This window comes from Lissotriton vulgaris, chromosome 5 (genome assembly GCF_964263255.1).
Source record: "Lissotriton vulgaris chromosome 5, aLisVul1.2, whole genome shotgun sequence".
NCBI classification, from domain to species: domain Eukaryota; kingdom Metazoa; phylum Chordata; class Amphibia; order Caudata; family Salamandridae; genus Lissotriton; species Lissotriton vulgaris.
Genome location: NC_141693.1, coordinates 52,742,440 through 52,886,618, shown reverse-complemented (window position 1 = coordinate 52,886,618; position 144,179 = coordinate 52,742,440). Strand labels below are relative to the sequence as shown.

The following is a 144,179-nucleotide window of genomic DNA, read 5'->3' as shown; positions in this document are numbered from 1 at the left end:
TATTTGTAAATCTGTTGAAGAAATGTTATGTTCACATAGATGTTGTCCAAATGTTGTTTCTGGCATTTCGCCATTTGCGGTTTTACGAGGACGACCACCTGCCTCAAGACTATGTCCTGCCTGGTTAAGAGAGTGTCAACATAAAAATGATCATATGTTAAATATGGACAAGGTTGTGAGACCCAAAGTGGAAGAATTCCAAAATAAAATGAAAAATCACTATGATGCTCTCCACAGGGTCAAATCTGTAGAGAACAAACTACGTGTAGGTGACTGGATCCGTATTAAGGATCCAAACCATGTTCCTAAGGGAATGTCGAAATTTAAACCTCCGGTCAGAATTGAGGTGGTGACCAGGAATGCAGTGAGAACTAGCAGAAATGAATGGTGGAATAAGGGAAGAGTGGTTAAGGTAAATACTCAGGATGTTCCTTCCCACGATTCTGGTGGTCCTTCATTCAAGTCGTCTTTGCACTGTCATGTTGTTCCTCCTGCATTTTCCTCTTCTGTTATCCATGTCACTGAACCAAAGTGTAATTTCCATCCTCAATATGAATGTAGAACCAGTAGACGGAACATTGTCAGAAATGTAATCACTTTTCCATTTGATTTAAGTATCCATGTTATGTTAGTACATCATTGTTAATATATATATATTTATGCCATTATTCATTTATATTTAATTTATTTACTTTTGTGTAAAGAAGGGAGATATTGTGGTGATCTGGTTTCTTTTTTAATAAACAATTCTTTATTCAATACATTTTGAATTTAGTCCCTTCCCACCCTTTGTCCCTCCCCAACCCATGCCCATCCAGCTTTTAAACATTTTTGGTCAAGAATTCCATTACAGCAGCATAAGTGTATAAACTTATTTCACTAGATCTTGCTAAAATATGGTAACATATAATGGAGGACATACTAGCACATAGTCATAGACAAGAGGGAGAGGAGAAAAAGAGTAAAGTAGCTAGATAATTAGATAAATAAATTATAGAAGTTAGAGATATTTATTCTCTATTTCCATACCTGCTCGTCCATTCGTTTGCAAGTTATTAAGTCATGTTAATTTCACACGACTTATAGGTTACTTACTGCCTATCAATATTCATTATCTTGCAGCCAATTAATTAGGGGACCCCATATCTCGAGACCCTTTTTTTTCCTATGTGTCCCCTTCCTCCTGTATATAGCTATTTCTAGGCTATAGCTAGCTAGCAGTCTTGATCGCCACTGTTGGAATAGTGGAGGAGTTGGATCCAGCCATCCAGTTGCCAGACAAATCCTGAAGATGGCCATAGATATGGATATCAGGCCCTGTGTTTCCCTGGATCTTAGACCTTGTTCTAGTCCCAACATTATTTCTGTTGTCGTGATGACGACTGGAATTTGAAAAATTTCAGAAAGAAAGTTAGAGATTTCTGATCTGATAATAGTAAGTGAATTGCATGTGGCAAATATGTGTACTATATCGGCGGCATGTGTAGCACATCTTGGACAATTTGTGCCTTTACCCATACTCCATTTGGCAATCTGAGATGGTGTGTAATATAGTTGAAATAAAGTCTTATAATATTGAGCCTGTAATTTCGTGGATATTAGTGATGTTTGAGAGAATTGAAATGCTGATTGTACGCCGTCTATAGTGATATTTAGTTTGTTTTGCCATTTGAGACTATGTCTATCCAGATCATCTGGTAGCAGTGAGATTAAAGTTTTATAAATATCTCCTATTTTGATAGGAATCTTGCCTATATTAGCTTCTATTATCGGCACTTTCTGAAACTCAGCCCTGCCTCCCCCTTTTTTTATTATGAAATCTCTAATTTGGAGGTATTTGAAAAAATCCCTATGTTCAAGCCCAAATTCCATCTTTAGTTCCTCGAAAGATTTAATGGCCAATGGTGAAAAAAATACCCCCAAATGTGTAATCCCAGTATTGATCCATCTGATCATGCACGTATCCTGAAATATTCCTGGGAGGTTATGATTTGGGATGAGACTGGTGTAATGAGAGTATCTACCGATTCCTAGTATTTTACGGATGTTAGACCAAGCGTTGTAAGTACCTAACAGTGTTTTAAATCGGACTTTTTTGAAGTGGTTGTCGTATGTTAGTCGCCACAAATGATCACCAGTTTCTGCTCCCAGAATAAGTCTGCACGGAGTAGGGACGTCCCCTTCAACAATCGGAGAATCATCCGACATGAGTAAGCCTTTGCTGTAACTCATCAATGTAGCCCACCAATATATTTTAAGATTTGGGGCTGCAAGACCCCCTCTCATTCTTGGAAGTGAGATATGCTTATATGCTCGGCGTGTTTTTTGATATCCCCATATGAATCGAGAAAAAAGCGTATCGATTTGTTTGAATATTAGTAGATCAAAATTTAAGCATATGGTGCGAAAAAAATATAAAAATTTCGGTAAATAAATCATTTTGATAACATTGCATCTCCCTATAAGAGTTAGATGTAAATTGTTTAGTTTGCTGAGGCTGTCCGATGATTGTTTTAGAAGCGGATCTATGTTGATTTTAACAAGTTCATCCAAATTAGAGGTAATATTAACGCCGAGATATGTAGCATTTCCCACTATTCTTTCATCGCTTAAGTTGATGTTTTTGTTGGTTATTATCTGAGTTTTAGTTTCATTTAATTTATATCCAGAGATTTCTCCAAAACGTAAGGCCTCTTCTTCTAACAGCTTTATTGTTACACAGGGATTGCTTGTGGTGATCGCGATGTCGTCGGCGTAAGCTAGTGTTTTAGTATTTCCGTTCGGTGTTATTATTGGTAAGATATTTTGATTACATTCTAATTTACTGATAAAGGGATCGATGAATATTGCAAATAATAAGGGTGAGCATGGACATCCTTGTCTGGTTCCCCTAGTTACTTTGATCTTACCCTTCATTCCGCCATTTATTATCACAACGGCTTCTGGTTTATAATATAAGCTCTGAATAGCGTTAATGAATTGATCTCCGATTCCACTCTTTGTCATGGCTGTCCAAAGATATTGCCAGTAGACCCTATCAAATGCTTTTTCTGCATCCAATAATATAAGTGCCATAGGGTCTCCTGTGACTTCTGTTATATCGAAGAGTGTAATCACCCTTTGTATGTGATCTGTAGTTGAGCGACCGGGGACAAATCCATGTTGTCGTACCGATACGATTTTATGGATGATCGGGGCTAATCGGGTGGCTAACATCTTAGAATAGATTTTTGAATCGCAGTTAATCAGAGTTATGGGGCGGTATGATCCGAGTTCAGTTGGATCCTTGTTTTTTTTGGGGAAGATTACTATTTTTGCCATTGACCAAGATTTTGGTCGTTTTCCCGTTATGAATACTTGAATCATGAGAGCCGTGAGTATTGCTTTAAGTGGTTTGTAAAATTTTACATAAAATTCGACCGGTATACCGTCCAATCCTGCGGCTTTCCCCGAAGGCAAGCTGTTAATAGAGAGTAGAATCTCGATCCATTGGGGTACAGCTTCAAGGCTGTCATAATCATTTTGTGAAAATTTAGGTCTCGGTTCTTGGTCTAGATATGTATTGATTAGATGTTGATTTTTATCTGTCTCCGTACATAGATTTTGATAATAGGCCTGAAATTCTGCTTTAATTACTTCTGGGTCTTGCGTTAATAGATTATTTTTATCTTTGATTTCTTTTATAGTATTTATAATATTTTGATTTCTTGTGCAGATAGCTAAATGATGCCCTACTTGCTCATTTAATTCGTAAGCCTTTTCTTTATTTGAGGTAGCCTTGTCAATAGCTCTTGTAGCAAAGATTTCAATTATTCTGTTTTTGGCTATTGACACCTTTTGTAGTACACTTTCAGTATTTTGACCGTCTACAACAGTTTTTACAAGTTCCTCCTCAGCTTCGGCTAGTTTCCCATTTAATTCAGTTATTGTTTTTTTTTTCCTTGTTATATCTTATGGAGAATCGGATTGTTTCACCCCTGATAGCAGCTTTGAGTGTGTCCCAGACCACATCTAGGGACGTACTGCCTATATTATCTTCAAGGAATTCTGGTATCCATTTTTCCATCATTTGACAGTATTTTTCGTTCAATAATAGTATCCTTTCAAATGTCCAACTAACCTGATCTTGCTGTATTCTATCGATATCTATTTTTAAAAGCAAGGGGTTATGATCCGAAAACACCATAGGGAGTCTTTCCAGGTGGCACTTTGGTATAATATTATTTAAGACTAGCATATAATCCAGTCTTGAAAATGTATGATGGGGATGTGAAAAATAGGTGTATCCCGCATTTTGGGGGAACTTATATTGCCATAAATCTGTTAATCCCTGTGTTTTACATATGTTACGAATTCCCTAAATACCCTAGGTTTCCTACCGTTATATTTGAAATTTTGATCATAAGTCCAATCTGACGGTAGGTTTAGATTAAAGTCCCCACACATAACAATCGGTAGTGGCCAGTCGGATAATTTGCTGGTGATAAATTCCAGAAGATCTGGATCGTCAGTAACGCATCCATAAATGGAGCAGATAGTTATACGCTTCCCAGCCCCATAGATACATTCGGCGATCACCCATCTCCCGAATTTATCTGCTGCAGTGCGGGGAAATTTGATTTCTTTATCTGTTGCCAGGATAGCAACTCCGCGGGTTTTTGTAGCTTGTGTTGTAGCTGTGATCAATGTGTACCCCAAAGTTTGTAGTAGTTTTTTTTCCCGTCCTTCTATATGCGTCTCTTGGAGGCAAATAATATTGGCTCCGATTGATCGGAGAGCTATAGCTACATTTTGCCTTTTACGTATATCATTTAGTCCACAGATATTAGCAGAAACAATTTTTAGTGTGGCCATCGAAATGTGGTGTTTTTTTCTAGGTATTTTGGCTGTCCAAGTTGTATTTGTGGCCTGGACGAAAAATTACTAGTATGTCTGATCTTATTAGTAGTTAGTAATGTAAGCTGGGTGAGCCCCGCCCCCTCCCCCCCTCCCCCCTCTCTCTTCCCGTCCCTCCCTGCTCTCTGTGAGCGAGCCCTCCCCCCCCTTACTTGAGGCGTCTTGGGTCATGGTTCCCCCAAGTGTGGGTGTCTGGGCGGTCCGGTCTTCCTTGCCCACTCCGAGGCCCAGCATCTAAACCTTAGAAGACCCGCTATACTAATAGGTAAGTGTTCATACGAATGTACGATTATTTATTCCTACTCTATTTGAGTTCAGATAAAGAGTATGTAAAAGAGATGGGAAAACAAAGGGTAGAGAATTACATTATTCGGTTCCCATCCACCTCCCGCCCAATTATCCCTGAGGAATCATTAAGTCCTTTAGATTTGACATCATATCGGAGATTTACAGTCTCTGTCTTTAATTACACTTTAGGATTAGTTGTGAGTTTCGGGTAACGGTGAGGGCCAGTCTCAGTAAGTTCTTTCAGATATGCCTCTGCCAGGATTTCACTTGTAAAGCTTTTTGTAGCTCCCTTATAAATGATTTTCAGACGTGCAGGGTTTTGCATATATACGGTGGCACCTATTTTTTCAAAAGGGGCAAAAAGTTGTCGCAACCTCCACCGGCGTTCTACTGTTGCATGAGCAAAGTCAGGGCGTGCAAAGAAACTGAATCCTTTAAATTCTCTTTTACTAGTAGGTCTGGCAATATCGTAGATAATTTCTCTCAAAAGAAAGTTCCCAAAGTGGACCAGCATAGCTCTTGGGTATTTATTTGCCTTATGTGAGTATTTCGGGGCTGTCAGGGGAAAGCGATGAGCCCGTTGGATCTCTCGCTCTAAATCCCACGATTGTATTTCTGGGAGGGCTGTTTTTAAGAGTTCCGATATGAACCCCTTTGGATCGTTTCCTTCTGCTCCTTCTGGAATACCCAGAATTCGTAGGTTGTTTCTTCTTCCTCTGTTTTCCAAGTCCTCCACTTTGGACATAAGATCTTCAATTATGCCTGACTGCTGCTTTTCCTTAGTTTGCAGGTTGAGTACATCTGACTCTAGGTTCTCTGTACGAGTTTCAATCGATTTCATTCTATCCACTATTTCTGAACAAGTATTGTTGATTTTTTGGATCGAGCCCTGTAGTTTTTGAATTGCAGCATGATTACGTTGATTATCTGTTTTCACGTCCGCATGAAAGTGCTTTATAGACTTGAGGACATCACTCAAGGATGTTTCTGGATGGCTTTCTAATCTTACACTATCCTTATGCATATTTTCGCTTCCTCCTTCTTCATTGGTCAATTGTTTATGATAGGGTCCCCCATTCAGTTTAGGAGTTGAGTTTTTCCGTGTATGTCTTTTCTTAGCCTTAACTTGCTCTGGATTACTCCCCTGATTGGTGGTTTCATCATAGGTTGGTCGTTGCGCTCTCCTGTATTTTGTCTTCCTTTTGTCACCTCTTTTTTCGGGAGTATTATCTTGCCTTGATTCATTTATTTCCTTCTCATCGGGGTGGTCTGGGGCCACTATGGTGGTAGCATCCGGTTCTTGATCATCGCTCATTCCACTGCTCTCTGTTGTATCACCGGAGATTGAGAGTCCGGTTTCGTATATATCAGAATCCCCCTCATCAGCAGATTCTTCGTTTGACGTCTCTGAGCAGCAGGGTTGTATTATCGTTCGTAACTGTTCTGATTCCGAATTATCTTTGTTAATAGCTGATACCTTAGTAGATTCGTTATCATTAGGCTGATGTTGTAAGATCACGTTTTTTGATGCTTTCACGATGTCGATACCATTGCTGACCTGTATTGCTTTGATTCCTTTTCTAGGAGGGAGGGAGGCCGATTGCTGGGTCTTCCCGGTCCGGATCTGGTTCAAGTCTTTGTGCATCTGACATAATACGTTGGGATTTTCCATTTTTCCCACCTACGTTAGAATTTTCCAGAGGAAGTAGGCTGAATATAGTAGAGATCCTGGGTTGATTCTCCCCAGGTTGGCCGGTAGTTTTAGCTGCCGCTTTTAGATCTTTGATGGTTTGTAGGCGTTTTGCTTTTTTAGCCATAAGCTCTAACTGCTCGTCAGTGTTAGTGTCGTTGTTATCTGCACTGTCTTCCTTAGTATCACTGTACTCACAGTTATTTAATTTTTCATGTTTTTTTACTTCACTTGTCGCTTCCTTTTTTTCTTTTTCTTTTTCATTTTGACTTGTGCACTTAATCTTATTTTTTTCCTTGCTTTCTTTACTTTTTTGTTTTTCGTGACTTTCTTTCCTGATTTTATCTGTCTTGTCTGTTTTATCTTCTTGTGCTTTGGATCCTCTCGTCTCAACTCTTCTTTGTGTGTTATTGTTGTTGATTAGTTTCTGTGAGCTAATCCCTGTTTCTTGTTTCGGGATGTTTTCTCTGTCCTCTGCACCTGTGTTTTTTAGTGTTAATTCACCTTGATTTGTTTGTTCCTCTGTCATTCCTGAAGCTTTCTGGATTTTAGTTATCTCCTTCTGAGAGCTGGTTTGATCCATTATTTGATCAGCAGTTCTACACCTCTTGCTTCTCTCGCCTTTCCCCCTTCTCTGTATTACGTCCCTTGTTGTAGACACAGCTGATGTTGTTGCGTTAGAGACTTTCCTTGGCCCTAATGAACGTCTAGCGTTCTTCTTTTTTTGACAAATTCTACAGTAGCCTCCGTTGGTTTGTTGGCTACAGGTACGGTTGTTGTCTCTCTTGTCGTTATCTTTTTTATCCCTACTTGTCTTGTATCTCTTGTTATTACTATTGCTATGGCTACTTCAAGTCGATACAACCCGGGTGCTTTTCCAGCCCTGCTAGCAATTGCAATAATTCTAGGGTTTGTAGAGGTTGTAGTTTTCAGCCATAGCGCTGTGCGCGCTGTACGTGTTGTAACCGTTGTAAGCAATAGTGTTGACAATAGTGTTTTTCTTACAGTTTTTGACAGGTTTGTCATGGGGGTGGTCTCTGGAGCTGTTGATCACCTTTCAGTTTCAGTTGCTGCTTCTGTGTCTCTGATGGTGCCCCTTAGGTGCCTTGTTGCCTTGTTACTTGTTGCCCTTGTTGCTATATTCGATGAATATTACAGTTTGTTTCAATTCTGTTGGGGTTTTTGAAATCTTTCCCCCCAAGCCGTTTGTCGTTGCAGCAGTGGTCTGCTGTTGATTTTTTCCGATATTCCCTATTTGCGGCAAGCAGGGTCACAGGACTGCAGGAGTTAGCTCTGATTTGGCTCCGGTTTGGGCCTCGTAGAGCGTGGAGGAGCGTTGCCTGGCAATTGAACGTGAGGCCTTAAAGCTGCGCAGCGCCGGTGCGCGGATGACGTCGACGTTCAGCAACAGCAGCTCCGTAGAGCAGATCGGCACGGCACGGCACTGCGAGGGACGGCACAGCGAGGGGCGCCAGTAGATGGCCGCAGAGGCTTGAGGCTTGAGGCGAAGAAAAAAGCAGCGGTGAAAGGCAGTGAAAAGGCAATGGAAGCGGGAGGCAGCAGTGACTGAATGACGGTAAGACCAACCAACAACAACAACAACAGCAAGCAGATGCATGGGCCGAAAGGCTGACGGGGGATAGAGAAAAAAATCAGTACATGATTAAGTGCTAGGCTGGGTTTAGCTTTGACTCACATTTCTCTGTTTTCTCTGTAATGTCTTTAGGCTCCTCTGGCCCAGATTATAGTCCGCTTTTCGCTATTAGCTGACCCCTGTTTCTTTTTCCAATCCGGTTTTTCTTTTTAGAAATCCTCAGCCCTAGATCCTCAGATTCTCCCTCACTCCCTCACTCCGAATCCAGTCCAGTAACTATAGTCGTTTTTCTCGTTTCTTTTCCTCAAGAGGTTAGGATGGTTAGACCCCCACTTGATCATTCTGTATGCAGGCAGGCATGCATGCAGGCAGGCGAGCGGGCCTTAGCAGGCATCTTGGAGCTGGAGCCTCGGAGCTGGTGAGCAGACGACCTCTCACTCAGATGCCATCTTGCCTCTGAATGTCAATCGTGGTGATCTGGTTTCATTACATCATGACTTCTTGTCATAGGAATCTAGAATGTTTTATGTGTATTTCCAGTTCAGGTATTCTATGTTTCACAGTTACTCTGGGACTGCTGCAGTTGTGGTTAATAAACATTCATCTTGAAGTATTTATGTCTGCTGGCATTTCCTACGACTTACTTCATTACACTTTCCTGAACAAGATCCTGATCAAACCCACTGGTTTGATGTAATATTTCCCTCTTGTGACAGGAAGAACACAATTCTTTCCCCAACAGAGAATTCTAACTGGCTGCTTTCATCTGCAGGGTGCTGCATCCTGTCACAGGTGCAATCATGGGAAGAGAAATGGACTCACCGCTGGTTTTCAGAAAAGCCTTGGGTAATCAACTGTACCTTTGCCTCTGTAGGATCCCTGGTGGAAGCTTTCATCCTCCTAAAATGAAACCTGATATTACTAGTGGGAATGCCTTTGGGTGCCCCCCTTGTTTGCTTTCCACCTCTGGTGTAGGTCTTTGAAAAGGAGGGTTTATCCAAAGGGATTGTAAAATGCCCATTGACTTTTTTTTTTTTAACTTTATTTTCCATTTTACATGAAAAAAATAAATAAATAACAGCAGTGAGACTGCAATATAATGGCATAACCTGACATTTGAGATGGTTCTGAAAAAACATTTCAATTGAAACATAAATACGAATCATAATGACAAAAAAAAAGGCAATGTGATACATAAGCACCGACAACGAGCAATGTGATGCACATAATGAAAAAATCAATCAAGTGACATATCTGAAAACAATATATACTGTCGGGAACAAAAATAAAAAGCCAACTAAATGTAATGTGATCATCTCCCCGCTACTCTTCTCCGGAGTCCGATGGGAGCTATCCCACTCCGGTAGGGGTAATGCCGGACTGTGCCTGAGAATCATACGCTAATTGGCGTCAAGATATGTAATCCCTGTATGGGCCCCAAATATCGATTGGTCTAGAAGAATTGGGGAGTAAAGTACTAAATTCTTTGCAGTTCACATTGCAGAACGCTAGGCTGTTTAACCAGGAACGGAGGGTAGTAGTGTGTCTACTGCCCCACAGCCATGCAATCTCCCGTTTTGCCAAAAGGAAGCCCAGCGCAGCTGGCCTACGAACCTTCCTAGGAAGGTTCACTACATTACCCAATTGTGCGATCTCATGTAAAGGAAGGAGAAGCATGGACAATATGTCACCCTAGGTGGAGTGGATATCCAGCCAATACAGGTGTATTTTAGGGCAAGTCCAGGTTAAATGTGCAAAGTCAGAAAAGGGGTCCAGGCATTTTTGACAGTGGTGTGGCCTGGAATTGTCAATTCTTTGTGCGTGGGCCGGGGTGCAATACATCCGGCGAAGGAATTTGAACTGAAGCAACTTATGACGACTATTTAATGAGACGTCCGTCGTGGTCCTACAGCAATATGCCCACTGGTCATCAGAGATAGGTCCACCCAGGCCCCCCTCCCTGGCAGCCCTGAGCCTTGAGTCATCGATTGGTTTGAGCGTACCACACTGTTTATACAATTTGGAAATCAGGTGTGCACTATTTGGGCTCTGAATGAGCAAGGTGAGGGGAGGGGTTTCAACCGGGTCCAAAGGGAAGGAGGGAAATCCAGCTCTCAAAGCAGAGCGTAACCGGGTGAGAATGAAAGTGTCCATAAAGGAGCGGTCGCTAAATCAAGCATCCTCCGTCAAGGAGAATACATACCCGTCCGGGAACAAGTCTCCGAGGGTACATATGTTGAACTTCGCCAAAGTGCGCTCTACCAAAGTCTCCCCGGTAATAGGAAAAAGTGAGGAATTGGGCAAGGGCAAGGCTGGGGAATATAAAAGATCCAACCCCAAAAGTCTACGCAATCTAATCCAAGCCCAGCAGGTGGTGGAAACTGTTTGGATGTCCCGGGGATCCCGAGGGAAGCCGGTGGGAAGAATCTTAAGAAGCTATCTCAGAAGAACCTGATCTGCCTCCGGCCTCAAATACGGGATGCGTGTGTCCGGATGAAACCAGGCGTATGCATAGCAGAACTGCGCGACTAAATAATACAAATACAAATCTGGTACACCCAGCCCTCCCCTTTCCGGTGGCAAAGTTAAGACCTTCCAACTGACTCGAGGAGTCTTGTCTCCCCAGATCAAGTGAATCAAAATAGAGCGGAGTTGCATGAAGAAGACTTTAGTTAAAGGAACAGGAATATTAATAAAATAATACAAAGACCGGGGCAAAACAATCATTTTAATGATTGCAATTCTGCCCGTCATGGACAGGGGCAAGCGCAGCCATCGGGCCACCTGCGATTCCAATGCGGAGATATAATTGAGACGGATCACCGATGCAGTGTCAAGATGAATGTGGATACCAAGATACTTAATAGAATCATCACACCATTCCAGCGGAAACTCGAATGACCATGGTACGGTGCTGGCTGTAAGCGGGAAAATGACAATTTGTGCCAATTACTATGGAGCCCGGAAAAATTGCTGTATCGTATGATTTCCCGAATCAACCGTGACAGATTATCGTGAGAAAGTCGGACATACAGCACCATGTAGTCAGCGTACATGGAAAGCAACAGAGGGCCCGCGCGGAATTGCAAACCGCGCTGGAGATCGTTCTCTTAAAATTGTCAAGCTAAGGGATCCATGGCTAAAATAAAAAGGAGAGGGGATAGGGGGCAACCCTGCCTAGTGCCACGCGACAAAGGGAAAGGGTCAGACAAAGTGCCTTTAAGACGCAGCCGGGCCGTGGGCTTAGTATATAAAAGAGTAACAGTGGCCACGAAGCATTCCGGCATACCCATCCAACGCATGACTGAAAGAAAAAAGGGTCACTCAAGAGAGGCAAAGGTTTTCTCCGCATCAAATAAAATTGCGGCGGCTGGAGTGGAGGGGTCAAAACGGTGCAGCACGGTAAATAATGTCCGAAGATTAAGAGAGGTGGACCTGTGTGGAACAAAGCTTGTCTGCACAGGGGAGATGACAAATTCCAGCAACAGTGATAATCTAATGGCGATAACATTGGCCAAGATCTTATAGTCTAAATTTAACAAGGACAGTGGCCTGTACGAGCCGCACTGCATAGGATCGTTCCCTGGTTTGGGCAATAAAATGATCACTGCTTCTCGAAATGTCGGAGGGAGGATACCCACCTCCAGGGCCTCGGCATATACCTCAACCAAGCGCGGCACCAACAGGTCTTTATAAGCTTTATAAAAGTCAGCCGAAAAGCCGTCAAGCCCCGGGGCAGAGGACACGCGCAGGGCGTCGATCGCCTCCACGTTACTATCCGACGTGATGGGATTCAGAAGAAACTCCTGCATGTATCGATAGACCAAGGCCACCTCGGATAAATAATCTTCCTGACTGCCGAGATCCCCAATAAAGGGTCTCATAATAGGTGAGAAACAAGTCACCGACCGCGGGGGTGGAATGGACGGAGGAGCTGTCCAATCCGGTCATAGAGATGATATACGTGGGGCCTCTGGGGGAACGTAGCGTGTTGGCCAATAAACGGCCCGGGCGCTCACCCTCCTCGTACCGCCTCGCCCACAGTGTTTATTAAGGAACAATGGTTCCCTCTCGGCCGCCTCCCAAAACTCGTTAGCGCGGTACGCCCGAAGGCCAAAATGTCCACCCTAGCAGCAGGGGCCGGGCAGGAGAGAGGCGAACAACGAGCAGGCCGCAGGCGCAGGCCCCAGGGCAGGCGGGAGCGGGGAGAGCGATCTGGAAGGGGGCAGTAAGGGGCACAGACTCACCCCGTCCTCGGCGACACCACAATGGAGGATGGCAGGCCCGCGCCGTGCCCCGGTGTCATCGGGCACCGGCGATGTCCAGCGAAGTGCCCCAGCAGTTATGGCGGCATCAAACACCGTCGTGGAGCCCTGCGGTCACAAGGGGATGGTGTGGGCATGTGGTGAGGCTTTCTCACCGCAGGATCGGGGCTGGTAACATCGCCCGACCGGCGGAGCTCTAATCGGATGTGGCCATCTTGGTCGCCTCGGTAGCTACGCCCCCTAAGGTGCCCATTGACTTAGCAATGTCGGTACTTGTTTTGATTTTTTCCAGCATCTGGTCGACCCGGGGCCAAACAGATGCTCGCCATCAGATTGTACATTTAAAAGTTGTGTGTTGTACCCCTGAATAAAGCCCTGACACTCTAAGCCAAGCATGCTGCAGAATTAGTATACGAGTTTTAACTCTCCTGGCTGCGGTGTCGACTGAGTCTTATGCTCACCTAAGGGTAGCATTTCGGATTGTTTTCCTTTCACCAACCAGGTCTTCTGCTCTTTTCCTGTGCACCTCCACAGGGTACTTCAGAAGCTCCTCATAGCCTCCCAGTGAAGTTGGTGACTTGGGTATAGGCTGATGGTTTGACTTACATTTCGAGATCGAAATGTGGTGACTCTTCGATATCAACCTCAGCTCTGAAGTGGACCGATGGACTGGTTTGTGCAGTGGTGAAGGGTTCGACCCAGAGTCTGGTTGTACCTTCAGTCCGACCAAGCCCTGCGGAACGCCAAAGACAACTGAAGTAATCTCCCTTGGAGTGAATGAGTCACTCCCCTGCATCTGCAGGCACTGCAACACAGACGACCAGTCTGCCGACCCTGGGCTCCTCCGGACTCCACAAGGTCCGGCAACACAGGTGGTGGTTCTGTATTCCTCCGAGGGCCTGAGCTGTCCTCTCATCCAGCTGAGGCCAGCATCCCTCGTCGGACTCTCTTCAACTGAACGACGGTAAACTGCGTTGCTGCATCACTTAATTTCATGGTTCATGCTCTGGTTACCTTGACCGACTCGTGCTCTCCAAGTCAATCAGAAGATTCTGCCATTGAGTCTGTCCCCACTGTAACTACCCCATGTCGATGCGGTTCGTTGATCGGACAGACTCAGTTGTCTCCAATGACACAGTAGCTCAGACGGAGCTACCGCTTTGGCGCAACAGAGCCTGGGGCTCTGCAACAAGTATCCTACATCTACGACTCCGAGGGACCTTCGTCTTCCGTGCTTCCTGCATAGTCTCTGTCCCCTCTGCTTTCATGTACTTTTCTACACGAACCTGCATTGGGTTCCAACTGACTTTATCATCCTTACAACAGACTCTTGATCCTTCCACCGCACCAGGCTAGTCCTAAAGTCCTCTATTTGGATCGACAGTGGTTGTAGGTATCCTGCTTCCGAGGGTATCCACAGTGGGGTGGCTCCTTAACCTGCTGTCTTCCACGGGGTGTCTTCAGAGTCCACTGGGAAGGGTCCTTTTTTTTCTAACAGACTGCAACCGTGACATACCCATTCAGCTGCATGGAGTACGCAGACGTGTATCCTATTAGTACAAGGTCGTCGAGGAGTTCCTAGACTCTCACCTGGTGTGGTGTCTTGGGTCCACAACTCATCTGCATTCTCTGGGCCTGGTCTCGACTATGGTCGTGGTTTGCATTCCACTATTTTTGTATATGGTTTGGTCTCCCCCTGGGGACTAGTGTATATTGGTGCTATTTTATCGATTCTATTGAAGTATTGTGTGCAGTGGTTATTTTTTGTGAGTATTGTAAGAAATATCCATTTTATAAGTACATTGTGTAGTTCTTTTTTCTCTTGGCTTAAACTGAAGGGTTAGAATCTGATAAACAGCACTGCTCTGCACTCCTAGACTTAGCCTGAAGGCTGCTCTTCACAGCTACCACTTAGAGAGCTTTCTACGGTTATCTAAACCACTAAAATCACCATAAGGGTTGTCTGGATTGGTGCAGGGTGCTACACTTGAATAAGTGAGCACCATATACCAAGCCAGCTTCTCACACTGACCTAACCATCAAGGCACAACATGTCAACTTAGTCTTTATCCCTCTATGATGCACTTGAGCTTCCAGCTCTTTGGCGCTAGAAGGTTCACGGAGAAGGCCTCCGGCTTTTGCTCAAATTATTGCCAGGTTGATAGACTGGCCTCTTCCTCCTCTTGATGTGCCCTCTGGAGACCTTCGATGTCTGGAGATCTTCAATGCCGAAGACGGTGAGTGTATCCGACATGCTTTCACGTTGCATATTGTAATGATACCAGAACCTGTCCCTTTGTTGTACTTGTTTGAAGGTTTTCTTCAGCCAAACCTGATGCAGCCGTCACAGTCAGACTCCTTTTGGTTGTGTAAAAGGCACAAGTTTCATAGACTGTGGCGGTTGGAACAAGCGTATTTAGCATGGCCCTTCTGAAAGTGTAAAGGCGTTCTCTCCATGCCAGAGTCTTTGGTGCCTTTTTGAGTATCGCCTCAAGACCTCTTGACGAAAACCCTGAAGAAGACGGGTCCCCTGTGGAGCACCTTTGAGAACAACAGAGATAAAGATCAAATATGATCGGTGCAAGTGATTGTAGTTCTTCTCCAGAACTGCTGGTTCCAAAACAGAACCCTCTTAAGGTCTGTCAGCATTCCGAGTGTTGGCATGCGGATGCATTCTGGGACAAGGCAGGTGTTTCAACAGGTTTTATGACTAACGCCTTGGAAGGAAAAACAAATCTTGCAATCGTCCAGGCCCTAAACTAGATGGCAGGAGTATGCAGAGCATGTGTATCTACAGACACACGTGCTACAAATACATATTTATACATAATACTACTTACCCAGTAAGCATCTGGTTTTAGCGTATGGTGCTGTGGATTCATGTAGTTAGAATACTCCTGCCATTTAGTGTTGGGCTTGAACATTGCAAGATGTTTTTCTAAAAGAAGGATCTCGAGTCAGGGGGTGCAGGATGACTCCTACTCTCAATGTACATTGCAGATGCGCACCAACTCCATGTTAGATTATTTTCCACACAGCGGATGTAAGACTGTATGGAGTGTGAACGAAAGATATGGAGCATTAGAGCAATATATAGTGCAAATAAATTAATTGTATTGGTCTGCATCATTGCACTAGTTCCTGGGGAAAGGGGGGGTGCATGTAAATGTATTTATTTATTTTATTTATTTGGGGCATTTTGTATAGCGCACAGATACCCCAACGGGGTGTCCCGGCGCTCCTGTGGGTGATAAGACTGTATCTGACTCAGAAGGGACTAACAGAAGAGATAGGTTTTTAGAGCGCTTCGGAAGGGGAGTTCCTCCTGGATGGTCCGGATGAACAAGGGTAGTTTGTTCCAGTGGGTGGTGGCACACACCGGAATGTTTTTCCCCCAGAACGAACTTTTTTGAATGTGGGGGTGGTAAGGAGGTGTTTAGAGCTGGAACGTAGAAGTCTGGTGTTGCTGTAGGGACGGAGGCAGGAGGATAGGTATGCAGAGCCTTTTCTTTTGACAGCCCGGTGGGCTAGGGTGAGTGCCTTAAATTCCGCCCTTTTGTGGACGGGAAGCCAGTGTAGCTTATGTCGATGGGGAGTGATATGTTCACGAAGGAGGAGGCCACAGACCAGATGAACAGCAGCATTCTGGACTGTCTGGAGACGTCGTTGAAGGCCTAAGGAAAGTCCAAGGTACAATCCGTTGGCATAATCCAATTGGGAGGTGACTAGAGCCTGCACGATTGTTTTCCTAGTATGACTGGGAAGGAAATTGATGAACTTTTTCATCATCCTCATCTTGGAAAAGCAGGCAGCGGATACCGTCTGGATTTGTTTTTGGAAAGAGAGGTTGGTATCCCAGATTACCCAGAGGTTTTTAACTGAGTCTTTAGGTGAAGGGGGTGCGCTCAGTTCGAGGGGCCACCACAAGTTGGAGTCCAGAGGTGCGGGCTGGTGGAAAAATATGACCTCGGTTTTGCCGGCGTTAAGCCGGAGGGAGTTGTTGTCCATCCAACTTGCGATGTTGCGGAGGCAATTTTTCAACGGGTCAAAGGTAGATTGGGATGGGGAGTCATATGAAAACAGTAACTGTATGTCGTCAGCGTAAGAAGTGGCCTTGATCCCAGATTTAGCGATGATCTCGGCCAGGGGGGAAAAATAAACGTTGAACAGAAGGGGGCTAAGTGAGGAGCCCTGAGGGACTCCCCACCTGAGCGGGCGGCTGTCCGAGGTAAATGGGGGTGTGAATACTGCCTGAGTCCGATTGGATAGAAAGGAAGCAAACCATTCTAAGGCCTTGCCTTGAATGCCTTTTGCCTGCAGACGGTCAAGGAGGAGGGGGTGGGAGACGGTGTTGAATGCTGCCGACAAATCGAGCAGCACCAACACCGCTCTTGACCCCTCATCCAGCTTCCATCGGATGGCATCAGCCATCTCAATGAGGGCGGATTCATTGCTATGACCGGGTCGGAATCCGTGCTGTGAGTTATGGAAGGCGCCGGGAGTTTCCAAAAAGCCTGCCAGTTGCCGTTGTACGAGTTTCTCAAGTACTTTAGCTGGAGCGGGGAGCAGGGAGATGGGTCGATAGTTAGCTGGTTCGGTAGGGTCTGCATTCGCCTTTTTGAGTATGGGCACTAGTCTGGCGTGCTTCCAGGAGTCGGGGTAGATTCCAGTCTGAAGGGAGTCATTCCATATATATCGTTTAAGATGGGGTTGAGCAGAGGGGCTAAGGATTTGTACTGTTTTGCCGGCCAGGGGTCCATGGGGGAGCCAGATTTGCATTTTAGTAGTTCTGCCAGTGATTGTTCTGGAGTAATCACCTCAAAGTTAGAAAAGACATGAATGGGGTTAGAGCTGGCTATGCCAGTTGCCAGTTCGTGACTGACAGAGTTAGTTTTGCTGGGAAGGGAGTTCTGAATAGTGCCAATCTTGTCTTCAAAATAGTTAGAGAGACGATCACAGAGGGTCTGGGATACCGGGGTTTAACGCTTAAGGGCCAGTGGGTCAGTGAAGGTTCTAACGGTGTTGAAAATCTCTCTTGACGAGCCTTGTGCCCGGGTGATTTTCTCCTCTAAATGGGTTCTTTTGTGGTCTATGATTACCATTCCTGTATTCCTTAAGGGCAGATTTATATTTGAGTTTGCTGTCTGGAGAGTAAGATCGTCTCCAGCGTCTCTCTATTTGTTTACAGGCCGATTACATTTGCGAAGTTCGTCCGAGTACCAAGGAGCGGAAGGGGTGGCTCGGGAAGATTTAATAGGCCTGATAGGGGCTAGAATATCAATAGCGGAGGTGATCCAGTGATTGAATTTGGACAATCTGTTATCTAGGTCTGTAGCCTCCTCAGGGGCGAACGAGGAGAGATGGGTGGCTAGGTTGTCAGGGGAAATCATGCTCCAGTTGCGGCCCACTGGATTATGTGGGGGTCTGGCTCGATCCTGATGGCAAAAGGAGATGGCAAAAGAGATCACATAGTGATCAGACCAGGTAACAGGGATGGGATCACTTGAGGAAATATCGGTTAAGTTGGTGCAGATAAGGTCCAAGGTATGTCCTGCCTTATGAGTGGGGCCAGAAATTATTTGGTTAAGCCCACCATCAGATAGGGTGGACAGAAAATTAACGATTAATCTACAGCACTACACGCTATGAACAGATGCATACAGGGTAAGCAACATTTCCGTTTATAGCATGTGTGGTTGTAGATACACATGCTTACCTTAGTGTTAAAGGTAGTAGGCTACCCTCCCCCCTGGGTAGTGGCTAGCGCATCGATGATGCAGAGGTCTGAAATAGTGTTCTTAGTACCACCTGATAAACTAAGGCTTGTGTTTTGTGAATGTGTGTGGTGTTGACCATGTAGCTGTCTTACAGATGTTAGCAATGGGGATGTGCCCCCTTTCTTATGAGTAGTTTCCACTCAGAGGAACATGAAGTACTCACTTAGTTTTTATGTAACTACTTTTGATGCCTTTGACAATCCATCTGGCAATACCCGGTTTGAATATTTACTGTCCCTTGTGAGGTTTTTTGAATGACACGAATATGTGGCCTGATTTACGAAATGGTTTGCTTCTATCAAAGTAATACATAAGTGCCCTTTTAACATCTAGAGCTGGTGGAGACACAATCAGGCTGTGGGAAGAAGAATAGAAGTTCAATGATGTGATTGAGGTAGAAAGGAGAAGTCACCTGTGGCAAGAGACTTGGGTGCATATTATCAACAACTAAATAAGCTTAGCGACAATTTTCCTATCGCCGTACATCGCCGGATTTTATTGCAGCGATAACATGCTATTAGCAACGTTTATCTCAAATGCGATAAAATATCCGGCGATAACGGCTTAATGCGTGAATATCGCTGGAGATTCAGCGATATTCAGGCATTAATGCCAATAGGGTCTTGACCTGAATATCCAACTCCCATTGGATATACAGCTAAGAAGTGGTCTGAGCAGGCGTTAGTTTTCAGCGATATTCGCGCTTAGCGCAAATTGTTTCATCGCTACGCCTGCGTTGATAATATCACTCAATCAGTAAATTTGTAGAGCACGCTACTCACCTGTGAGGGTCTCATGGCGCTGGAGGGGGTGTGGGGGTGCGCCGCTACTGCTCGAACAACCAGGTCTTGAGTTGTTTCCTGAAGGTGAGATGGTCCTGGGTCAGTCGTAGATGTGCGGGGAGGGAGTTCCATGTCTTGGCTGCCAGGTAGGAGAAAGATCTTCCTCCGGTGGTGGTTCTGCGAATCCGTGGGACGGTGGCGAGGGCGAGGCTGGTGGAGCGGAGCTGGCGGGTGGGGGTGTAGAACGAGAGACGGTTGTTGAGGTATTCGGGCCCATGTTGTGGAGCGCTTTGTGTGCGTGGGTAAGCAGTCTGAACGTGATCCTCTTGCTGACGGGGAGCCAGTGCAGTTTTCTCAGGTGGGCGGAAATGTGGCTGTGGTGAAGGATGTCGAGGATGAGTCGTGCGGAGGCGTTCTGTATGCGTTGAAGGCGTTTCTGAAGTTTGGCTGTGGTTCCTGCTGAGGTTCCGTGACGGTTCCGTGACGACTTGAACCCGTGTTTTTAAGTTTGTCGGAAATACATAAAAATGGTATCAGTGAACCGCAAATGATCCATTTAGTATATCCTAGTGTTTTCGCTACGCTACGAGCAAGAGCACTCCTTCCACTGACACATTTCTGATATACACACGGCATCCATCTTAGATCGTGGCCGCCATTTTGTGTTTCCTTGCCCTCACATATGCAATAGCCTCTGATCATTTCATTCACTTCACTTTGATTAAAGACACGTAGCCTTAGCCGGAGATTCACCTCTTACGTGACACGTGCACCTTAAACCAGATCACGCTGTAGCTGCATGACTCGACAAAGGCTGCCTCCTCTGCCCGAGGCCAGTCCTGCCAAACTGGTCTTCGTGTCCATTGTACCTGATCATGATTAGGCGGCCGAAGCCGGTAGCCTTGCCCATTTACAACCCACAAACATCTCTTATCCCGCTTTTCTATCTCCTGCACCTGGCTCTACTCCTTTCCTTCTGGGCCTTTATTAGGGGGAGGTAACGAACTTTACGATGAGGCGGTCCGGGTCTTGAATGCAATATTGACAAGGGATTGTGATGGACTGGTGGGAACCCCTCTTCGTGATGTTTGGTATCAGATATTATCGACAGTTCCTGTGTAACGCCAAATATTTATTGTTTAGAGACACAAAAGGTTTGGGAATGTACCGACATGTGAAATATTTGCCTAGAGCACAATTTTTAGTATATAAGGAGCAACCCACTTTGTACAAATCGAACAGTCTCCTAGATTCTGCCCGTGTGTAGATTCTGTGATTTCTGTGTCCCTGCAGTAATAAACCTTTGGTCTTTGACGCCACCATCGAGAAGCCCGTGTTTCTGTTCATTTGTGCACCAAGGCAGGTGGAACTCCGGGGTCTTCGGGTGTTGTACCCTGACACCTCTGGACGGAACCAAAAAAGTCCAGAACTCCAATTGGCGCCCAACGTGGGGCCACGTCATTCGGTACCGGTCCAAAAGCCTGAAGAGTTCGAGAAGCTTCGTGTGAAGATTCCTGAGGGAGGCGCCCCACTTCATCGATCCCGGCATATCGCAAAAGTGGCCCTGAAGTTCTCTTCCACGAGGGTTCCCGTTCAGGACGGCTGCAGTGGGCCGTTGCCTTGACCGTCGCCCTGTCTTGGACCCGAAGTGGTGCAGTCCTTAGTACGGCGAAACGTGACGGGTTTCTCCTTGGTGACGTCTTCAGTGACTCAGTTAAGTATTTAGTGATAGCTAGCTGGTTATTTTTTGTGAGGATTGTTAAAAATCCTTGATCGGTTCTTGGTTTGGTTTGGTTTTGTAAGATTATCTTTGGTTGTTCTAGTTACGATAATCTATTTGGTTCAGTTTGGGTATCGATACATCAGTTCGTTTTTTTTGTAGGCCTAAGTTCTTGGTTCAAGTGCACAAATTTGTTTCGTGTTTGTTTGTTTTGTGTTCCGGACTGAAAATGGTAAGTCGGAAAATGTTGTCTTGTTTTAGTTGCAACAGTGACTCACAATTAGAGGACTCTTGTCTGGTTCCTCCGATTGGGACTCCCCTTTATGATTTATATTGCAAGTATGGTGTGGGTCCTATAACTTATAATGAGATATGGGTCCGTTATTGTAAGAAGGATGGTGTCCTTAGTTGGCCACTGCATGGTAGTTTTGAACAAGAGATTCTCGACAACTTAGAAGCGAAATTGTTTAGGAAGAAAGCCCGGCCGGCAATGTTTGACTCTTTTCGTTATTGGCGGAAAGAATCCAAACAGAGAGAAATGAAAAGGTTGAAGAAAGAGCAAAAAGAACAAGAAGAGTTAACTCTAGAGCAAGCGACTAAACAGTTGCAGGCTGACGAGTGTGAGAAAGCCATAGATGTAGCCATTAGAGAGCGTAACTTAGCGATTGACAAGTGCTATCCTGCCTTGCCATCGAAAATGGCTAAGATACTGGAGGACTCCGAAAACGATCCTCTGCTATCTTATCTGTTACGGTCGCCTCCACCGTATGCACAAGGTGCTACGGCTCCACTGATCCCGAATGTTCAATTGCCGGTTGCTGGACAACCTGGTGTTCTTGTTCCTCAGAATCAAGTTCCTATACCTCCTGTGGTGAATGTAAATGTTCCTACAGCTCCTCCTCTTCCTACACTGCCAACCCCTATACCTACCCCTGTACCTACTGCTCCAGAAACTATTTTCCTCGATACTCCTACTGCTTCCTCATCTATTCCTACCTCTACTGCATTCTCTATGTCTGCGAGTGTACTAACTCCACTTTCTGTTCGTCGAAGAATCACTGATTCTGTTACTAATATGCTGTCGCCTATATATAAAACCTTGATTAAGACTCCTACTCCTGACTCTGTTCAGAGACGGAGTCAGCTTCCAAGTACTGAGGAACGGGGAGTTTTAGACTCCACGGCTCTCAGATGGATTACGAAAGTTAGAAGATATAGTACGAGAGATGTGTTAGAGACATTTATGCAATGGGGAGAACCAACGCAACGATACGTCTTTGATGAGATGTGCTCGTTGTTACGTGAGGAAATAGAAGAAGACGATGTCGAATCAGATTTGGAAGATTTAATTAAAGTGCAGAAAGAGTTTGCTGCTGGAATGATAGTGGGCGATAATATAAAGGAAGCGATGGAACTCATTTTGAGTTTTAGGAATGATCCATCTCTTCGTTCACCGAGAGATTTAGAGAAAGGTAAAATGAAGCTAAGTCGCCAATATCCTATGAGGGAGGTTCCTCCAATTTGGCGCGAAGCCGTGCAAGCTGATGCGGTTGCGGGCATTGTAGCTGCTCCAGCACAGTTCCAAAGAGTATGGATACATATTCCATGGAAGCGAGCAGAAGTGTTAGCAGTGAAACAGGCCTTGCCAGATCCACGTAAGAATCCAGCCGGATATTACAAGGAATTAACACAGACAGTTGAGGCTTGTATAATGAACTTAGCCGACATTGATATGTTGTTTGGTAATGTAGTTCCACAACCAGTGTGGGCTAAAATTCGTAGAGAGGATCATCAGGCTGCTTTAGGTGGTGATTGGGCAGCTATCACTGCAGCAGATAATCAACAAATAGGTGGTGCGAAACCTGAACCTTTGATCGCTAATCTGCCAGGTAGAATAATAGATTTAATGAAGACTCTGATGCCAGCATTGCGTGTTAATTGGGATAAATTATCCGCATGCAAGCAGAAGAAAGACGAAAGTGTCTCGGACTTCTTCACGAGGTTCGAAGAGACTTTTGTAGACCATAGTGGTCAGGACATGAGCACTGAAGGGGGACAGAGATTGTTTGTCGATAAATTTGTGCATAATTTGTTACCTGAATTATGCAATAAATTGAAAGACTCAGAAAGTGCGTGGGCTGTATCTACGACAGCGCAAATACTTGCGACTGCACAGTACTATGAAAATAGGGATAAAGAGGAAAAGGAGAAATCAGAGAAGAAAACGAAAGATTTAAAGACTAAAGTTCTTTTACAGCAGGCGTATCCGCCTCGCACGAATCAGACTAATATGCAACAGAATTCGTATCAAAAGACAGATTATAATTCGACCAGGCCTCAATATCAGTGGAATCAGTGCGCGTACTGTAAGAAAGAGGGTCACTATAAAAATGATTGTCCGATCTTAGCGCAAAATAATGCGGCAGCAGCTCAGAGAGGTCGTGGTGGTTATGCGCAGAATTCTAGAGGACGAGGACGAGGTGCTATGCCTCCACAAACGAATGATCGTCCTTCCAATCACTTTGATCAGAGAAATGGACAATCTGTTCAGCAAAATAGATCTCAGCAATATCTTGTTGAGGATTATTGTGAAGTTGAAGAGGGTTTTCAACAAAATGGGTACTAGGACAGCCATGGACAGAGAGAGGGAGTAGTATCAGTTCCAGTGGATCAGAGTGGGCCTTATGTCGCAGTAGCAACATCAGGTGTAGTCGAACCGTTTCTGTTGGATACTGGTGCCGCGAAAAGTTCTATCATGCATGCGAAACTCCCTGGCGCACCTTTGTCTGGCTCAACAAATGTTTCCGTAGGTTTTTCAGGCGCCCCTGTGTACAACCCGATATCTGGTCCTTTGTCTATTTCTGTTGGACCGTGTCACTTGAAAGCACCCCTGATTCTGACTACAGGTTGTAATGAAAATCTGCTTGGTTTAGATTTGTTAAAACGACTATATGCGACATTGTACTGTTCTCCGGAAGGAGTACAGCTTACTTTGGGTAAAAGACTCACCTCTCCGATGTACTTGTCAATGGACGCACTCCCGCCGGAGCTACGTTCACTCCCTGATTCTCTTTGGGCGACTGGTCCCAATGATGTAGGTCTACTAGAAATTCCACCGTATGTAGTAACTTTGAAAGCGAATGTAAAATTTCCAAGAATTCCCCAGTATAAAATATCGAGTGAAGGTGAACGTGCACTCTTAGTGATTGTGCAAGATTTGATTAAGAAAGATGTGGTTGAAGAAACGCGAGGAAATGTCTGTAACAGTCCTGTCTTACCGATTCTGAAGCGAACTGACCCTACAAAGCCTCCAGTTTATAGGTTTGTCATAGACCTTAGAGAAGTTAATAAGATTGTAATTCCGCAGTTTCCTGTAGTGCCAGACATTACTGCCTTATTAACATTGATTCCTGCTACAGCTACGTGGTTCTCAGTTATAGATCTCAAGAATGCATTTTTCAGCATTCCGATAGCTGAAGAAAGTAGGGATATTTTCGGCTTCTGTTTAGGAGGTCGGAGTTTCAGATTTAAACGCGCTCCACAAGGCTATTGTGAAAGTCCATCCATTTACAGTCAAGCTTTAAAAAGTCAGCTAGATTCTTTTGTCCTTCCTCCAGGCTCTGCCCTAGTACAGTACGTAGACGATCTTTTAGTGGCTGCCGATGACAAGGAAACTTGCAAAGCAGCTACAATTTCACTATTGCATCATTTGTCTAATTTGAATTATAAGGTGTCACCTTCCAAAATGCAATATTGCTGCCAAGAAGTAACCTACCTAGGTCACCTCTTATCAAAGGAGGGAAGGAAGTTGACCCCAGAAAGAATAAAAGCAATTACGCAGATGAGTGTTCCACGCACACAGAGGGAAGTACGTGCCTTTCTAGGTATTACCTCCTACTGTAGGCAGTGGATTCCAAATTTTTCACTTTTAGCAAAGCCATTGGTAGCTTTGACTGGGAAAAATGTTCCGAGTCCGGTGCCATGGTCTGATGAATGTCAAAAGAGTTTTGCTGAATTACGAAAAGCTTTGTGTTCAGCTCCTGTATTGGGCACACCTGATTACAGTAAGCCATTCACGCTCTACGTTCACGAAAGAGAAGGTTGCGCGTTGAGTGTCTTGACACAGAAGTTTGGTGATAAACAACGCCCTTGTGCGTATTTTTCATCAACATTAGATCCGGTAGCTAGAGCATTGCCGAGTTGTTTGAGGGCTACAGCGGCAGCTGCAGCTTCCATTCGACAATCTGCTGGTTTGGTGATGAACAATATGCTAGTGGTCATGGTTCCTCATGCAGTGGACACACTCATGAACCGAACGAAGACACAACACCTTACTAGTGCGAGATTATCTGGTTACGAGCTGACGTTATTAGCAAATCATATTCAGATCAAAAGATGCAATGTATTGAATCCAGCAACATTGTTGCCGACTGATCAAGAGTCGAGTGATTCTGAGCCACATGACTGTTATTTCAAAACGGAGGAAGAGACAAAAGGTCGTATCGACTTGAGAGATACTCCTCTATCCGACCCGGATGGTACGCTGTATGTGGACGGGTCATGTTTTAAATTGGAGAATGGTGATGTGACTGCTGCCTACGCAGTAACGACTTTGAAGACGATTGTGGAGACTGCAAGAGTGAGTCAGAATTCTGCCCAAGCTGCAGAGTTAATAGCTCTTACGAGAGCGTGTGTTTTAGCTAAGGGAAAGAGAGTGAATGTGTTTACAGATAGTCAGTACGCATTTGGCGTGGCCCATAGTTTTGGCCGGTTGTGGAGAGAAAGGGGTTTCATTACGTCCCATGGGACTAAGATTCAACATGGTCAGCTAGTTAACGACTTGTTGGAATCTCTAACCTTGCCGACTGAAGTTGCGATTGTGAAGTGCAGTGCTCATAAAGCAATCACGGATGATGTTGGTCGGGGAAATGCCTTTGCTGATGAAACCGCTAAACAGACAGCTAGAGACATGATGAGTAGAATGTACGTTGCTACGTCTGCAAGATGGATTGCTGAGTCTGGAATGTGTGAGGACACTATGGAAAGTGTGAAAGAGATTCAGAAAGAAGCGACTGAGGAAGAGAAACGCGTATGGAGAGAAAGTACGGGCAAATTGGACTCGAATGGATGTTGGATCGATTTGACAGAACAGCAGCGTTGGATGTTGCCTGATGCATATGTGCTTGCAGTAGTGACGATGGCGCATGGAGTAGCGCATATAAGTTCTAAAGGGATATGTAAGATGTTAGCTCCGGTCTGGAAGAATGAGGGAATCAGTAAATGTGCAGAGAGAGTGGTGAAAAATTGTATGGTGTGCTTGATGCATAATCCTGGCAAGGGAATTCCAACTCCAGCTGGTCATTTTGCTCCTCCTTCCTGCCCCTTTGAAGTAATACAGTTAGACTTCATTCACATGGAACGCTGCAACAATTTAAAATACGTCCTGGTGGTAGTTTGTGCTTTTTCCAGGTGGATAGAAGCATACCCACTAAAGGACAACACTGCTTTATCAACTGCCAAAATTCTTCTCAAAGAATTTTTTCCTAGGTATGGAATGCCACGGATTGTATGGTCAGATAACGGAAGTGAGTTTATAGGGAAAGTTATGCAGAGTGTGTGTGCTGGTCTAGGATTGAAACAAAAATTTCATAGTGCGAACCATCCCCAGTCTGCTGGTTTAGTCGAGGGTTACAATGGCACCCTCAAGCTTAAAATAGCCAAAATTCAAGCATCCACAGGTTTGGCTTGGCCAGACGCACTTCCTTTGGCCTTGTTATCAACGAGAGCAACAGTGCATTCTAGAATAGGGCTTTCTCCATATGAGATTGTATTTGGCCGCCCGGCAAATGTCTGGGGTGTGCCAAGGCCTAAACAATTTTGCTCCATTGAATATCCTATGTTGATAGACTACCTTTACGACTTGACTGCTAAATTAAGTCTTATTCATCAACAGGTTTTTGATGCACTACCAAAACCTCCGGAGAGTCCAGGGCATCAACTGAAACCGGGTGACTTCATAGTGGTCCGGAACTTCGCGAGGACAAAGAATCTTCAGCCTCGCTACATCGGCCCCTTCCAAATCCTACTGGCAACGAGGACAGCTGTACGTGTTGCTGGCCGGAAGAACTGGATCCACGCTTCTCACGTAAAGCGTGTTCCACTGCCGCTGCCCTACGACGACTGGGTGAAGAAGGGAATTGGTGCCTCCGAATCTGAAATAACTCCAAAATTTGTCCCTTTCAGCGATGCCGATTTGATTTCTGACACTTTGAAACGTGACTCTCCTCCTGAAAAGACTACTTTGAACATTGAACATTTGTCTCCAGCATCAGAAGAAACTTTGCCATCTGCGAACGTAAACTCTGCAACAGCTGCTAGTGATACATTATTTTCCGATCAGACAGTACCAGCGAAGCAGAAATACAACCTTAGAAGCCATAAAAAGGACAAATAAAGCAGGCAACTGCATATTGTGATTTTGATATTTATATACATTGGACTTTTTTGCTTTTCAGCCAGGAAGTTTGCTATTGTTTATTGTTTTTAATAAATTGCCTTGCCGTCTGGGTAGCCGTAGGGTCGTGGCTGTGTGCCTAGTTTGAATTTGCAGGGGTCTGACACAAGGTCGATCTTTCTGTTGGTTCTGGGAACTCCCAGGGCTGATAGAGGCATTTTCATCTACGTACACATCATCAGTGGTCGCGAGCGGATTGTAGAAGATGGAGCTTCCTGCGCTGCAACGAAAGAATGTGATTTACGTTCGCAGAAACAGACTTAATAGAATTCTTCACAGCAAATGTTTCTTGATGCAATGTGCCATTACATTTTTGATTGTTTTAGCAACATTGGTGGGTGGAATTGTCTTTAGCATAAATTTGATTTTTGTGCCAGTTTCTACAGTGCCTCCCCTTGATCCAGCTATTTCTACTGTTTCTTCTATACACTCTTTTCACTCGTTTCCGGAACATGAGCAAGCTCGACGCTCAGAATTCATTAATAATACTTTTGTACAGCTCTTGCATCAACACCAACTGGTAGTTAACACTACAGACTGCTGGGTGTGTGGCTTGATACCTCACACTATGGATAAAGGTATTCCCTATTTGGTTTTGCCTTACAGCTATAATGGATCATTTCAGGCCTTCCAAACCATCTTTGCTTATGCCCTTGAAACTTATCCTCCACGTCCACCACGTTCCACTAAATATAACTCTGCTAACAAAGCTTTAGTCCAGGGAATTATTGACATGATCAAAGACGTCAATAATACTCCATCTTACCCTAGAGACGAATTGCGAGTATATTTAAGTTGGAATACTTCAGAGTATCGCCTTAGTTTAGGAGAAAGCAAGCGTAAAAGCTCAACTCCAATCTGGGTCGTACCTCACCGAGGTCAGGTCTGTCTGCAAGGTAATGGGAGAAATCCGAGAGCTCAGCTAGGGAGAAGTGAGTGCGTAGAGACTTATGTGTTTCCGGCTAACTCCTCCCCTGCCTTCCTCACTGCTAGGGGTACCTACTTCATCTGTCGAGACAGAGCTTATACATGGTTGCCTGCCGACTTCTCAGGATCATGTTATATTGCTCGATTATTGCCTCCGACATACACTGCTTCACCTGATTACCACAGAACAAGAGTAGCGAGAGGTGTCTTCAGCAAGGAAGATACCGCTGGTCAGGAAGCTGGAGACTTCTTCAAAGGCTTCCTTCCGTTCTGGGGGCCTATGGCCAATAGTAGAAACATACGTCAGCTAACACGGGTAGTTGAATCTACTATTACCGAAACTGCTGGTGCCCTTAGCAATCTGACAGCTGAGCTTCAGGCGGATAGGCTCATGACATTGCAGAACCGTATGGTTCTAGATGTTATACTTGCAGATCGAGGTGGGGTATGCAGAATGATCCAATCGAGCTGCTGTGTCTTTATTCCTAATAATGCTCCAACAGTTTACGAGGCGATCTCTAAGTTGCACAAGATTTCAGACTCCATACATGTAGACAAGGGAAACTGGTCCTTCATGGAGTGGTTTTGGACTCTGATTTCAGCGTGGGGATGGAAGGTTCTAATGGTCATTGGTATCATTCTAGTATTCCTATTCTCATGTTGTCTGATTATCCAGTGTGGTCCTGCTCTGTGTAGTCTTTGTGCTGCGACTTGTCTCAGAAAACCACCTGCGTTTGGAGAAAAGACACGAGAAAGGATGATGATACAACAACATGTCACTGACCTGATGAGCATAGAACTAGATTCAGACATAGATTGAGTAATTGCCTATGTAAGGGCAAAAGGAGGGTCTGAGGTTCCGTGACGGTTCCGTGACGACTTGAACCCGTGTTTTTAAGTTTGTCGGAAATACATAAAAATGGTATCAGTGAACCGCAAATGATCCATTTAGTATATCCTAGTGTTTTCGCTACGCTACGAGCAAGAGCACTCCTTCCACTGACACATTTCTGATATACACACGGCATCCATCTTAGATCGTGGCCGCCATTTTGTGTTTCCTTGCCCTCACATATGCAATAGCCTCTGATCATTTCATTCACTTCACTTTGATTAAAGACACGTAGCCTTAGCCGGAGATTCACCTCTTACGTGACACGTGCACCTTAAACCAGATCACGCTGTAGCTGCATGACTCGACAAAGGCTGCCTCCTCTGCCCGAGGCCAGTCCTGCCAAACTGGTCTTCGTGTCCATTGTACCTGATCATGATTAGGCGGCCGAAGCCGGTAGCCTTGCCCATTTACAACCCACAAACATCTCTTATCCCGCTTTTCTATCTCCTGCACCTGGCTCTACTCCTTTCCTTCTGGGCCTTTATTAGGGGGAGGTAACGAACTTTACGATGAGGCGGTCCGGGTCTTGAATGCAATATTGACAAGGGATTGTGATGGACTGGTGGGAACCCCTCTTCGTGATGTTTGGTATCAGATATTATCGACAGTTCCTGTGTAACGCCAAATATTTATTGTTTAGAGACACAAAAGGTTTGGGAATGTACCGACATGTGAAATATTTGCCTAGAGCACAATTTTTAGTATATAAGGAGCAACCCACTTTGTACAAATCGAACAGTCTCCTAGATTCTGCCCGTGTGTAGATTCTGTGATTTCTGTGTCCCTGCAGTAATAAACCTTTGGTCTTTGACGCCACCATCGAGAAGCCCGTGTTTCTGTTCATTTGTGCACCAAGGCAGGTGGAACTCCGGGGTCTTCGGGTGTTGTACCCTGACACCTCTGGACGGAACCAAAAAAGTCCAGAACTCCACTGCGTATAGGGCGTTCCCGTAGTCCAGTCGGCTGGTGACGAGGGCCTGGGTGACCGTCTTTCTGGTCTCGGTGGGGATCCACCGGAAGATCTTTCGGAGCATGCGCAGGGTGTTGAAGCACGAGGACGAGACTGCGTTGACTTGTTTGGTCATCATGAGGGAGGAGTCCAGGATGAAACCCAGGTTGCGTGTGTGGTCCGTGGGTGTGGGTGCGGTGCCCAGCATCGTGGGCCACTAGGAGTCGTCCCAGGCGGATGGGGATTGTCCGAGGATGAGGACCTCCGTTTTCTCCGAGTTGAGCTTCAGACGGCTGTGCTTCATCCATTCTGCGACATCTTTCATTCCGTCCTGGAAGTTGGCTTTGGCGGTGAGAGGGTCTTTGGTGAGGGAGAGTATCAGTTGGGTGTCGTCGGCGTAGGAGATGATGGTGTTTGTGTGCAATGGTGGCGAGGGGGCTCATGTAGATATTGAAGAGGGTTGGGCTGAGCGAGGAGCCCTGGGGTACGCTGCAGATGATCTTGGTGGCTTCGGAGCGGAAGGGAGGGAGGCGGACTCTCTGGGTTCTGTCGGAGAGGAATGATTGTAGAGGCGGGTTATTAGGGTGCGGTGGCAGACGGTGTCGAAGGCTGCTGAGAGGTCCAGGAGGATGAGAGCGGCTGTCTCTCCTTTGTCCATCAAGAGCGCGGGTGGCGCTCTTGAGGGCTGTCATGTTTTCTGATGCCCGTTCGTGGCGCCAAGCTTTCTCGAGGGTTCGGCATGATTTCTTTGCAGCTCTGAGGGCGTCTGTGAACCATGCGGTTTTTCTGTTGCTAGTCTTGCCTGGGGGTTTCTTCAGAGGAGCGAGGTCGTCGGCGCAGTTGGTGATCCACTGTGCGAGATTGTGTGCTGCGTCGTTGGTGTCGTGGGTTTCTACAGGCGGGTTCTGGCTCAGCGATGTGGTCAGTTGGTCTGTGGTGACTTTGATCCAGCTTCTGCGGGGGATCTGTGGTGTCTGGTGGTGGGAGGTGGTTTTCTTGAAGGTGAAGTGGATGCAGCTGTGGTCGGTTCAGTGAAGTCTGGTGGAGTGGCCGAAGGAGACGTGGTTGCTGGCGGAGAAGATGGGGTCGAGCGTGTGGCCGGTGAGGTGGGTGGGCGTGTCCACCAGTTGCTTGAGTCTGAGGTTGGCGAGGTTGTTGAGCAGGGCGGTGGTGTTGCGGTCGTTGTTTTTCCCCAGGTGGAAGTTCAGGTCCCCTAGGAGGATATAATCTGGTGAGGCTAGGGCGTGCGGGCTGATGAAGTCGACGATGGTTTCACTGAATTGTGTCCGTGGGCCTGGGGGTCTGTAGATGAGTGTTCCTCTGAGGGTGGTCTGGGGGTCGGTGTGGATCTGGAAGTGTAGGTGTTCGGCGGCGGTGAGTGTGTCTTCGGAGTTGGACGTGACGCTGATGGTGTTCCTGTAGATGATGGCGATTCCTCCTCCAGGTTTGTTGACGCGGTCCTTCCGGGTGATTTTGTAGCCGTCCGGGATGGCTATGGCGATGTTGGGGGCCGAGGAGGTGCTCATCCAGGTTTCCGTGAGGAAGGCGACGTCTGGTGCTGTAGTATCAAGGAGTTCCCAGAGTTCGATGGCTTGTTTGTGGACGGAGCAGGTGTTGAGCAGGATGCACTTGAGGTGGTTGTTGTTGTCATTGCTGAGTTCGGTGGGCGGGGTGCAGGTTTGGAGGCAGGAGAATTTGCATGCTTGGCAGGTGAAGGGTCCGTGGGTGCGCCTCGGGGTAGCTCGGTGGCTGGTGGCAGGTCGTCCGGTATTGAGTGCGTTGAGGGTGGCACTGTTGTACCTCAGTCGGGTGCCCTGGCATCGGCTGGGGCCAGGGGTTCTGGCACTGGGCGTGGTCGAGGGGCGGACGGGCGCAGACGGGCTTGCCTTTGGCGCGCCAGCTGCGCACGTCCACTGCGCTTCCGCGCGGTGCCCTCCATAAGAGGCGAAGTGTGAGGGAGGAGCAGCTGGGAGGCGGGAGTGGGTTGGCCAATCGCCGAGGGTATTGGGGACAGAGGCAAAAGGAGGCGGGGCCGCGGGGAGCCGCGGCGGGAAGCGGGGAGCGGGTGGGGGCACAGAGGGCAAGGGCAAAACGAGCGGCAAACAGAGGGGAAGAAAAACTACAGAATACAAGCCAGGAATGGGAGAGAAACAAGTCAGCAACAGTCACAGGCAAACAGGAGGAGCCGTGCGGCGTGGGGAGCGACCAGAGGTCAGGTGATAGCGATGTTAGCGACTGCTTTCAGTCGCTAACAGGTTGGGTACGCCCACTTTGCATGATAAATATCGCTGCTACGCAAAGCGGGCCCCAAACCGCTTGCTATCACCTAAAAGCTGTTGCTAACTGATGTTAGCAACAGCTTGCTAATAGGGCGATGAAATTATCGCGGCTTTGCGGCCGCAAAAGCGGCGATAATTTCATATCGCCCCCCTTGCTAATATGACACCTTGGTTCTAAAAACTACCCTATCTTATACGACTAAAAGGCTTTTGTATGGTAAGAGCCTGTAGCTCCCTAATTCACAATCGCGAGGTAGTGGCGACTAGGAGGGCTACCTTCCATGAGAGACACTAATGCATGTATTGTTTAACCCGGCAGGTGCGGGGAGGCACAGGTGTATATAACATAACGTGTATTTGTAAAGCGCACGTTCACCCGAGGCTGTCTTTTTTTGCTAAGTAACAGATGTTCATTGTCACCCACCTCAATGGTGCTCACTTCCTCTCCTTTCCCTGATCTAAATGACACTGCTTTAGCGGGTCTTATTGCTATTGGCACAAGATGGCTGCAAGAAAGGCTACTGAGAAGCAGCCCAATATTGATCCTCCAGTGGAAACAGAGAAGGATTTGCAGATCCCTAGATCCGATCTGCAGAATCTGTTTAAGGAGGCAGTAGATGCGGCTACGGCAGAACCCCGGCTAAAAGCCAAAAGGAGGATCAGGATGATCCAGATACGGACTAGAGGGACAAATATGTGGAAGGCTCGAGTTGAAAGATCTCCTTCAGCGTATGAGAGACTCTCTGGCTTTGAGGAGAAACCAATGGATGAGGAAGGATTCTACTCGCAATACAGTCAGGCACACATGAAGGATTTGCCCCTACATGATGTCCTTAAAAGAATGTAAAAAAGAATGGAAGGACACCAGTGGTGATTAGGGTTTGCGTGACTGTTTTTCTCATGCTTATTGGAAGCTATTTGAAGATTCTTCACAGCATGCGGAAAGTGTAGAAGCAGGCAGAGGTTACGGTGTTGATCTGTCGTTTCATGGTGAGTTTGATGTCCCGGATGATGCCGAGGTTTTAGGTGTGGTCTTTTGGTGTCGGTTGGTCTGAGTTGAGTGGGCCACCAGGTGTCGTTCCGGTTGCCAAATTTCAATACTTCGGTTTAGTCCGTGTTGAGCTTCAAACAGTTCTCTTTCATCCAGGCTGCGTCGTTCGTCATGTGTTGTGGAATTAGGTCTTGGGTAGGTGAGGTCTGCAGAAAGCGCAAGGATGAGACAGGTGTCGTCGGCGTAGGATATGATGTTGATGTTTCTGATAATGTCGGCTAGAGGTGACATGTAGGTGTTGAAGAGGGTGAGGCTGAGGGATGAGCCTTGAGGGATGCCGCAGATGGTGCTCATGGATTCTGAGGTGAAGGGGGAGGCGGATTCTCAGTGTGCGTCCTGAGAGGAATGATGACATCCATCTGAGTGCGTCTCTTTTATTCCAATCTGTTGCAGTCTCTTGATGAGTGAGTGGTGGGAATCAGTGTCAAAGGCTGCAGAGAGGTCAAGAAGGATCAGGGCGGCCAATTCTCCTCTGTTGAGTAGGGTGCGGATGTTGTCCGTGGCGGTGATCAGGGCTCTATCACACACTCTCCCATCATTTCCCACTCTGACTCTCTTTCTCTCTCCTTCCCTCACAGTGTATCTCTATCTCTCTCCCTCAATTTCTACCACACTCTCTCTTCCCCCCATTGCCCTTCACTTTTTCCACTCTCTTGTGATCTCTCTTGCCCCCTCTCTTCTCATCACTTCTACCACTCTCTCTCTCTCTCTCACCCCACACCAGGACTGAAGGCATGTGCATCTGGACACCCACGGAGATAAGTGCTCATGGCAGGGCTGAGACAGAGTCAGCCTGGCTTTCCGGGAGCTGTGTGTGAGTACGCTAGTGGAGCGGCGCCCCCTGATGAGTCCAGTGAGAACACTCTCTAGTTAAGTCAAGTTTATTGGATCAGCTTTACAAGAAAGCCATACATTTTCACAATACACATTTCATAAATTACAACAGTGGCTTGTACAGTTGGGTAGATATTTCACAAGAAAACAAGTTATACATACTGGTCCATAATTGTGATGGAATCTTTACAGTTTAGGCACCATAATGTTTTAAAATAGTTCTGTATTGTGACATATCTCCACTGACCTCGTCATGCTCGTGTTACAAACACACTGTCCACAGAAAGAAGTGTTAAACCCTGGCACAGAAATATCATCTTAATTCACAGGTGATGGATCACAAAAGCTTTAACATGGAAGGTAAAAAGAAGAGAGAAATAGAAAGTCATTTAGTGGCTGATGTGTACAAAGTGAAACCCGAAAACCTGGACTGATCGAGGCTTCGTCAAGTATTTGTGTTATATTCTGGTCTTCTCCTTCTCTGCTGCTCAGCCTGTGTGTGTGTGATGTCATTAGAATGTTCGTGTATGCATGGTTTGAATGTGTGGTCAGTTTAAGTGAGTGGGGCTGAGCAGCTGGATGCTGCTCCCGGTGGGGCCTTCCTTACTACCAACTTATAACTAATAAACCTACTTAAGAACATCTACGGCTATTGGATCTACTTACATTACAAAGTTCTTTTTATCATTGCAACAATTTGTTTCACCGATCCTCCATTTTCTTCACTATCGCACATGAGAGCACCTCCAAATCAGTGAGTTTGGAATGCCAGTGATACAAACACCTATTGTGTTTGATTTAATTGCATATATTGTTGCTTATTCTAAAAGAATCTGGGCAGGGCGGCTTTAGAGTTAGAGGCGCAGGTGCGACAGTCTTTTTTGGAGCCCCATCCCCGCCCCCCATGACAGAATTCCCCAAAGATTCCCTCACTCCCACCTTCCAACAGTTCCAGTCACCTCTACAAAGCCCGAGTTCCACACACATTAATTGTTCAATAGCGCTGCTCATACTAACCATGGGGTGTCAGAGAACTTTACACCAAACACACATTATAAAGAGGCAATGTGTAAATCAGTCTACAGGAAATGTTATACAAACCAATGAGGATTACGATTCTGTGATCTGTATGGACACATTCTTTGCAGCCGGCATATTAACCCTCTGCGCTACTTTTGAGGAGTCAAAACTGCCACGGGACAAAACTTTCATATCTCTCCAGCAGAAACATTAAGCACCTGCATTATTTTGACATTTTTATTGTTGCCAGAAACCTGCTGGACACACAAGGAAACAGCAGATGCTTTTAGAAACCCAAAATCATGTCTGAACTCCGCTTCATGGGATTTCTGTTGTTTTTTTTTTGCCTTGGGAGATGGTGAAAAGCTTCTTCAACCTCCCGGGTCCCCCCCCCCCACCCCAGTATAATGACGATCGGACATATGGCGCGCTGACGTCATTACATTGAAACTGAAACTGAAAATTAGTTTCAGTTCCAGTGCTTCGGTGCTCATGGTGCAATCTTAGCCCCCTGAGCACCGAAACACACGGGAGAGGTATCATTGGAAAGGGGCGAATCTCCCCTTTCTAATGTTACCCCTCCCTAGTGGATCCCTGCTTGGGGATCACCACAGGAGGGCGATCCCGATGCAAGGATCCACCCACTAGCTATCAGGGAGGGGGACGGCCCCTTGGGCAGGGGTCTTTGCTCCCCCCATATTGAAATGGACATAGTGAGTCTGTCTGCCCTCCCTCCCGGGAGGCAGATGGGGGCATTGGCCCCCAAACTGCCTCCCACGGGGGGTAGAAAGCACACAAGACACCAAGGATTTTTTTTATTGCTTAGGGGTGGGGGCTTCCCTAAATGGAACTATAATGTCCCTACCCCTCCCAAAAATTAGCATCAGTCTTTCTGCCCCCCTGAGGTGCAGATGGGGCAATAGCCCCTGATCAGCCCCAGGAGGGGCAGAAAGCCCACTAGGCACCAGGGATTTTTTTTTATAAAAGAAGGGTGGGGGCTGCCCACAATGGGCATACAAATGCCCCCACCCTCAACACAAAGCTACAGTCTTTCTGCCCCCCACCCCCCCAAGGAGGCAGATAGAGGTTATTACCCCCAATCTGCTGCCGGGGGTCAGAAAGCCCACCAGACAACTGGGATTCTTTTTTTATACTTAGGGGTGGGGACTGCCATAAATAGGAATTATAATGCCCCCACCCCTCAAAAACTGACACAGTCTTTCTGCACCCCCCTGGAGTTCAGATGGGGGCAATAGCCCCTGATCTACCCTCTCAGGGGCAGAAAGCCCATTAGCCACCAGGGATGATTTTTTTTTATAAAAGAGGGTTGGGGGCTGAGCACAATGGGCATGCCAATGGCACCACCCCCAACACATAAGGGGGTTATCACCCCTGATCTGCCCTGAGGGGGGCCGAAAGCCCACTAGACACCAGGGATGTTTTGTGAAAACGTAGGGGTGGGGGCAGCTCTAATGGGCATTATAATGCCCCTCCCCTCCCAAAAATTGGCACAGTTTTTCTCCCCCCTCTGGGAAAGTAGCCCGGAGGGGGGGGTGGGGGTCAGAAAGCCCGCTGGGCACCAGAGATATGTTTATGGGCACATCAGGCAGCGGCCCCTCAGGCAAGGGTTGCTCCCCTTTTTTTGTGAACACCTTGGGGCAGATCAGCAATCTTTTTAGGCTCACCAGTTCCCAAGTGAGGGCAGAAAACCACTAGACACTAGGGTGACCAACTGGCATGGGTGCAAATTCAGGTGGTAAGTGTAAAAATTCAGGACAAAGGATCAAAATTCAGGACACAAATTCAGGACAGAAGGTCAGAATTTAAGACACAACTTTGGGACACAAGGTAAGTTTTACAGACACATCGGGGGCGCTAGAGGGCGCACTGCGGGATGGCTGACTGAAAAGGCAGCTCCACCGGACGGACCTCTGTCCTGCATGTTTTGACCCATACATTGGACAACATGAGCGCATACATTGGCAGAAATCGAAATTGGAATGCCCCAGGCAGCTGAGGAGTGCCTCTGGAAAGTGTTTGCAAGCGAAACGAAGTGAAAACATACCTTTCTGTTTGCTGGGAGCGGCGATCGGGGCTCTGCAAAATGGCGCCCGCTGAGCTGTCGGAGAACTGAGAGGTGCGATATTTGCCATCGGGGAAAGAAAACAGAAGCGTGAGGGCCCGGGACCGAGACCGCTACCGCTCAGGATCGGAGCGTGCAGTGCGGCTGATTGCGGGAGCTGGAAGCTTTTGAAACGTGCTCCGGACACTCACAGCAGTAATGTGGAGGTCGCGCTAACATGACGGCCCATTGTACCACCGGGATCGGGCCTCCGGGCCCGGTAGGAAGGATTGAATGCTCCGAGCTGCCGATTTTCTGCCCCGCCTAATGCATTGGGCCACTACTGGAGGTGAGGTCGACTACAGGCGTTTGCCACCGAAACACGCCTTATTGCTCGCTTGTGGCGGTCGGGCAGAGACTGGGCTGGCGTGTCGGCCAGGGGAGAACAAGCAGGATTATACATCAGGGCCAGGTAGGGGCTATTGCGGACCACTGGGTGCCCCCCCTTTGTTTTTCCACCCCGCTCGCTAAGTTGCGTTGCTGCTGGGAGGGCCAGAAGCTCCTTCACATAGCTGCAACGCCCCTCGATGCGCCTCCACAAAAGTAGGACCTGCTGGACGGGACACAGCCACTCCACCTCTGTCCTTGCAGCCAGACATGACGAGCTGATGGCTTAAAATTCTGGACAGTGCTCCCTGCAATACATCGCGTTTTTGTAATACGGGCCTTCTCTTCCTGCGGCTGTTGGGAGTGATATGGAGGACGCTGAGAGGCGGACATTTTGTAGACGCCCAGACTGAGCGCTGATGTCCTGGGGGTTATATAAAGCAGGCCTGATCCAACTGTAAAGCAGCAAGATCTGGGCTGTGCCAACTTTTAATACATCCTCACAGCTGAAACACTGCTGATGCTCCTGGGGTGTGTTTGTGTGGTGGACGATGGTACATCTCCCGAAATTAAGGCTCCTGCTATACAGCCCTAAATAATATTACCGCCTTGCTCTTGAACTTTGCAAATAGCGGGTTCCAGCTAACGATTTCTTCACTACATAGAGTGGAGGTGCGGTGCATCTAACCCTCCAACACATGCATCTCCCGCATGTTCGACCCCGCAACTTAGGCCTGCAATCCTACTTGACAGCAATGGGCTGCTGATGGTGAGGTGATCTCTCCTGGAATTGCGCAGGAGTATCAGCAGTGCTCCCCCTAAAATTCTGGCTACGGAGACAACACTCTGCGCTGGGGGGCACTGCTCGCTTGTCGGTGCCACTTAACTGCGAGTATATTGCGGTGACGACCCTATTACCCAGGATGGGGAAACCAGACAAACAACAGCCAAAACCTACTTTTGAGTCGCAACAGACGGCGCGGGGACCCACAGCACACTCAGATACAGAAACAGATGCAGACGGTGCCCCGGACAACGGCATGGAATCCATCCTGAAGGCAATACAATCTAGCTAGCAGGACATTAACGGGAAGCTAGATCACCTCACCTACCGCGTGGATAACATGGCGACAAAATTGGACAGACAGGGTGAACATCCGGACGCGGCTGAAAACTGCATATCGGCAGTGGAGGGCGAGGCGCATGCTACTACCGCTAAGTTTGGAGGAATGGAAAAGATGTTGGAAGTGATCAAGGGCAGGGCAGAGGACTTAGAGGCGAGATCGCGCCGCAACAATATCAGAATTGCAGGTGTCCCGGAAACAACCAATACGGGCCGCATGGAGACGTATGTAGAAGAGCTTTGCCAAGCGGTCTTTGGCGCGGAACATCTATCATCGATCTTCATAGTTGAGCGAGCACACAGGTCACTGACGCCTCGTCCACCGCCAGGTGCCCCACCCAGGCCCATAGTGGCTCGAATCCTAAATTATCGGGATCGTGATAGCATATTACAGATGGCGAGGGAGAAACAACAAGTGGCCTATCAAGGCAATCAACTAGAGTTCTATCCGGACTACACTGTAGCAGTGCAGCAGGCCCGTAAGGAATTTACAAGTGTTAAGGTGAAACTAAGAAACATGCAGGTGGAATACGCTATGCTGTACCCGGCACGGCTGAAGGTCACTTGGGAAGGCAAACCAACGATCCTTTCAACTCCGAAGGCAGCCCAGGATTTCATTAAAAAGATTGTTGGCAAACGAAAGGAGCAGAAACATGCTGACCAACAACATGACCCGGATTGAACGGCTAGCAAACACAAGAACTCATAAGACAGCTGTATTTGCTATTTTGAACGTTATATTGCACACAATTGATGCTGCACCAGGTAATCCACAATCGTTGGGCATTGTATGGTCCCTGAGTGGTAAGTGTGCATCTTAAGCAAGATATGTCACTTGGGGATGCTAGTAGTATTGTATACAGTAACCTGGGTTGGATGCCTGAGGATGCGCACATGGATGGCAGGTACCTGGGACTTCGAACTGTAAGACTGGTGTATGAATGTTAGATTTTCATGAGTCTTTAAGACCCTACCTGTAGACAGCGTGGATTTCCATAGTGCTTATGATGGTAGCTGTGTTCTCGGCCCATCATTGGAGGGGTAAGAGGTGTTCTACCCAACATTACAACATACGCTGTCTTGATTCGCTCCCACCCCAGTGAACTGTTGGTATATAACAGTTATGGTCGACTAGGGTTCACAGATAAACACTTGGTACTGTCTGTTGGGAAGGTTTAGGATATGAGGAACTTGGGTACAGCTGCCCGATCCCTGCTGTGGCTGCTTAATGTTTTGGGAGGGTTGAAAATAATGTAGTGTGCAACTAGTAACTGTGGTGGAACTCCTTTGCTCATCATTGAGATTAGCTTGTAAATGTATGACGCCTGTATGGAGGGGAGGCGGCTTTACAAATATTGAAATAACAACAAAAGAGCGATATAATCGAGTGCCAGAGGTACTTAATCAAGCTGTCTCAAACAAAAACAAAAAAAAAAGGGAAGAAGAAGAACTAAACCCAGTGAGTAAATCAACACACAATTTAGTGATAAAAAGAACCCTCACTCACCACCTAGTGGTGACATGCTTCTTCATGGGGTTCTCACTGGAAGGACCGAATGTCCACCCAGTGTGCTACTACGCCTGCTTACAGCGGAGCGGGTTTCTTGTGTGTTGAATAGTGCCAACCAAAAGAGTGTGATAATGTGCAAAGGTTAAAAAATGCCAAGTTGTGACTATCAACAACTTTATTAAGAGTCCAACTCGCATTGGTTAAAAAGGGGTTAAAGTAGGACTTATACCATGTTTTTTTTATTGAAAACCAATAGTCCTAAAGGAATCGGTCAACATGTTTCTGCATATGAGCCAAAAAAATCACTCTGCATTCGTCAGGACCTTCTAATAAATCTTCCGGGGGTATGCACACGCTAAGGCGCACTCGTCCGTGAAAATATGAATGTGAAAAGGTGAAAAAAACTTATTTTATTACTCACGGTTTTACCCGTGGGGGCACTCACAGTATTTACTGGGGCCCATTTAATTACGGATGTTAATTTGGTGCAGGGGTTTTCTTCACGCCATGCTACATTTAAGTCGGCGGCTCCCCGAAGTAAACCTGACTCGTTCACTTCCGTGGCCCGAGAGCATTCGGGCCACGGAAGTGAATGAGTCAGGTTTACTTCGGGGAGCCGCCAACTTAAATGTAGCACCGAATTAACATCCGTAATAAAATGGGCCCCAGTAAATACTGTATTTTTTTCACCTTTTCACATTCATATCTTCACGGACGGGTGCGCCTAAGCGTGTGCATACCACCGGAAGATTTATTAGAAGGTCCTGACGAATGCAGAGCGATTTTTTTGGCTCATATGCAGAAACATGTTGACCGATTCCTTTAGCACTATTGGTTTTCAATAAAAAAAAACCCTGGTATAAGTCCTACTTTTACCCCTTTTTAACCAATGCGAGTTGGACTCTTAATAAAGTTGTTGATAGTCACAACTTGGCATTTTTTAACCTTTGCACATTATCACACTCTTTTGGTTGGCACTATTCAACACACAAGAAACCCGCTCCGCTGTAAGCAGGCGTAGTAGCACACTGGGAGGACATTCGGTCCTTCCAGTGAGAACTCCATGATGAAGCATGTCACCACTAGGTGGTGAGTGAGGGTTCTTTTTATCACTAAATTGTGTGTTGATTTACTCACTGGGTTTAGTTCTTCTTCTTCCCTTTTTTTTTTTTTTTTGGAGGCAGCTTGATTAAGTACCTCTGGCACTCGATTATATCGCTCTTTTGTTGTTATTTCAATATTGTTCAGTTTGGGGTAGAAGAGCGATTGTAACATACCCTGACTCTCTTATTGTTATCTGTAAAGGCTTTACAAATATGCCATGTTTTTCATACTTTGGAAATATTCTATGCACAGTGATCTGATACACCGTTAAATGCACCATCCGCAATTTTGTCAATGCTTTTCCAATGTGTTCGTAAAGTTTATGTCTGTATTCATGACTATGGTCTGTCCACATCCATTAACTTGGGTGGTGTTGTGTACCCTAGGCGGACCCCCACATGGGCGCTCCCCATACAGTTAATGGTTACATGGGGTTTCAATTATGAGGTATGGCTTCGGCAGGATTGGGCTGCTGAAGTGGGTGGGGGGAGGTTGAGTTAGGGTTTCGATAAGTTTAGCGGACCAAACCACTTAAGATGCATTGCTGAGATCCCAGCTGTAAGCACTTCTCGTGTTGAGATTTCTGTACTTACACACTACAGGTTCTGCATTAGAGGAGGACACTGTGAGCATGACTTTGGAGGTCTATTATATCACTGTCTATGATGACTATGTCTAACTATATGCCGGGTAGGTTGCACCTAAATCTACTTACATGGAACATACGTGGGTCTACGAATACAAAGAAAATCAGATAAGTGTTCGCATGTATGGACAGATGGCATATCGACATTGCGCTGTTGCAAGAGACCCACATCGCCCCACATACACATAGCCACATCGGCCGTCGTTGGGCCGAGTCGATTCATAATTCCACATACTCTTCCTACTCCAGAGGGGTCATGATTTTGGTGAAAAAAGGCACACATTTTAAAGTTGAGAGCACGATAGTGGATAGTCAAGGTCGATATATTATACTCACAGGGGTCTTACAAGGGCAGCGGATAACGCTTATCAACACCTATGGACCAAACATTGATGCACCTGATTTCTACCACGAGGTGTGGCAGCATTTACACAAGGAGCTAGATAGAACGTTGATTTGGGGTGGGGACCTGAACCTTGCTCTGAATGATCATGTAGATCGCTCGGGAATCACTACTGAACCACACTGGAAGGCACGGGCTAAGGTACTTGATATCATGACTGAACTGCACCTACACGATATATGGAGGGTACGCAATCCGGGGTCTAGTGAAGCGACACATACATCAGTAGTGTATGGTAGCTGGTCCCGCATTGACTATTGGCATGCCTCAGAAAAAGCTTTGCTTTGGACCACAGATATTAAGCATATGCCTAAAACATTTTCGGATCATAACCCCATCCTCCTGTCCCTTAAGATACCACATTATTCGCCACCCCCATATAGCTGGAGATTTAACGCTAAAGCCCTTACGGATTCGATATATGTGGATACTATAGCCACGGCAATCAAAGAGTATTTTCAACTGAATGAGCACTCCGCAGAGGGAGGCTTTCAAAGCCACTTTGAGAGGGGTGTGCATAAGTACTACAGTCGGGATATTACGGGATATCCGAAGGCAGCTGACACGTTGTGAGGCTAAATTGAAATCGCTTGAGAACCAACACGAACGCACGCAAGACCCGTCTGTACTGGGGGAACTGACACAAACGCTCACCGACTATCAGTCCTTTGCTATGGATGAGCTTAAATATATCCACAAACGCTCCGCCGCTAGGGCTTTTGGAGAAGGAGGCAGACCAGGTAGGGCGTGCTTCCCAAACAGTGCTGCAGATACAGGGGGCAGATGGATCCCTCTGTGCAGACACGACGGGTATTTTGCAAGGGTTTGGAAAAACTTACAGCACGCTATATAAATCACAACCAACAGCGTCACCAGCGGAAGTTTTCAATTATTTAGAGGATGTGGCCATTGCGTGGCTCTCGGATAAGCAAAGAGCCTACCTATCGCTACCAATCACCATAGAGGAGGTCACGGAGGTCATCAAATCGTTACCGAACGGGAAAGCCCCGGGCCCGGACGGGTTCACCTGTGAATTTTACAAAACTTATGCCGATCTGTTAGCACCTCATCTGGTTGAGATGTACGGTGATGCCTTTGAGAAAAATATACTCCCACCAACATTACGAGAAGCGGTGGTGATAGCGCTTTTAAAGCCTGCAAAGGATCCTGAGCTCTGTGACTCCTACAGGCCCCTATCGTTAATTAATGCTGATTCTAAGATTTTAGCCAAGCTGCTTGCCACGAGACTGCAACCCCTCATGACCTATTTGGTCCTCCCGGACCAATCTGGTTTTATACTATCTAGGGCCACCACGCACAACACTCGGACACTGTTCGCCCTCTCCCGTTATTTGATACCTAGCACTAAAGCAGTGACGGTCATGTTTGATGCCGCCAAGGCTTACGATTTCATTGAGTGATCTTACCTCCTAACAGTGCTCAGGAGGATGGGTTTCCCTCCGGTATTTATTCAGTGGGTGAAACTATTATACACGCAGCCTGTGTGTCTCTGATTCAATAATTATAGAGCGTGGGATGAGGCAGGGCTGTCCTTTGTCCCCTTTGTTATTTGCCCTAGCCCTTGAGCCGCCAGCATGTAAGGTCAGACAACGACACCAATCCTCTGCCTTGCAGTTCCCAAGTAGGCCCTTACACATTTCGCTCTACGTGGACGATATGTTACTTTATGTTCGTGACCCAGAACAGAAACTAGCTCCACTGTTGCGAGAGTATATTAAATTCGGGAGGCACTCAGGGCTCCAAATTAATTGGGTGAAATCTTCTATTATTCCACTGACCGATACCACCCTACTGCATACTACCGAATTCCCCTTAGAATGGCAGTCTGATCCCATAAAATACCTTGGAGTCTGGTACAACAGAGATCCTGAGATTGTTATCAGAACCAATTATGGTAGAGTGCTATCTTCATTAGATGACAAAGTCAATCGTTGGATACAATTACCGTTATCGCTCGCCGATCGTATAGCGATTGTAAAAATGGCAATTTTACTCAAACTTCTCTATCTTTTTAACAATATACCGATTCCCCCCCTAGAGAAGTATTCAGACGAATATCCTCAGTAGTGCTCAAATTGATATGGGCAGGCAAACAGGCGCGTATTGAGCTGCATACTTTATCCCTACCATATTCCAGGGGTGGCCTCTGCGTGCCTGATTTTCTATTATACAATTTATGTGCTCAGGCACAATATGCCACATACTGGTATCATAGGATTTCATATCTGACACACACTGCTGTAGAAGAGGGAGATGCTCTGCCAATACCTTTAACTGCTGTTATCACACATCGCCGACCGCCACTACACGCTAACGATATTAAAACCATTGACACAACCAATGCAGCGTGGCATAGACTAGGTCAGTTGGAGCATAAGTGACCTCTCTATGCCCCAGCCCTTCCATTGCATCACCATCCTGAAATATCTGTTACCGGTGAGGGGGTTGGTAAGGGCCTACTACACCAGGTAGGAATAGAAACCTTAGGTGACCTCTATCACGACAGGATGTTCAAAACAGCGCAGGATTTATTGTATATTAAAAATAAGACACTACTGTTTCGCTTCACTTATCATAGGCTACAGGGGGCGATAAGGAAGTTATACCCCAGCTATCCCCACGAACCATCGCAATTGGACACCTTACAGCTCATTTTGACCTCACCAAACACCACGCATTTAGTCTCCCGCCTCTACACTATAGCGCAGAGTGAAATTGATTACAACACTCACAAGGCCATGGAAGGATGGAATGCGGTACTGCACATTCCCCTTACTGAGGTAGAATGGCAGGCCACTTGTACCCTAACTCAAATGTTAACGCCCAATGACAATTTAAGGATTTTGCATTTTAAATATTTACATCAAACATACTATACGGCTGCGAAACTTTATAGATATGGCCTCCGTCCAGAGGCGAGCTGTAAACGCTGTGGCTTTGACCAGGCTTATTTTATCCACCTTGCGTGGCACTGTCTGAAGGTACGTGACTATTGGGAGAGGGTCACCTCATTACTGGCAGAAAAGGTGGGGATTGATATTAACTGCAATATTCACACCTGTTTATTGAGGCAATTGGACAATGTACGTGCAGTGAAACGTACATTTTGTATGGTGGCGCTTTTGCTTGCCAAACGACGAATCTCCCTGTGCTGGGAGAGTAAGAACACACCCAGCATCAAGCAATGGCTTTGTGACATGTCCCACTGTCGTGATACATTATGCACATATGAAGAAGAATTACCTGTTCGTTCCAGGCCTAAAGATTATTGGAAGTATTTAACAGACTATTTAACTGTGAATCTTACTATTTAATTGTATTGTTTGAATGTGTCTTCCTATTCCTTTCTGTAATATGTGTAATTTTGCAGAGTCTCTGTTATTGAACATATACTTGGATGATGAATGCGGTAGTGTAATGGTCCGTCTTGTTGCTTGTATTTGAGCTATACGCTTTATGAAATTTCAATAAAAAGATTTAAAAAAAATAAAAAATAAAGTTTTACAGACACATCAGAGGAAGTTGTGCGATAGTATAAAAGTACGTAAATGGACAACCAATTAAGTACAAGTAAAAATAAATGTTATAATAGGTTCAGACTATTGGGCACTTCACGGTTTTTCAGTATCCATGCAGCTTGGAGCAACTGTGCGGTGCTTTTTGTGGTATTTCATATGATAATAATGTATTTATATGGTTACTACACTGGGTTGTCCAGTCTGATATTTTGTTTACAACTCATGGTCCTGAGAAGGCATGTTTGGTGAAAGAAGTGGTCATGAAGATCTGCTCGGATAGACTTTATTACTAGCATCTCATATCTGAGTGCCATTGTGAGATGTAAAGCGTCATGCATAGGTGAACTAAAGGGAGGATTACTGTGATGAACCCACTATAGGAATGCATTATGGGTGTTTCAGCAAGTGGAACTGAAAATATGGAATCTGACTTTGCTTATGGGGGCTTTGCATGGAGTTGCACAAGCTGACGGAAGTCACAAAGGTGCTTTTCCCTGCAGCTTTCGTAAGGAATGCACTGTCAATACACTATTACAGAGTTTATTTTTGACGCCTTGCCTGTTGCTACAAACGCAATATATATCTTAAGCACAGCTCATGGCACTATGAGACTCTCCCTAAGATCTTACACCTAAAACAAAACATGCAAACATTTACAATTACTAGTGTAACATTCAAGTAGCAGTCCATCATTCAGTCTTTCACCATTCATTCTGTCCTTCCATCTGGGCGCCCATCCATATCAAAAGCTTTTCAACCATTTGCTCACCTATCCATCATCTATCCTTCCATCCATCATTTCACTCATCCACCCATCCATACACCCTTTCACCCAATCCATCCTTTCACTAATCCATCCACTCTTCCACCCATCCATCCAACCATTTACCCTTACCCCCAAGCCATCCCATCATTCATCCATCCACTCACTCATCCACCCAATCAATTACCCTTTCACCCATCCAGCCATCCTTTCACTCACTCATCCATGCACCCAGTCACTCATTCGTCCACCCATTCACCCATTCACTTTTCCATCCATCCTTTCTTCCAGCACTCTAACCTCCCTTTCACTTATATGCATTTTTTCACTCATCCATATTCACATTCTTCTTTTCACTCATCCATGCACCCATTCGCCCATCCATTCTGTCAATCATTCATCCATGCTATCATTCATCCATCCATCCTCCCTTTCTCTCTCAGTCATTCAGTCAAAAAACAACTTTATTTGGTTTATCATAACCATAAAGCATGAAGTAAAAAAAAATATATAAATAGCACCACATCAAACATCATATTTCAATAAAACTTCTAAAACATTACCAAATCTAAAAATCATAATGCAGATTCCCACATGCAAACTACCCCAAATAGTCAAAATAGGGCATGGCACGGGAAAGGCCTGGCAGGAAAGGGGTTAAAATTGTACAAGGAAAGATATACATTGTGAAGAAGATTCCTTAGAATGTTGGTATTTGAAGATTCTTTGGAATGTTGGTGTTTGAAGATTCTTTGGAATGTTGGTGTTTGAAGATTCTTTGGAATGTTGGTGTTTAAACTGTGGATGACAGTTGGGGGGGAGTCTCACTCCAGCCTCAGCTCATCTCCTGTCCTGTAGGGGGGAGGGAGGGAAGGATGAGGGTCTGAAGCTCCCTGCTGCTCTCACACCAGCCTCAGCTCTGCTTCTCCCCAGAGACAGAAGTATGGGAAGAGCCTCTGTGTGAATGGGACCGGAGGGTAGGTGTAGAGAAGCTCCCAGGAGTCAGCATTGTACAGGGACAGCAGCCCCCCCTCGTAGTCCAGATACACCCCCAGCTTCAGGGGCTTCTCACGAGGGGACAGAGGGGTCTCAGGGGAGGTGAGGGCTGAGTACTGACCCCACTCCCTCCCCTGCACAGCCCAGACTCCCCCCTCAGGGGACCATGTGAAGCGTCCCTTCCTGTTTACAGACTCTGCTGCGACCCCCACATGCCACGCCACCCCCTCCCACAGCAGCTGCACCTCCCAGTAATGTCTGCCGGAGGTGAACCCCTCGCTCCCCAGAACACAGGGATGGATGTAGGTGAATCTCTTGGGGGTGTCCGGCGGGGTCTGTTCTGTGTTCCTGTATGTCAAATGTCTCAGGATCTCTGCATCGTCCATCCCTCTCACACGTCTCCCTCCCTCAGACAGGAGGAGCTCAGGATGAGCCGTGTCAGGATCCAGAGTCACCATCACTGCAGAGAAGAGATTCACAATTAGAGATTTAATGACACAAAGAAAGGCTGTAATTACTGCTTCTGTTTTACATATGATTAATTACACCACATCTGGAAGGAGGCGCTAGAGAGTGCGGCACTAGACTGCTCACTGCACTAAAGAGCGCAGCACTAGACTGCTCACTACACTACAGCGTGAGGCACTAGATTGCTCACTACACTAAAGCGCGCAGCACTAGACTAAAACGAGCAGCACCAGACTGCTCACTACACTAAAGCGTGCATTCATCTAGAGCACACACTACACCAAACCGCACTACATAGAGAGGACAGAAGGTAGGGCACTGTACTAGCTTCTCCACTGTATGCTATACTAGTCAGTACTCTACATTAGATGGTATAGAAAAAAGTTATTCCAAGGTATATTGTAACAGTCAGTACGCTGTAATGTATGCTACAGAGTGACAGACCCACTCCAAGTTACACTGTACTAATCAGTACACTTCATGAGATGCTATATATTAAGAGCGCTACTCCAAGACGTACAGTACTAGACAGTACACTGCACTCGATGGCACTGAGTGACACATCTACTACAATGTATACTGTATTAGTTGGTACACTCTATTAGATAGTACAGAGTGACAAAGCTACGAGAAGGCATACTGAACTAGTCAGTACACTGCAAAATATAGTACAGAGAAAGAGATCTACTAGAAGGTATACAGTACTAGCCAGTACACTGCATTGGATGGCACAGAGTGACACAGCTACTACAACGTATACTGTATTAGTTGGTACACTGTATTAGATAGTACAGGGAGACAAAGCTACGAGAAGGCATACTGAACTAGTCAGTATACTGCAAAATATAGTACAGAGAAAGAGGGCTACTATAAGGTATACAGTACTAGTCAGTACACTGGATTAGATGGTACAAAGTGACAGACTTGTGCACATATCCATCACCCACAAACTCAGACAATCAGCGGCTCTACAGAACTATTAATGGGCCCACACAATGACAAAATGTACAACAGGATGGGAGGGTTCAGCAGACCGAGTCAACACTTTGGGTTTGCTCATGGAATATTCGTGGTCTCTGAGGCAAGGCAGCTGACCCAGAGTTTGTATCATACATAAGATCATATGACATAGTGCTACTACAGGAAGGATGGACGGCCGAACCTCATCAACTAAAGGGTTGTGTATGCTTTCACACACCCGCAGTCAGAAAAGCACTAAGTGGACATCTATCAGGTGGGCTGGCAACCTATGTGTCAACAACAGGCCTATCCACCGCAACGGAAATTCCTTCTTCCTCATCCTTGGTCAGGATGTCCACGTAAACCCAAAATGAAAAACCCAAGACGCTAGACATCTGATGGACCCTCTTTTGAAAATCATAATTGAACAGGATACTCAAACCTCATTCTCACAGGGTATCTCAATCTACATCTTCTGGGCTCTTTGTCTGCAGAAAAGACACTGCCTCAGTCATCGGCGTGGAACATTTCAGAACAAAAGAGAATCCAGCACGGCAGAGCAAGTAAGACGTTCAAGTGTATTTTGGAAGATCTAGAGCACAACAACGTTCAGGAACCAAATGGCAGATCCCACGCCGACTCCCCATCAGCAGCATCAAACTACACTGAGACCGCATGATCCTCATTAGATTACACTCTGGTCTCCCTTCCACAGTGTGGTCTCGTTCTCCCTCGGTGACAAGGGGGACAGCGACCATCGGCCACAAGAGGTACTCCTTCAGGTTATTGCAGCACCACTCGCACTTCTACCAGGGGGAGCCTGCTCTCACTACACAATCTCAAAATAATTAAATCCTCGCTAGCAAATACTAGGGAAGTACTTCAGGCAGCAAAGGACCTGCTGCATAACTGCAGAGAGCAGAAAAACAACTTTGCCAGCAAATGGGAAACCTATCAAGCATATTATCTTCAACAATAAAATGCAGACCACGCCATGAAGCGAGGGAAGCGGGATGGATCACCAGTGCACAGCGGCACCAGCTAACAACAGAAAAACAATTGATCAATAAGATCCTCAGACTATTGAGACACAATCCTGGAGATCTAAACCTCAACCTCTCACTGCGGCAACAAAGGTCTATGCTTAAAAAAATAAAATGGGACAACAGGAGATCCAGGGATGATGAATTCTGGGCTAAAATGCTTCACAAGTACAAAACTAAAAGCAGTATGCACTTCCGGGCATGTTAAACCAAGGAGTGAGATGGCATATTTCTGAGGAGACCTGGACTCACTTCCTGAAATACCACTAACAATTAAGAAAAGCCCAGGAGAGTGCCACGATAGACCCAATCTCAACCGAAAGGAAACAGAACAACAACTCTCTGGACACCATCACTCAATAGCAGGATGCAGGCTGGCCAACTCGCTTAGCCATAATGAAGCACCAGATCTCCAAGGGCAGAAGAGAGGGAGCGTCAGGACCAAATGGATTTCCACCAGCCATTTTTAAACAAGACGCAGATTATTGGGCAGCTATGTTAGACCAGATCTTCTGTGAAATCAGGGAAATGGGTCAACTTCCAGCTTCGTGGAAGGGCTACGTCATTTCTTCAATCCCATAAATCAAGCGATAAAACCTCCCCGAAAAACTACAGCCTTATTGCCCTGCTTGACATCCAGGTGAAATACTTCGCCCGCACTTTACAAGCCGAGATTCTATACTGGGCTGCGGATCACAAAATTATTCTATTTAAACAGACACATGTCACTCCTCATGGACTTGGCCAAGACAACCAAGCAGGCACCGCATTTCTGTTTCATAGACTTCAGGGCAGCATTTGTCAACTTAGATCGAGCAAGGCTGTGGAAGAAACTAGAAAGTTAGAAAATCCCACACGCTCTCTCTTAAACATGCTAATATGCCTCTCCACAGGAAACGGGGTGCAGGTAAAACTGTGCACCACCTTTCTAGGCACATCCCAACCACCAAAGGGCTTAAACAAGGGTGTGTGCTCACCCCAACCCTGTTCAATCTTTATAGGGCAGACTTGATGCAAACCTTAAACTCATGCAATGCGCACACTCCTATGATTGGCGGTAAGTCCTTGTCCGGTGTGATGGATCTCCCGAGCTGCCCTCGCTCGATTGGGAGTGCAGCAAGTTTTTAGGTTTCGCCTCGTCGAAAGCTGCGCCGCGCATCTTTGCGGCGCAGGCGAAATCTAATGTTTACAGTATGTGTGTGTTGTCCCGCCCTCTCTTTCCATTGGCTAGCTTCATAAATGGAGGCTAGCCATTGGAAGAGAGATTTGCTCGTCATTCTGCGAGCAGATTTGTGAGCGTTCCCGCCATTTTTACTCATCCCGCCCCTTTGCGATCATCCTGCGGCGGTAGGCGGTTGTTTTTTTTTTCTTTCAAACTTTGTTTTCGCCATTTTTAAAGTGTTGTTTTCAGGGGTGGGTTGCGCGATGTCCCGCTCTCCGTTCCCGCCCCCCCTCCCACTGTCTGTGTGCCCGTTCCTGCCCCCTCTCCCGCTGTTTGTGTGCCCGTTCCCGCCCCCCTCCCACTGTCCGTTCCCGCCCCCCCTCCCGCTGTCCGTGTGCCCGTAGGTGCTTGTTTATCAATGCTGCCACAGCTTTGAGGCATCAGCATTCCTATGAAAGGCTGTCACTTGTTCATTGTGCATGCTGCTTCTGTGTGGAACGCTCTCTTGTCTCCGAATCCTTGCTTCTGATAATACAGAGGTTGGTGTGTGTGTATTTTTATCCCGCACGCTGCTGCTGCATGCCGGGGTTTGCAGCCTAGGCATGCCCTGCAGGCTGTCACCGCTCGCTGCCATGGCTGATTAGCGTTTGCCTTTCCTCCAGTCAATGACTCGCTCTCTCCTTTCCGCCTCCCTGTGAATATTTCGGTGCCTCAGCAACCTGATGGGGAATCTCCCCCCCATTCCTTGTGGCGCAAGGCCAGGTTGAGCGGTGCTATGGGAGTGATTTGGTGTGCTATGGGAGTGATTGGCGGTGCTATGAGAGTGACTGACTGTGGAAAGGGCTCAGGGTGGACGTATTTTTTGCGTGTCTCAGACGTTTGACATTTCGTGGCACGCCAGGGTCATCTGCCACAAAGCTGCCTCGAGAGATCAGAGTGCCCGGACTCCGTCGCGAGCCGGGCCAGCTGCTGTAACACTAGATAAAACAGCACATGTGTTGCTCGAGAGTCCATTTTGATGCTTTTCATTGCCATTTAAATCCATTGTTGAATGTTCCTCCATCCTTTCCTATCAAATATCAAACATGTGTTTTATTATTTTTTTATTTATTTAGTGAAGCCTGCTTTGCTTTTGTTTTTCTTTCTTCATTTAACGTGTTTTATATCCTTCCCTATATAAGGCTCGTGTGGGGCTACCCATAGGCTGATGTGAAGTCTGTGTCTCAGTAAGACTCAGGGGGAAACAGCAGCTGAGCTTGAATGAAACACCCATGCATGCTTTGTGAGAGCCGGGCTGCTCCCTGCAAGCCACAGGTGTGATTAAAGCCTGCACCCCTTCAGAGGAGCAATCGGATCTCCACCCCCTGCGGCGCATGGGCCACTCAGTGGTGTGTGTGCTGCTTCGCTTTCTGATATTTTATCAATGGCTTCCTGCAGCAGGTCACATTTCTGACTTTTATTAGCAAATTTGAGTTTTACTAGTATTTTCCTGGCCCGCGCCCTCGTTTAGTGGTAACTCCCTGCCCGAGGTAAACTCCGATGAAAGACTGCACAAATCTCTCTCTTGGGCCATACATTAATCTAATGTGTCGATTCGACGGAATCCTTCCCCGGCGTCTGAATCACAAATTGATACCAAATTTGCTGGCTGGGCGGGAAACATGGCTGTGTTGAGTAATTTCATAACATTTCTAACCTGACTTTTATTTGGAAAACAGAAAATTGAGCACGTGGTTGTACAGCATTGTGGGTGGGCAGACCTCAAACTGCTGGTCAGTGCGCTAACAATCTGAGGGCAGATGATCACATCTCTACACACCTTTTCACCCGTACTAGGAGTTAATTTATAAACATTGGTGCATTCTGGGAATTGTAGTCCTGGTTCTGGCCCATTGAACCAGTTGGACTAACACACTTGAAAACCAGTCATTTGTGAAAGGAAACTGGTGGTGCTGATGACAAGGAGTCCCCCGGTACCCCCTACTTCTAGTATTAGAAACCTGTTCATTTTGTTTGCACCCCTTTGGGTTAAGTGATGGGATGTTGCAGGGTGTACCAGAGTCAGACTCCAGAGGAGGCTATTAAATGTTCCAAGAGGTTGCTGCTTCTTAAAGGCCTCTAGGGTGACGAAAGAGACCTTCTCGCAGGCGCCTGGCCGCATCTTCAATCCTTCTGGCCTTAAATCTTTTCACTGCATTACTAGCCAGCAATCCTCTGATCAAGAATAGATTGTACCCCTATCCTTTGGCATTATTGACTGATTCTCTTAAGTTATTATTAAAAATATATATAATTTATCCAAACAGTGCAGGACTTGGTAAGATAAACGGGCACTACATGCAAAGGCTCAGATATATTGGTAAATGTGGCGCTGTTCAGCTTTCTCCCATCCACGCAACGCAGCAACTTGCCTTGCAAAACTGCATGAACTATTAGTAAATATGCTCCTATGCGTAGAAATACTAAAATAGATGAGTGATTGGTAAAATACAAAGAGAGTGCTTCCTGTATAAATTACTTTTTTTGGTAGATTGTCTTGGCATGTGAGCTAACTTGATTTGCCAGTATTACACACTGTTTGGTCACTGCTATAGCCCAGGATGGAAACCAGGTCTTTTGCTCCCTGGCCCGCATCATAGCCAATGGACTACACCTCCTGCTGATCACACCAGGTCCAAATGCTTTGCCTTGTGTCAGCATAGATTGTCAAAGATGCATTGATCAAGAACTATCTCCCTTTTCTAGTCCCTCGTTAAAACCCCATATTAGAACTTTGGAATGTCGGGAGCCCAATTGAAGACAAATGAGTGCTCCGGGCTTCTTATTGAATAGCACTGATGTCTCGGATCTGTCAGCGCTTCTCTATGCATGTAGTGCAGGGACTCCCCTTTATGCCTCACTTGGAAATATGAAACTGCCCAGGCTTTCAAAACCTGAAAGAGATGGCAAAGACAGCGGAGTGGATTGCAAGAAGGTACTGGGAACGGAGTAAATTATATGTAGGAGACGTGTTTATTTCAGTTGAGGAGGCGCAGTAAAAGCTCACGGCTGTTCCAGGTCAATTTTTAACATTTATCAAGATGCACCCCAAACCTCCCAGAAACGATCACAATGAGTCCGCCATTTCACTCATTGAGTCATCCTTCCTTTTAGTCATCCATCCATCAATTCGTTCACACCATCCATCTATCCATCAACTACTCCACTCATCAATCCATACCCCTTGCACTCACCCATCCATCCATCCTTTCACTCAGCCTTCTGCTCAGCCACCCAGTCATCCATTCATCCATTTACTCTTTCACTCATCCCTCCATCCATTCACTCTTTCACTCATCCATCCATCCATTCACTCTTTCACTCATCCATCCACGCTTTCAATCTGTCTATCCACTCTCTAATCACTACTACTCTACTACTCACCCTCTACTACAATACTACTCACTCTCTACTACTCTCTACTCACTCTCTTCTACTCTCTACCCACTCAACTACTCTAGTTCTCTTTACTACTCACTCTACTACTCTCTACTCACTCTACTACTATCTACTCACTCTACTACTCTCAACTATGTTCTACTCACTCTACTACTCTCTACTAGCCACTCTCTATCGACTACTCACCCTCTACTACTCTACTACTCACTCTCTACTACTCTCTACTCACTTTGTACTACTCTAATACTCTATACTACTCACTCTCTACTACTCTACCTCACTACTTCTACGCGCACACATATGCACTTATATATATATATATATATATATATATACACACACACACAAGGATGGCGTGCTTAAGCCGCTTTGAATGGCGGGCTCACAATGGGGTTCACCAGCCCCTCAATGTGCACACACTCCTGGTCACGATCCTTCCCACGGAAAAAAACAGAGTCAGAGCCCAATTGTAGTACGGTGCTTGTCAGTGTTTAATCAGCAGAAGAAAAACACCCAACGCGTTTCGAGATCAGCCGATCTCAATGTTTTGCTTTACGCGCAAACTGAAGTTAAAGAATTGGTTTACGACCAAACCTCGACTGAGAAAAGATGTAACGGTTGAAACCCAGTGCTCTAAGTGTAAATGATGCTGAACTTCTACAATCTGTTCAAATGTTAGCAGGTTGTGATAATGTCAGCGATAATGCCTTATTTAACTTAGTTGACACTGAGAACTCAGTCGACATGAGCAGCAACAGTGGGTTTAAACCCAAATCGGTCTTTGTACCGCAAATTACTAACAGCTATATTGATAGCTTTGAACAAGGCATGATTCAAGAAATGAGACGGATGGACAGAATGAAGCCTAAACTAAATTGGAATTTAAATAAACAACAGTTTCTTGCTTTGAAGGAGATGGAGGGTTGGGCTGATGTAGTCATTAAGAACAGTGATAAAGGCGGGAATGTAGTGGTCTGGCCACTTGACATGTATCTAAAAGAGGGTTTAATGCAATTGTCTGATGAAAATAATTATGCAAAAGCAACTAGAGAGGATTATAATGTATCCAAATGTGCATATGGGGACAAACTCAGTGATTGGAAAGCAAGGGGGCTGATAGAAGATGATGCGTATAATTACCTCCATGTTAAGTATCCGAAACTATCTGCACTTTGTCTATTACCTAAGTTGCACAAAAACCTTCAGACACCCCCTGGTAGACCAATTGTTTCATCTGTGGGGAGCCTCTATGAAAATACTAGTAGATACGTAGACCACTTCCTGCAGCCTTTTGTCACCAGTTTGCCCTCGTGCGTGAGGGACTCATCAGACTTTCTAAGAATCATAAAAGACATTACTTGGAATCCTGGGTACTGGTTGGTAAGCTTTGACGTTACCAGCTTGTACACCAGCATTCCCCAGGAGCTTGGTGTAGAAGCATGCAAATACTACTTAAAGGAGAGATCTATCTCTCATTTATCACACACCAACATGCTTCTGGATATGATATGGGAATGCCTGACCAACAATTATTTCATCTTCAACAAATTAGTGTTTAAACAAACCAGGGGGGTGGCCATGGGTACTTGCTTCGCCCCCAGCCTGGCATGTCTGTATCTGGGCTGGTGGGAGTAGCTGGTGGTGAATAAGATCTCCCACTTTGGTACCCACGTCATCCTCTGGAAAAGATATATCGATGACATTTTCTGTATTTGGAGCGGCACCCTCGACCAGATACATGAATTTGAGTCCATCCTGAACCAAAATTCCCTTAACCTGAGGTTTACCAGTGTAATCAGCAACGAACAGTTGGAATTCCTGGACATAAAGCTTGAAGTCATTGAAGGAACTCTAAAAAGTTCCTTATTTCGGAAATCTACAGCAGGAAATAGCCTTCTCCATGCAGGTAGCTGTAGTGTCCTCTCCTCATTCTCACCCACACACGTGTCTACAGGCTCTGCATCCTGATGTTTTATCACTAAGCCCTTTTGTCTTTTTTCCCTTCCTCCTTGGTCGCTATTCTTCATCACCAGTTTGTGCTTCTGCTTGTTGTCTGTCCTCCTTTAGTTCTTCGTTTGTCAGACTCTATTCAGTTGTTTCCAGTTCCTTGCGATGCGAGTCATTCCAGGTGCTGTGGCTCTGGCCGGCTGGCGCCGTTGTCCTTGGCTCCTTTCTTTCTACTACCACCGCTTGGGCCGGGTCGATCTCATTATCATATGCTCTCACCAGCTTTGGTTGTGGTCATGCGGTGCCTCCTGCCTTGATCTTCCTTGGTGGCGCCTGTCTGCTCTGCTCATTGTATGCTTTTGCCCTTTTTTTTGCTGCTGTCTCTCCTGCGCCAATGTCCTCTTGTTTTACTCTTTTCACCCCTTTTGTTTTGGGTAATTTCTTTTTGCTTGGGCACTTTCTTCTCAGTTTCACGAGGCCTCTGCTGGTCTCCTTTCCTTGTCTCCGTCTTTGTTGCTTTGTCACCCTCGCTGTCATCTGCATTGTGAGATCCCGTTCGGTCTCTCCTTCTTGCTCTTCCTTCGTTATTGTCGTTATTTCGTTCTGTCTTAGCCCATGTTTTAAGTGTACTTCACTTTTAGTTATTATTGTTGGTGACTTCCATTTCACCACCTCTGTCCAGCATTCCTCTGCCGTTGCAGTCGGCTCCAGTTCTTTGCATGTGGCGTTGTCATCACCCGACATGTGATATAGCCTCCTGCCTTGTGCGCTGGGCTTTGGGTCTGCCATTCTTCTCTTTGTGTTTTTCTTGTTGTGCCCTTGTTGCTCCCCTTCTTTCCCTTTTTCCTTTTTCAGTTTGTGTCTTCTTTGTATTTCGTTCTGTCTTTCCTTTTGTTTTCTTTCCTTTCGTGTTCTCCTTTCCTTTTTCTGCTTCTTTGTTGGTCTTTCTCCCTTCTTTCCTTGTTATTTCATTTTTCTTTCCTTTGTTGATGGCACTTGTTCACTGACTCTTCGTGCTTTCTGTCATTTATTTTTGTCCTTTTGCTCTTTTTGGCACTTATTTTCTTCCTTTGTTGTACTTTATTTCACCTCTTCTGGGCTTTCTTAGTCCTTTTTCCTTCTATTCTCCTTTTCTCTTTGTGATCTTTTGTCTCTTTTTCTTCCTTTGTTTTACTTTATTTGGCCTCTTCTGGGCTTTCTTGGTCCTTTTTCCTTTTATTCTCTTCTTTTTTCTGGTATGCACTTGTATTACTTCTTTGTCTCTGTTTTATTTCTTTGTCTTCTCCTTGTCTTTATTTCTCTTTCTTTTCTTTTAAGTTCTCCTTTCCTTTCTCTTTTTTTTTTTTTTTTCGTTTCCCTGTGGGATCTTTGTCCCTCTTTTCTTTGTTATTTCTCTTTTCTGTCCTTTGTTTAGCCTTATCTCTGACTTCTTCCACTCTATTTGTTTCTTTCTTATTTTCCTTCTTTGTTTCGCTTTTCTATTTGTCCTTTTCAGCCTCTCTGTTACTTTTCCTCTTTAATTTGCTTCTTTTCAGCCTTGTTCGGCCTTAAAATGGCCGCTCCGCTGTTTCCTATGTGTGTTTCTCTTCCTTTCCTGGCCTAAGATGGCCGCCGCTGTTATCGCGAGATTTCGCGGTCAAAATCTCATATCCTGTCCTTAAAATTGCCGCCAATGCAGTTCTCAGTGCTCATTAGTCCCAATTGCCTGATTTCAATATGTCCTAAAATGCGCTGTGGGCATTACCTGCGTGGGCCAACTTTGGACACCCCTGCTCTGTTCTAGTTCAATTGAATAACACTCTCTTTTCACCAGAAGTTGTTCATGCCGGGCCCAATATTCAGTCGTTGTAGGCCCGAGTACCGCCTGCCCCACAACCAAAAAACGCCATTTGAAATTGCCATTTGCCTCTTTGTAAAGTAAACGGTGGGCCACGTTTGATGTTCTGGTAAAGGGTCTGGGCGAAACAGATTTAGGCTAAGATCTTTTTTTATTAAAGACATAGTTCTGAGGAAAGAATGGCACAGTTCAAAAGAGACACAATTGAGAGACTCAACTACACAACATATCTAACAGTAAAAGTCGATAATAGCTAGAACGATTCATTTATAAACTATTCTCCAAGAAATGTCACAATAGGCCTAAAGTCCAGAAAGGAGGGAATGTTGCAAGACAGTCAAAGTCAAAACATAGGAAACATGCTTTGGCAAAGCCAATAGGTCTTGGCTATACGAGATCTTTTTGTTTTGTCTATGTTTTTTAGCCATGCTGCATAGCAGTGCAACCACTGTATAACATGGCTGAAAGTAAAGAAAATAGCAACGCAGGCCGTGTCATAGCCCGGTTTTTATTATTATTTTTTTTTTACTTTCATCCATGTTGTACAACAGTTGCAGTGCTAAACCTCTAAAAGATATTTCAAACAAGCATTGGCAAAGCAAAATGGTTTTGCCTCTGCCAAATCTATTGGTTTTAGCAATGGTTTGTATGTTACACAAAAGCAGCATTGCGGAAAGATTAAAAAAAAGCTCTGCAATGTGGTCAAAGCTATCCGCGCCCTATTGCTTTTTTTTTAACTTTAAGCCGTGCACTGCTGTGCAACATGTTTTAAAAAATGACAAAGGCAATAGAGAAGAGCCTTACAAATGAAAGAAAAATATCCAGCAGTTTTAAGATACCTACATGCAGCTCACAAAAGGAAAGTAGCAGCAGATAAATGCATTAGCAAGAAAAATGCTTCAGGTGAAAGCAGGTTCATGGACAGCGGGAAGAGGGTGGCAGCAGAAAGAGCAAAGCAATTGAGTGGAGAGTGGGCAAGTAGCATGGGAGGGAAGGGGCAAGCAAAAAAGTAATATGGGCACTCTCACTGCACGTCGACATTTATCTAGGAAGGTAGCGCTAAGAATGTTCATCTCGCCAGAGTTTTAAATAATTTATGGTTCTGCATTTGTAATGGTCGTTAAATATGCTGTAAAGAAACGCTGTTAACTCTGTGAATTAGCCAGCAACACAGCTCATGCTTACCCTTTGAAAAGGCTGCATGAACCTTTGCTGTTGAACACAGATTTGCATTAAGTGTGTGTGACTTTTGACCCTGTGTGATTTTTGTTGTTGTGTTTTTTGTTGTTACCTTAACACCCGGAGAACCCTGTCTTCTCCTAGTATGGCTTGTCTATCACCCCAACCCCTACCAGAAAGAAAAATCACCAGAGCCGCATACCACTGGCGGTTAAAAAGCTCCTCTGATGTTGAGACTAGTGTTTGTTTCCTCGGTTTAAACCGTTAGTCACATGTTGTAAGCTCAGGTTGTACCAAGTACAGAAGAAGGTCTTTCCTGGCTCTGTGCAGCATGCCAGTCCCGCTTGGAGAGCAGGGAAACAGCCAGCTATTTGTTCTCTAACATTGCTTTATGGATGTGGACTGTGAGCCGGCACCCTTGTGCCAGAGGTACAACGGCTGAGAGTGTGTATTGCAGTGGGTGGGCCGCACATGAAGATGGTGGCTGCAGCAGCAAACCACAGTTGTGCAAAGTGTGTATACGCCAGGGGCTTGACATTAAGTAAGTAAAAGGCTGGCTTACCTTGACCGCGACGTGTTCATCCCGAGCTCATAGCTTGGAAGTTTGCCCCATTGCAGGCCCCCTGGGCTCAGTCATAAAAAACAAACAAACAGAGCGTGGTGTACCTGAATAGGATGCCGCGAAAATAAAAATAAATAAAGTGAGCGTGATGTCCCTAGCGGGTGCCGCGCTCATTAAAGTAATAAAAATGTCACGAAGAAACGTCACAGGAACAAAGATGGCTTGGGCTGTCCACATGGGCCGGTAAAAAAGTTGACACGGAGGTAAGCCTAAAGCCCGCATACCAATCATGCACCATCGTTTAACATAAATGATGACGCAAGCCAATGGAAAGAGGGGCGGGGCTTGAAGTAGAATTCTGGAATCGAATTGATTCCAAAAGGCACTCGCATGGCGATTGCAACGCATGCGCACTGCTACCACCAGGCGAGACCGGCGATTGCAACGCATGCGCACTGCTACCGCCAGGCGAGACCTAGAAAGTAGTGCAAAGGACCATTAGGAGCCTCTCTCTAATAGAAGTTAAAGCCGCCTTTGCAAAAAGGAGCCACGCATGGATGACCATCAATGGCTACAGAACACGGAGCCCGCAAATATACTTCAGCCTGGGATATTTGAGGTGTACAAAAGGAAAATTGGCTGTGAAAAACTTCCTGCTATCCCGCATCTACCACCATGGGTGAGGGGCAAACATCAACGAGCTGCCCCCTGTGCAGAAAAGCAACGGAGGACAAGGCACACTTGATCTGCACCTGCAATCACTTGAAGGAAGAAAGGGCTCGGATGCTCAAACCGCAGTTCATCCTCCACAGGATCCGCACGCGGAGACGAGCAGTGATAGCGTGCTTCAAACCAGTCGATCCCCAGCTGAACTGTAAGCTGGGAAATTTCTAACCCTGACTGAAAATAAACTGCAAAAAGTTTTCACGGATGGGGCCCTTTTGGCCAGCCTAGAATGAAGGACCACGCAACCTAAAAAGAGCTAATTTAAGACGGCTGCGGCCCCACAAATTTTAAATCTTTTTACTATGCACCTATTGATCTCTTTTACAAAATTGTAGCATTTTGAATGATTTTCTACAACTGAGTTATATTTCAAATGTATTTTGTAAACGGTTTTAACCATATACCATAAAGGTTACTTTACTTACTTACTTTACTAGTTGCAGAATGCCTCAGGGTTCCTCCCTGAGCCCAACCTTCTTCATGGCACCTTCCATCTACATGGCCCCACTTGCAGCCATCGTCAGAAGCCACGGACTCAACAGAATCTCCAATGCCGACGGCGCCCAGCTGATTCTTTCCCTCACAGACGAACCCACAGGAGGCAAGAGCAACCATGGGATGAAGGCAGTCGACACCTGGATAAAGGACAGCTGCCTCAAGCTTAACTCAGACAAGACCAAAGGCCTTATCCTGGGCTCCAATTCCTCTGCTTGAAATGACTCCTGGTTGCCCGCAGCACCCGGAACACCCCCCAAACCCATGTACCACGCACGAAACCTCAGCATCAACCTGGACTCCTCGCTTTCAATGAACTGCCAGAGAGGGAATTGGCGAAGAGGCCGAGGATTTCGACAAATATAGATATCTGGACAGCAGTGTTCACCATCCATGCAAGTATCATATGCTAGAAGACACCAGAGGCCAATGTGTGGTTGGTAAAATGTTTAACAAGGCCAGCTAGTGTACATTTTTGGGGAGTAGCCTGGCTGAGATACAATGCATCATCCAAGAAACCCACCCAGTTCTGTGATGAGATCCTGTGACTGGCCCTCAATCTCGGTCTGTATTTCTCAGGTGTAAGTCCAAATTTGTTGACTAAGATGGCCTTCAGTGTAGTGTGTCTGGTACCCCATCTCTAGTGTTCCTCCTCACTGTGGGCATGTACCTCCACAAACAACCCCCACCAGGACTCCTCTGGCACCTTGTGCACTCTTAGAGCCACTTCATAGGCTGCAAACCATTTGATTTGTCTATGTCATCCTTCAGCACATAAATGGGCACCAAGTCTTTGGATATGTGGTTCTGGATTCATTAGTGGACACTGCAGGTACGCTGCTCAGAATCTAGGATCAGCTCCTCATTGTCCTCAATCTCTTGCTCCTCCTCTTCTGGGATCCCAGCCCCAGAAATACGGGCCCCTGCCCAGGCCCTCATCACCTTTTGCAGCTCTACCCCCTTGGTGAAGCCTTTAGTGGACAGGTCGACCCCGTACTGTAATCCTTGAGCTGGCCACGGTGTGCGCCTCCAGCTTGGCCAGCTCACAGCCCATCAATGCAGGTGCAGATGCTGCTTCTCCACAGAGACATGGTTTAGCAAACTATGTAGAAGTGAGGCAGTCCCTCAGCAGTCCTCTCAGGAGACTGGTCAGACCGGGCTCTGCTGCAGTGTAGGATTAATATATGCTCTGGTTTGTATTCTCCTCTGTCTGACCGACTCTTCATTATTGGGAAGGCAAAGAGATCGTTGCGGGTGACCCTATTCGGGTCATTTCCTTCATTTGGCTCTTGTTAGACCTTGGCACTTCCAGGAAGCAGCCCCAAAAACTGAACTGGACTGACACCTGTCAGAAAAATTTTGATGCCCTGAAGACTGCCATGTGCACGGCGCCCGTGCTCCTGGCACCCAACTTCTCAAAAGAATTTATTGTTTAAACAGACACATCAGGGCATGGTGCAGGGGCATCCTAGGACCGGTTTCACCTCTCTTCAGCCAGAATAGCTTGATTCCAGTGGCATGGAGAGCATGGGACCCACGTCTGGGCATACCCGTCCCACTCAGGGTGACAAATGCAAAAACAACAGTTGATGGACAGAATGCAGAACAATGTCATACATTCACCCCAGTACAGAGATCTGGGCCTAAATCCATCGTTTTTTTGCTCACAATGCCATTCCAGTTTGAACCCAGCAATATGCAAATCAGTCTTGACCCTGTGCCTCATGGGAACAGTCCAGCCCGAACTGCCAAGCCAGGTAATCCTTGGACTGGCTGATGAGGGTTATGAACCCGAAACCGGGCCAAGGATGCTTGTTTCCGGTCCAGGGAAGACATTGCTTGGCAGTTCGGGCTGGACTGTTCCCATGAGGAACAGGGTCGGACTGATTTGCATATGGCCATGTCTGAACTGGGATGGCGGAGTGAGCTAAAGAATGATGATGGATTAAACCCAGATCAGTTGACTGGGGGTGAGTGCTTGCAATGTTCAACACTCCGTCCATCATCCCCTTTGGTTTTGCTAAGTTCGCCCTAAGTTGGCAGGGTATGCCCAGGCGTGGATACCTTGCTCACTTTGCCACTGTAAGTAAGTAAATCTTTATTCGATTTTTAAATTTATAAAAACCATAAGAGTTCCAGCATATAAATCGTTACATTACAATCAACAAGTTATTATTCTATACATTTTAAAACTAACAACATTTCCCTAGGTCAATTTTAGTCCTTTATGAGCTTAGACCAATCGGGGAATTTTCCAAAACCTCTCGTTTTTCATATTGTTTGCGGAACGTTTTGGTCAAAGATTTACTCTATGTTTAAAAATGCATTTTAAAAAGGACGCTATATGTTTACAAACTAGTTCTGATTCAATGAATTGCATACGTAGCATGGTGGGGCGACAAGTTCTTAAGCCCATTCTTCTTAAAAGTGGGAGTATCCAAAGTTTGCGATGTGCTGAATAGAAGGTACAGAACAAAAACATGTGCATAGTGGATTGCTCTGACGTGTCGTCACATGGGCACACAGTTAGACACTCTTCCCATCTATTTTTTGTCGGAAATGCCACCAATCTATGGAAGATGTTCATTCTAAATCTTGTTAGGAGAAAGCGCTCGAATTGTGAGTCAACATAAGTCAAATAAGGCTCTATCTCCAAGGTGGTCATAATTGCCAGCGAGTGTTGAACCGAAGGTTTTCTTGCCTTAGTACAAAATCGTAGCTCTTCCATGTGGGTTATTGCCTTTACTTTTAGATCTTTTCTGGATATTTCGGCAATTAACTCCGGGGCGGAATAGTATTTACTGAGTCCCAGATCTGTGAGAGTATTTTTTACATACTTTAGCCATTCGATTCTTCCCACTTGATCCAACAACATACAATCTCTTATTATCTGTTTCGATAAGATATTTGTCGTCGAGGTCCATATACGTCGCCAGAGCATGAGCGGTTGTATTTTTGCCAGATCCGCTAATTGCGAAATGCTTAACTCCATATGCATAAGTAGATGTACTTCTCGGGAGTGCCAACAAGAATCTTAAAAAGGAGTTCTGTGCTACCTGTAAAGACTTGGTATTTTTGTGACCCCATAACTTGGTATTTTTGTGACCCCACTTTGCCACTGGATTCAAGCAAGCCGGGCTGAAGACGGCTGGAATGCCAGAAACCGGTCCTCGGAAGCTTGTTTCCGGTCCAGGGAAGACATGGCTTGGCAGTTCGGGCTGGACTGTTCTCATGAGGCACAGGGTCAGACTGATTTGCATATGGCCATGTCTGAACTGGGGTGGTGGAGTGAGCTAAATAATGATGATGGATTGAACCCAGATCAGTTGACTGGGGGTGAGTGCTTGCAATTTTAAACACTCCGTCCATCATCCCCTTTGGTTTTGCTAAGTTCACCCTAAGTTAGCAGGGTATGCCCAGACGTGGGTCCCTTGCTCACTTTGCCACTGGATTCAAGCTAGCCTGGCTGATGAGGGTTATGAACCCGAAACTGGTACCAGGATGCTTGTTTCCAGTCCAGGAAAGACATGGCTTGGCAGTTTGGGCTGGACTGTTCCCATGAGGCACAGGGTCAGACTGATTTGCATATGGCCATGTCTGAACTGGGGTGGCGGAGTGAGCTAAAGAATGATGATGGATTAAACCCAGATCAGTTGACTGGGGGTGAGTGCTTGCAATGTTCAACACTCCGTCCATCATCCCCTTTAGTTTTGGTCTCAATCTTGGGCTGTAGGGGCGCCACCAGGCCGCTCCCTACCTGGTGTCCCAAGTACACCACAGAACCCTGCCCGATCTGGCACTTACTCGCCTTTATCGCGAGGTCTGCTCTCTGCATCTCCATCAACACTTCCCAGAGGTGGAGCAGATGTTCTTTCCAACGGTTGCTGAACACTGCAATGTCATCCAGGTAGGCGGCACTAAACTCTTCAAGTCCAGCCAACACCAGGTTGACCAACCTCTGAAAGGTGGCAGGGGCATTCTTCATCCCAAAGGGCATAACCCAGAATTAGTAGTGCCCATCTGGTGTGGAGAATGCTGACCTCTCCTTTGCCCCAGCAGTCAAGGCGATCTGCCAGTAACCAGATGTTAAGTCAAACATGCTGAGGTACTGGGCAGCCCCTAACCGATCAATGAGCTCGTCAGCTCTGGGGATGGGGTGCGCGTCAGTCCTGGTGACTGAATTGAGCCCTCGGTAGTCCACACAGAACCGCAGTTCTGGTGTGACACCCGTTGCGGCAGCCTTTGGGACCAAGACCACTGGGTTGGCCCATGGACTGGTAGAGGACTCAATCACCCCCAACAGACCTCCTCCTTGCTGCAAGCTCTCACCCTTTCAGTCACTCTGTAAGTTTTGTGCTTAACAGGAGGACTGTCCCCAGTGTCTACATCATGGACGCACCAATCAGTGACAACGGAATCAGGGAGAACGGGCAGAAAACTGTCCCAGCAACTGGTGACAGTCATTCTGTTGCTCAAGGTGGAAGAGAGGTTCACACCATCCACACACCCATCTTGCTCTGTTGCAGACAGGAGGTCAGGAAGAGGGTCAGTCTCCTCCATTCCAGCATCTGTTGCTAGGAGCATGCCCACTTTAGACCTCTCTAAGTGGGGCTTCAGGCGGTTGACATGTAGGACCCGCAAAGAGTTCCTTGGAGACCACAAGTCCACCAAGTTGGTGATAGGACTCTTGCGCTCCACCACCTCCAATGGTCCGGTCCACTTATCCTGGAGTGCACAGGGCTCCACTGGGGCTATGACCCATACTTTCTGACCAGGCTGAAGCTCAACCAGAATGGCATTCTGGTCATTTCACCGCTTCATCTCCTCCTGGCTGGCTTCCAGATTCGCCTCAGCGAGTTGTCTGAATCACCTAGTCTGGTTTCTGAAGGCCAGCATGAAGCTGTATACAGCCTGGGGAGGTTTCCTGGGAGATTGCTCCCAGCCTTCGTTGACCAAACTCAAAGGTCATCTCACTGGGTGACCATAGAGAAGTTCAAAGGGGCTGAACCCTAGGGACTTCTATGGCACCTCACGGTATGCAAAGAGATGGCATGGTAAGAGGACATCCTCCAGCTCAGGAAACTACAATTCCCAGGATGCCTGCTGGCGCATGAGGATTTAGCAGGCTAGCGCGCACAGGAAGTTGCGTGTAATACTGAGTTCATTGTATGCTCCTCTCGGCTGAGAAGAGGACGCCGTCTGAAGATCGTCTTGGAGTTAGAGGTTCCATTGGGGGATTGGATTCCCGCAGTATCCGTGAGTACCTTATGCGGGGGTTCTTCGGAGCGGAATACGGCGGTTGCTTTTCGCAGCGTATTACCGTGTTCGCTTCGCTTCCTTTGTTGGAATCAGGCTTGCGGAACACAGCGACGGGATCGGTCCGCGTGTTGCCGTTAAGCCAGCACTTGGGATCCGTGCTTCTCGTGAAGGAATCCGGCTTGCGGAACACAGCAGCGGGTTCGGTCTGCGTGTTGCCGTTAAGCCAGTAATTGGGCTAAGACATTCTTTGCGGCAACGGAGTATAGCGGTGTGTTCACTGCATACTTCTGCGTGTCGTTTATTGCCTTTACTTTGGTTTGTTCGTCTCTGCAAAGGGATTACAGCGGTAGGCTTACCGCGTAATACCGGGTGTAGCTTATTGCTTAATGTGTGTCTCTCATATTCACAGTTACCTCGGAGTACTGCGGTGGCCGCAACTGCGTACTACCGGGTAAGCTCGGTTCGGTACTAACTGAAAATTGTGATATATATTAGAAGTGACTAAAGTGGTGGTCGCAACCCCTCATTCTTTTTTGTTCATGGTGAATTCGTATCCTATGTTGGCAATAGGGTACAACTACACACATTTCAACTCTAAGTAAGGTTTGCTGCCCTTTGGAGAATCTGATTCACTCTTTGTATGGTGGTGAAGTCAACCCAGTACATTGAAGCCTGGATTGGGGAGGGCTAGTAACTTCCATTTATTGACCTATGTTTTTCCTTATGGGCCTGTTACATAATTACAATGGGTATGTGTTTAGAAGAACTGAAAAGTATTACAGGGAAGGAGAGGAATGATTGCTCTAAGAGTAATGATATGAATGCTTTCGTTACAGGTTGTGTATTATTAGAGATATTGAGAACCATATTCTTTCTCTTCAGCTGTAATACACTCAGGTATTTAAATACCATCCTTTAGTGAGAATTACATGAGAGTAGATTGTTTTCTGGTGTTAATATTTCTCATTTGTTGTTTCAGAACCTATTTCCCTGTAATCCCTTCCCTTCCCTTTCCTATCCCCCGCTTGATAAATTGAAGGCCCTGTTGGTAACTTATTATCAGGGACTTGGTGATATCAGGAGGTGGACCATATTTGCTTCAGCGACTGAATCCTGCAGAACTGGGCTTGACAGATTTACACGCCCAAGTATTTTAGTTCTGCCCGGTTCAGATGCAGGAGGAAATATGGCCACTATGGAAGATGTTCTCCAAACTCTAGTACTGGTCCAACAAGAATTGGCATCCTTTAAGGCAGAAACTGCAGCATTAAGGGAGAAAGTGGAAAAATTGTCTAGAAACCCTTTTGATGTCAACCCCGGACCCTCTCAGATTCAGGTCACGGTTCCTCCTCCCATTCCTTTAGCCAGTCCAGAAAGATACTCTGGAGACCCAGCTACGGTTCAAGTTTTCTTTACCCAGATAATGTTACAGTTCTCTTGCAAACCTGCCTCTTTTCCCAACAATCATTCCAGAGTAGCCTTTGCCATTTCATATTTAATAGGAGACGCAGCCAATTGGGCAGTTCCTTTAGTCCATAACAGTGATGTGATATTATCTGACTGGGTAGCTTTCAGAACGGAGTTTGAAAGGATGTTCGACCGTAGAGCTACTACTTTTAGTGCCGACAGAGAATTGCTGGAGCTTAAACAAGGAAGAAGTGATCTGGTTACATGCCAAGCAACATTCAATAGATTAGTGGCTGAAACAGCGTGGCCAGAGGAGAAAATAATGTCTTTGTTTTACCAAGGACTCAGAGATGAGCTTAAGGATGTGTTAGCACAAATAGACCCTCAACCTTCCAATTGCACTGACATGATTAATTTAACATTGAAGTTGGATGGGAGACTGATGGATAGAGGGGGTGATCGAAGAAGATGGGACAAAGCTCCTACAGAACAGAGAGACATGTACGCCGGTTAATGCCTAGCCCTGAAGCGCATTCAGAACCTATGGAAATAGGAGCGGTACGCACACCGTTGTCTAAAGAGGAAAGAGAGTTGCGGAAGGTTCAAGGCCTATGTATGTATTGTGGGAAGAAAGGTCACTATGTCAGAGAGTGTCCCACTAAACCTAAGGCTTCAGAAGCATGGTCTCGTAATAAATATGTCGCTGCATTCTCTTCCATTTCTCCTTCCCCTTCAGATAGTTCCTCAGGGGATAAAGGGACAATCAAAGGTATGCAACTCCCCTCTTTGGCTACTTCTGATTTATTAGATACTGAGTCCCATATAATGAAATGAAATGAAATGAAATGAAATGAAATGAAAATAAATTTATTGAGTGCGATTGCTGCCCAGGGGCGTCCAAGCGCTAAGTTGTGCTGAGGCGGAGTAACCAGGAACGGAAGAATTAAGACACGAAGGATTCAGCAAACAGTAGTGTCTTCAAGTTTTTCCGGAATGAAAGCAGATTAGAATTCGATCGGAGTGAGAGGGGAAGGGCGTTCCAGAGTTTGGCCGCGTTTAGAGAGAACAGCCTGCCACCCGACCTGGCTCTCTTCACTCTGGGCACAACAGCAAGGAAGGCTTCCATTGACCTAAGATTCCTGTTTGGGTGATAGGGGGTTACAAGGTCGTTGTTGATGGGTGGGCCTGTTTTCCAAAAGGCATGATGTGCCATGCATAACGCCTTGAATGCTACTCTCTGCCTCACTGGCAGCCAGTGGAGACTCTTCAGAGCAGGTCTGGCTGACTGGGAGCGTGGAATCTGTAGCAGGGTACGGGCTGCACAGTTTTGCACGATCTGTAATTTCCGGAGGGTCATTTCGGGAGCCCCAACATACAGGGCATTATTCGAGTCTAGACGGGACTGAATAAGGCCCTGTACAGCCACCTTTCTAGCTTCTAACGGTAGAAGTGGAAGGATCTTTCTAAGAATTCTTAGTAGGCCAAAGCATGTGGCGGACAACTTCGTGGCCTGGGTGGTAAACGAGAGTTTGTTATCCAGCCACACTCCTAGGCTCTTGACACTTTCCTTGGGGGTGGGGGGGGGACCCAGAGTACAGGGCCATAGAGAGGTGAAGGGTACTGGGGGGGTTGGGCCTAGGAGCATTAGCTCCGTCTTGTCCCCATTCAGTTTTAGGGAGGAGGAGGTCATCCATCCCTTGACATCCTCTAAGCATTTTAGCAGATCTGCCGGGCATTGCCTGTTGTTGCTAGCGGCCAATGAGACCACTAGTTGAGTGTCGTCGGCGTATGACACAATTTTGATGCCATACGGTTCGACGACACCCGCCAGCGGCCTCATGTAAACGTTGAACAGCACAGGGCTCAGGGAAGAGCCCTGTGGTACTCCACAGCTGAGGGTTTTCCTGGAGGACCTTGTCTCGCCATCAAAGATCCGAAAGGATCTGTCAGACAGGAAGGACTCAAACCACCTTAGTGCGTCACCAGATACTCCGATGTCCTGGAGACGGTTCAGCAAGGTGTTGTGGCTGACCGTATCGAATGCGGCACTTAGATCAAGGAGTATCACTGCCACTGATCCCCCCTGATCCAGTACCCTTCGCGATTCTTCCGTGACTGCTAGCAAGGCGGTTTCAGTCCCGTGCTTCGGTCTGAAGCCTGTCTGCGATGTGTGTAGCAGAGAATGGTTTTCCAGGAACTGAACGAGTTGGGCGTTTATAAACTTCTCCAGAACCTTGCTGACCCAAGGGAGAAGTGAGATGGGGCGGTAGCTAGCGTTATCATCGGGATCTAGGCTAGGTTTTTTCAGCAGCGCCCGCACCATGGCTTGCTTCCATGTCGTGGGGACTACGCATGCAGAGATGGACGAGTTGAGGAGTTCCAGCATTATTGGCAAGGTGGTTTTAGAAGCCTGCAGCAAGACATCTGGGGGGGCAGGGTCACATGGGGAGCCTGATTTAACTTGGCGTGCCACCTTGTCTAAGGTGTCGAGATCCAAAAGAGGGAAGTGCTCAAGGGAGGGCTGCTCGGGATGAAGGTGCGATCTCGGAAGAGGTGAGGCAGTCGCATCCCGGTTTGTGGCTACTGATGGAAATGTAGAGTAGATTTTTACAACTTTGTCATGAAAAAAGTTTGCCAGCTCGTTACATTGGTCCTGGGTTTTATTAGGCGGGGTTGCCGTATTGGGGCTGGTGCATAGCTTTATTATGCTGAAGATTTCCTTCGGCTTAGATTTGGCTTCAAGTATTTTATCTGAGTAGAAGGTGGCTTGGGCGAGCCTGATTCCTGTTTTATAAGCTTTAATCGCCTCTTTGTAGGCGGCCTTTTTGTCCGGAAGGAAATCTAGTCGCCAGGCTCTCTCTTGTTGCCTGCAGCGGCGTTTTAGTTCCCTCAGAGAGTCGGAGAACCAGGGCGCAGATTTATGTATTTTCTTTGAGGAAGATCTGCGAAGAGGGAGGATCGGGTCCAATGAGTTTGTAATCCAGTCTACAAAGTTACTATTTGCCACATTAGGGTCTGGGCAGGGTAGTGGACGAGTAGCGTCCAGATTGTGTACCCAGGCATCCAGAGGGAGCTTTTTCCAATTTCTTCTAGTCGTGGCTTGGGGTGGTAACTGGGGGACTTTTTGTGTGGTCCAAGTAAACGGGACCAGAAAGTGGTCTGACCATGGGATGGGGATAGGTAAGTCGGCCGTCAGATAATACTGCTGATGGAACTTATTCATAGCAAACAGTCACACAGGGTGCATGTTATGTTGGATTCTGGGGCCACGGGTAATTTCATTGACAGTGGCCTTGTTAATCAGTTTGGGTTACAGAGGGTACGCCGGAAAACAGCAAAGGAGGTATTTGCTGTTGATGGTAAGCCTCTGAAGTCAGGTTTGGTTGTTGAACAAAGCAAAACCATTTTGTTAATTTATGACATGAGTGAAGAGAGGCATATTGAACATTTGTCTCTTAATATAATTGAAGCCCCACAATATGAAGTAATACTTGGAATGCCTTGGTTGGGTCACCACAATCCTATCATTAACTGGAATACTAGAACTGCCCAGTTCCTTTCAGATGGATGCCTGAATCACTTAGCCCCACGGGGTCCTTCTCCAGCTGCATCCTTGTTACATCCATATGTTGTAGCCACAGCAGCAGAAAAAGAAGTCACATTGCCAATGGCTTATGTTCAGTTTGAAGATGTGTTTAGCGAGGCACAGGCAGAACAATTACCCCCTCATTGGGAGTATGATTGTAGAATAGATCTTCTTGAGGGGGCCACCATACCAGCATGTAGAGTTTATGCTCTGTCCGAGCCCGAAACCAAGCACTTGAGGGAATACTTAGACCATTATTTGGACCTAGGATTCATTAGGCTATCACGGTCACCTGCTGCTTCCCCTCTTTTTTTATCACAAAAGCGAATGGTGATCTCAGGGTGTGTGTTGACTACAGAGTCTTGAACAAAAATACGGTACGAAACAGGTATCCCCTGCCCCTCATCTCTGTTTTGCTAGATCAAGTGAGAGAGGCCTAGATATGCACACGTTTAAATTTGCGAGCGGCATATCATTTGGTGCGTGTCAAGAGTGGGAATGAATGGAAGACTGCTTTCAAGACGAGGAATGGCCTGTTTGAATATACGGTTATGCCATTTGGCCTCTGCAACGCCCCTGCGGCGTTTCAATTTTTTCTTAATGATGTGCTCAAAGAATATGTGGATATGTTTGTTGTCGTTTACATAGATGACATTTTCATCTATTCAGGTTCAACAGAAGAACATGTCAGTCATGTGAGTAAAGTGTTAACTCAGCTGCGTAATCACAGACTCTTCTGTAAACTTAGTAAATGTGAGTTTGGGGTTAGGAGGGTGGAATTTCTAGGAGTAATGCTTTGCCCGGAAGGACTGCAAATGGCTGAAAGAAATGTGTTAGCTGTGCAGGAATGGCCTACCCCAACCAGGTTGCGTGATGTTCAGTGTTTTCTGGGGTTCGCGAATTACTACCGGAGGTTTATTCTCCATTTCTCCCAGGTAGCAGTGCCACTTACTAGACTACTTAGGAAAGGTAATACTTGTCAATGGAATGAAGAGGCTGAGGAAGCTTTTGTGTTTTTGAAAAGGGCGTTCACAAGCGCTCCTGTGTTGGCTCATCCTCATCCTGAAAACCCTTTCATAGTTGAGGCTGATGCTTCTGATGAGGCAATAGGGGCCATTTTGTCTCAAAGAAACTCTAGTATGGGGCAGTTATATCCTGTAGCTTTCTTATCGAGAAAACTGAACTCTGCAGAAAAGAACTATACCATAGCCGAGAAAGAGATATTGGCTATTAAAAAGGCGTCTGAAGAATGGAGACATTACTTATGGGGGACTTGTCATCCCATCACAGTGTATATAGATCATCAAAACTTGCAGTATAAGAAATATGCTCGTCATATATCTCTAAGGCAGATGAGGTGGATGTTATTCTTTGCAGAGTATGATTTTGTGGTAACCTTCAGGCCTGGAGTGGAAAACCGTAAGGCTGAGTCCTTGTCTAGATTGGAGTCAAACGAAGCCCCTCTTCAGGTTTCCAAACCGTAAGCTATTATCGAACCAGCAAAGGTTTTGTGTGTGGTTCGAGTGGAAAACTTCCTTGATGAGGTAAGGAAATACAACCCTAAACAAACTTGGGAAGACTGGGTTGCAGAGCAGGGAGAACGTACGTTAAGACAGGGTCAGCCTTTCTTTAAAAAGAAGTTGTTCCTTCCCTCTATCCAACTACAAAAGAAGGCTTTTTTGTGGTGCCATGTGTCCCCGTTAGCAGGACATCCTGGAATAAGAAAGACACAGCAGCTTGTTCAACGTTGTTTTTGGTGGCCTACACTGCTTAAAGATGTACTCCTTTGGGTTTCCACATGTGAGGAATGTGCAAGGGCCAAAAATTAGACTATTGGTAAGAAGGGTAAACTCATTCCTTTGACAACACCACAAGGTCTGGGGCAGGACATCAGCTTGGATTTCATCACGGGATTACCCTTGGAGAAGGGTTGTTTGGCTGTTCTAGTGGTGATAGACAGCCTCGCTAAGATGGGTCATTTTATTCCCTGTGGAAATCTTCCTACTGCCAGCCAAACTGCTCAATTACTGTTATCTAATGTCATAAAAGTGCGTGGCCTACCCAATGTTATAGTCTCAGACAGAGGACCCCAGTTCATTGCCATATTTTGGAAAATATGGTGTAAAGCCTTGCACATTGAGTCATCACTTTCAACTAGCTTTCATCCACAAACTGATGGACAGACTGAAAGGTTAAATCAAACCTTAAGAAAGTATCTCCAGTGTTATGCTAATGAAGCCCAAGAATCATGGGTAGACATGTTATGGATGGCAGAATTGGCTTACAATAATGCTTGGCATAGCTCTGTTGGGTTGTCCCCTTTTCGTGCAAATTTTGGGTATGACGCTAGGGTTCTCCCTGTACACATACCACAGGAAGTGGTCAACCAGCCGGGGGTATTGTGACATGTACGTAATCTTCATGCTCTCCAGCGCAAGGTCAGGAACCACTTGATTAAAGCTAAAAAAAACTATAAATTGTGGGAAGATCGCCACAGGTGTGATGGACCCCAGGTGGCGACAAGGTGTGGCTGTCCACCAAAAACATTCGCTTCAAACTGCGCAGCATTTTCCATCCTAGGTTTATTGGTCCTTACACTGTCCTGAAAAAGATGAACCCTGTCACGTACAAATTGAAACTGCCTGGCTCACTGAGAATCCATACTCGAACAACAAGAGAGAAAGGGTAAATCAGATTACTCTCACACCCCTTGGGATAATTTATCAAAAACAACTAAAGAGTATCTCAAACTATAATACAAATAGAACACAAAAAGGTAGGAGTGAGACAACCTATCATCACCACCACCACCACCACCCGTAAGTGCACTAAACAAACATTGACTGTGTCAAAATCAAGGTTGTGTGTTCACAGTGAGGAAAAAGGAACCCTCAGGCACCGACACAAGGTAGGTGGCCAATTGTCCTCATCGGGTTCCAGTTTTTAGTATGTGCAGTGATACAGAACATTAAGTGTAAATTAAAATGAGTATAGACCACTCCCTCAACCAAAACTTTTAATAGAGGGGTGATTCGAACTCAGTTAAAAACAAAGTGAAAAAACCGGACACATGAGGGTTGTGTCAGTTTGAACCCAATGTCCTAAAAAACGGTCGACATGTTTCAGCTTATGAGTCGTATTCGACTCAGCATTCCTCAGGACCAATTGTTTATTCTCACCTAGATGGAGGCACACCCTAAGGAACCTACTCAAACTAGGAGGAAAATTATTTTCTATTGAAAAGCGTTTACCAACTTGGAATCGCTGCACTGGAAAACTCAGGTGCACACCCTCTAATCTCTGAGGGTTAAGGAATTTGGTCATTCCAACCGGCTTCCTAAGCACAAGGAAAGGGAAGCCTTCACCTCAGGATTAGGTTTATCCTGTTACCCGCTTCTGGACACGCGGTGGGGGAAAAACCTTCACGTCAGCATTATATGGCTGATGACTCCCTAGACTCTACTCTTTCCGCGGTATACGGGCCGCGGAAGAGTAGAGTCTAGGTGGACCGACGGGGAGTCGTCAGCCATATAATGCTGACGTGAAGGTTTTTCCCTAAGACATTCTTTGCGGCAACGGAGTATAGCGGTGTGTTCACTGCATACTTCAGCATGTCGTATATTACCTTTACTTTGGTTTGTTCGTCTGCAAACGGATTACAGCGGTAGGCTTACCGCGTAATAGCGGGTATAGCTTATTGCTTAATGTGTGCCTCTCATATTCACAGTTACCTCGGAGTACTGCGGTGGCCGCAACTGCATACTACCGGGTAAGCTCGGTTTGGTACTAACTGAAAATTGTGCTATATATTAGAAGTGACTAAAGTGGTGGTCGCAACCCCTCATTCTTTTTTGTTCATGGTGAATTTGTATCCTATGTTGGCAATACGGTACAACTATACACATTTCAACTCTAAGTAAGGTTTGCTGCCCTTTGGAACATCTGATTTACTCTTTGTATGGTGGTGAAGTCAACCCAGTACATTGAAGCCTGGATTGGGGAGGGCTAGAAACTTCCATTTATTGACTTATGTTTTTCCTTATGGGCCTGTTACAGAATTCCAATGGGTATGTGTTTAGAAGAACGCAAAAGTATTACAGGGAAGGAGAGGAATGATTGCCCTAAGAGTAATGATTTGAATGCTTTCATTACAGGTTGTGTATTATTAGAGATATTGAGATCCATATTCTTTCTCTTCAGCTGTAATACACTCAGGTATTTAAATACCATCCTTTAGTGAGAATTACATCAGAGTAGATTGTTTTCTGGTGTTAATATTTCTCTTTTGTTGTTTCAGAAACTATTTCCCTGCAGTCCCTTCCCTTTCCTATCCCCCGCTTGATAATTCGAAGGCCCTGTTGATAACTTATTATCAGTGACTTGGTGATATCAGGAGGTGGACCATATGTGCTTCAGCGACTGAATCCTGCAGAACTGGGCCTGACATGGCTGGCCTCACAGCTACTTGAAGAGTCCCCGAAACCCCCCACCACTCAAAGGGAACCTGAGCCACCTGGCAGTGGCTCTCTGTGTTGTCAGCGGCAACAACTGGGTAAAATTATGGGGATTACCTGCTCTCCAGACACCAGCCGACAACTGACAGCTGTCACACTGGCTCCGGTGTCTCTAAGAGCTTCCACCCTCTGGCCATTGATGGTCACCCACTGCCTATACTTTTTTGTGTTATCAGGTAGCTGGTTCCTGGGGACCACCTGACAGTCATCTAAAGAGACTAAGGACATCTCTGCGGGACCCCACCCACCTTAGGCACCCATCTCCTCCCCCAGGGCTACACTAGCCATCTGCCGGGGTGGTGCACCAGTGGGTGCTGTCTTCCCATAAAGGGGACATCTAGCATCATAAGAACAGTGGCCTATTAGACCACACTTAAAACAGGTTTGGGCCCCCTGTGAAAAGCCTTATCTGTCGGGCCCCTGCCTTCTTCTCAGGGGGAGGCTGGGAACCTTTCCCTTGAGGATTACTTTGGGGCCCTCTCTGGAACTCCCTCTGTTTACCCTTGTCCCCCCCACTCTTCTGCTGAGGAACCTGCCCACCTTTGGCGAAGTCTCCCACATGACCCTTCTGGATCCGGGTACTCACACAGTGGTCCGCCTCCTCAGCAAGCTTCCTAGGGTAAGTCAGCTTGCTATCAATAAGGTGCTGGCGTAGCTCTGGAAAACAATTATTTGACAAGTGCTCCCATTCAAACAAATCACAGAGCGCCTCATAATTATCCACTTTACTACTCTTCACCCAACCATACAATGTTCTGCAAAAGAAAGACACATATTCCACCCAAGTGGTAGACTCCAGTTTTCTGCAATTCCTAAACCTTTGTACAACTCTGGGGTCAAACCATATCTGGACATTAGGGCTCCCTTCATGTGAGCATAGGACACTTGCTCCTCTGTAGGTAAATCTAACAAAGTGTCCCGCCCATCACTAACAAAGCGGCCCCACAACCCATTCTCGGGGACCCGGTGGGCCAACATTGCAGCTTCATAAGCCCTAAACCATTGACCAATATCCCAATTTTTGTGAAAATCTTTAAATACTTCTTTGGGGATGTAGGCTCTTGCTACTACAGGCACTGGCGGTATGCTTCCACCAGAGGGAGGAACCTCTAAACTTTTGGCTCTGAGTTCCAACTCCCTCAACGCTCTCTCATGCTCAAAATACATTTTCTTTTCCTCTAAGGCTAACTTCTTCATTTCTAATTCCATCGCAAGCTCTATTTTCTTGTTCTCTAGGTCTTTCTGACCATCCATTTTGAGCTTAGCCAGCTCCAACTTGTGCACCCTCTCCGTCTCTCTGTCCTCCAGCTCTCCTGGGGATAGACCCTTGGAAGAAACACTGCTGCCTGCCCTGGAATGTACTTTCTCCCCGGTTGGGCCTACTGGCCTCTCAAGCCGCCCATCTAAATCCTCTGCCTTCACCACCGGCTCCTCAGGATGCTCACTGGCATTACTAGATTCCAACCAGGCCCTCAGCACCTTTTGGTATTCCTCTTTCCTGGTGAGTCCTTTCACAGAGATTTTAAATTTCCTGCACAAAGCTTTGAGATTAGTCATAGTGTAAGCATCAATTCTCTCTTCTTCCAATTCAATGTATTAGGACTGGTAGTTCTCAGGAATCAAAAATAGAAAAGAGGTTCCAGGGAAAAAACTTTACCAAATTGTATGTGGTTGCGTTATGGTCTGCACTCACTAGTAGTGTACAACAATCACTGTATATGAATCACAAATGCAAGTCCAAATCCTCACCGCTGACCACCAATGTTAGATTTGGGGGTCTCTAGTTGGCAGAGGTAGGTACCTATGACCAAATAGGGACCCTTACATCTAGTAAGAGTAAGGGGCTACACTCCTAAAATAACCCGTGCTCACCCCCTTGGTAGCTTGGCACGAGCAGGCAGGCTTATCTCAGAGGCAGTGAGTAAAGCATTTGTGGACACATACAGTAAAACAGTGAACACACTACAGATGGAAACCACAAAGGTTGTGGTTGTGTTATAAAAATAAGTATTTTTATATAGACTTAACACAAGACCAAACAACAAAAATCCGCAATACTGTACTCAAAATCGACTTTAAAATGGTAGTAAATAGCTCAGTTCTCTCAAGTTGTAAATGCGACACTTTACTCTCAATGTACCTTGGATGCGTAACGCAGCACAAACAAAAGGGTCGCAGGGAAGGTGGTGCGTCAGTTCCTTACACTCAGGGGAGTGCATGCGTCTGTTCATTACTGCTGCGCAGGGGAGTTGATGCTCGTTTCCTTACTGTGTTGGGAAGTGATGAGTCGGTTTCTTACTGCACTCCGGTACGATGCGACAGGATTGTGCCTCGATGCAATACTCTTCTTCGGTGCGATGCTACAAAATGGCATCTTGGTTACAATGCGACAACGCTGATGCGATGCGTGCACGCCTGACGGCCGTGCGGCACCTCGATGGTCTTTGGAGCCGTGACAGGCCCTGCGACACACTTCTCCAGTGATGTGACGGTGACCTCTGCGGCGGCAGCACGCTTCTCCGGTGATGTGATGCGCTTCAGTGATGCGACAGCGGCAGCAACGGCACGCTTCCTTGGCAATGCGACGGCAACTGCTGCGGCAGCGACACTCTTCTCGTCGTTGAGTCGCGCTTCCAGCTCCCAGCGACACGCAGTCTCTCAGAAGGCCCAGCACAACAGCAGGCACTTCAATTTCCAGCAAGGGAATTCAGGGGGAGCTTGTTGGTGAAGTCTTGTATCCCTGAGACTTCAGGTAGGAGGCAGGCTCAAGTTCAAGCCCTTGGAGATTCTTTTTCAGGTTGATGAAAAGCCTCTTCTCCTTTCTTTGGCAATAAATCAACCACTGCAGGCCAACCCCCAAACACACAGCACAGGGGTAGTCTCCTCCTTCAGCTTCCTGGTTCTTTTCATCAGCAAAGGTTTGTCTTGATTCCCAGAAGTGATCTAAAATTCTGGGGTCTGGGTCCCCCCTTTTGTACACCAAAATCCTTTGTCTATGAAGGCAGAGAGTGTCTGTACCTAGTCCAAAGCAGTTCTGTGCAGTCCTGGAGCACTTTGTTTACAGGACTCCTTCTTTCCTTTGACAGTGTGGGCCAGGGTCATCAGACACGCCCCAGGAGGTGGAGCCAGCATTGTGGAAGGCGGGCACATCCCTATTCAGGCCCAGGTGCAACTCCTCCCACCACTCTACATGCAGATGGGTCTATTGAGCCCTGTGCTGACTCACCCTGCCTCCTGGAACCCCCAGCCCCTGTCACTCAAAAGTCAGACAAGGAATACACAACCTAGCAGAGGCAGGCTTGGATAGTTAGGCCAGAAAATACCTACTTTCCAAAAGTGGTATTTTCAAACACAGAATGTTAAAACCAACTTCACTAAAAGTTGTATTTTATCATTCTGAGTTCAGGCATACTAAATTTGTTTTTCTACCATGTTCCCTGGGTCAGTTAGGATTGTAAGGTGTCAGGTAGCCTTGCAATAGTGAAAAACGAAAATGGCTGTAATTCACTATCAGGACATGCCACACACATCAGGGCATGTCCTACCTTTTACCTATAATGCACCCTGCCCTTAGACCTACCTTAGGGGTGTATAATATGTAGAAAAGGGAAGGGTTGGGGACTGGCAAGTGGGTGCACTTACCAAGTCAACATGGCAGTACCAAACTGCACACAGGCTCTGCAATGGCACGTCTAAGAGACACTTTACAAGCTGCTCCGGTGGGTGGCACAATCAGTGCTGCAAGCCCGCCAGCAGAATTTGATTTACAAGCCCTGGGTACATGCAGTGCACTGTACTAGGGCCTGACAAGTAAACCAAATAAGCCAATCATGGAGTCACTAATCCATACATCAATTTACCATAGGGAGCACTTGCACTGTGGCACTGAATAGCAGTGGCACAGTGCCCAAAGCATTTAAAACCAGCAAAAACATGAGGCAACATAAAAAAATGGAAGGGAGACCCACGCCAAAGGTGCCAGGTCTAACAGGCGCTGTCTTGAGTAATTTAGATATGTCTGAAGGCCATTTCTTGCTTTGTTTGTGAACTGGGTAGGTCTGCGGACCATCTTAGAAAATATAGGGTGCCCGTGAGCGCCCTGCCAGGCGACTTGGTAATTTGGCCCTTTCTTGAAAACATCTGGGGTTTGGCTAGTATTTGAGACTTGTGAGGTACGGTCTGCGGACCAGGTTTTCCTTTTTTTTCCCTTGGTCTTTAGAGAAAATTGGTAAGTTACTCGTCTAGTACAAGTAGTGAATTTGTTTTCGAAGATGCCCTGTTTTAGCAAGTTTTGCTGTTTTGGGTGCCGTTGTTTTCTGCTGATGCTCGATTGGAAGAGAGGCAGCCTTTGGAAGGCACCACAAATTTTGATGTGTATGTAAAACATGGCCTTGGTGCCCTATTCTGTTTAGTACATTATAGCACAAGTATACAAGGGACAACGCCGAGTTGCAATGGCCTTTGATCAGTAATTTTGATGAACAAAAGCTGAATTTCTTGTAGGATAAATTGTTTGCCAGAAGAAGTAGGCAGTCTATGTTTGACAATCTTCATGTACGTCAAAAGGAAGCTAAGTAAGACGGATAAGAGTGGAGAAGGAGGCCGGGAGAGTGAAATCGCAGAAAGTAATGGAAAAGGCTATAACACATGAGAGAGAGAAGATAGAGAAGGGCATAGAGTGTGCCGACTGGAGGTTCAGGTTCCAATGTGATAAGTCTTATGTCACTCGCAAAGAAGGTGACCCTTTTGTGGAGGATCTGTTAGATGTGGGGCCACCACCTCCTTACGCCCTGCAAGGTGCATATGCAGTGGCTCCACCTGTCCCCGGTCTTTCTGGCTCTGGTTCCCCTGCCCCTGACTTGGCCACCTCAGATGGAGCACCCCTCCTCTCTGGCTCCATCGGCAGTGGCGGCAGACATCTTAGGCTGATCTGCTGTGCCTGTTGCCCCTAGCTCTTCTCTAGCTCTCCCTATTACGCCCACCGCACAGACATTAGCCTCCCTGTCCCCAGTCCCCGTAATATCTCTGAGTGTGCCCTCCCCTCACCGTTTTCACCACCGTTGTTGTATGCTGGGATGCCGGTGTGGGGACCGGAGGGAGGGGATCGAGAGGCTCCTAAGGAAAGAATGGGGCGAGTGTTGATGCGATCTGATGTGAGTGATGTGGAGAAGAAGATGGTGGCTGATCAAGCCTCTCAGTGGGCTCGGAACCCAATTTACAGTGTGGAGGATGTGTGGAGTGTACTAAAAGATTATGAGCCATTCGTGCACCAGCATGCCCTTAAACACATGTTGGCCACTTTGATTGGGCTATTGGAGCAGTGTTTTAATGGTGTTGCTCCCCAAATTATTTATGACATTTGGGATAGAGTGTATGCGGCTGACATGGCCCCAATGATGTTTTTAGTAATGTTGCCGCGTTAATTGGATACCTGGGCAGGCTGGTCCAAAGGAGCCCGATTACAGTGTCTCAGTTCCCGATGAGGGAAGTGCATCCCATCTATCACCCCGAAATACTAGAGCTTCGGGATGGAAATCACGTCATCAGACAGCGAGTAGAGGCCCATTTCCAGGAACAGTGGGTTTATACTCCTTGGAAAAGAAGTGAGGTTTTGTCCCTTAAGACCCAGTTACCTGACCCTAGAAAAAATCCTACTCTGTATTACAAAGAGTTGCCAGAGGCTTTGACAGTGATGACGCTGGCCGACTGAGATATTTTTCGGCTTGCTGGTACCGGTTGATATATGGCAGCAGGTGCACATGCAGGACCATGTGGTGGACTTGGGTGGCACATGGGAAGAGATCAGGCCATGGGACAAAGAGAGGAAGCCGGTTGAGAAGCCTAAAGATGAGATACTAGATTTACCATGCCGAATTATCACGTATATACACTCTCGGATTCCACATAGAAGAGTAGATTTGGATAAGTTAGCAGCATGCCTTAAGAAGAAAGATGAAAGTGTATCCGACTTCACTAGATTTGAAGGGGTGTTTTGGGATTTCAGTGGACAGGACTTGTCGGTGGAGGGAGGAATTTGGTTGTTCGTCAATAGGATTGTTACGAACCTGCTTCCAGAGATCGCGGCTCGGTTGCAGGCTTCGGAGAGCACTTGGACATCCTCCCCGTCGGTCATATTAAGTACTGCACAGTATTACGAGCACAGAGAGAACGAAGAAAAGGAGAAGGTAGAGAAGAAAAATAAGGAGTTGAAGACAAAGGTATTGATGAAGCAGGTGACCCAGGACAATGGCAGAGGTCGAGGCATTGGTTCGGCCCAGCAGGTGCCCCGTACTAGCGGCAACACTGGGCCTGTAGGGCCGAATCAATGCGTATACTGTAAGGAGGCGGCGCATTGACGTAATGAATGTCCGGTGTTGCTGCGAAGGGTTGAGGCACTGTGAGGACGGAGACACAGAGGACGCGGGAGAGGACAAGGGGCAAATGGCAGTTATCGAGGAGATGAGGAGCAGCAAGGTCAATCTGAGCTGAACTAATTCGATGATCCGAGGGGGCGACAGAATTACCATGATGACTATCATTTGGACAAGGTGATGGGACTTACCCACGGCAAGGACAGCCAAGGGCAGGGGAGGGTTCAGTTCCGATCCCTGTGGATCAGCGGGGACCCTATGTTACTGCTGATCTGCAGGGCTTAGCGAAGAAATTCTTGGTGGACACAGACACAATGAATAGCTCTGTTTCTCATCCACTGGTCCCCGGGGCAGCCCTGTCTGGCCAAAGTAATGTTTCGGTAGGGTTCTCAGGCATACCGGTTGTGAGCCCCATCTCTGAGCCATTAGCCCTGACTATTGGTCCTTTCACAGTAGATTCACCCTTTTTACTGAAATCTAACTGTGGAGAGAATTTATTGGGTCTGCATTTGTTGAAGAGGCTACACGCGACTATTTCATGCTCCTCGGATGGTGTCTATATGATGATAGGTCCCAAGGTAGTGAATTCCAAGCAATGTTTGTTGAAGGATGAGCCTCTTCCCCCAGAGTTTAAGGAAGTGCTAACGACGTTATGGGCTACAGGTGATTTGGACGTAGGGCATATTACAGATTTCCCCGGTTTCCATCACAGTCAAAGACAATGCTGTCCTGCCCAGTCTTCCCCAGTACAAGATACCAAAGGTGGGAGAACGGGCGCTTTTGCAGATTATACAGGATTTGATTGCGTCTGGGGTTGTTGTGTGCAATAGCCCTAATCTCCCCATCTTAAAAAGGGTACCCTCGGGTTTCACTGATGATCATACTGATGTCTACCGTTTTGTGATTGATTTGCACGGGGTGAACAAGATAGTAATGCCTCAGTTCCCTGTTGTCCCCGACATCTCTTCCCTCTTGACCATGATTCCTCCCTCTGCCACATATTTTTCTTTCATTGATTAGAAGAATGCCTTCTTCAGCATTCTAATGCACCCGGATAGCAGGTACCTTTTCGAGTTCTCCCTCGCCGGCAGATGTTTTCGATTGTCGGGCTCCTCAGGGCTATACTGAAAGTCCCAGTATCTATAGCCAAGCTCTAAAAGGTCAATTGGAGTCCCTCGTCCTTCCCTCAGGTAATGTACTATTCCAGTATGTTGACAACATTTTGATTGCTTCAGATGCGAAGGAGGGTTGCAAAGACGCAATAGTTCAATTATTGCTACATTTGGCCCATCATGGACATTTGGTGCCCCTTTCTAAATTTCAATACTGTCGACAGGAGGTCGCCTACATAGGTCATCTACAGTCGAAGGAGGGAAGGAGAGTAACACCGGAGCGTATTGCTACCATAACTAAGATGCCCATCCCCAAGATGCAGCAGGATGTGCGGGCTTTTACAGGTATTACATTATACTGCAGCCACTGGATCCCTAAGGTGGCTTTACTAACAAAGCTCCTTTTGCGCTTGACTACTAAAGATGCACATGAACCCCTGCCTTTGACGCATGACAGTCAGCATGCTTTTAAACAACTAAAGATAGCTCTTTCCTCTGCACCTGTGCTTGGCACCCCCAGATTACCAGAAGCCAGTTCATGTTGTGTGTACACGAGATGGCTGGCTACGCACTTTCTGTCTTAACACAGTCCTTTGGAGGTAAGCAAAGACCGTGTGCATATTTCTCCGCTCTGCTGGAGAGAGTCGCCAGAGCCCTCCCGAGCTGTTTGAGAGCAGCCGCGGCTATGGCCATTTCTATACGAAAATCCGCAGGGCTCGACCTTGATATCTATCTCACAGTTATGGTACCCCATGCTGTGGACACACTTTTGAACAGAACGAAGACGCAACCCCTTACTAGGGCATGTCTAACTGGTTATGAGTTGACCCCGTTTGCACCACACGTCACCATCAGAAGATGGGCCACCCTGAACCCAGCTACGTTACCACCCCTCCCTTCTGAGAGCAAGGAGATGGATGTGCATGATTGCATTTTCCGTACAGAGGAGACGGGTAGACCTGACTGATGTTCCGCTATCTGAACCCCAAGGGGAACTATATGTTGATGGCTCTTGTTTTAAATTACTAGACAGCACGACAACAGCAGACTACGCTATCACCACCCTATGCACTGTAGTTGAGACATCACAGGCTTCCTATCAATCAGCACAAGCTGCAGAGTTGGTGGCCCTTCTTCCGGCCTGTGAGCTGAGTGAGGGACTGGCTGTCAATATATACACTGACGGCCAGTACGCATTTGGTGTGGCTCACAAGTTCGAGCGGCTCTTGGCAGAGACAAGGTTCCTAACGTCCCATTGACTGAAAATACAGAACGGCCCATTGATACATAGACATTTGTCAACACTGGCACTCCCTAAGGAATTAGCAATAGTGAAGTGCAGTGCTCACAAGGCAATAACAGATGATGTTGGGAGGGGGAACGCATTTGCAGATCAGACAGCAAAGGAGACAGCACGGACCAAAATGAAAAGGTTTGTGGCGGGTCCCGCAAGATGGTTGCCTGAGAATTGGATGTTTGGGGACACGCTGGAAAATGTGAAAGAAATACAGAGTGTGGCCACAATTGAGGAGTTGGCAATATGGCAGGAGAGCACGGCTGATTAGGATGAGGATGAGTGTTTGGCGGACAAGTCCGGAAAGCGGAGATGGATGCTGCCGGATGCGTATGTCCTCCCTATGGTTACAATGGCGCATGGGCCAGCACACATTAGTGCTAGGGGGATTTACAATCTGCTAGATCCCGTATGGCGGAATGACAATATTCCCAAAGTTGCAACCCACCTGGTGAAGTACTGTATGATCTGTCTGATGGACAAACCTGGGAAGGGTACCCCCACTCCCGTTGGCAATTTTGCACCGCCTTCCTTCCCTTTCGAGGATCTCCCGATGGATTACATCAAAATGGAATGAGTCAATAACATGAAATACGTGTTGGTGGTTGTCTGTGCATTCAGCAAATGGATTGAGGCTTACCCCATTAAAGAGTACACTGCCATGGCGACGGCAACGGCAAAGGTACTCCTGAAAGAGTTCTTCTCGCTTTTTGGTTTACCCCGATTGACTTGAAGTGATAATGGTAGCAACTTTAATGCTAAGGTCATCCAGTTGGTGTGTGATGGGTTGCACATTAGGCAAAGGTTCAATGCGGCGAACCACCCCCTGTCCGCAGGTTTAGTGGAGAAGTACAATGGTACTCTCAAGTTGAAAATTGCCAAGATCAAATAGAGCACAGCATTGCAGTGGCCAGATGCTTTACCCCTAGCTCTGAAGTCTACGAGAGTCACAGCTCACTCTAGAACAGAATTATCCCCATATGAAGTCGAGTTTGGATGCCCGGCAAATGTATGGGGCGTCCCGCGACCTTGAAAGTTCTCCGACATAAAATACCCCTTGTTGACAGATTATCTTTATGAATTGACTAAAAATTTCCATTCTGTTTACCAACAGATCGCTGAGGTATTCCAGCCCCATCCAGAGGGTCCGGGCCACCGGATATGGCCCAGTGATTGGGTCCTAGTTTGCAACTTTGCAAGGAGGAGCAGCTTGGAGCCACACTGGAAGGGACCTTTGCAGGTCCTTCTGGCCACATGGACTGCGGTGAAAGTTGACAGTCGGAAGAACTGAATACACAGCACACATTGTAAGTGGGTGCCCCTCCTGCTGCCTTACGATAAGTGGGCAGCAGACGGGATTGGGGATTGTGAGACACAAGTGTTGCGGTTCATTCCTTTTTCAGACGCCCGCCTCACATGGGCACCAATGGAAGAAGAGAGTCCTGCAGTGCTGAATGAGGTGATGCCATCTGAAATTAAGGTAATTCAGGAGCCCCAGTCTGTTAGTCCACCTGTGATTGAGTCATGCTCAACTGAGCCCCAGTGCACCGACCTGTCTGAGTATGACTCTTTGCCTCATGGTCCTCTTGAGCCCAACCTCTTGTTCTCTGACCCCACTGTGCCTGGAGTGTTGAGCTACAATTTGCGCCCCCGTAAAAGAAGCAGTGCACCAAAGTGAAAGTTTAATGGCTAGGGATGAACTGCGTTGCTGAAGGATAGGGATGGACTGCATTGCTGAAGAATAGGGTGAGTGTACCCTGCCCGTGGTACAAGAGATTGCTTAGGGAAAGGGAGATTGGTGTGTTTTTTCAGACAGTCACCCAACAGGGTGAACGAACTGTGTCTCTGAGGAGAAGATTTTGCGCTGCCACGTGGGATCGGGATCCAAGCTGGACGCACAGCTCCAGTGCCGGGGCTCAACAGCACCAACGCCTGACGAACAATATATATAGTCTTAATTTCCGTTTTCTTTTCCAGTCATTATTATTATTCCAGCTTGGCTCCAAGTGTAAGTCTTTTTCATTGTTTGACAATAACAACAACAAAATTATCCCTTTGGTCGCCCCATTCAGGAAGAGAAGCAGCCTTTTGCAGCTCCGTGCCTGTTTGGGCAGCTTGGTCTGTGAAAAGTAAAATTGTCTTCGTAGCACTTATTCTGATTTCTTTAATATTGGTGCTTGTGGTAACGTTCTTTCTTGAGGAGAAATATCCCATACATACCTGGATAGCTACTACACCTGTTCCCTCGAGCATACTTTTGTTACCCTAGCACCTCACAAGGAGGAACACAGGAAGTCTTTTAAGGATAATGTGTTCATCCAGACCTTACATCAAACACACACTGCTTATAATACAACAAAATATTGGGTATGTGGGTTGCTGTCCTCCGTAACACATAAAAGTGAGAAATTGCTACCCATGCCCCTGTCATATGTTAATAGTTGTGAGGGCTGGTTCACATTGCTTAGCATGGTCTGTTCATTTCCTCAGACTGACACACTGGAACGAACAAGTACTAGTTCTCGCACTCTGACACAAAATGTATGTTTCCAGCATAGAGTTCCTCCTGGTTCTCCCCAGGCCGAGAGCAGTTTGGAAGGTTGTGCTTGAGCTCTTGCCTTCAGGCAAATGGGGAGAGAGGGGGAAATTAGTCGTGGGTGGAAACAGACGATTTCCTACAGTTTAACGAATCTGCATACTACCAGTCCTTCCAGGCCCGCAATGTTACTGAAGATAAGCTGATACCCTTGGCAGTAGTGGATGTCATAGCCCCTTTTTGTGGTCAGGGGGCTGGGGAGAGAGCGGTGGGGGCGAGCAGATGTAACAATTGAGAGCAAAGAAGAGCCCACCCCTGATCCCACCACCCAATGTTTATTTTGTCTGGGGAGCTTGGGGTTATGTTTGGCTCCCTGAGGGATGGTCAGGAAGGTGTCACCTTTCCTACCTTCTGCCACCAGTATATATAGCCCTCCCAATTACCATAAAGACCATCGCTTACAGCGTAGGTGTGCCCCTACCCTCCGATTTAAGAGAATGATCAACACTGAAGATATAGATCAGACAGACACCACTCTGCAGCAGTTCACAGATGCAATGAAAGGCATTATGCCCTTCTGAGGTTCTATGGCCAACAGTCTTAATATTAGACGGCTCACTAGGGGAGTAGAGAGGGTTATTAATACAACAACAGAAATATTGACAAACTTCACAGTAGAGGTTCAGGCTACGATACTTGTTGTCCTTCAAAACAGGATGGTTTTAGACGTTATCTTAGCTGATCGGGTTGGGGCCAGCTGTGTCATTGGCAGTAGTTGCTGCGTTTATGTACCTGACCAAGCCCCACCGTATAGGCTGCCATACAGATGTGGCATATTATAGCCTCAGAGATACATCAGGAGAACAGTACCTGGTCACTCACGGTTTGATTCTGGGGCCTATTCGCTACTTGGGGTGGGTGGCCATAGCGGGTATTATCCTGACATGCTGCTTATGTACACACTGTCTCCCTGCTTGCTCTGCCTGCTGTGTATCAATGCTCAAGGCACATCCCAAGACCGAGAGACATGATTCTAATGCAAAGGCTATGCTGATGAAGGCTAAACAGGACTTGCTTAATATAAACGAATGCATCTTCGAATATTGATTATGTATGTTGGCATTCTACAGTACAAGCTATAACAGTCATGTACTTATAATGATAGACTATGTGAGTATTTCCCTTTCCTCATTTTGGAATTGTAAAGACCCTTACCTGATAGCACCAATAAAAATGTTAGCATGAAATGCTAAAAGGAGGGTCTGTTAGATTTGAAATGTTATTTCTGTAATGCATAGAACTGAAACGCCCCTTTTGCTATGCTCAAACTCTGTTCCATGTTAAGTTAGCATTCATGGCGCCATTTTTATTTACGCCATCTTGTTCTGTAACCGAGATCGAGCTTCTGTCTCATGAGTCCCGCCTCAGCAGAAAAGCTGCCACTGTGCCTCCAGCTTGTACTTCTCAAGGTTGAAGCTTCGCTGCACTAATGAATGTACTATCTATTGTTGCATACCTTTTCTGTTAGATAGACTCGATTCCCCCATCTGAGAATGGTAGGCACCGGACGAGTGGCCTTGGGGTCGAGATAGCATTTACCCAGTCCTGTGCCATGGTTCATCCTTCGATGTCTTCTTTGTTCACCATGCTCTGAGCTGGAAAATTCCAGTTTGGGGAGGGCCCTTAGAGGTGTTAGAAATGTATAATTTGTGTTACCATGTAGAAGGGGGTCAGTCCCTCGGCAGTCCTCTCAGGAGACTGGTCAGACCGGGCTCCGCTGCAGCGTATGATTAATAAATGCTTTGGTTTGTATTCTGTCTGACCGACTCTTCATTATTGGAAAGGCAAAGAGGTGGTCACGACGCAACCCGCGGGACCCTATTTGGGACAGTTCCTTCACGGAGTCTCAGCTCCTGGGACATCTTCCTTTCCACAAGAGCCAACCTCCTTTCCTCTCTAACTTGTTCCTTCTCCAATTTCAGTTTGGCAAGTTTTTGTTCCTACTCTAACTTGGCAAGCTCCAGCTTGAGCTTTCTCTCCTCCCACCTATCTGCCAGCTTCTCTGGGGACAGGTTCTTTAATGAGATGCTGCTTCCTGCTCTAGTAACCATCACTGCTGCCAGCACGTCATTGGCCCCCTCCACCGACAGTCCCAGATCCAGCTCAGCATCTAGGATCATCTCCTCGTTGTCCTCAATCTCTTGCTCCTCCTCTTCTGGGGTCCCGGCCCCTGAATTACAGTCCCCTGCCTAGGCCCTTAGCGTCTTTTGCAGGTCTACCCTCCTGGCGAAGCCTTTAGTGGACAGGTCAACCCCGTACAGTAATCCTTGAGCTGGCCACGGTGTGCGTCTCCAGCTTGGCCAGCTCACAACCCATTAATGCAGGTGCAGATGCCGCCTCTTCACAGAGACATGGTTTAGCAAAAAATCAAAAAGCCAATTAAGGAGGTATGAAAAAGAGTTCGGATTGGTCTTCAGTGTAAAATAGTAGTTAACACCGAAATACTACATGGTATTACACAAACACAAGTCCTAACCTCTCAACCGATCACCAATGTAAGAAATGGGGTTTCTGGTTGTCAAAGTATGCACAGTGTCCAAGCAGGAACCACAATCTTAGTCGGGGTTAGTCAGATACACACCAAAAGATAACTTGTGCCGACCCTCTGGTAGCTTGGCACAGAGCACTCAGGCTTATCTAAAGAGGCCATGTGTAAAGTATTTGTCCAACACAAGTGTGATCCCGAGTGTTTTCTCCATGCTTGTGAGAGCGATGTGTCGATCATCCTTCAGTGGTTGTGGCAATGCGACGGTTCCAGTGACGCTGCTCGCAGCAGAGTATGCGTCAATTTTGCTGGAGCAAGTACCTGGAGTCACTTCCAATGAACCAGGCACAGAAGCAGGGTTAAACACTTTGATGTCCCTTATTTGTTGAAGAACAGGAGGCTAGTCAGCTAGCCCTTGGAGACACTCTGGGACAATTAGAGAGAGCAGGCAGGCAGGCAGCAGAGAGCACAGCAAGGCAGCAATTTTCCAGAGATGCAGTCTAGCAAGCAAAAGTCCTCAGGACAGCAGTCCTTCTTCTTGTCCAGAGGTTTCAGTTCCAGGAGTGTACTACCTGGAGAGGTCAGAGACCCATTGCTTATACCCAGTTGTGCCTTTGAAGAGGAGATGACTTGAAAGAAGGGCTTTCTTCTCAGCCCTGGCTTCAGATTATCTGTAGTGGGTAATTATCCCTTTATTTGGGGAAAGGACACTGCCCATTCCGGTGTAAGTGCCAGCTCCTCCCTCCCATCCTGCCAATGATGAGCCATCGGGATGAAGATGGGCACTGAGACACACCTATCCTACCTTTGTGTATGGCTGTTCATAGGGAAAAGCACAAAGTGGAGTTGTCACCCACCCACGTGTTTTAGAGACAGGCTGCAGGCATACAGAGCGGTAATGGCAGAGAAATGTCCACTTTCTAAAGGTGGTATTTCTAAAACAGTAATGTTAAATCTGACTTTACCAGTAAAGAGAATGTATAATTACCATTACAAAGATATAAAACATGATATTACTACTCCTTCTCAAACACGAATTACAGTTTAAAAGTGTAATAAGGAAATCCCAATTTTAACCTATGAGAGGAGTAGGCCTCACAGTAGTGAAAAATGAATGTGGGTGTTTGCCGCTACCAGGACATGTTCTACCTTTTACTTACACACCACACTGCCCTATGGGCTACCTACGACCCAGCTATAAGGTATTGCAGGAGGTGAACAGAGGGGTGTCGGGACTTTGTAAGGTGCAGGGGGTATCAGTAGTGAGGCATGTAGCCATTGTTTATGAAAACCCACAGTAATTTAGACATGATAGTGTACATTCACCTTTGCTGGCAAATACACTTTATTTAGAGAAGGTGACAGAGGTTTTGAGAAGGTGGTGGATGGGAAGGTCAGACAACCAATAGGTTGGGTGGGGTAGAAGTTACATCTCAGAGTTCCTTCTGGTGGCGGACTGAATGGCGCTAAGGATGAGGCTGCACTGCCTTTTAGCTATTGTGAGAAGTTGGCCTGGCATATGCTGTCCACTAGTTATAGTGGGCACCTTGCACCAGTCCAAACACCCCTTAGAGGTGATAGGTTAAAGACAACCTTATTTGAAAGCTATCCTAGTGGTAGCTATGGAGAGCAGCCTTCAGGCTAAGTCCTGAAGGAATGTAAAGCTGCTTGTTTTACCAGTCTATAATCTCTTGAATGACCAACAAAAGGAGAACCACACCAGGTATATATATAAAATATATGTATTTATTCTAAACACAACCTACTAGCCTCTTTATGAGACTAGAGGTCAAAGCACATAGCTTACACTTAATATAGTACAGTAAATTAGCACAATATGTGTAGAGCCTAGGGGCGTACCAAACCATATATTAAGAAAGTGGTATAAGAACAACGACTTGACTAGACACAAGGCCTAGAGCCTGTAGAAGTGCTGGGGCCACAAGGAACCACCCAAGGTAGTAACACAGGGGACCCATGGGGGACGCGTGCAGTGTGAGAACACAGCCACGAATCCCCTTTATCTTCTATGGGAAAAATCGCAGTTGGAAATGTAAAGATTAGGGACACTTCGGAGAGGACTTTGAGCAAACCCGTTTAGACGTAAGGGGTTCTAGGGCCAACACCCACGGGAGCACCAGAGTACTCGTGCTACCTCACCCAGGGAAGCCGGGTGCAGAGGTGTCTTTTGGTGTCGGGAATCGTCGTTGCTTTCAATGGTGATCTGCTGCAAAGTGCTGCTGCCATCGAAGAGGAAAGTGTCCGGGGTGATCCAAGTCTGGATCGAAGATGAGAAGAACCTGATAGCAGAGGGGACAGAGTCTGGGTCACTAGCCAGTGACCAGGGGCACGATAGACGAATGCCCACCGATGTTGGGTGATTTCAGGTTGAAAAGGTGAAACTTGACTCTGCAGCCGTGAGGACCAGGAGGCATCGACGACCAGGATCTGGCATCGAGCTGTCCCTCGAAGGATGTCGAGTGCTGCGGTGTCGGTGCCTGGATTGGACCCAACAAGTCTTGGCAAAATCAACCCACGCAGGAAGAGAAAATAGGTTTTGGTGCAGACCAGCAAGGTCCAGGGGCCTCACTGTTGGACTCCTGCCCAACCCACACACTGCAGGAACGAGGATATGTCCAATCCACTTCCCCGACTCACCAGCCACTCCCTGACTGACACAGATGAGTAAGCTGCTGACTCAGAAAAGGGGGTGGAAAATCATAAGGCAACCACACCTTCCACCCTTGTAACGTGTCACCAAAGGAACACCCGCCTCCTTCTTCTGCTCCTGCATAAAAGGGAAACAACAAATACACCCAACAGTAATATTTCAGTCCCCAGTCTTACCTCTAAGCCATATATCCATATCCAATAAATATCATCACACACACACTTACCAGAAGCTTGAGCAGGCTTTGCTTCAAGGAGTTGTCATTCAATTGGAACCCATATCCCAAGATATCATCTCTTGGTTGAATTAGGTACTGGACTTTACGACTTGTATGGGTGTTTTGGTGTGGGCGAATAAGAAGATTACAGGGTAAAAAACACACCAACCTTATTGGCATGTACAAAAAACCCCTGTTAGCGTGGTCTGGGGAAACGGGACTAAAATAAACCCAAGGAACGTGAGCCTCTTCCGCGTTGTAGTTATCGGGAAAGTAAAGAGAAAACCCAGCCGGGTTTCTCTCGCGGAACGGCCCAAAACGTCACTTCCACCTAAAACGAGGTGGACGGGTTGTGCATATACAGCAAGGGATCGCGCAGCGGCGCGAGTATCACCGGTTCAATCACCGCGTCTCCGTGACAGGAGAGCGGCGCGCACCGGCGCTCTGCAAACAGGAGCCCCTGAATGCAGGCAAAGATCCCAAATGCGCTTCCACAAAAATAACTCAATAAAGGGGGCGGGACAATTACTAAACAGGAGTCTGACTACCTTCTAACTACAGGGGACCCAAACACGGAAGGGGGTGAACAAAAACAGGTATTAACCCAAAAACGAAGCACCAGGACAAGGAAATAAACCAAGATAAGGGACAAAAAGGTAAAAAGGGAAATAGGGAATTCTCCAATTCTTTCCACGAGCCCGTGAAAAGACAGCTACCAACAACAGGAAACTCCGGAGCCAGGATGCAGGAACCCACAGGTTAGCAATAACAAGCATAGACATAAGGGTAGGACTCCTTTTTATGCTACTGGTGTGTCATGTGATGGTATTAGACAGGGTCAACAAAAGAGGACTGGGGACCTAATCCTAACACTCACCAAGTGGTGGAGAGTCAGGGCACGTCTGGAGCAACCAGGGAAACCCAATGAAAGTCAAAGTTGCCTTCTCAGGGACCCACCAGTCATCGGACTAGGGATCGCGAAGGTACCTCGAGGGAAAACACAAAGTGCCGGCTCACGAAACACTCGTGGAGTGTAGGCCAGGTGCTCGGGGTCTGGGCTACAAGTAACCCAATGCACAGCCTAAAGGGACCTCGAGAAGCTGATGCACTTGCAAATGAGCATGGTGTCCAGAGGTTCCGGTACCACGGCACTCACGAGGGCTGCGGGTCTCAGCTTTCCTGGGGACCCAGGTCGGCCTCGGAGAAGTCTGGAAATCCATCTCCTGGGCTGCAATTACTACGGAGTCTGTCGGGAGCTTCAGAGATGCAGACCGGGCAGTTGCGTCTTTGGTGCCTGCCAAGCAGGGGAGTAACTCCTTTACTCCAAGGGAGATTCTTCAGTCATCTAGTCATGTAGATCGTCGAAGTTCCGGGATTTCTGCAGCAGGTGTAATCTAAAGTCCTGTGGTCAGGGGTTCCTTTCTTATACCCAAGGAAGGGGTTGGACTAACTCTGGGGACCCACCTATGGGAGGGTTTGGAAAGAGGGGTGGCTACACCCATTTCCATTGTCCAGTTCCGCACAAGAGCAGGGGCTGGTAGCCCCTGCAACCGGTTTGAACTGGGCCATGCACAGGGACACTAAATGTGCCCCCAGTGCAAATTTCAAAGCACTCTTGGAGTGCTCCCACCCAGCCCCAATCCACTAAGGACTGCCTGGGAGGTGGTTTCACCGCCCTGTGACAGGAAACCTATTGTCCAGGCCTCCCCTGCCGGAGTTTCGTCCAGCAGCAGGAGGCCAGACTCGTGTCTGTGGCTGCAGCATCCATTTTGTGATGCCAGGGTTCTATAAAACTGGTACCAGGTATACCGTTGCGTACCCTCTAGAAGGGTGGGATCCAACCCCCGCCACCAGGACTGGCGGAGGGTATCATTCCAAAGTGTTTGACACCAAACACGACATGTTTCGGTGCAGCCATTCCAAAGTTAGCATTTACAGCGAGGTTATAATGCACGTAAGAGTATATGGTCTGGCTGCATCACATAACAGCCCCAGAGAATAGATTTTGAAGGCTGCAGAGGGGTCCTGCTCATGCATGGGCACCCTCTCACACAAAACCCAGCACCCTGTCTTCAGGATTGATAAGGCCTGCCATAGGGGTGACTGATAGGTTTATATGTGTCGTGATATAAGGTAGATATAGGTAACCTATTTCTAAGTAAGGGGTGCATGCACCACCTTACCAGCCTGCAGTAGCAGTCCTGTGGTGTAATTTTGGAAGGCTTCCCAGGGATGGCATAATAAACGCTGCAGCCCCTGGTAGGCCTCTGGGGTACATATGCCCGCTGTTCCTAAGTTACCATATACTAGGGACTCATAAGGGTACCACAGTAACCAAACTGGAGTGTACCTAAAGTACATGGAATCAATTTAGAATGGAAGTAGCTAGGCTGGGGTCCTGGATAGCAGGGCCCCAGCCAGACTAAAGTCGAAAAACAAAAAGTGGGGGTAACCATAAGAAGTAGATTCTACTCTCCTATAGCTATGTTTACAATATAGAAATACCATGTACATACATACATATATACATATTAGTAGGTGTGACGATAAAATTAAGGTATGCCCAGCTTGCTCCTGATTCACAAAGTGGCTTTCTGACAACAATTAGGTGTCCGTGATGATTCCTTCTGAAACAACAATTTCTGAGTTAATTTTCTCTTCCATATGGAACATCTCCGAATACTGCTCTAAATGTGTAGCCTGAAATTACCGGTCTCCACAGCATCAGAATTTCCAAGAGCAAAATTACTGCAGTAGAATTTCTTAAGATCCAAGGAGGGAAGCAAGAATCAAACAGGAAACAGGTCAGGAGATCTATCAACTGTGGAGATGTTCAATGTTGAAAAAAACACTATATTTCAAAGGCATGCAATCCCAAAACATCTTTTAAAACGTCTGGAAAAGTTAGAAGGTAGAGATACAAACCAAATAATTGGACTCTGATTTGAGAACTAGTGTGTATTGTGATCACAAAAATACCTTTTAAGTTATTTTGCTTCTGCTACCTCGAGTTAAACTGATCAAAGATTTTTCTTGGGCTGTGTGCATAGTTAGATGTTTTGCTCTATTGTCAAGTGTGCGCACTTTATCAAGAACATAGCTATAACAAACTATATCATTTTCATAAACAGAATCAAACATGCATAATAAGCGCAATTGTATTTACCTTTATAACTCTTCACCACCTCTGGGCTCTGAGGCATCACATTATTACACCTGAAACAGCACATAAATCATGTTAGTGTTACAGAGCAAACACAGTTTACAGGATAACATAAGGAATACCACGTACAGCCTGTTATTAGAAATTTAGGGCAAGATGTAGGAAGGCTAACGGCCGAAATTAACTAATTTCGTCCGTTACCGACCGGTAGTAGGCTTTTCTGATGTAGAGGCCGAAATTAAGGATTTGCAGCCAGATTCATGAAGGTGCCATTCTGCGATTAGCAAATTGCGAAAAATAGCGAATCGCATTTTGAAAATCGCAGAATGGCATTCATGTAGAAATGCGATGCAACAAAGCGAATCGCAATTGATCGCAATTGCCGATTGCGATCTTGCTGCAATCGCATAATAATCGCAGAATCGGCATTTTTCCATGTAGAAATGGCGACCTCGCAATTAGCGAAATCGCATTTTGCGATCTCTCTAACTGCGAGATCGCAAAAACGGGAAGTCGCTTTTCGAGCCCATTGATGACATCACAACCAGGAAGTAGGCTTTCCCCACCCACAAACAGAACACAGAGCCAGAGAGTGGAAGCAGGATACTGAAGAGCTCCAAACCTTAGACTGAGCAGCACCCCAGCAGGACAAAAATCACCAACATGTCCCAGGATGCAGCAGAGAGCAGTGGGCAGGAGAGGAAGCGAAAACTCAAGTTTTCAGAACTTGAACTGGAGCATCTGATTGAGGGGGTTACCAAGGACCATGCACACCTCTTTGGCAAAGACTCCCGGAGGGTGCCAGAGGCAGACAAGCGCAGGATCTGGCAGCGCATTCGCGCTAAAGTCAATTCGGTTGGGGTGACCCAGCGGTCAATTGATGACCTTAAAAAGCGCTGGTACGACCTGAGAGGTCGTTCTAAGGAGTGTATCGCCGAGAGGCTTGGGGAGCGACTGGCCACCGGTGGAGGGGAACCTGTAGCCACACCAAACACCCCATTGGAGGACCTGACAGAGGACACCATTGCACCAGAAGCCTGCGTGGGGGTCATCCAGCTGGACTTGTCTCGACCCAGCCAACAATCTGAAGGTAAGTGCCATGCGACTGCGACCCTGTCCCCCAACAATGCCCATGACTCCTGAGCTAGCAATATGACATCCCAACAATGCAGCCCATGCACACCTGAAATGCCCCATTGCATTGTGGTAGTTGCAGTGAAATCATATACCCCCAGTTAGCTGAACACAGCCAGAGTTGTAAAATCAAAGTTAATCCAAAAGCCAGTCAGGGAAAGCAAGCCTGCATGCATGTATCAACATTGCTTGTGCAAGATACATAACATTAATCATGCACCCTTTCACATTACAGGTGCAGTTGAGCAACCCAGCACAGATAGCGAAGCCCTGCACATCGCCGAGACCCAGGAGGACACAGAGTGAGGGCCAGTCCAACCAACAACCCGGTCCATCACAGCCACCAGCAGTTCTTCCACCACCACCACCCCGTGAGGACAGGGCCACCCCTGCAGCCACAGGTGTGCAGCCAACACCCCAACAAACAGCCACAGCAGTGGTACAGGCCCCCCCACCAGCGCCTAGGAGGCAGACGAGGCGCACAGCTGGAGCCAGATCACACACCAGCGCACTGAGGCGCCAGCAGCGTCAGGGCCCAGCAGACACGGGCAGGGCACTCTTACTACCTGATCCTGGCCTGGCCATTGAACGCCGCATGCTGGCGGTGCACCGTACACAGGCGCGTCACCTGGCAGCAATTCACACCCAGCTGCAGGCGACAGGCCAAAATATTGCCCAGATGACCGCTGCTGTCAGAGAGAACAGCCAGCTGCTGGTAGCCCACCAGGACATGACCCGCCTCCGCCACCGCCAACTACTGGCCCGCCTATCGGCCTACACCAGGCCACACCACATAGTTGGGAATGCAACATCACAGCTGGCACGCAGGTCACTTGCCATGCAGGGCCAGATGGTGCAGTGTTGCCAGGATGTGGCCAGGTCACTAGATCTGCTTACAGCAGCAGTGCTCGGCAGCCAGTCCATTGCTCATGGAGAACCAGAGGGGCCGGACGACGTGAGCGAGGTAGCGTCAACTAACAGCAGCGCATCCTTGCCACCTGTGCCTGTACGTCGCCGCAGCAGCAGGCCAACAGCATCAACTAGGGCCAACACCGTTCCCTCAGGACACAGATAGACGACTTGGGGCGTCTCGTCGTAACCGACAGTGAGAACACAGACACTCTCAGGGAGGCCATGCAGTACACCCCTACAAGCCCACTACCCCAGCATGGGGAGGTATGAAGTAGTACTCTCTTCATGAGACACCAAAATTAGTAAAGGCCAATTTATTGTGCATGAACAATGAAGATTAATGGTCTGACTTGATTCACACTCATGTCATTATTTCATTTGTCATGCATGAGTGCAGTGTTTTGTGAGGGGAATGGGTGCACTAGAAACAGTTAATAGTGATGTGGTTGTGGTGCCTGTGTCCTTCAGCAGGATTTTCTCCGCGTGCATGAAACACATGTGGAGGCGGGCGGTTGTCCCCTTCCGACTCACTGCCAGATATCTCCACTGGTATCCTGCGCTTGGTAGCAATGTTGTCGAGTATTGCACACACGGCCACGATGCAGCAGCAGACCTCAGGTGTGTATTTGATGGCCCCACCAGTCTTGTGCAGTATGCGGAAACGGCTCTTCAATAGGCCAAATGTCCTCTCAATGCAATTTCTTGTGCATATGTGTGCAGCATTGTAACGCCGTTGCTGTGGTGTGGCAGGGTTGAGGTATGGGGTGAGGAGGTACTCACGTAGACCTTAGGCGCTGTCACCTGAGGGTAGGAAGCACAGGGTGAGTGCCTGTTCTGCGCAGATACATGATGTACTATTTTGGGGCATGTGTACTTAACTAGTAGGTGTCTTTCGCCAAAGTATCCCCTGGCCAGTCGTGTGTGAATGCCGCTGTGCCGGAAGATGAAGGAGTCATGTGTGCTGCCCAGATATTGTGCCACTATGTCCGTGATGTAATTCTTGGCATTGCACACCATCTGGATATTGAGGGAGTGGTAGGACTTGCGATTGCTGTACATGTATTCCGTTTGTGCTGGTGGGTAGATGTGGATGTGGGTATTTGAATTTGAATTTGAATTTAAAAACATTTGTAAAGCGCACTTTTACCTAGCAGTTTCATGGCGCTAAGGATTAATTGAACCCAGATAACAACTGGGGGTGGACTAGGCTGGGAATGCTTGCAGGAAGAGGAAGGTTTTTAAGGCCTTCCTAAAGTCAGCATAGAGTGGAATAGATCTAACATTGTGAGGAAGGGAGTTCCAGAAGATGGGGCCAAGAACTGCAAACTTCACCCCCCCCATCCTCATCTTCCTGTAGCGAGGGACGGAGAGGAGGGATTGGGAAGATGAACGGAGCTCTCTAGCGGGAATATAGCTGGAAATTGCCGAGTTTATGAAAGCAGGGGCAGTTCCGGCTCGGGCCTGATAGGCAGTGCAGCCCAGCTTGAAGAGAGCCTTCTCCCTGATAGGCAACCAGTGCAGGCTCTTCAGTACAGAGGTGACATGTTGGAATTTAGGGAGGGCAAAGATTAGGCGAGCTGCCTGGTTCTGTACAAGCTGTAAGCGTCGGAGAGCGTAAGCTGGGATGCCATTGTACAGGATGTTCCCGTAGTCCAGCCGAGATAAGACCATTGCCATCACGATGAGTTTGAGAGCGGGCAAAGAAAAGAATCTAGAGATTTTCCGGATAGTGCGAAGTGTAAAGAAGCAGGAGGACACCACTGTACTAATCTGAGTGTGCAAAGTAAGGTTCTGATTTAGTGTGATCCCGAGTGTTTTAACAGAAAAGGAAGGTGAAGGTGAGGGACCAAGTGAGGGGGGCCAGAACGAAGAGGTCCAGGGACTGGATGCACCCCCAGTCAAAACCAGCTCGGTTTTGTCTGGGTTAAGTTTAAGATGGTTAAAGTTCATCCAGTCCCTGATAAAGATCATAATAGATTGGAAATTAGAAATAGAATTAGGAGAGTGTGAAAGATTGAAGATCAGCTGGAGGTCATCCGCATAATTAAAGACGGTACAGTCAATGCATCCAATTACATGCGGGAATTGTGCAATGTTGTAGAATTTCAGCTTGGTGTCATTCAAGTCCTGTTGGGTGGTGGAGAATGATATGTAGTGGTGTAGCCGGGTCAGCATTGCATCCAGGAAACTCCTTAGGCAGCGGGACATGGTGGGCTGGGATATCCCCCCTGCAACAGCGACTATCCCCTGGAAGCTTCCGGAGGCCAGTAGGTGCAGGCTGCACAATACCTGCACATGTGTGGGAACGGTGTGGGTCCTCCTTGTTGGGTGCTGCATCAGGGGGTCTAGGTCCCGGATCAGCTTAATGATCATTGGCTCATTTAGGCGGTACTTAGCATAGATTTGCTCCCTGGTTTGGCCCAGAAGGGTGACCCGCTGACGGAATATCCGCTCCTGGATCCTACGTCTGTTCCATGCTGCTCGCTGTAGCCTTCGCCGCCTGACCACCATGTAGAGTCCTGGCATTGTGAGAGTCCTCAGGCTCCAGCTGCATATCCTTAAGTGTGTTTGGTCAGGCCTGCACCTGTTTGTAGTTAGATAAAGTTTTTTTTTCTTTTTTTTTTCTTTACTGGTTACCACCTGATTTGGGTTCTCCTTAAATTGCGCGTCGCAAATAGCGAATATCGGGTTTTTCGCAATCAGCGATTTTTCTTGAATGGCGATTGAGATTAGTTTGCGAGTTCGCTAATAATTTCGCAGAATCCATGGTTTCTCGCTATTTCAAAATCGCTAATGGGCTTGTTCCAGGATTCTGCGATTTTATTTGCGAACTCGCAATTTTGATTTAGCGATTTCGCTTTTTTGCTATTTTCACTATCAAGAATTCCTTTTACTCAAATTGCGATCGCAATTGCTAAATCGCAGCTATTGCGATCGCAATTTGGCTTCATGAATCTATCTGTCGGTCATTTACCGAATCGGTAATTTAAGGAATCGGTAAATTACCGATTTCTTAAATACCGATTCGGTAAATTACCGAATTCCTAATGTAGGGAGCACTTAAATGCGTGCTTATCCCATGTTAGGGTCCGTTATTTACCACCAACTACAAGTTGGTGGTAAATAACGAAAACAACCCAAAAAGCAATTTTATGCAAATTGCTCCAGTGCCATGTTGCAGACATACATGCCCTTAGGGCATGTATGTCTGCAACATGTGCACCCATACACAATTGAGGGGTGCAACAGGGTGTCAAAGTGACACCCTGCCACCCTTCAATGTTTTCCCCCTTTTACCGAATCGGTTTTTACCGATTCGGTAATTGCCATTCATTCCTATGGGCCTCCAGGCCCATGGGAATGAATGGCAATTACCGAATCAGTAAATACCGATTCGGTAAATACCAAATTTTACAGATTCTGTAAAATTTACCGAAAAATTACCTACATATTATTTACCTATTCTTAAATTCCGAATCGGTAAAATTCAGTATTTAAGAATAGGTAAATAGTATTTACCTACATCTGGCCCATAATCCTGTAATCCCAGGCGCTCCTGTGGACCTGTGCACAGCGCCTGCTACTATAGGCACACGACATTCAAAGCTCCAGTGATCCATGGCAACCCAGTTACACCCTACTGAGCAGAGGCTGGGAGAGGATAACAGGTGAAAACCCACTAAAAGCACAGAATACTGAACAAACCAGGGCCATAGATTGGTAGCCAATAAAGCCTGTCAATGGGTAAAAGACAATCCTGTAATGCTAGATTCAAACTGGTCCAGTTCAATGATTCCTTTTACTTAAATAACCCTCACACACTCTAATAGTGTCATCTCTAATAGTGTCATGATTCATCATCGGGTTCACCCGGACTCCTAAAGGTCAGGGTGGGCTCGACCAGGTTCCAGGGAGAAGGTAAAAGAATGAGATCAGATGGCATAAAGATTAAAAATCCTCCGGCTCTCTCCAAGGTGTCCCTTTATTAGTGCAGAAGTTGGGGGAAGTTAAAAAAAATATCAAGAGCGAATTAGGATTTAATGGTCCTATGACCCTATACCAACATGTTTCAGCCCTGTTCTATGGCCCAGGAGGGTCCGGGGCTTTCTTCAGGGTGATTTAGAATCACCTCCCTGCCCTGGTGTGTGTGTGTTACGCGGTGTCTAGTTCATACACGACAGATGCATGAAACTGACTGCATCTAGGGGCAAAGTGTATACTTTCTTTTTTTGTGTCCAACCTGTAATCAAAAAGGCCATATTAACACCGGTATTCATGCTATTTTTCATCAGTCTGAAATGGCCGGTATGTTATAATGAATCCCATTGTGAGGTGTATATATTATAGCATGCAACACCCAGTGCGTGTTCACGTTGAGGTTAAATAAACCCCCCGGGTCTCATCAATAGAGTGTCTGGACACGAGCCATTCCCACCAGGACACCTGTAGCAATACATATACATTGAATACTCACTAATTCCGCGAGAGTCAATAGTGTATTGCTCGTACATCATATCATCTTAAGCACAACAGCCATAACAGTGAATGCCTTTTCCAAATACAAACACCCGCCCTCATCGGTCACAACAAGCCTCATGGGTGAGGTATGTTTAATGATGGTTTAAAATTCACCCCCATCAATCACGCCCTGGTAACACACAGACTAATACATGCTGCACTCACCAATTGGGGTTGAACTTCTCGCCTCTCGGGAAAGGGTGGAGACGGGGGTCGCCCTGTAGTCACACTCTTTGTGTTTACAATGGAGATTAAAGATGGAGACAAACCAAAAGTGAGGCCAAGAAAATGCAAACATTGCACGTGAAACAAAACTATTCCTGTGCCACTCCGCATACACACAGACTCACTTCATCGAGGGTCCGACCCTGCGGTCCCTCCTAGTTGGCTCCGCTGCTCCCGGCTTGATCTTACCAGGGGCCGGTGAGCAAGTGTGTTTATGTACAGACAAAACTGCTTAAGATGATATGATGGACGAGCAATACACTATTGACTCTGGCTGAATTGGGCTCAGGATTGAAATGAGGCTTTTAAACACCCACGAGATGGACTGAAAGGAAGACACAGGGGACTTGGAGAAGCATTTGCTCCCTAGAATGAGCACTTAGTAACCTGGGCAGAGGTTTGAGGATTGAAACAAGGCTTCTAGAGACCCCAGAGGATGGACAGGAGGGAAGACAAGGAAGACTGAAGAGAGATTAACAGGTCTAGGAGCAGATCTGAGGATTACACTGAGAACTGATGGAGACCTCTTCGGATTACAAGGAGCCAACTGGACAAAGTCCTGGTCTTTAACCAAATTATAGTGATATTTGGAAGCACAAAACAGATGTTTTGAGGATTGTTATCATGATTAGGAAATTCTGACCCAGTTGTTGAGACATCTTGAATTATGTCAAATAAAAGGACAATCTCAGCAGGTATACAGTCTAAATATCGAGTTAAAATATAGAATGGATAGAATATCGAATGGACAGAATATAGACAACAAAAATATCGAATGTAATGGACAAAATATCGAATGGACAGAATATAGACAACAAAAATATCGAATTTGAGGTAAGTAAGTTAATATCGATTTACATAAATATAGAAAGTCAAAATATCGAAGTATATAATATAGTTGTTAAATATATTTTCTTGTAATACTTTATTCAATAGATATATTTCATAAAAGTAAATATATTGATTTTTTAACAATATCTACATTTTTAAAGTGTTTTTTATGTTAGTATATGTGTGAAAAGTGTATATTTCTTTTAAGTAATGAATTTTATGGCATTTCATTTTTGCGCAATTTAATTCTGTAGCGGGTTGTGGGTTTATAGGGAAATAGGGTGGGAAGTAATTTAATTATAATTGATTAAATGTTTTAATGTATTTATTGGTATTTATCTTGAATTAATTGTTAATTAATTTTTAATTGGTAATTAATTAAAATATAATTGATAAATAATTTGTATTAATTGATAATTATGTTAATTTTATTAATTTATTTACTGTAGCGGGTTGTGGTTTTAAAGGGTAATAGGGTGGGAAGTAATTTAATTGTTATTAATTACATTTTTAAATGTATTTATTGGTATTCATTTTTAATTAATTGTTAATTATTTTGCATTTGCTAATTAATTAATTGTAAATTGGTAATTAATTTGTATTAATAGGTAATGATTTTTAATTTTAAAAAATGTATTTGTATTTTTATTTGATTAAAAGTTATATTATATTATATATGTAATTATTTTTAATTAATTTGTAATTGGCATTAATATATATATTTTTTTAATTAATATATGAAGTATTTACTTTCCCTACTGTTGCACTCACTGGAGTGGGAATAGTAATTTTTACCCCTACGCTATCCTACGCTTTCTCTACTGTTGCACTCTCTGGAGTGGGAATAGTAATTTTTACCCCTACGCTATCCTACGCTTTCTCTACTGTTGCACTCTCTGGAGTGGGAATAGTAATTTTTTCGCCTATGCTATCCAATGCTTTCCCTACTGTTGCACTCTCTGGAGTTGGAATAGTAATGTTTACCCCTACGCTATCCAACGCTTTCCCTACTGTTGCACTCACTGGAGTGGGAATAGTAATTTTTACCCTCCCACTATCCAACGCCTTCCCTACTGTTGCACTCTCTTGAGTGAGAATAGTAATTTTTACCCTCCCGCTATCCAACGCCTTCCCTACTGTTGCACTCTCTGGAGTGGGAATAGTCATTTTTACTCCTACGCTATCCAATGCTTTCCCTACTGTTGCACTCTCTGGAGTGGGAATTGTAATTTTTACCCCTACGCTATCCAACGCTTTCCCTACTGTTGCACTCACTGGAGTGGGAATAGTAATTTTTACCCTCCCACTATCCAACGCTTTCCCTACTGTTGCACTCTCTGGAGTGGGAATAGTAATTTTTACCCCTACGCTATCCAACGCTTTCCTTACTGTTGCACTCTCTGGAGTGGGAATAGTAATGTTTACCCTCCTGCTATCCAACGCTTTCCCTACTGTTGCTCTCTCTGGAGTGGGAATAGTAATATTTACCCCTACCCTATCCAACGCTTTTCCTACTGCTGCACTCTCTGGAGTGGGAATAGTAATTTTTACCCTCCCGCTATCCAACGCTTTCCCTACTTTTGCACTCTCTGGAGTGGGAATAGTAATTTTTACCCCTACGCTATCCAACGCTTTCCCTACTGTTGCACTCCCTGGAGTGGGAATAGTAATTTTTACCCTCCCGCTATCCAATGCTTTCCCTACTGTTGCACTCTCTGGAATCGGAATAGTACATTTTACCCTTTCCACTATCCTACGGTAAAAACATTTTATATTTTTTATTAATATTATGTTCATATATATATATATGTATTAATAAATCAATTTGTATGTTTGTTTTTTAACTTACATTAATTATTTATTAATGTTAAGGTTATTTAAGTATTTTAAGTATGTTTAAGTTAATTATATTTATTATTTCATTAATTTTTAATTAATTGAAAGCATTTAAAAAAGTTCGATATTTTGATTATCTATATTTTTTACAACAATATTTTTGATTCGATATTTTTGTACTTACCTGTTAGGAAGTCGATATTTTTGCTCATCAGGGCTGTGCAGTTCAATTATATTCCATATTCTATATTTGCATTCTATATTTTATATTCTATATTTTTTACTCAATATTTTGGTAGTTCTATATTTGTGTCATCGATATTGTTTCAGTGATCCATCTCAGCCATGTCAGAATTTGAGATGTGCAGCCACAAGTAGGAAGAATATTACCATCAAGGCACAGGGCTGTAAAACAAGATCAGCCGCAGGTCACTGGAAGAGCTGGACACCGGGCCTGTGGACCCCGAGGCACAGACTGGGGATGGAGCTCAGGAGACACAGGTCAGAGAAGAGGTAGAGCTGGAAGGTTTCTGGGGCTATTTAGGCAGAGTCAGCTGGAAACAACTTTCAGAAACAACTTGCCGAGCAGCTTTTGAGTGCTGCAAGGGTCTTGCTTGCCACACTAAGATGGCTATAAAGATAGGGTTTTTTTTAAATAGGGGGACATTTAAGGCCTCTCTGCTAGTATTTAACGCATAAGTTCTTTAAGTATAATAAATGGGTGGTGGTGCTAGTTGGAGAGAGGATAAGCCCTATAACAGACAAAAAACAAAGTACCAACTGCACACAACAATAGAGTAGCGCAAAATAGAGATGTCCTGGTAGACATGAGTACACTTAGGTTGCATCTGTCAGAGAAACCACAATGTTTTGAGAGAGGTATCTTCATTTAATGTCTTTTGTAGCCAGCCGACACGTGTTTCATCGCAGTGATAAGCGACTCATCAGGGCTGTGCAGTTCAAAGAAAAAGACAGATTGGTCGCTTAGCCGGTGATACTTCTGACCCGGCCGGTCTCAAGACCAGGTTGAGTCTGAAAGTCCTCAATATTGACCAGTCTCAGACACTCAGGTTCAAGTCCTGGTGATTCAGTTCCAAAACTCAATATGTATAAGGAACTATCTTGGGTTGATTTGGCGGGAGATATAGGCTCAGTAGGCTAATGGAGAAGAATTTCAAACAGGATACCCCGTGGGCTGGTATTAGAGAGTTTGGCGGAGCGAGTAGACTCCCGTGAGTGGAATATCCCTGTAAGGGTTGTTGATCACGCAAACGAGCTCCGGTGTGGCCGTGCGAGATATCTCGTTCAGGGCCAGGACCTGACCCGAAACGAGATATCTCGCAGCGGCTAAGCGACCTTTCTGTCTTTTTCTTTGAACTGCACAGCCCTGATGAGTCGCTTATCACTGCGACGAAACACGTGTCGGCTGGCTACAAAAGACATTAAATGAAGATACCTCTCTCAAAACATTGTGGTTTCTCTGACAGCTGCAACTTAAGTGTACTCATGTCTACCAGGACATCTCTATTTTGCGCTACTCTATTGTTGTGTGCAGTTGGTACTTTGTTTTTTTCTTGCCACACTAGTTTGTGCCTGGCTGTGCTCTCATGTGTTTCATTTTTAGGTTTCGCCTCGTCGAAAGCTGCGCACCGCGCAGCTTTTCGGCGCAGGCGAAATCTAATGTTAGAACAGTGTGGCCTTCGTTCCGCCTCTCTCTTCCATTGGCTAGCTCCATAAATGGAGGCTAGCCATTGGAAGAGAGAACTGTCCGTCATTTCCCGAGGCGATTGGTGGGCGTTCCGCCGATTCTTTCCCTCTCCGCAACGCCATGAAGACGTGGCCACTGTGGGCGTGTACTTTATTTTTCTTTTACACCGATGTTTGTGTTCATTGTTCTTGGACTTTGTTCAGGTTGGGGAAGTTGTTGGCGCGATTGTTTGGTAAAGAAGTCTTAACTTAATACTTATATCAATATTGACGTATTTTATTAATTAAGTGCCTAGAAACGCTGTAGCGTGGTTTTAAAACTCATCTGCAGTGTCACGACCTCCCCGCTACAGGTCTCGCGCTGGTCTGTCCTCCAATGTTGATGCTCGTTCCGATCCCAAAGGGTCCGCCCCCCACCCTGCCAGACACCTCTCGGCGGTGCTCGTGCCGGAGCCGCCTCTGCTCTGAAGCCCTGAGCCCGGTAATACACGACAGCCAGCCCTGGCTCTGGGCCCAGTGGGGCTGGGGCGTCGCAGGCTCCGCTTTGGTCTTGGGTGGGTTAACGCTGGTCATGTCTAGGCCACTGAGGGAAGCCTGCGCCTCAGAGGCAGATCAAAGACGCATCTGGTGATGGGTGGGAGGGACGCTGGAGGGGCCCTTTGAAGCTAGATGGAAAGTGAAACTTTCCCTAAGGCACAGCCCCGCCACATTAAATACTTGGTTATTTTTTCTTTTGGGAGGGGAGAGAGGGGCTCTGTACAACAAAGTCTATGGGGTAGATGCTGGGGGTGAGCGTGTGTTGACAGTAGCAGCCACGCTCCCAGCCAGTCCCTGAGCAAACAACTGAAGGTCACGGGGTGTCTGTACTCAGGAGTCATGACACTTGAAGGCACCGGAGTTATTAGGTGGGAGGAGGAGGGGTTAGGGGTGTCCAACTCCAATCTACCTTGACTCTAAAACTCCCCCATCCCCACCTTGCCTCTTGCAATCCCGCCATAACCTGGTAGTTTCATATAGATACGCACTGGGCGCCCACACAGCGCATGCTGCCGGGGGCTTTTCTGTTGCGCAGCGCTATGTGCTGATTATTTAGGTCTCGCAGAGAGACCTATTGCAACCAAACCACAAAACTGACTTTTTACGATGCAGATTTCAACGAGTGCATGAGTTCTCGTGACCACGCTTTTATCCAAGCCGCCTGCCTCCGAGAGCTTTAAATTAAAGCCATCTGTTGCTTCCCCAGCGCACTCGCCCTCACTTCTCCTCCCCCTTATTAACACAGACTTCTAGCACGGCCGCGAGGCCGTGCTTCAAAGGGATCCGTTCCCCCGCCCCTAAAAGCTTCTGTCCGCAATGTTCTTTCATTCACAACTTGTTTTGTTTGTTGCTCTGCCAAGTTGTTCCGGCTTGCGCCACATGGCTGCATGCCCCCCAGAGTGTATGGCTCACGAACTCCTCCGCTAGTTGCAGGTAGCGCCCTTTTCTTGTTAGAAGCATTACTACATAGGAATGAGACACTGCTGCTTACACACACACTTTTTGCATGGCTGTCCGAGCAGGCATGTACGCACATCACTCACACTACATGTGCCGCCCTGTGTACTTTTTGTGTGCTTCTATACTATCTGCGTATTATTTGTTTATTGTGCGTGTGTAGCTGTTTACCTGATATGTATAAACATTATCTGTGTGTATTGTTTGAGCACTGGACATCTTTTTCGCATACTGTTACAAACACATGCGCCTTTATGTACTTGTGTGTGTCTGTGTATATTGTAATTGAAACGTATTTGAGCAATCCAAACCCGGTTGTGTCTCCCTCAAAGTATGGCTGATTGACAGGTGCCCAGACGTGCCTTTCAGGCTCTGCCCTATGATCACCAAAGGGCAGTGCCGGCTCCTGCCAGGCCCTTTAGGGGCACTGCCCTCTGCAGTTTCACAGCACCTCTTGTGAAGGTCAGAGCCCCACACTTCTGTGTATAGCGCCTGGAAGTGACAGCGCATTCCACACCCACGCTGATGTACCACATAGACACCACGTGCTCAAGCACCAACAGACCAGGCTGGTTTACACCCCCTCGCCAGCCCCCTGCCCCCCAGGCGCATGGAGAGGTGACACTCAAAGGTGAATGGCTGCTTTTCAAAGAGCCCCCCCACAACGCGTGAGCCACGGCTACGCACCCAGCAGCCTCCTCGCCGCCCCCCACCCGGCGGTAATTATATTCATTCGAAGCCATTTACTGCCGAACAGCGCTACAGTAAATATGCATATTGCTAATAAGGTTTGCACATTTACTCCAGTCAAACACGGCCGCGTGTTTACATCACCGCCACGTACAAAACGGAAGTTAAGGCAGTAAATTTTCTAGGCGGCTTCTGGGAGCACAAACCTGCAGGAGATTGTAGGGGCGGAAGTATCCCTAAAATAAGAGTGTTTTGTATATCGGGTTTGTGACACAGCGGCTCTTCTCTGGGAGGCAGACCTGTGTGATCGCAGGCATCCCTCTGTGGTGTCAGCACTGACATGGTTAACGCCCACATTTAGATTCTAATCCGACCTCAATTCACTTTTACCGCCTAGCGCTCAGAAACCGCCTGGCGGTATTAAACAGCGCTTGACTGCTAGGACATTAAGCAGCAAAAGGGACCCTCCTGTAGTGTTGTAGGAAATACGCTGTATTATCCTACAACTAAGGATTGTATTATGATAATCTTGAAGTGACATCACCACTTTGGTGTATTACGTTGCGATAACGTTAGCGCTCTTCTTTTCGTCCGGACTTTCACCGCCAATCTTTGCCTTCTTCCTCACTCCTTCTTTCCTACCAAGTTTCTTGTTTTATTGTACTTTTCCTCATTTTCTTTCTTATTTTTTCCATGCACCATTTCCTCATTTTTCCTTGTCCTTTTTTTTGCCTTTGTTTCTTCCACCTTTCCTCATTCTTTTCCTACCCCTGAACATATTCTTTTCCATCTTTCTTTCTGCGTTTCTTTTTTCCCTCTCACTTTGCCTTTCACTATTCTCGCCTTTCCCTCATGCCCTCACTGTGCCTACCCCATCTCTCATGCTCTTCTTTATTTCTGGCTTCCTTGCAGTATGACAGTCAAAACTTTTGCTGCATTGAACAAGCAGAGAGTTGGAGAGACTGTCTGTTGGGCTTAAGGCAGAGGTCTTCAAACTTTTGTAGGTTAAGCCCCCCCCCAGCTGATTTTTTTTTTAGATGTTGGGCCCCCCCCACCACCTGACAGAAATTTCAGGACTCGACCGCCACGCGCACATTCCGGGCATATTCAGCGAATAACATTCAATACAATAAGATTGTTTAGTAAACTGCAGGTTTGTGAGTGGGTGGGTGTGGTGAAATGAGAGAGGCTTATTACACAGCTCAAAACACCACTTTCCAAGATAAAATATGTGCAAATTGTTTTTACGAGGATGCTTTGTTTTACATATGACATGGATTGATAATAACACCACCAACATAAATGTGACAGGTTTGCCGGTTTTTCAGAGACGGTCAATCTGTGGATGGAGTTTTGCTTCTGCCATCCTCAGGTTGTGCTCCACATCCAGGCTTGAACGAACTTTAATACCGCAAGTGCTGAGAACCCAATTTCACATACATAGGACAAGCTGAAAGGCAAGAGAGTTTTGATAGCAGCTTCTCCCAAAGCTGAATATTCTGCAGACATTTTCAGCCAAGACAGGGACTGTAAGGGAGACAGTGTTGTCAGATGTTTCGAGAACTCCCTAGCTCAGAGCTGGTACACGAGAAACAAATCTTCTCTATATATCATTAATAAACGTTTTAAGCAGCATTATAATAGGATAATTGCCCACCAACCAGTTATGGAGCCGAAGACAGTTGAAAGTCCACAGAGAAGGCGCTGAACAAACCCCTCATTGAGAATTCCTTAGTGGTACGATAAGTTGCTTGCCTGAAGCAGTGGGGGTTTGGACACGTCAGGCTTATGTTTAAAAATAGAACTAATAATAAATTAATGATGTTGTCTAGTTTACTTCAGAGTAATGTTGTCTGACAGACTTTGTGATGGCAGGGACATGTTAGGGATTTTGGGTGCCCTGGGCCAGAACTATTTTGGGGGCCCCTGTTCAGTACAGGCTGGGGTTTAAATGATGTATTTTTAGCTCTGCCATACCCTATTTAGCCAGGCTACTAACGGTGCACAGGCACTGTAGTCAAGATTCTAAAATAGTTTACAGCTAATAATCGGAGATAGCGATGAGTTTTCACTGTTGTAACAAAGCAGCCGCCCACTAATTTTACAGTGAATAATATCTGTGATATCCTCCAATTTCTCATATGTGAGGTACCGCTTGGATCTAACTTTTTTATGGTTAACTTTTTTATGGTTGTTGCATAAAACAAACACATTTCTCTACAAATAGTAATAGACTCCCTCACATCAACTACATTAAAAAGAAATTAAACAAAAAGGTATTTGCAAGAATCGGTTTTAGGAATTATTCCAGTCCATCAAATACAGAAGTGTCTCTATCAAGGGGCCCTTGGACGGCTGGATTGTAATGCATTTAGATGTCTCCTTTTGTAATTTGGGACAAAAAACTTAATGGGGCACGACATGCCCATACGTGTGTACAGGGGTGAGTGAGGCGACCATATGAATTTGGGTGCGCATGTTAGTGCAGAGTGGGACGAATGAATGTATGGTTAGTGGTGGGTTTATTGGAGTGAGATTGCAGATTGAACAGTGAGGGGGACAGGTGCGTGAAGTGTTACAAGTGCAGGTTGACTAGTGTGCTTGTGTGACTGCAGGTTGAGGTACAGGGTGAAAAGCGCAAGTGCATTATGAGTGCAGAGTGATCACTGTGAGTGGGGGGTAAGTGGGAGAATGGTGTGAGAACATGGTGATCAGTGTGAGTGCATTGTGATCGCAGTGAGTGCAGAGTGATCACTGTAAGTGGGTGAATGGCGTGAGTGCATCGGGTCAGTGTGAGTGCATTGTGATCGCAGTGAGTGCAGAGTGATCACTGTAAGTGGGTGAATGGCGTGAGTGCATCGGGTCAGTGTGAGTGCTTGGTGAGAGTGAAAGTGAAGGGCGAGAATGAGGAGTGAGTGGTCTGAATGCAGGGTGCAGTCCCAGGCACTTGAAGTAACTCAGCATGTTATATACGGCAGCGTAGGGTTTCAAAAGTGTTAAACTATTGATGAATTACAAATGAATCGACAAAAAGAAGGTGTGACCTGGAGCTCGTTAACATTACAAATGAATACATACTGATTTATAACTATATTTAGCAATTTGCAAGCTGTTTAAACAACACATGGCTGGCTGGCATTTTGCACGCCTGCCTGTGTAATTTTAAAAGAAACTTTCAGGGACGTTTTAAGGATTTTGTGGCCTGTGGGCCAAATGTATTTTCGGGGTCCCTGTTCAGACCAGCTTTGATTTTATAATCTAATCTCAGCTCTTTCATGCCTTCTTTGGTCAAATACTAAATGTGTGTACATCGGATATTCAGGGATAGTGATGTGTGTTTTCAGTATGTAACATAACAGCAGTTCACTAATATTACTGCAAATAATCTGTCACACCCTTCCATTTCTCATATGTGAGGTCATGTCTTGATCTAAAATACACTTTTTATATGGATGTCGCATGACGCATAAACACATTTTGTCTGCAAAATGTCTGTAATAGACTTATATACATTGAAAATGAATAATTGAAAAACGCTATTTACAACATTATGTTTTAAAATGATTCAAGGTCATGAGAGCAAGACTGTAGAATAGTGCTGCTCTTCCCCCCTCCCCACCCCCCCACACACACACTCCCACCCCCTTTGAAAGGCTGGGACCCTGGGCCAGAGCCCACTTTTTTTTTTAGGTCTCGGCTAAACGCGCGGAGGCGCGTTGTCGCCGAGAACTTATTGTTAGAGAGTGTGCTTCCCAGGGGAAACTCCTGGCCGCGCGCATCGCCTTGGAGGGCGATTTGAAACGCGCACGCGCACGCGATCGCGCTCGCTGTGGGCAGCTGCTGTCGTGCATTCACACAGACACACACCAGCGCCTATGCACGCACTTGCTCATACAGTGCCATGCTTCAAGGAAGTAAAAATAATGTGGACAGAACGAATAAAAAGAAGTTAAACATGAATGCTAAAGCTGTGATGGGCACTAAAAATCGAAAAGCTTAAATCAGATGTGTGAAATAATAATGTCCCGAAAAAACCCTGAAAAATAACATGTGCATGAAAGCCAAAAAATGAAAAGCAAGTGTTTACCTGTGGATGCAGTCCATGCGAAGCATTAATACAAATGTTTACATGCTGGCTTATGTGTTTAATCAAACGGAGAAGAGAGGATAAAAGCACAGTGCTAGTGCAATGAGTGAAACAAAACTGCTATATATGTCCTCCTAGATCCAACACACAGTCTTACATCGTAGGTGCCAAGAAATATATGAGAGTACCTACATACTGCATCCGGCCGTGAAGGGCATTTACACTACGGAAGGGAGAATGCAGAGTAGTGAGTGCTGAGTAGTGAGTGCAGAGTAGTGAGTAGTGAGTGCAGAGTAGTGAGTAGTGAGTGCAGAGTAGTGAGTAGTGAGTTCAGAGTAGTGAGTGCAGAGTAGTGAGTAGTGAGTGCAGAGTAGTGAGTAGTGAGTGCAGAGTAGTGAGTGCAGAGTAGTGAGTGCAGAGTAGTGAGTGCAGAGTAGTGAGTAGTGAGTGCAGAGTAGTGAGTGCAGAGTAGTGAGTGCGGAGTAGTGAGTAGTGAGTGCAGAGTAGTGAGTAGTGAGTGCAGAGTAGTGAGTGCAGAGTAGTGAGTGCAGAGTAGTGAGTGCAGAGTAGTGAGTAGTGAGTGCAGAGTAGTGAGTGCAGAGTAGTGAGTAGTGAGTGCAGAGTAGTGAGTAGTGAGTGCAGAGTAGTGAGTGCAGAGTAGTGAGTAGTAAGTGCAGAGTAGTGAGTGCAGAGTAGTGAGTGCAGAGTAGTGAGTGCAGAGTAGTGAGTAGTGAGTGCAGAGTAGTGAGTGCAGAGTAGTGAGTGCAGAGTAGTGAGTGCAGAGTAGTGAGTAGTGAGTGCAGAGTAGTGAGTAGTGAGTGCAGAGTAGTGAGTGCAGAGTAGTGAGTAGTGAGTGCAGAGTAGTGAGTGCAGAGTAGTGAGTACAGAGTAGTGAGTAGTGAGTGCAGAGTAGTGAGTAGTGAGTGCAGAGTAGTGAGTGCAGAGTAGTGAGTAGTGAGTGCAGAGTAGTGAGTGCAGAGTAGTGAGTGCAGAGTAGTGAATGCAGAGTAGTGAGTAGTGAGTGCAGAGTAGTGAGTGCAGAGTAGTGAGTAGTGAGTGCAGAGTAGTGAGTAGTGAGTGCAGAGTAGTGAGTAGTGAGTGCAGAGTAGTGGGTGCAGAGTAGTGAGTGCAGAGTAGTGAGTAGTGAGTAGTGAGTGCAGAGTAGTGAGTAGTGAGTGCAGAGTAGTGAGTAGTGAGTGCAGAGTAGTGAGTGCAGAGTAGTGAGTGCAGAGTGCAGAGTAGTGAGTGCAGAGTAGTGAGTGCAGAGTAGTGAGTGCAGAGTAGTGAGTAGTGAGTGCAGAGTAGTGAGTAGTGAGTGCAGAGTAGTGAGTGCAGAGTAGTGAGTGCAGAGTAGTGAGTAGTGAGTGCAGAATATTGAGTAGTGAGTGCAGAGTAGTGAGTAGTGAGTACAGAGTAGTGAGTGCAGAGTAGTGAGTGCAGAGTAGTGAATGCAGAGTAGTGAGTGCAGAGTAGTGAGTAGTGAGTGCAGAGTAGTGAGTGCAGAGTAGTGAGTGCAGAGTAGTGAGTGCAGAGTGCAGAGTAGTGAGTGCAGAGTGCAGAGTAGTGAGTGCAGAGTAGTGAGTGCAGAGTAGTGAGTGCAGAGTAGTGAGTGCAGAGTGCAGAGTAGTGAGTGCAGAGTGCAGAGTAGTGAGTGCAGAGTAGTGAGTGCAGAGTAGTGAGTGCAGAGCAGTGAGTGCAGAGTAGTGAGTGCAGAGTGCAGAGTAGTGAGTGCAGAGTGCAGAGTAGTGAGTGCAGAGTGCAGAGTAGTGAGTGCAGAGTAGTGAGTGCAGAGTAGTGAGTGCAGAGTGCAGAGTAGTGAGTGCAGAGTGCAGAGTAGTGAGTGCAGAGTGAGTGTGCAGAATGCAGAGTAGTGAGTGCAGAGTGAGTGTGCAGAATGCAGAGTAGTGAGTGCAGAGTAGTGAGTGCAGAGTAGTGAGTGCAGAGTAGTGAGTGCAGAGTAGTGAGTAGTGAGTGGTGAGTGCAGAGTAGTGAGTAGTGAGTGCAGAGTAGTGAGTGCAGAGTAGTGAGTGCAGAGTATGTGAGTGCAGAGTAGCGAGTGCAGAGTAGCGAGTGCAGAGTAGCGAGTGCAGAGTAGCGAGTGCAGATTAGCGAGTGCAGAGTAGTGAGTGCAGAGTAGTGAGTGCAGAGTAGTGAGTGCAGAGTAGTGAGTGCAGAGTAGTGAGTAGTGAGTGCAGAGTAGTGAGTAGTGAGTGCAGAGTAGTGAGTAGTGAGTGCAGAGTAGTGAGTAGTGAGTGCAGAGTAGTGAGTGCAGATTAGTGAGTGCAGATTAGTGAGTGCAGAGTAGTGAGTGCAGAGTAGTGAGTGCAGAGTAGTGAGTGCAGAGTAGTGAGTAGTGAGTGCAGAGTAGTGAGTAGTGAGTGCAGAGTAGTGAGTAGTGAGTGCAGAGTAAATGTAAATGTAAATGTAAATGTGTTGTATTTGTATAGCGCGAACAGTCACCCGTAAGTATCCCGGCGCTTGTACTCCTACCACAAGGGAACCCCTCCTGGCTTTTCCTTGTGAGGTGTCCACTCCTGGGCATCCCATGGTGAAACCAGGCATCCCTTGTGTATCGGGGGCCGTTGTGGAGACTAAGCAAGCTATTGCCCAGAGTTGCAGCGTGGGGCCCATGCTTAGATTCAGCACTGAGGCGAGAATATCCAGTCAGAGGAATTTAAGCCCGATCCCGCCGAGGCGGGAATCGAACCCTGGTCCCTGGCCAGCACTCTGCATCAAGGTCTGCCGCTCTAACCATTGAGCCACACTTCTCCACCGTAGTGAGTGCAGAGTAGTGAAAGCAGAGTAGTGAGTGCAGAGTAGTGAAAGCAGAGTAGTGAGTGCAGAGTAGTGAGTGCAGAGTAGTGAAAGCAGAGTAGTGAGTGCAGAGTAGTGAGTGCAGAGTAGTGAGTGCAGAGTAGTGAGTGCAGAGTGAGTGTGCAGAGCAGTGATTGCAGAGTAGTGAGTAGTGAGTGCAGAGCAGTGATTGCAGAGTAGTGAGTAGTGAGTGCAGAGTAGTGAGTGCAGAGTAGTGAGTGCAGAGTAGTGAGTAGTGAGTGCAGAGTAGTGAGTAGTGAGTGCAGAGTAGTGAGTGCAGAGTAGTGAGTAGTGAGTGCAGAGTAGTGAGTGCAGAGTAGTGAGTACAGAGTAGTGAGTAGTGAGTGCAGAGTAGTGAGTAGTGAGTGCAGAGTAGTGAGTGCAGAGTAGTGAGTAGTGAGTGCAGAGTAGTGAGTGCAGAGTAGTGAGTGCAGAGTAGTGAATGCAGAGTAGTGAGTAGTGAGTGCAGAGTAGTGAGTGCAGAGTAGTGAGTAGTGAGTGCAGAGTAGTGAGTAGTGAGTGCAGAGTAGTGAGTGCAGAGTAGTGAGTGCAGAGTAGTGAGTAGTGAGTGCAGAGTAGTGAGTGCAGAGTAGTGAGTGCAGAGTAGTGAGTAGTGAGTGCAGAGTAGTGAGTAGTGAGTGCAGAGTAGTGAGTGCAGAGTAGTGAGTAGTGAGTGCAGAGTAGTGAGTAGTGAGTGCAGAGTAGTGAGTGCAGAGTAGTGAGTGCAGAGTAGTGAGTAGTGAGTGCAGAATATTGAGTAGTGAGTGCAGAGTAGTGAGTAGTGAGTACAGAGTAGTGAGTGCAGAGTAGTGAGTGCAGAGTAGTGAATGCAGAGTAGTGAGTGCAGAGTAGTGAGTAGTGAGTGCAGAGTAGTGAGTGCAGAGTAGTGAGTGCAGAGTAGTGAGTGCAGAGTGCAGAGTAGTGAGTGCAGAGTGCAGAGTAGTGAGTGCAGAGTAGTGAGTGCAGAGTAGTGAGTGCAGAGTAGTGAGTGCAGAGTGCAGAGTAGTGAGTGCAGAGTGCAGAGTAGTGAGTGCAGAGTAGTGAGTGCAGAGTAGTGAGTGCAGAGCAGTGAGTGCAGAGTAGTGAGTGCAGAGTGCAGAGTAGTGAGTGCAGAGTGCAGAGTAGTGAGTGCAGAGTGCAGAGTAGTGAGTGCAGAGTAGTGAGTGCAGAGTAGTGAGTGCAGAGTGCAGAGTAGTGAGTGCAGAGTGCAGAGTAGTGAGTGCAGAGTGAGTGTGCAGAATGCAGAGTAGTGAGTGCAGAGTGAGTGTGCAGAATGCAGAGTAGTGAGTGCAGAGTAGTGAGTGCAGAGTAGTGAGTGCAGAGTAGTGAGTGCAGAGTAGTGAGTAGTGAGTGGTGAGTGCAGAGTAGTGAGTAGTGAGTGCAGAGTAGTGAGTGCAGAGTAGTGAGTGCAGAGTATGTGAGTGCAGAGTAGCGAGTGCAGAGTAGCGAGTGCAGAGTAGCGAGTGCAGAGTAGCGAGTGCAGATTAGCGAGTGCAGAGTAGTGAGTGCAGAGTAGTGAGTGCAGAGTAGTGAGTGCAGAGTAGTGAGTGCAGAGTAGTGAGTAGTGAGTGCAGAGTAGTGAGTAGTGAGTGCAGAGTAGTGAGTAGTGAGTGCAGAGTAGTGAGTAGTGAGTGCAGAGTAGTGAGTGCAGATTAGTGAGTGCAGATTAGTGAGTGCAGATTAGTGAGTGCAGAGTAGTGAGTGCAGAGTAGTGAGTGCAGAGTAGTGAGTGCAGAGTAGTGAGTAGTGAGTGCAGAGTAGTGAGTAGTGAGTGCAGAGTAGTGAGTAGTGAGTGCAGAGTAGTGAGTGCAGAGTAGTGAAAGCAGAGTAGTGAGTGCAGAGTAGTGAAAGCAGAGTAGTGAGTGCAGAGTAGTGAGTGCAGAGTAGTGAAAGCAGAGTAGTGAGTGCAGAGTAGTGAGTGCAGAGTAGTGAGTGCAGAGTAGTGAGTGCAGAGTGAGTGTGCAGAGCAGTGATTGCAGAGTAGTGAGTAGTGAGTGCAGAGCAGTGATTGCAGAGTAGTGAGTAGTGAGTGCAGAGCAGTGAGTGCAGAGTAGTGAGTAGTGAGTGCGGAGTACTGAGTGCAGGTGCAGAGTGGTGTGTGCTGTTGAGTGCAGAGTGCTATGTATTGGCAATGTAAATGACAATGCCATTTATTTATGATTTAAAGAAAAAAAAGAATGTCATGAGCAATGCCAATAGCTCTACCTTTAATGATGCCGAGACCATTGCATTGCAAATGCTTGTTTTTACTGAGTTTTATATAGCGCGAACTTGACCTGAATCAGGTATCAGAGCGCTTTACATAGCACGAGTTGCATTACATGAGGACATATTCATTTTCTTTGTTAGGCACGGGGAGATTAAGTAATTTGCCCAGAATCACAGAATGTTCAGCTTCAATGCCGAGACTCGAACTCTGTAAACTTTTTCTCCCTTCTGGGAAGAGCTAACTCTCCCAGGAGGGGGTTAATTCACAGCGCTGAAATGCTTCAGCTGCAGTGGGAGGCAAGGGGTCTCCTCTGCTAAAACCGATGGCTTGTCTGTTTGTTTGCTTTCGTTTTTAGCAGAGGAGACTCCTTGCCTCACACTGCAGTTCAAGCTGTCACCTCCGTGAATTAACCCCCTCCTGGGAAATTTGCACGGAGGACAGAACAAAGGTCAGATTGTAGTGGAGATCGCGCCCCCCCCCTGTGAAGGGGGCGCGCCCCACAGATTGAAGAACACTGGCTTAAGGGCTCATAAAATTCTGCAAGACCCACAAAAATTGGCAGTCTGTAAGGCTTTGCTGAACTGAGCAAGGACAGCTGCATGTCAGTTATCTGACATACCACTTACTCTCTCTTACCGGCCTGTCTGTCAAAGCCCGATTAAAAATCTGGGAAATTCCCCAGTGAGCAACGTTCTCAAGTTTGCCAGTTCCTTTCGTGATTAGCTTATCTTTGCATTCTGGGTCTTGTGGTCTTGACTGTAAAATGGATGAACAGGACGATAATTTCAAGAATGTAAAGCAAAACCCTGAACAGGATCGGCTGCACATGAAACCGGAAATCGATCTGTAAGGATTATGCAAATGTTCTGTCTCTTTTTATGTTTCGCCTACAGACAAGCATCAGACATCCACAAACATCAGACATCCACAAGCATCAGACATCCACAAGCATCAGACATCCACAAGCATCAGACATCCACAAGCGTCAGGCATCCACAAGCGTCAGGCATCCACAAGCGTCAGGCATCCACAAGCGTCAGACATCCACAAGCGTAAGGCATTCACAAGCGTCGGGCATGCAGAAGCTTCAAGCATTCACAAACGTCAGACATCCACAAGCGTCAGACATCTACAAGCGTAAGACATCCACAAGCGTCAGACATCCACAAGCGTCAGGCATCCACAAGCATCAGACATCCACATGCAACAGACATCCACAAGCAACAGACATCACCAAGCAACAGACATCCACAAGCGTCAGACATCCACAAGTGTCAGACATCCACAAGCGTCAGACATCCACAAGCGTCAGGCATCCACAAGCGTCAAGCATTCACAAACATCAGACATCCAGAAGCATCAGACATCCACAAACATCAGGTATCAGACATTCACAAAAGTCAGGCATCCACAAGTGTCAAGCATTCACAAACATCAGACATCCACAAGCGTCAGACATCCACAAGCGTCCCATCCACAAGCATCAGACATCCACAATTATCAGACATCCACAAGCATCATACATCCGCAAGCATCAGACATCCGCAAGCATCAGACATCCGCAAACATCAGACATCCACAAGCATCAGGCGTCAGACATCCAAAAGCGTCAGGCATCCACAAGCGTCAGGCATCCACAAGCGTCAGGCATCCACAAGCGTCAGACATCCACAAGCGTCAGACATCCACAAACATCAGGCATCAGACATCTACAAACGTCAGGCATCCACAAGCATCAGACATCCAAAGGCATCAGGCATCCTCAAGCGTCAGACATCCACAAGCGTCAGACATGCACAAGCGTCAAGCATTCACAAGCGTCAGACATCCACAAGCGTCAGACATCCACAAGCGTCAGACATCCACAAGCGTCAGACATCCACAAGCATCAGGCATCAACAATCATCAGACATCCACAAGCAACAGACATCCACAAGCAACAGACATCCACAAGCAACAGACATCCACAAGCAACAGACATCCACACGCATCAGTCAGCCACATGCATCAGACAGCCACAAGCAACAGACATCCCCACGCATCAGTCAGCCACAAGCAACAGACATCCACAAGCAACAGACATCCACACGCATCAGACATCCACACGCATCAGACATCCACACGCATCAGACATCCACATGCATCAGACATCCACAAGCATCAGACATCCACAAGCGTCAGGCATCCACAAGCGTCAGGCATCCACAGGCGTCAGGCATCCACAAGCGTCAAGCATTCACAAGCGTCAGACATCCACAAGCGTCAGACATTCACAAGCTTCAGACATTCACAAGCTTCAGACATCCACAAGCATCAGACATCCAGAAGCGTCACACATCCACAAGCAACAGGCACCCACAAGCAACAGACATCCACAAGCAGCAGACATCCACAAGCAAAGACATCCACAAGCAACAGACATCCACAATCGTCAGGCATCCACAAGCGTCAAGCATTCACAAACATCAGACATCCAGAAGCGTCAGACATCCACAAACATCAGGTATCAGACATTCACAAACGTCAGGCATCCACAAGCGTCAAGCATTCACAAACGTCAGACATCCACAAGCGTCGGACATCCACAAGTGTCGCATCCACAAGCATCAGACATCCACAAGCATCAGACATCCACAAGCATCATACATCCGCAAGCATCAGACATCCGCAAGCATCAGACATCCGCAAACATCAGACATCCACAAACATCAGACATCCTCAGGCGTCAGACATCCAAAAGCGTCAGGCATCCACAAGCGTCAGGCATCCACAAGCGTCAGGCATCCACAAGCGTCAGACATCCACAAGCGTCAGACATCCACAAACATCAGGCATCAGACATCCACAAACGTCAGGCATCCACAAGCATCAGACATCCAAAGGCATCAGGCATCCTCAAGCATCAGGCATCCACAAGCGTCAGGCATGCACAAGCGTCAAGCATTTACAAGCGTCAGACATCCACAAGCATCAGACATCCACAAGCGTCAGACATCCACAAGCGTCAGACATCCACAAGCATCAGGCATCAACAATCATCAGACATCCACAAGCAACAGACATCCACAAGCAACAGACATCCACACGCATCAGTCAGCCACACGCATCAGACAGCCACAAGCAACAGACATCCACACGCATCAGTCAGCCACACGCATTAGACATCCACAAGCGTCAGGCATCCACAAGCGTCAGGCATTCACAAGCGTCAGGCATCCACAAGCGTCAAGCATTCACAAGCGTCAGACATCCACAAGCGTCAGACATTCACAAGCTTCAGACATTCACAAGCTTCAGACATCCACAAGCATCAGACATCCACAAACATCAGGTATCAGACATCCACAAACGTCAGGCATCCACAAGCATCAGACATCCAAAGGCATCAGGCATCCTCAAGCGTCAGGCATCCACAAGCGTCAGGCATCCACAAGCGTCAGGCATCCACAAGCGTCAGACATCCACAAGCGTCAGACATCCACAAGCGCCAGGCATCCACAAGCACCAGACATCCACAAGCGTCAGACATCCACAAGCATCAGACATCCACAAGCGTCACACATCCACAAGCAACAGGCACCCACAAGCAACAGACATCCACAAGCAACAGACATCCACAAGCAACAGACATCCACAAGCATCAGACATCCACAAGCATCAGGCATCAGACATCCAGAAGCATCAGACATCCACAAACATCCAGAAGCATCAGACGTCCACAAGCTCAGACATACACAAGCATCAGACAACCAGGAGAATCAGGCGTCCAGGAGCATCAGACATCCACAAGCATCATGCGCCGCAAGCATCAGGCATCCACAAGCATCAGACATCCACAAGCATCAGACATACACAAGCAACAGACATACACAAGCAACAGACATCCACAAGCAACAGACATACACAAGCAACAGACATCCACACGCATCAGACATCCACACGCATCAGACATCCACATGCATCAGACATCCACATGCATCAGACATCCACAAGCGTCAGGCATCCACAAGCGTCAGGCATCCACAAGCGTCAGGCATCCACAAGCGTCAAGCATTCACAAGTGTCAGACATCCACAAGCGTCAGACATTCACAAGCTTCAGACATTCACAAGCTTCAGACATCCACAAACATCAGGTATCAGACATCCACAAACGTCAGGCATCCACAAGCATCAGACATCCAAAGGCATCAGGCATCCTCAAGCGTCAGGCATCCACAAGCGTCAGGCATCCACAAGCGTCAGGCATCCAGAAGCCTCAGGCATCCACAAGCGTCAGACATCCACAAGTGTCAGGCATCCACAAGCGCCAGACATCCACAAGCGTCAGACATCCACAAGCATCAGACATCCACAAGCATCAGACATCTACAAGCGTCACACATCCGCAAGCAACAGGCACCCACAAGCAACAGACATCCACAAGCAGCAGACATCCACAAGCAACAGACATCCACAAGCAACAGACATCCACAAGCAACAGACATCCACAAGCATCAGACATCCACAAGCATCAGGCATCAGAAATCCAGAAGCATCAGACATCCACAAACATCCAGAAGCATCAGACGTCCACAAGCATCAGACATACACAAGCATCAGACAACCAGGAGAATCAGGTGTCCAGGAGCATCAGACATCCACAAGCATCATGCGCCACAATCATCAGGCATCCACAAGCATCAGACATCCACAAGCATCAGACATACACAAGCAACAGACATACACAAGCAACAGACATACACAAGCGTCAGACATCCACAAGCGTCAGGCATCCACAAGCAACAGACATCCCTAAGCATGAGACATCCACAAGCATGAGACATCCACAAGCATCAGGCATCCACAAACATCAGGCATCCACAAGCATCAGGCATCCACAAGCATCAGGCATCCACAAGCATCAGGCATCCAGAAGCATCAGACATCCACAAACATCAAACATCCAGAAGCGTCAGACCTTCACAAGCATCAGGCATCCACAAGCATCAGGCATCCACAAGCATCAGGCATCCACAAGTATCACGCATCAGACATTCACAAGCATCAGGCATCCACAAGCATCACCCAGCAGACATACACAAGCGTCAGGCATCCAAAAAGGGTCTGGCATGCACAAGCTTCAGGCATTCACAAGCTTCAGGCATCTACAAGCATCAGCCAGCCACAAGCCTCAGCCATCCACAAGCATCAGCCATCCACAAGCGTCAGCCATCCACAAGCGTCAGCCATTAACAAGCGTCAGGCATCCACAAGCGTCAGACATCCACAAACATCATGCATCAGACATCCACAAACGTCAGGCATCCAAAAGCATCAGACATCCAAAGGCATCAGGCATCCTCAAGCGTCAGGCATCCACAAGCGTCAGGCATGCACAAGCGTCAAGCATTCACAAGCGTCAGACATCCACAAGCATCAGACATCCACAAGCGTCAGACATCCACAAGCGTCAGACATCCACAAGCATCAGGCATCAACAATCATCAGACATCCACAAGCAACAGACATCCACAAGCAACAGACATCTACAAGCAACAGACATCCACACGCACCAGTCAGCTACACGCATCAGACAGCCACAAGCAACAGACATCCACACGCATCAGTCAGCCACACGCATCAGACAGCCACAAGCAACAGACATCCACAAGCAACAGACATCCACATGCCTCAGACATCCACATGCATCAGACATCCACATGCATCAGACATCCACATGCATCAGACATCCACATGCATCAGACATCCACAAGCATCAGACATCCACAAGCGTCAGGCATCCACAAGCGTCAGGCATTCACAAGCGTCAGGCATCCACAAGCGTCAAGCATTCACAAGCGTCAGACATCCACAAGCGTCAGACATTCACAAGCTTCAGACATTCACAAGCTTCAGACATCCACAAACATCAGGTATCAGACATCCACAAACGTCAGGCATCCACAAGCATCAGACATCCAAAGGCATCAGGCATCCTCAAGCGTCAGGCATCCACAAGCGTCAGGCATCCACAAGCGTCAGGCATCCACAAGCGTCAGACATCCACAAGCGTCAGACATCCACAAGCGCCAGGCATCCACAAGCACCAGACATCCACAAGCGTCGGACATCCACAAGCATCAGACATCCACAAGCGTCACACATCCACAAGCAACAGGCACCCACAAGCAACAGACATCCACAAGCAACAGACATCCACAAGCAACAGACATCCACAAGCATCAGACATCCACAAGCATCAGGCATCAGACATCCAGAAGCATCAGACATCCACAAACATCCAGAAGCATCAGACGTCCACAAGCTCAGACATACACAAGCATCAGGCATCCACAAGCATCAGACAACCAGGAGAATCAGGCATCCAGGAGCATCAGACATCCACAAGCATCATGCGCCGCAAGCATCAGGCATCCACAAGCATCAGACATCCACAAGCATCAGACATACACAAGCAACAGACATACACAAGCAACAGACATACACAAGCAACAGACATACACAAGCAACAGACATCCACACGCATCAGACATCCACACGCATCAGACATCCACATGCATCAGACATCCACATGCATCAGACATCCACAAGCGTCAGGCATCCACAAGCGTCAGGCTTCCACAAGCGTCAGGCATCCACAAGCGTCAAGCATTCACAAGTGTCAGACATCCACAAGCGTCAGACATTCACAAGCTTCAGACATTCACAAGCTTCAGACATCCACAAACATCAGGTATCAGACATCCAAAAACGTCAGGCATCCACAAGCATCAGACATCCAAAGGCATCAGGCATCCTCAAGCGTCAGGCATCCACAAGCGTCAGGCATCCACAAGCGTCAGGCATCCACAAGCGTCAGGCATCCACAAGCGTCAGACATCCACAAGTGTCAGGCATCCCCAAGCGCCAGACATCCACAAGCGTCAGACATCCACAAGCATCAGACATCCACAAGCATCAGACATCCACAAGCGTCACACATCCACAAGCAACAGGCACCCACAAGCAACAGACATCCACAAGCAGCAGACATCCACAAGCAACAGACATCCACAAGCAACAGACATCCACAAGCAACAGACATCCACAAGCATCAGACATCCACAAGCATCAGGCATCAGACATCCAGAAGCATCAGACATCCACAAACATCCAGAAGCATCAGACGTCCACAAGCATCAGACATACACAAGCATCAGGCATCCACAAGCATCAGACAACCAGGAGAATCAGGCGTCCAGGAGCATCAGACATCCACAAGCATCATGCGCCACAAGCATCAGGCATCCACAAGCATCAGACATCCACAAGCATCAGACATACACAAGCAACAGACATACACAAGCAACAGACATACACAAGCAACAGACATACACAAGCGTCAGACATCCACAAGCGTCAGGCATCCACAAGCAACAGACATCCCCAAGCATGAGACATCCACAAGCATGAGACATCCACAAGCATCAGGCATCCACAAACATCAGGCATCCACAAGCATCAGGCATCCACAAGCATCAGGCATCCACAAGCATCAGGCATCCAGAAGCATCAGACATCCACAAACATCAAACATCCAGAAGCGTCAGACCTCCACAAGCATCAGGCATCCACAAGCATCAGGCATCCACAAGCATCAGGCATCCACAAGTATCACGCATCAGACAATCACAAGCATCAGGCATCCACAAGCATCACCCAGCAGACATACACAAGCATCAGGCATCCAAAAAGGGTCTGGCATGCACAAGCTTCAGGCATTCACAAGCTTCAGGCATCTACAAGCATCAGCCATCCACAAGCCTCAGCCATCCACAAGCATCAGCCATCCACAAGCGTCAGCCATCCACAAGCGTCAGCCATTAACAAGCGTCAGGCATCCACAAGCGTCAGACATCCACAAACATCATGCATCAGACATCCACAAGTGTCAGCCAGCCACAAGCATCAGACATAACAGCTCTTCTGCCGGGCCTTCCTTCCCTGTCCATTCTCGTCTCTGAGCCCACAGCAGAAGGCGTGCAGTGTGTTTTATTTATTTTACTGTCCATTTCAAACTGACTTTGTTGGTCAAAAAAGGATAAACGTCTAACTCGCCCCGACTAGAATCAGACCCCAGATACTTCTTGTTGCAAGCAGAAATATGTGGTGTAGTTAACTTGCTGAGGTGCCTTCACTTCATGGCTGGATAGAAAAAAAACTGTAAGGAGGCAGTCAAAGCAATGAGCACACTGGTAGTCTGGCTTCTCAGCACTCACTGTGCCCGCCCGCTCAGAAAGCACAAAACTGTCAGATAAGACGCTTTGCCTACGTGCAGGAACTAAGATCTGAACTCAGGTTTTGTGCCTTTGAAGCCAGAGGCCACATGTCCGCCTCCTTTTGTTTGGTTACAGTGATTAATATCTTAGAATTCATTTATATTAGTAGCATAACACAGGTGCTCGAGGGGACGTATTGAAACCTTGAATCAATATTAAAATTGCACACAGTAAATTCCTTGAATACGGGATGTTTACTGTCGCCCTCTATCTATCTATCTATCTATCTATCTATCTATCTATCTATCTATCTATCTATCTATCTATCTATCTATCTATCTATCTATCTATCGCCCTCACTCTATCTATCTATCTATCGCCCTCACTCTATCTATCTATCGCCCTCACTCTATCTATCTATCGCACCACCACAGCATCACTCAGGGGCACCACAACATCACTATGCGCTACCACAGCATCACTGAACGCTACAGCATCACTCGTCACCACCACAACATCACTCAGCGCCACCACAGCATCAATCTGTGCAACCATTCAACAACAACTGGTTCAAATATGTTCTCTCAATGGTTCAAGCTTTATTACAAATGTTCAAAAAGATGTTAATATTTCACTTCTGTTCTTGGATTTTCAGCACAATAAAATACACTGAACATAATCTTTACAAAAGTTTAAGCTATTGCCATTATAAATTACAATAACTTTTAAGTATTCATTATTTAAAAAAATTAAAAGCCATTGTTATTTGTAATATCAATACATCTAAGTCACGTAAATACAACACATATTGCATTACAAATGCTATAGGTGTCACATTTGCAAAAGTTAAAACTATTGGCATTGTAAATGACAAAGCTATTAATTTCGCTATTTTCAAAACCAACACATAAATAAAAAAATGTGTTATTTACAAGACCAATAGCTCAAACTTTCCTAATGCGAGACCTATTGTATTGCAAATGCTTGTTTCCCCAAGGTGCGCGAGGTTCATTCTGATCAAGCAGTGCTGCTGTGTGTACGTGTAGCGGTGTACCTCTGTAGATCTAGAAGTGTTACTTATCTGTCGTGGTAAAACTGTGGTAGTGCTATAAAATGGTGACGTTTTATTGAGCGTAAGTGGCTGGAGATTCCGCCTTCGGCGAGTGTCATCAGCGCGAGCAGCCTGTGCTCCGCTCCTCTTCCTCCCACCGGGTGACCTTAGACATCAGCGATGCACCCAGTGCTTCCCTCGCTCGCCTGCGCAGCCTCTACGGCCGCTTGTTTCCTGTATACAGCAGCCCACGTCTTGTTTGCCAACACTGTTTTTTTGGGGGGCTGAGCCTTTACCGCCACCAGCCAAAGCCCGAACTACTTTGATCTGGAAGAAACATTGTACCAACTGCTAAGGTTGCCACTTGGTGGGTTTTATTCCCTTTTGAGACAAATCCACTAACGCTTGCCCTTACCAGAGCACGCTTTAAACATGCAAGAAGAGAACGCTTTGCAATGTTTTTTCTACAGCTGCCCTGCACCCACTGGCGGATAATTAAAGTAAAAAGAACAGATGTGGATGAGGTGCTGAACAAATCACATTTTCACCTGCAGTCACAGGTCTGGGTTTAAGCCATCGCGTTTTTTGTTTTTTTTTGGCTCACCAAGCCACCCTAGTTTGGGCCCTGCCATATGCAAATCGGTCGGTCTTGACCGTGCTCCCCATGGGCACAGTCCAGCCTGAACTGCTAGGCCGGGTCCTCCTAATTTAAGTAAACAAAGACAAAAAGGCCGTGTTTAAAAATACATTAAAAACTATTTGATTTAATGTAAAATTCTGCTTAAGAATCTTTCCCGGACCTTTGCAGAATGTAAAAACGTGAACAAATGACCTGTATTGTTTCTCTGAGAAAGGTGGCAACAGTTTACAGTGCGCTGTGTGGTTTCTATGCGCTTTTATTGTGTTATTTGCCGCTGTGGCCTCTCCTTCACCCCCTGCCCTGCAAAGCAATCTCTCTGAGGGTGGCTGGGGAGGGGGTGATTGTTTGCAAAAATCGGCCTCCCTGGGGGCCAGGTGTTGCTCAGGCCTTTGAGCCATTTCCACCTCGGCCCCCCTGGGGCCCACGCAGCACATAAACAGTGTTAGTTTTTTTTGTTTGTTTTTAATTTAATGCGATTTTATATAGCACGAACTTTACCAGAAGGTGTCAGAGCGCTTTACATAAGAATCAGTTGCGAAACATAAGGATTTAGGATTACATGCGTTACATAAAAGATACAAGCAGAAAACATTTCAAATGTACAAGATGTAAAGTCACACAAGGAAGAGATACAAACAGAAAGAAAAATTGCAAATGTACAAGTAGTAAAGTCACTCAAGGAAGAGAAACAAATGGATATACTCTAAGAGTCACATAGGAATGGTAGAGAGTACAAAGGTCTACTACATATACTAGTGATTAGAGTTATCTCTATATACACACATAGTAGATTTTCTTAGGCAGAGTTCCATTAAGTGGGGTCGGAGGGGGGATGCAGACACAGCACCAAGGGAGGGTGGGAGGGATACAAGGGTATGTAGAAAAGGCAAAACAGAAAAGGGAAGAAACATTTTCGGATCGTCAAGGGGAAAACGAGGGAGAAGGGTACAAGACGAGGGAATGGACAAGATGGCAGGTCGGGATCCAGAGAAAAACGGGCGAGGGCATAGTGGGCGAGGAAGAATGGGTCTGGCTGTGGGGGCCAGGTGACCTTTGCAACTTGCACCATCTTCACCTCAGCCTCCCCCTGGCTACCCAGCAGCTGTGTTTTGTGCTCCCCTGCCAGGACATTGCCCTGAGGACTGGAGGGCTGGGGAGGGCTGATTAATTTACTAATTGCAGGGGCCTTACTGCTATTCATGTGCTCCTGAGCTGAAGGTCTGGGGAGGGCTGAGTAGGTTAGTAATAGCAGGGGCTTCGCTGCTTAATAGGTGCTCCTTCCCTGGAGGGCTCGAATAATTTTGTGACAGAAAGGGGCCTTGCTGTTATTTTAGTTGCTCAGCATGGCGCCATTGTCACCTTTGCCCTGTGCAAGAACAGTATCCTCTCACTTTAATTCATTTCTGTGCCAAACATCTTAAGGACTTTGGGGGCCCTGGGCCAAACATTTTTGGGCCCCTGTTCGGAACAGATTTGAATTTATAATCCAATTTCTGATCTTTGATGCCCTCTTTCAGCTGGTCACTGGACAGTGCACTACCATACTTGTCCAAATTCCTAATGTATTTACATCTAATATTCAAGGACATTGACGTGTGTAACCAAATGGTGTTTCATGAAAGGGCACGCCCCTTGAATGTGGGCCACGCCCCTTAATTGTGGGCCACGCCCCTTGAATGTGGGCCACTTTTTTCGTCAGTGCCCGGGCCAAATCGTGATCCCAATCCGACCTAGGTTCTGGGATCTGTCCGGGGGACTGTGTCTCGCTGCTCTTTGTCTGAGCCGGCTCCGTCTCTCTCTCTCCCTCGCTGCGCCCAGGCCTCCTCACCACTGCTCTCGGGCGGGAGCCGTGCCTGTGTAGTGCCGGCCGTGCCCACGGCGTGCTCCGCGGGGGCCGGTGCGGCCCTCTTTGTGAGCGGTGTCGCTGGCTCCGGGTAGTTTGCGAGGCTTGTGTCTCTGTGGTGTGGTGGGGACTTGTCTGTTTCGACAGACCGGGGCGGTGCAGTTGGGTTTACCTCTTGTGCAGCTCCCTGAGAGGGGTGGGGGTGATTGTTATCATATCTCTGAAGCCCTGTTTGTGGGGATGGGCAGGTCCTGTAGTCCCCACACCCCCTCCATCCCATGTTTACACTTGGAAACCGCAGGGTGTTTGAACTGTGAGCTGAGCTCCACCTGCGATCGGCGAGTCAGCACGGATGCTGCACGCGAAGTGAATACGTCTGCTCCCTCCAGGAGGGGGAGGGGCAGTGCATGGACGTAACTCCTGGGACTGATCCCGGACTCGGCCTCACTTGGCCAGGAGTGCGTGTCCAGAAATCACGGGACCCAGCCCTATCACGACATATGGTGAAGTGTGCAGGCGACGGAAAGCGTGTGAAAGCCCAACTCGACAATTAACCCACTCCCCATGAACACTGCTATTGGCGTTGACACTTTATTTAGTGCAACGGTGCATGCCCATAAAACGTCATATAACCCCGCCACCCCAAGGTGCCGTTAGGGTGGCTTGAGTTCAAGAGGTGGGCACTTAAAGGAGAAGCCGCAAAACGAGCTGGGAGGGTTTGGGGCTAGTGCAGCCATGGCCCAGGTCTCTGTAATGTTTAAGACTGCGGTGTTGCAGTCTAGTGTTTGCGCACTCAGACGTGCGCTAGCGCGGACGTGGTACGTCACGTCCGCGCGTACTATAAAATAAAGGAGGCGTGGTCACGGAGTTAGTCCGGACCACGCAGAGAGCTAAACGAGTGTCCCGGGCCCTGTTTATATTGCGCAGCGTTACCGGCGCTGCGTCCCCTGAGACCCGACAGTCTCGTTCTCCTTTAAGCATGGCCAGAGGACCAGCTTAAAATACTTCTCCCTGACAAATGTGATTTTTTTTCTTTGAAGGGCACGCGCATAGATTGCACTTCCTAGAGAGACAGCAGAGCAGCCCCTCCCCCCTCCATGGTGCAAGCTCCCCTTCGTGCTAATGGACTAAAATGTTGACCATGCTACCCCGATCAGGAGAAGACCATGTTTTCACATGCCGTCATCTGATGGGTCAGCCAGTGGCCCCTGTTGCATGCTCTCACCCTGGGGTCCCTTGTGCATACCGTTGCGTCTCACGGTTTTAGTCGGGCGTGCTCAAGAGGGCCGTCTAAGCCTCTGTGCGCGTCCACCGGCCGCGAGAGGAAGGCATGAAGCAGGCCGACATGTAAATCGATAGAATTAACGGTACTGCTAACCAGCCCTTTGCGAGCACACAAAGGAGCCCAGCTGGCTTACACACTCACTCACTCACTCTGGACTGGTTCCGGGGCTCATAGCCTCTGTCCACATGCCTGTTGTGGGCTTGCCAGCTACCCCATCTCGGGGGTGATGGTGACTGCTGTCTGTTTTTTACAGGTACGTGGCCACAATGACTTCTCCCCAGCCGGTTCTATTTGTGAACTCTCCTAAGATCTTACATATCACTTTTTTGGTATTTGTTTAGCGTCGGCTCCATTATTACCGCGGCTTTGTGGCATGTTAACTCCCCGCAGAGCTGCAAGCCCGAAGTGTCAAGCGAGGGCCGCGGGGCTCAGACTTTAAAGGGACTATTAGCGAATAATGCCCCACACAGCCACTTCTACCCGTCTGTTCTAACGCACAATTGTTAGATTGCTCTTCCGGTAACACCTAGAGATATTTTGCCAGTGGTGTTTGAGTCGGGCTCTGTCACCATCATGGAGTGTTTCAGGTTTTTCCCCCTGACCTGTTGCAATTTGGACTCCACGAAGCTCCCGCCCACTCTGCTGTGGGTGGTGTTCAGCCAGGGTTCAATATATGTCGGACTCCCCGCTGCTGCTTTTGGTGTTTGGTGCTGGTGTTATCCATATTGTTTTTTGCTGGCACTGTTATAATCAGGGATCCAGGGCTCTCTCCTCCACCTTATACTCATCGCTGCGCAGCTGGTTTGGACACCACCAGTTTTAGTGTGCTTTCTCCCTTGTGTTTCTTGCTGGTGGTATTACAATTTTGGGCTCCACCTCTGCTGCTTGAGGTGTCTGCTGGTGGTCACTCCTGGTTTCATTGCCCCCCCTTCAGCTGATGTCTTCAGCTGATGGTGTTTAGTCCCGGTTCAATGTACGGTATGTTGCTGGTGTCTTGTCTTCCTCCTCTACGGTGTGTTGCTGGTGGCTTGTCTTTCTGCTCTACGGTTTGTTGCTGGTGGATCGTCTTTCTCCTCTACGGTTTGTTGCTGGTGGTGTTACAGTCCTCGTCTAACTCTCCTGCTTCTGGTGCGGCCCGGTTCAGTGTCTTTTTAGGTTTCGCCTGGCGAACAGCTGCGAAAGCAGCGTTTCGCGCAGGCGAAATCTTATGTTAGAACAGTGTGGCCTTAGTTCCGCCTCTCTCTTCCATTGGCTAGCTCCATAAATGGAGGCTAGCCATTGGAAGAGAGATCTGTCCGTCATTCACTGAGGCGATTGGTGGGCGTTCCACAGATTCTTTCCCTCTCCGCAATGTCATGAAGACGTGGCCACTGTGGGCGTGTACTTTTTTTTTTACACCGATGTTTGTGTTCATTGTTAACCTTGACCCTGTCCCGCTGGCTGTGTCCTGACCACCTTCTTCTCGCTGTCCGTCCCCCCTCCCGCTATCCTTGTCTTTGTTCCCGCCCCCCCCCTCACAGATCACTTTGCAGCTTATAACACAGCACGCATTATCTGTGTTTAGCAGTGTGCCGCCCGATTGCGTGCAGGTCGTAATGCTGGCTGTCCGGGAGGGGGGTCGGAGTCTCGGGCCAAATGGCTCCGCGTGGCTTCACCCACACTACTTCTCCCTGAGGGCCTGCCTTGTTGTGAATGGAAAGCACTCTCTTGCCTCTTCCTATTTCTCAATGGCGGAGCTACAGCTGGAGGCCGGTCATGGTTTGAGGGGGGGGGAGGTGAAGAATGTTGATGAGGGAGGAGGCAGGCAGGCAGGAAGGAGGCGGAGGAAGAAAAAGAGGTGGCTGCTGCAGTTTCTAGCCTACGCCGATGCTGCTTTCCAAGAACAGGCACCAAAGTTAAGCCTTCGAAGGGTGCTTTCTCCATGAAAAACCATCACCGGAAGCAGAAAAACCCTAAAATATAAGTTTTGTTTCTTGCCCGCTCCCACATGACTGTTCTTAAGGGTCGAGGTGGAGCTCGCAAAGTGACTGCTGCCTACCTGGAACTGACGATTTTTCATGGAAATATTGCACACTTCTCTGCAAAGTCTGCCTTGATTTTTCCGATCTGGGATTTGGCGTTTCCTGCGCGAGAGAACAGACCAACAGAGTGCCCCATGCAGCAGACACAAATAAAGAAAGACTTCTACAACCAGACCACTGGACTTTTATTTTGTTTTTTAACGGCATTCCGTTCCCAGATGTTATAGACGTCAACCCACGCCCCTTTCCAAAACCTTGCACCTAAAGCTAAAAAAAATATATAATAAATACAGAAATGCTGGAAAGGGAATCCGAAAAGGGGGAATTTAAGGCATCCGTTGGCGGAAGGCAAAAGGCAGCTGGTTTCCTCTTTTGCTCGTAGCGGCGGAGGCCCGGTGTGTATCCCCGGACTAGAGTGGCGACAGTGGCCGTCGAGGCCGCCGCGGCTGTCAGCATGGCCGCCCACCCTGTACCGGAAGAAGAGCAGGTAACCTAAATGTCGACACCCTGTCGCACTGACAGGACAGTACTAGGGAAACACTGAGGTTTAGAGAAAAAGAGACGTCAGAGGGTGGGGTTGTCTAAATCCTATAATCGTCATTTTCGAATCTTATGTATGCTGAGAAAATAGATTTGGTAATTAACATTTGTATAGCTTTATAAGTGTCTTCAATGGCAGTTTAGTTTAGGCACATTTTGTGTAAAAATTTGATTTCATGTTAAAATTCAGTGTCTGTTCAACGAGAAGTTGCGTAGATATTTTTCATTGTGGACAGACCCGCTTTTATGTTCTAACGTTATTTCTACAGTAACAAGGAGTAGAAAACACGTATTGCGCACATGATTTAAATACAATACTCCACTTTTTGAGGACTTGCCCGGTTTCTGAGTCTGTGAAATGGCTACTTTTAAAATGTCCGTTTTTTTTTCTTAACTTAAAATTTATTTCAACAGCGAGAACAATTTTACTATATACTTCACCTACTTTGTAAGGCTAAACCAAACTTTTTACCTATTTTTATCTTAAGGGATTCTTATATAGTGCGCTGACACCAAAGGTTTCCTGGTGCTGTCTGAGTGCTGTGAGATGGAGAGACGGGGGTCTAGCCAGTCTGCGTGAAGAGGTAAGTTTTCAGAAGTTTTCTGAATGCCAAGAGGGAGTTTACAGATTTGAGCGGAAGGGGCAGCTCATTCCAGAGGACGGGGGCAAGGTAAGCAAATCTACGACCGCCAGTTTTTTTAAGTTTGGTAGGAGGGATAGCTAGCAATAGGCGGTGGGAGGAGCGGAGATTATGTACCGGACAGTAAGGGACGATCAGTGTTTTGAGAAAGACAGGGGAGGTTCCGAACACAGCCTTAAAAGTCAGGCAGCCAATCTTAAATGCAGACCTCTGCTCCACCGGCAACCAGTGGGGTCTGTGGAGCAGTGGTCTTGCAGATTGCCACTTCGGGGTTTTATAGTTCTGTACTATCTGGAGCCTATTAAGGAGGAATTTAGGTAGGCCGTAGTGCAGGGAGTTAGAAAAGTCCAGGCGGGAGAGCACCAAGGCAATCAGGACTTGTATCAGGCCCTCCGGTGTCAGGAGGTGGGAGACTTTCCTGATTTTTCTGAGCTGGAACATGCATGATGACACGACCGCACCCACCTGAGGCTTAAGAGAGAGCTCAGAGTCGATTATGACCCCGAGGCTCTTTACTGACTTAGCCGGGACGGGCGGGGAACCAAGCTCAGTCGGCCAGAATTGTGGGCCCCAGTGAGTGAGACTGTTTCCTGGAAGAATTAACTCGGTCTTCCCCGGGTTCAATTTGAGCTGGTGGGAGTTCATCCAGTGTTGGATGTGTAGCATCACTGCTTGGCAATCAAGAGCTGTATTGGGGGTGTTGAGCGGAAAAATGATTTGCAGATCATCTGCATAGTTGAATACGGTGGCGTTCCACCTCTTCAAGGGAAAAATGAGCGGCTGAAGGTAGAGATTAAAAAGCAGAGGGGATAAGGAGGATCCCTGAGGCACTCTGCAGATGGATGGGACCTTCGCGGCTGTGAAGGGACCAAGCCGGACCGCCTGCGTTCTGCCCGACAGGAAGGACTTGAGCCAGGCAGACGCCAGGCCTCGGATGCCGGCTTGCATGACACGGTGGATAAGGATGTTATGGTCCACCGTGTCGAACGCAGCCGACAGATACAGTAAGACGAGCGCCTGTGGTGTCCCTTTATCGGCATTAGCCCTAAGCGTATCCATAACTGCCAGGATCACAGCCTCGGTGGAATGGGCTGGTCTGAACCCAGCCTGATTAGGTTCGGGAAAGTTGGAGCACTCGATGAATTCAGATAGGCAGCTAGTAACGTGTGCCTCCAGGAGTTTGGATAGGTAGGGCAAGAGAGAGATAGGCCGATAGTTAGCGAGATCGTCCGAGTCAGCTCCAGGCTTCTTTAGTAAGGGCACAAGGACAGCCTCCTTGAAGGAATTGGGTACTGTTCCTGCCTCCAGTGAGGCATTTAATAAAGGCAGGATGCAGTCCGGTAAAGACAGGCAGATATCACGAAAGACAGAAGGAGGGCAGCAATCGTTGGGCGAGCCGGATTTGACCCGAGCGGCAAGTTTAGCTAAAGTACTGGGATCGAGGGCGGGGAAAGAGAGCAAGGAGAGCGGGATTTCAGGGGGGAGGCTGGCATATCCTCAGGAGGGACTGCAGGGATAGTATTCTTGATCTTAGCAATTTTTTCGATGAAGAAACTATTTAAAGCATTGCAAAGTTCTTGCGTCGGAGTCTGAGAGGGGAGAGTCCTTGCATCAGATGTGAGCTCCCTCATGATTGAGAAGATCTCCTTGGGTTGATTATGAGCAGTGACGATCCTTTCCGAAATGTGAAGAGCTTTTGAATGCCATAATTGCATCTTTATATTTTTTCCTCGCAGCAACATATAGCTCTCTGTCGATGGGCAGGTAATTGCGTCTCCACCTGCGTTCCGTTTGACGCAGTTCAAGTTGCTGAGCTTTCAAGGTGGAGTTAAACCACTTGTAGGACTTACTGTGCCGGGAGCGAGGAAAACTGGAGGGAGGGGCAAAACGATCACTGGCTTTGGTGATCCAGCCAGTGAGATCTTCCTCTAGAGTATGGACAGTCGCAGTTTTAGACAGCGGGGGACGAGTCTCAGCCAAGAACGAGAGGAATGCCTGAGAGTCAAGAGTACTCCATTTACGGGCCATCCCACCGGCCATGGGAGGGACCTTGATACAACCCCTGACTGTGATCACTGTATCGATCAAATGGTGATCAGACCAGATACAAGGGGGGATCACAGGATAGGAGGGAGTGAGATTATAAGTCCAGATGTGATCTATTCCTCTATCTTCGATAAAACGTAATTTTCCCAGGTCTGTACCCGAGAAACCTTATAGCGCCCTCCAAATTCACTTCCTTTGGAGTTTTTAAGTTGTGACAAGCGCGGGCTATTGTGTAAAGGTTGATTTGAATTCAAACTCTACCTTTTCCAAAGAGTAGTCCAGAGTTGTAATGTGCAGTTATGGACTGGGAATCCTGTAATATGTGCCCAAACTACATTACAGTGGTGCTAAATAAATTTGCACAAGATTTTTAAAAAGCAGGGACCAAATCAAGTAGCGTTTGTTCTTTTGGTTCTGTTTGCGCGGGGTGGGGAGGGTAATCACTGTTTATTAAGCAGTCATTCGAAGACAGGCACTATTGATATTTAATTCTTGTGCGTCTGAATAGTAGAGAAGTGAGACGAGTATTATTGGATTGCATAACGCCTAACATTAAAAAGATAGCAGGGCCATTTTCGATTGCATGATGGTCTGCCCTTCTGCTACTGATTTCATTGCAAGCTAAACATTTATAAGATGAACACAGCTATGGGTATAGGTAGGCCCACCCCACCCCCCTTCTCAATGCATGTGTTGTCAAAAATGGGGCCGCAGGAGTTTAAAACAAGATTGTCTCATTGAAAATGGCAGGAAAAGTAAATGGTAGGAAAAGTAAATGGGGGAGTCGGAAACAGCTGGTTAGGAGTATCTTGAAAATTACACACCAGTTTAATATTTGTGATCTAAACTGAATACCGTGGATCACCACTGTCTGAGGTTTTGTGGTGACTCCAACATTTAGGTCTATGGCCAGTTTCAACTAGGGTTTTTACGTGGTTTGAGATCAGGATTAACACCCAGTCTCTCACAGGAGTGTTTTCATCTATGGGCATTCAGGAAAGTTATGAAGACATTGCTGTTACAATGCCTGAACCAAAAGAGTTAGATACATGTCCTCCTTTTGTCTACTGCTGTGCATGTCATTGATTTGAGGCCAACACACTTTTCCTGCTGGGGTACTTAAGACTCAGACACAACATCCGACTATAGAACGCTATGCTTTCCCAATAAAGGAAACAAGATGTGTTTTTTTTTAACTACTAGCCTTTCAATTGTTAATTAGTCGCTATTTTGGGATCACATTTTTTAAAAACATTTTTGCTTGCAGTTTAAAACCAGGCCCTTTCATTTGAAGCGTCTTAGTAGGTCAGATTTGAAGTGCAAAAAATGTTAAGTGCTTTTGTTCACGGTGAAGTGGGCTCTTTGCTCTAGGAAGCAGGCACTGTTAAGTGGGTGTCTCTTTAGTACCCGGATGACGTCACATCAGTGCACAATACATACCTTGGGTTTGCTCTCCTCTGTCACGCATTCTAAAAAGGATGTCATTGATAATGGCCAGGTGGTGTACTGTGCAGTAAAGCACGACTAAGGCCACGTCCTATAGATTTGTATGTGTCATATAGCACTACAGGGTGATTTGCTTTATACGTACGCTGCACTTCACAGGGACAATGTGTCTTCTCACCTTGAAACTTCCATTCGGAACCTTCCAGTGAGGCAGATGTTGCAGAGCAAGGGATGGGGCTTTCTTTGGGTAGGTGTGCTCACTTGGGACATTACAGCATTTTCACGTCTGTCACACGACAATGTTTAAAAGGGTTATCTTTTGTGTGCACGTTAGTGTGCACCGTGTTTTTTTCCATTTAGGTTCGGAATGTCTTGCTAAGTGCACTCTAGGAAGGTGTGGGGGAGATGTCTGGTGACGGAAGTAGACTGGGCTGCAGTGGTATCTGAAACAGACCCTCACCACGCACCCTGTGTGAGGGGGAAGGTTGTCCAGTGGGGCATTCCTCCCGCTTCAGCAGTCGGTGGCACCTGTGATATCGCACATGCACAATTCTAGTCTGATACGAGCCTAACTTGGTTATTGGCGGTGACCAGTGCGGAAGCAGAATACTTTGTAAAGTGAGCTCTTGTACGTAGGTGACCTGATGGGTTTTTCACTGCTGCTCTGTGCAGTTATAGGACTCCATTTCTTACCAGTATGTGGAACTGTATGTGTTAGTTTGACTGTAACCAACTTGTCAATAACATGACCTGATCTGTAAGGAACTAAATCAGGCAGGGGTTATTTTCCAGGCCCAGCTGCCTCGTGCCCAGCCTACGCTCAGATTCCAGAGAAAATTACCTACTCTGGTGTCCGCCCCTCAATGCTACCCTTACATCTATCGACCTAGTACTTTTTTGTGTGTATGTGGGTATGCACACACAGATGATGATTTCTGAATCCGCTTCACTGAAAATGCAACCCACGGTGGCAAAAGGAGGCAGAGGTTAAAAAGGGATAGGCTTCAATAACTACATAAAGTCGCTGTGTGTGTGTGTGGCTTTGGGTGTGTGTGTGTGTGGCTCTGGGTGTGTGTGGTTCTGTGTGTGGCTCTGGGTGTGTGTGTGTGTGGCTCTGGGTGTGTGTGTGTGGCTCTGGGTGTGTGTGTGTGTGTGGCTCTGGGTGTATGTGTGTGTGTGTGGCTCTGGGTGTGTGTGGCTGGCTCTGGGTGTGTGTGTGGCTCTGGGTGTGTGTTTCTGGCTCTGGGTGTGTGTGTGTGTGTGGCTCTGGGTGTGTGGCTCTGGGTGTGTGTGTGTGTGTGTCGACTCTGGGTGTGTGTGTGTGTGGCTCTGTGTGTGTGTGTGTGGCTCTGGGTGTGTGTGTGTGGCTGGCTCTGTGTGTGTGTGTGTGTGTGTGCGTGGCTCTGGGTGTGTGTGTGTGGTAGTAATTGCTGTCTGCTGAGCTCGTCCGAAGGGTACAATAGGTCTCACATTTGCGAGAGATTAAGCTAATGGCAATGTAAATGACAATGCCATTTATTTATCTGTTTTCAAAACCAACACATAAATACAAATTTTGTCATTTACAATGCCAATAGCTCTAACTTTTCCAAAGGCGAAACCATTGCATTGTAAATGCTTGTTTACTTTGATTCCTTCGTTTTAGTTTATTTGGCTTTTGTACCTGTTGTTCACATTTTATCTTTTCTGTACAGCAAAGGGTTTGATGGTTGTGTCCCTGTCACACTTGGGCTCAAGATCACCTACTGTGAGGATAAGCAGCTAAGGCCTAAAACTGGTTAATTCATACATGGAAGTGAGAAGGGTGCTGATCTGGATTTATAATCATATGGTCGGGTACGTTACACCGTACTCTATCTGCAGTGTGATTACTTTCCGATCTATGAGTCTGTCTTAACTATTCATCAGAATTCAGTGATTGTAACATTCACCCTCTGGGACCCATTAAGTCACGACTTTTGAGAATATCCTTGGAAACTGTTTTTCAAAGGCCGTTTTGAGCGATATGTGACAAGAAGTTTGGGATTGGCATCGAGGACCAGCTCGCACAACCCCTAAGCCTGACAGAAAACTTGAGGGGTTTTCCAGGAATGCAATGAAGTTTGCTGTGGGCTCATGGCAATTTTTATAAGAATTGTGGTAGGTTAACAAAATATAAAGAAGTTTTATGAAGATAGACGTTCATTTGTGCTGGACTAATTCAATTATTTCATCACTCAAACAAGTTTCCAGAGGATGCGAGTGAGAATTCTCAGGACTCGGGGATGTTTGCAGGGGACTCAGCAGAGATTTCTGAGATCTCAATGAAGTTTTATGAGGATCTGAAGATTTCTTAAAACAAAATGAAGGGTTTGAAAGAACGTGTGGATATATTGTGGATTCTGAGACCAGGGAGAATAGTGCATTTACAGTTTAGATCTTTCAAAGTACTGGACCTATGTTTCTGAGGACCATAGGTGAATAGTATTCTTTTTACAAAATGAGTTTTTTGACATTTTTCTTCGGCAGGATAGGGATTTGTGAGCTCAGCAGTTGACTTTGCCCACTGCAGCAGCAAGGCATGCTTCTTACACACTGAGAGGAGGATAATACATCAGCCTTACCTGCTCAGGGTGCTCTTGACATCCTGCAAGACAGAGAAAGAAATACAAGGAGATCAGTTTCCACAGAAGATGTTAACATTTAATATTACTTTAGAAGTGAAATGTGTTTGGAAATCTAAGCTTTATTGAACTCTTCTATCTCTAGTTACAAGACATTGGGAGCTGCCCCCACATCCGCGTACAAAGTCTGATATTCTGTCGGCACAGACGGTGATATCCTGAATGGAAATCCCATGACACAGAACAATCTGTAATATTCTGAAAGGAATCACATGACACAACAGAGGCTAGGATAGTCTGAGTACTTTAAAAAGGGTCTCTAACCCTGAAAACCCCAAGAGTTCACCTTTTCACCACTGGTCGTTAACCTCACCTGTGATGTAAGTCTTCCTAAGAAGGTCTCACCCGGGCTTGATTTTCGTTTCTTTTGTTTCTATGGCCTTTTCTTTTTTCTTGTTCTTTCTCTTGTTTCTCTTCTTCTTTCTTATATATCTTGGGTCAGACGGGGGGTCAGGGTTTGGTTCTTTCCGGGACGATTTTTGCGCTTTGAGTTTATGTCTTTATCGCATGGTTTATTGATTCTATGGCTGAGATATCGATTTTAATGCATAGTCACTGCATGATTACATATTTTGCTTTTCCTTCCCTCCTAAACTTCTGTTTGAGGGCGCATATCCTGTCTACGAATTGTTCCACGTAATATATGCCTTTTTGTAGATAGTCGGATCCTTTCATGGATGCTATAGAATGAACCCTCTTACATCCTAGTATACCATAGACAAGCTAGATCGCAACTCCTGAGGTGATATATTGATTGGGCGGGCGCCAACTGGGGAGACATGCACTTCCGCGCTTGTGTATCCTGCTTGTAATGACTTACGCCAGTATTTTGATAACGCTGTTGCACTCGTGGATACCCTGCTATATGGCTCGCCCTCTCAGCTACCCGGTCTGACTTTAGGACGATTCGCCAAAATTACAAAATGAAACCCTCTCTATCCTTTTCCTGTAGTTCCTTGCCAGTACATCGTAGTGTTGTTATTACTGTCATTTATTGCAGCGCAAGGTAACTTGGAATGTTTTACAGTGTCATAGCGGCCGGCCCGCAGTGGTTGTAGGCAGACGCTGTGTACTATGTTTACGACAAATAAAGGTTTTCAAAAAAAAAAAAAAAAAAGGTCTCACCCACTGTAGTCGCTGTTAAACTGGAATTAGGAGCTGCAACCTATAGAGCCTGCCTTTTAATATATGGCCAGCTAAGTCTGAACAGTTAGGGTAAGGGGCTGTGGGTAGGCTGCAGAAGACCTGTATAAAGACTTTGTGCACTATGAGTGCTGCATGTGTGGATTAGGGTGAGCGTGGAACGTGTCTCTTGCGCGTTAACCTAAGGGGATAGAATTTTGTCTCTGCTGTGTGTCAATGCAACCCAATACGGAAGAAGGGGAGATGGAAAAAGTCTGCCAAACAAGGAGGTAGGTTATGGGTACATTAAAGTCCTTTGAAGCTAACCAATGTTTAGTTTAAGTTTAAGTTTAAAGGAGTTTGTAGAGCGCCTGGTGACGCCTCCCGGCGTGTCCCCGCGCTGTGGAGAGAGTGTGAGATAGTGCAGAGGAAACCAATCACAAGGTAAAGAGGCAGGTTTTCAACTTCTTCCTAAACATGATTTCATTATTCTCCATCCTGATATCCAAAGGAAGAAGGTTCCATTTCCTCGCAGCTAAAGTACGGAATGATCTGCCTCCCATTCTAGCTTTTTTGGGGCAGGTAGTTCTGAGCAGACCCATTCCTTTAGATCTAAGCGACCTGCTAGGTTCATAAACAGATGCCAAGTCCGACATATAAGCCGGTGCTCTGTGATGAATTATTTTATGGCACCATAGCATAGCTTTAAAATCAATCCTCTTCCTGATAGGTAACCAGTGGAGGGCTGCGAGAGAGGGGAGTGAAGGAGCTCTGCGGGGAAGCCTTAAGACCAGGCGAGCTGCCGAATTTTGTAAAACCTGTAGCTTTTTGATGTTTTTCTGTGATGTCCCCATGAGCAGCACGTTTCCGTAATCAATACGGGACGTTATCAGTGCTTGCGTCATGGTACGCCTGGAATTGATGGGTAACAGGTCAAGGGTGCGGTTCAGAGTTTTCATCACCCCAAAGCATTTGCCTACAGTTTTTCTTATGTGGCTATCAAAGGACAGTTTATTATCCACCCACACACCCAAATTCTTCGCTTCTCGAGAGGGGGAGGGCAAAGGACCAAGGCAGCTGGGCCACCACTCTGTCGTCCATTTGACCTCGTTGCCACCAATAATGAGGACCTCTGTCTTTGTCCCATTAAGTTTCAGACAATGGTCATTCATCCATGTGGCAAGTTTGGTCATGCAGGCATTGAAGTTATCAGCTTCCTTAGAAGGGGCTTGGGTCAGAGATATAAGAAGTTGCGTGTCGTCGGCGTAGGAGACAAGCTCCACGCCGAACGACTGCACTACCTCTGCCAATGGGGCCATGTATAGATTAAACAGGGTGGGACTCAGGGCAGAGCCCTGAGGAACCCCCTGCTCAAGCATCACCCTGTCGGAGAGAGAAGTCCCCCTTTGGACTTGGAAGCTCCTGTTAAGCAAGAAAGCTTTCAGCCATCCCAGTGCCATTTTGGTGACTCCCGCTTTGTTTAGACACTGTAGCAAGATGGAGTGTGCTACAGTGTCAAAAGCGGCACTGAGATCAAGCATGATGAGGGCCATTGTCTTTCCCTCATCTGCTCCCTCACGTAGGGTTTCTGTGGCCCTCAGGAGAGCTGTCTCCGTAGAGAAACCAGATCTGAAACCCGACTGAGATTTATGGAAAAC

The 144,179-nt window shown here is 46.7% G+C and overlaps 1 long non-coding RNA gene across 1 annotated transcript; it reads right to left on the bottom strand.

Moving 5' to 3' along the window:
- Nucleotides 1-48,399: 48,399 nt before the first annotated feature.
- LOC147710126 (uncharacterized) lies at nt 48,400-141,370 on the bottom strand. Its single transcript, XR_015295844.1, has 3 exons — nt 141,340-141,370; nt 96,510-96,559; nt 48,400-48,474 (listed from the first exon to the last, which is right to left on the bottom strand). It is a non-coding gene; the product is annotated as an uncharacterized LOC147710126 (long non-coding RNA).
- Between the last annotated feature and the right edge of the window lie 2,809 nt (nt 141,371-144,179).